This window comes from Aphis gossypii, chromosome X, assembly GCF_020184175.1.
Source record: "Aphis gossypii isolate Hap1 chromosome X, ASM2018417v2, whole genome shotgun sequence".
In the NCBI taxonomy this organism is placed as follows: Eukaryota; Metazoa; Arthropoda; class Insecta; order Hemiptera; family Aphididae; genus Aphis; species Aphis gossypii.
The window spans coordinates 41686457-41822620 of NC_065533.1; the positions used below are offsets into that span (position 1 = coordinate 41686457).

The window sequence follows — 136164 nt, forward strand, 5'->3', positions numbered from 1 at the left end:
TTTATAAACACTTGTACAGTTAAACGTACTAAAACTTCAATTTTATACAACGTATTGTTTTTGCGTTATAGGATTTAACTTTTGTGAAATAAAAATCAAGTGAAGATCAATGTATTATAGTGTTTATAGAATTATTTAATAATATAAAGTTACTTATAAAAACAGCAAGTAATTAAATATTTTTAATACATACCTATCAAAAATTAAACGTACTTACATGTATAAATAATCTTATCTTTAATCTTGTATTAATATGCAAGTTAAAGGCTTAATAATTATAACTTTTCAAAAATAACGTCATATCAATATAATTTTAAATAATATAGGTACTTTTATTTAAATTTTAAATTATTTAAATTAATATTGATGTATGGTTTAACTATTATGATTATAGCATTATAAGCATTAGCATAATATAGGTACTTTATATTAACATATTATTACCTACGTTTTTCGTCCTTTAAAGTGAAAATTCATATTTTGTTATTGAAAAAAATATTATTTAGATAAATTAATATAACTCTATTTTTAATTAAATGCATTATTTTTATGAATTTTTGATTTTGTAAGATGATTCCTATACAAAAATAAAGAAACAAAACAAAACTAATGATTTTTTAGATTTTTCCGTTGTAGATAAAACTGTTACGATTTATCTTCTATTAAATGTCAGGCAATGCATCAAAAAAATAACTGGGTGATATGAAACAATACAATTGAAGATAATTATTAAATTTTCAAAATACTATATAGTATTATTAATTATTATTAGCCTCCAAATATTTTAAAACCTCTTTTATATAAAATGTTGTAGTTTATATTTTAATTTTAATTTTTAAATCTATACATTACTAAAATAAATAAAATTTCTATAGGATTATAAATTTTTGAACTTTAACATAATTGTTTATCTAAAAACAAGGATGGTTTACATTATAAAATATTTTTATAAAACTTATTTATTATTTTTCGAGCATCAACTTTAATGTGATTATTATATCTTACAATTTTAAAATTATATTTTTTCATTTACTAATGGTAGTTTTCTTTACTCTTACAAGTTATAGGGAATTAATGAGAAATTTCAAAACTTGATAAACTATTAGCTATGGATAAGATATTATATCAAATAAAATGTCGTATGACCCTTTTATTCTGTTTTTAAAAAATTATCATCATTATCAATCAAATGAAACTAATGAAAGAAACACTATATTGTAAAATACTCAAATCGAATGTACTTGCTGCTTTAAACAAATTTTAACAACATTATTGTTTTAAAACTTCATTGACGAAATTAAATTTTTTATTTTTATAAGAAAAATTATTGAAATATAATTGTTTGAATTTAGTTAAATCTTGAAATTAAATTTCTAATTTCTATAGCTAAAATTATATATTATGTAAATTGAAAAAGAAAACAAATAAGGAAATGCTACTTTACGAACATAAACGACTCATTTCCTGGTTTCTATATGTAACGTATGAGTTTAAAAATAAAACATAATCAGTAATTAATGTTATTTTACTTATTCAATATTAATATATGTCCACATAAGTAGTATGACATCAAAACAGTTCATTAAAAAATTTAACAAGTTTATATTTAAAATAAAATAATTATATTTAATAATATTTATAGGTATATAATATATAGGTGTATAATTTAAATATAATATATATAAAATAGTTACAATAATACAGACAATTATACTTTGATAAAAGGTGACCTAAAATGATAGTTATATATATATATAATTATATTGTGGTGTATATTTTTTATTATATGATTCACAAACCACAGTAATGATGTTGACAACAAACTATGGCCATATCATATAGTCAAACTTGAAATACATGATGAACATTATATAAACATTTATAATTTATAAAAATTATAAACCTAAAAGTATAAGTCCCAATATACAGGATATAAGTACTAACTTTTTTTTCTTCAAATGAGCACCAATTTTTTCGGTAAATTACGAATCAAATTTTCAATTCTCAAATTAATTTTTTTAGAAAATACAGAGGCAATATAGTTAAAAATTCAATCGATTAGATACTAAATTAATATTTATTTTACATATAATACATACAATGATGCAATATATTATATATTTTATTAGCTTTTAATTATTATTATGCTCAACAATGTTTACAAATAATAAAATTGTAATATATTAATCTGTAAATAATCATTGCTCTAATATTTCTAAATCTATTATATTTAGAATATTAAGTTTAATATCTTAAAAAAGTGTTCGTTCAAATATAGGTTTACAAATTTACAATATAGTATATTGGTACATCAACATTTTCCAATAAGTTATGTTCTAAGCATTGCACAATAACAAATAGTGGTTCTATTTTGATAAAAACTGTATCACCATAAGATATTTTTTAAATTGCATACAAATTTGAGGGTTTTCAAATATGATTTTTTAATATGTGGACTGAAAAATTTAAAAATAATCATTATTTGAATAAATACATTAGGTATTAAAGAAAAACACGGAAGTATTGCACTTGGAAATTCATTCTATGTAGGATTATATTTTAATTTATAAAGTATTATGGGTCGTACATGATATTTTAAGTATGTATATATTGGAATATTTTATCTCTATCTAATATTCAATAAATTATAATGAATCGAAATTATATCGTCTGATGTACCTATATTACCTTTTGAATTTGTGGCAGCGTAGCAGTCGTTTTAAAATCACATTTATGTTTTTTATTTTGTTGGGTCTCGCACATCATATTATATAGTATTTTCAAATTATTACTATTAATAATTGTCCCGGTGGCGTCCCCTATACATATATATGTATGCAAAAGGGTAGCAGCGGTGGGAGCGTTGAATAGAATACATTGAGATAGGGACGAAAGAGAAGGGTTTACGATTCGGTCGGGGCTGGGGTTGCTCCACGTTCACATCCTCCTCTCGCAGTGTTTTTTATCCTCTGGGTTTTTCAACGACTAACGCGTTGTAGACTGGCGGTGGTATTTTCGAAAACTAAATAGAATAGATATTGTTTAAAATAATAACTATAAAAAAAAAGAAAAAAACGAAGTGCCTTAATTTTCAAAAATGATTATTTGTATTTGTATTTCTCGCAAGAATTTTTTTCCCTTAGAATTTTAACAATTTAAATAATAAATTTATATAGTACATGGAAATCTGATTAAGTATATAAAAGGAAAATTTTTTTTTTTTTACCATGTATCGAAATACATAATATATAAATGTTTTATAAATATGATGTACCTACGTTAAAATATAGTATTTATTTATTATTTGTATATAACTTAAAATATAAACCTGACATAAATATGCAGACAATATAGAAATTAATGAACATTTACAAAAAATAGTCACCAGTGCTGATGTTTGAGTCACGATAGTGTTTATTATTATATTATATTTTGTTCAAGAAAAATCGAAGACATAATTTATGCAAACGTTTTACTGCTATCTACTTTTAGTTGATTTATATATACCTCTCTCTGACAACATTGAAATGTGCGAAACGGACAATTTTCGGTTTCAACGTCATTCTAAGTTAGAACTTCTCTGAGGATTTCAGTGGTGATCTACAATCCCTTCATCCTTTAAATACAAAGATACTTCAAAAGAAAATTTAAATTCTCTCGAGATTTAGAGTACCACGTTAAAATTGTATGGACAATAATACAAGAGAAAATTATAAAACTTATTAGTCGGAAATTCTTTACTACCTCAAATGTATAGTGTTGACAAAGTCGTCGGGCACTAACTATAATATTTGCGAAGTTAGAAATAAGTTAATGATGTCAGAAAATTAAAACGTTTGGTTTGAAAAGTTCTTTAGTTAACACAAACTTTATTTTTCAAATAAAATTTAAGTTTTATATATAATTTAATACAAATCAATATTATTTTGTTTTAAATTATAAAACAAAATAAATAGATCATATAAATAATAAACCTATTTTTAATAAATCAGATAGAAAGAACTACTTAAATATGTATACTGTGTAGATGTATACATAATATTTGATTATAAATAATAAGTATTAAACCACACAGTGATTTAAAAAAAATACAAAAACTTAAATTATTATTTAAGTGAGTAACACGTTTTTAAATAAGTTTCACTTAAACTAGTCATAATTTATTTAAATGTTGAAGTTGCATACTAATTTAATTTAAGATATTTTATATAATGTATGTAGTGGGTTAATTTTTTTAAGAAACTATACTCGTATCTGTTGAGATAATATGTTCATTAATTTGAGCAGCCTTTATGACATAAAAACCAGATTGTTATTTAATTTTCTAAATACTTTTTAATTTTTAATTTTTATTAAATCAATTTATGGTATACAGTGGATATATATATATGTGCAATTAAGGTGAGGGCTTAAAGGGCTTAGAACTCCCAGTGCCGAGATTATCACGCGTAAACATTTTGCTTAATTACGTAATATTAATTAATAATTACGTATTCAAAAAAAGTATATACTATATTAATATATATATATATACGTTAGAGAGAAAGTTATTGTTATTATAATAACTTTTTGACGCGGGTTGGGAAACTATTTTTAAGAATACCTTACTGTAGATAAAGGAATCATGTGTACTTATGCATATAAATAACAATATGTAACGGATGAGTAGTTGATATCAACTACAAACATTGATAAACATGATTATTAGAAAGAGTCCTGTATAAAATAAAAATAATTTTTAAAAATCTAGCCTTGAATTAATGTACCAGTATAATATAATGACAAATTTCAATGAGAAGAAATGATTTTGAATAATCAATAAACTTTAAAATAAGAACCTAAATTTCAATAAGATCAACTTAGTATAAAATGTTTAAATAATCGGAATAAAAATTGTAAATATTTCAAATACAAAACCTAAAAAAATATAAAATTATCATAGAACTATATTTAATATAAAAATGATTGAATATTTTTTAAACGTTTGCTCATCTATATATCAAAATTGCGTTTACATTTTAAAAAACGATTCCAAAGATTTTTACGCTTCAAAAATTTTTTCACTGAGAAATAAAATAAAGTATTCTACTTTATATACTTACTCAGAAATCAGGTAATTTCTAAAGAAGTTACATACGAACACACCTTTTATCCTACAAAGTATTCGCAGGGATGAATAATAAGAAACAATACATAAATAAATAAAAAATCTCTGTAAAATCATCACATTCCCAACTACGACCAGAAACTAAAATATTATATTTTTTATTTTATTTTTAATATCCTCAAACAGAATTAATAATTTCTTTATCATTCAATATGCTTTTGAAACAGTTAAAATTGTATTTAACACGATCAGCATTTTATTTTTGAGTATTTATTTCATGAATCGTTACAGATATTACAGTTTTAGCCACTATTATACCTAACAAACAAAGTAAATTAAATTTGCTGACATCAGACATTTAAATTGTTGTACGATTTGTTAATAGTATTTCAAAAACAACACAAATATATTTCTGTTTAGTAGACCATAGTCGGCATAGTCTAATATATTTTATAGACCTTAGCGTGTATTTAAATAAATAAATAGATACAATTTTGATGTGTTAAAATATGAGAAAATACATTCATTTTGGTACAAAATAGTAAAAAATAAATAAAAATAATTTATAGTTTACAATAAATTTCGTTTTAGCAAAAGTTTATTTTCTAAAACTTTTATCTTGCACGTTTCTAAATTGTTGTATTTATTAATTCCTTAGGTTTTATAAAAATATTACGAAAAAATTAATTTTAGCAGTTTTTTTTCAAATCTCTAACCATTGCGTAACTTATATATTACTTCAAGTGGAAATATTTTTACTGCATACAACAAAGAGAAAAATTGATTTATATTATGATTTTTGTTCGTGAAACTAAAAAAACTCTAAAAATTATGCATTATCACCGATAAAATCGTGTATTGTTTGTTTGTTCAAAAAAGTTAAACCAAATATTTAACTTTTTATAAATCGAAAAATTTTATCATCGAATGATGAGGTTTTAAAAAGTTTTTTAAAATCTATTTTATGTTTGAAAGTTTAAAACACTAATCAGTGGTATCCATGTAATATTATTGCGTACCTACCTACTACTTTTTACTTTTTACATTCGTCAAAACGTGTCCGATAAGTACTTCTCCTCATACAATATGATGGTGATGATTTTTGGTTACGTATCGGATTACAGTTTTTGTTATTTAACATTCAAACATATACAATCATCGTTATAATTTTAATACACGTTGTTGAAGTGTTATCGAATCGATGTAATCGAAAATATTTTAAGATATGTCCGGTATGCATTTCTAGTTAAAAAAATGTTTACACCAACGAAGAATGTTTCAAAAAAGAAACTCCAATTATTTATTTGTTTACCACGTTTCAGATATCGTAAATTGTAATGGAATTTCCTTTAGTATGCCTATAATTTAGATTTCGTTGAAATTTTAAATATCATAAAATAAATATAATACTGTATACTTACCCTAGACATTTATATAACAACTGTCTCAGCCTTCAGTGAATAAAACCATACCACCTTAAACATAAGATAACAGTTTATTTATCTTTCCAATAGGTTAAATTTTCATTAGCCGCAATTAACTGATAAAAATTATACGCACTGTTTTTTGATATTTCATGTGTCCAGTATTTTTAGTATAAGTATGACGTATGCACTGCTCCAATAATAAATGATTAATTATTATTACTTATATTAGCATTAATTATAAAGCGAGTTAGAAGAAAATTAGTCAATATGCGATGCATTAGAATGATGCATATACAGATTAATTTCATTTTTAAAAAATTACTAAAATAATATATTAGCCACGTCGATTTAATTTGGTTTAAAAATACTTTAAATATATTTACATAAAAATATATAATTAAAATATTACTTTATCACATGTTGACAATTTTCTCGTTTAATCGATTAATACACGTAGTTAATCAATATTAACACATGCGTGTGATAAAATTATTATAGTTATTACCAATTTTTAGTTATAATCACGGTAGATATTCCTTAATATACCGTGGTACCAATATTATTATAAGTTATTATCATATTATACATAGTACCTATATTTGAACATAATATTTAATAAGTTTTGTATTTATTATTATAGCTTTGGTTTAAATGCTGGATATTTCTTTATTAATAGTTAGTTAACATTTGTTTAGAAAATTATATAATTGCTTAAAATAACTCATAAAAAAATTGACTTGATGTTTAATTTGACTTGATGAAAATTGAAAGATGAACGTATAAATTAAACATGCTGTATTATAATTTATAATTATTATTTACTTGCTAATTTATAATACCTATATAATCAATTAATATTTTTATTACCTATGAACACATTTTTTTCGAAGTCGATTTCGCGGATTGGAAATGAATACCTATTTTTAATTTATAAAATGCAATTATTTTTATAACAATTAACATTTTAATAAATTCTATTGATTAATAGATAGTTATAACAAAGTATCTGTATTTTAAGTTCAAATTAAATAATAATAAATAACATTTTGTATTCCATATTAATCATTAATCTTATAGTATATAAAAGCAATTAAATTTATTGTAGTTTATAGATAGGTACTAGGTAAGTGTCATAATTTAATTAAAGTTGTTATAATAAGTAGCTTAAGCAAATTTTGGATGATGGGTTGTGAAGTGGTGGATAGTAACTCGACTTCATTTGAAATTTGAAATTAATTTTATTATTATTAACAAGTAATTTCAAATTTTCATAAGACAAACCCATTAACTGAAAACCCAATTATTGGTCCCGTGAACTATAGTATACATCGATCAAGGAATGAACGCTGTAATAATATGTCTATGGAAAAATAGATGTACCTAAATCATTATTTCATCATTAAGCACAAATAATAGCTAATAATAGATAAATTGTAGACCAATAATATTTGAATGATAATTAATTTCTGAGTTTATTAACAGACTAGCAAATATAAAATTAAAAAAGATTATTAGGTCATGTCCGAGCAAAATATTACCCGACTTAAAATAAAATAGTAACAATCAAAAAAAGTAAAAATGTAGGAACTATTTTTAAACTGTAATAATTGATTTACTTAAACAAAAATCAAACTTTTAGTTTTAAACTGTCTAAAATAACAATATGAACAGTGAGTCATTTATTCATATCATAAGTATATATTTTTTATTAATTATTCATAGTTCATACCAGCTGAAAAAATGAGAGATAGATAATTTTTTTTTAAATTATTACTTCATAGCTATAATATTATATATATTGTATATTAATCGCATATTTACTAAAATAAAATATTGCACACATTTTAAAATTGATTATATTACCTACCTACTGTAATACTATCTATTCTAAAATTATTTTAAATGCGTAACAATTTATAAATAGATTCTTACTATCACAATGTTTAAAATTTTTTATACTAAATGGAATTTTATTTTTTATTTACTAAGAAGGAAATATGTCTAGAAAAATAAATGGTACATGTCTTAATAGTACATTTTTGTTAGTGTCTTGCAATATTTCGTTACAGGTAAGATTTCATTATAGAAATAAGTATATTATCTAAAATATCTTGATAAGCTTATCTATAAAATTTATTTCATAAAGGCGTTAAAAATTTTAAGTTAAGTGAAAATTAATGAGTTTGCAATGATGATATTATTCATAATCTTAATTATACAACACAATATTAGTTATGGTCAGGTGGTTTTTAAATTTCTTTTATAAATGTATAAATTATAATTAATAATTTTTGTTACTTTTCCAACTGAAATATTGGCTACTTATTATTATATATTATATTTAAAATAGCATAATAGTGTTATAGGTTTTAAATGTATTTCTATTATATATAGTAAGTAATATTTGCGATTATTTTTTGTGAGTACTTAAAACTCGAACAATGAAATAAGTTCTTTAATAACCTGAATTTCATTTCGGTTAATAATTTTGAACTTTACAATTTATTATTGCTTTAAAATTAAAAATTAAATATAAATTGATGTAAACTGCTTGCTTATGGTAATTTGAGAGAAGCGAGACGAGTAACTACCCAACAGCGGCTACCGGGCTACAACAGCTAGTAACTATGCCACTATGGATCGTGTTAGTATATTTACGAATAATAATAAGTATATTTTATTGTTTCTGCGTGTGCGTAAAATAGATTTCACGTAAACGAACAAACACTTTATAAAGTATAATAATATAGTTATTATAACTGCAATATTTTATGTATTTTACATTATTTTTAATGCGTTTATTTTATACGTTGTTTTTTCTTATAAACTTAATTTTGAAGACTTTGTATTGTATATCATATTTTTATTGTTGTAAAAAAAAGAGATGAGTAAACATTATTTTAAAATAATATAATTTTGTATTTTTCGTATCTCTATAGGTAAGACTGTTTATGAGTGCGGAATTATTTGGGAAATAGTGCATACCTAATACAGTAATATATATATGTATCGACTATATTATGTAGTTCACATCATAATCACATGGCACATCCAAAAAACTTATAATATATTCGTATATAAATTACTAGGAACTATAATTTGTGTATTATTTAAAATACATTTATGTATGCTTAGACTTCAGTAGATTTATTGATTATTTAAATTTTAAATTCTTAATAAATACATTTTTTCTTCATAATCAAGTTACTTGCTTTCCTTTAGAATCATTAGCTTGAGTTTAAAAATTATTACAAATTACATTACATTTTGTAATCAATTCTATATTATATGACAGTGCTTATAAAATTAAATATATTATTAATAGCTTGGATAATTTAAACATTTTATTAATTTAATTTGTCGAAAGTTGTATTTTGAAAATATGAAGAAAATAAGAGCTAGTTTTTAACTAGTATGAAGTAACATTTATATCAAAGCAATATTAAAATTGGAGTAATTATATAAGAAATTAAATTTAAATATTAAAATATTTTATATGTATGTTAATTATAATTATTATACTTAAAGTTCAAGTTGAAAGTTATGTTCACCAATTTGTATTATCTTTAAATAAAATAATCTTAAACAAAGTTAAACCTATTACATTGTGAAACAAACAATTTTAAGAAATATTCAGTATTTCTGATAATAATAGTTTTATTTAATTAGAAGATTTTTTCATATATATTTTTAATTGCATATATTTATTTTGTTTTATTGTATGCAATATAAATGTGCAATGTGCCATGAATATTTTCTGAAAGTCCTCGAACTTACAGTCATTAGTAATGAATATAGTAATGACTCATTCTTACCATATTCAATAAATTATTTTTATTCGCACTTATTTTTATTTTAAAAATATCATTCATTCATTTTGCAGAGAACTTTTTTAGTGCATCGTTTTTCAAACTCGATGGTTTATCTTTGCTTTCAAATTTGTATTAATAATAATAATAATAGATACAATACTGACTTGCGCTGAGATGAGCGTGACGAGTACCTACCAACACTCAACACGCTCAGTATTTGTATAATTGTACCCGTACTTTTTAAATAGGTACAGACTACAGAGCATACAAATGAACAAGCAAACGCACTCCAAAAACCCATTAACTATTATATAATATTATATATTAGATACTTACTTTTAATAACGTAATTTAATTTTAAATTACAGTAAAATGTTTGTAAAGTTATTTTTATGTTCGTATTCCATATCAATGTGTCATTAGAAATCTTACCCTAAAACATATTAATATACTAACTGATTATCCCAGCGTGGGGTAAGAATCGCAATTTTTAATTTTTGTTATATTTTAAAATAATATTTAGAAAACTATAAAATTATCATTTTAAATACTCGTTAAGAATCCTCATTAGTTTTTATTTTTTAAATATACCCTAAGGGGTATCAACAATTACGGTTATGATGGAAATAATTTGAACTAATGGTTATAATTCATAAGATAAAATGCTCAAATGAAATATCAATAATTGCAGTTTACTGTTACCGGGGTTGAAATATTTATTACGGTAAAAGTCGTACATACATATTTTAATTTCTTTTGTTACTCACATCAGTCAAAACGTCTGTGAACACCTGTACTCTGTAGACATGGGTATAGTTTTCAAATGTTTATCGGAAAATTGTGTAAATAAATTAACTCAATTCTATTACGGTTTCAGACATAAAACATTTCGGAGATACCCGTGTTCTTAAATTAGATTTGAAAATAACAAATTTTTTTAATAACAAAACTGACATTCTGTTACCTTTGTTCTCAACAGTATTCGTATACCTATTTATATAATATTATTCAGCTATATATCTATTATCTACCTACTATGCGTACATATGTATATATCACATCATGCATATAAGTGCATAACTCGTCTAAATCACGCTTTGTCACAACACAAAAATGTCAGTGGTTATCGCTGTTGTTCACTATACGTATTCTACAACGAACGTCGAAAAACATTTTTCAATTTTTACGAGTTGTCATTGGTTTTTAGTTTTTAACGTTTAAAATATTTCGTATAATATTCGTAATCTATGCGTGAGCGCAGAAAACGTTTTTTTTTTCGGGTGGTACACGCGTGCAAATTATTATATATACTCACTCACGTCTACTCAACACAGGCCGATTATTACTGACTCGGTATAATACTGAGCCTTGCAGCAATGTTTTGCAGATGACGGTTTGTGAATCGCATAAGTATACGCTGGCGCTTTATGTCAAAATGTCGCGGTTGTGCAGTGTAAACGACACAATGACTATAAAAACGCACAGCACATGGTGCGTGGAGTTCCTTTTGAAAATCTATCCCGAAGTATATGTAGAGTAATACCTACCCGTGTCATCAGTATACGATATTATTGTGTATGTATATATTATGTGTTTGGCGTTTTTCATTTTGCAGCTCGTCACACACGATATTACACCTTGTAACCTAGAAAGGTACCTACCATATTTTGAACTGTGCAAAAATTCACTGATCTGCTTTGTCGTTTCGCCGAAATCTTTGACAATTTTGGCCGTCTACTATACTGCTAACATGATAATATTTTGTATTCGAGCAACGAACCACACACGCCGTATATACTCGTACACGTCGGAAAATTACATAATATTTTATCCGTGTCTCATATACGACGTATAAAAACGCGCCGTGTCTTTTGTCGAGTGGCAATTCCACTGCAGTGCGAACGGGTTCGGAAATTGTATTATCATTACGTCGAACGGCGTTCTAGTATATTACACTGCCGAGCGGGAGGAAAAAAATTAGATTTCGACGTTTTCCGTCGAAGGAAAAAAAAATACGTTACGCTAAACATGCGCGCGCGACTCGAGTGTAAAAAAAATAAATAAATACTGGGCGCACGTACTGTGTGCAGTTATACCGTTTTTCGTCGGAAAATATCGTTAAAATTTGTATCGAGAACATCAGCTGCTGTATTGGTATCATCACGAAAGCGTGGAATGTTTTCGCGAATAAAAAATTTACATTATGCCATTACGCGTTTAATAATAGTTCAACCGTTGCAGGTTTTATTTTTCAAAATTCAAACGTCGTCACCGCGCCTTTGTTGATTCACACTAGTAACGTGTTGGTTACAATATTCCGAAGATTGCGTTTTAACTAGGACTGTTTAAGACGTTTTTACGTGGTTTTAAAATTTTCTATTTAGAAGTTTAGATTACATCGCTAGAATAGTGTTTGTGTACATTGGAAAACGAATGAAAAATGTAAAAATTGTTAAAATTACAACTCTGAACTCGTCTATGCTCTAAATTAAAAAAATATTAACAGGACTAAAGACCGAATGATTAGGATTTCCATTTTGTCTATAGTTAAATATATGTATATCTAATAATAAACATTCCAATTTTAGACAAAACGTTTTTTGTTAAAACGCGCGTATAGCGCGTTATTTTACCACGATCGTTACCTACTTTACATAATACGATCCTCTCATGAATTGTGAATAAGTTTTAGTAAGAGAATGACATTTCTGATGAAAGGAATAACGTTTAAAATTAGTGTGTCAAAACCATTTACGTGATTGGGGGGCTAAGCCCCGCGCTAAGATATTTTATTCTCAAATATAAAATTAGCCTCCTATAACTCACACCGTACCTATACGAATATACGGACACTTGTAATATGCATACTTTTGATTGTGTTCATAAAATATATTTACTAATATAATTTAATAAATCTACAGTCAAGCACACTCGCGTAAATATATATTCAAGCCAGTTAATTTGTTCTATTTTTTTTTTGCCCCAATTTCAATAATATTGAAATATGTTAAAAATATGTATATGATAAATATATTAACGTGTATATTGAAATATATTGAATTATATTATAATGATATGATATTTTATTCGTGTAAACACACTAAACGGAAAACGAAGCCAAGGCTTCCAAGTCCTCCCGTTCGCGGACTCAAAACACTCGCAAATATCAATTGCGAACATTGCAGATATTATATCTACCGTAGGCATAACACATTATGCGTCTTAACCTCGTTGCATCGTCGTGTGCACATGAAATGTCTGATATAGTAGGCGTAGTACCTATATGTGTGTGTGTTATCTACGTACGTAATTTGTGCGATTTCGTCACCGTTGTTCGTTTCGAATTCGAATCGTTTAGAGCCGATTCGACGTTTACCACGTCATTTATATTTGTCGCATTAACAGTAATTATCGTATCCATAATATAGGTAACGATTTTTCCGTTGCACTCGATCGTCACTCTCGGCTTGCGTACGACAATCGAAAATATTATGCCAAGTAGGTGGTACTCATACTATAGTTTCGATGCGTGTACTATACCGTGTTTTAGTAGTAATAATAATAATAATAATAATAAAAAAAAATAATATTTTTACGACGAAAAAATACGGTTTTGTATATTATTATATTATGGTATGTAATTATCGTGACTGATTGTTGTCGGACATCGACAGCGGCGGTGGTGGTTTACAGCATTGTGCACGCGATCGGAATGACGGGAATAAAATACGATACAGTTCGAGTGTATTATAATAACAATACGATATTATATCAAATTTGTACATTTTTTTTCGCAAAATAACGTTACGCGTTTTGTTTGTCGATTATTTTTGACGCCATCTAGTAGCCGGCGGCATACCGACTGGCGGGTTTCTGTGATTAACGACTGACGATCGTATCCGTACCGAGAGCGCTATCTGTGCGCGTTGTTTTCTACTCGTCGTTGTAGTGTGGTCACCGCGGTCCGCGATCCTATTATATTATAATATTATATCGTTGTCGCGATGGTGTGCGCCTGCGCGACGACCACATCACCTACGCACACGGTTTTCTTCTTAAGAGCATTACGATTTGCCTACGGCTAACGCCGCGCGCACAATATGTTGCCGAGTCGGTCGCTCATGACGGTGCGGAATGTGTTGCAACATAAACAACAATAATATTATATAAAAATATATCGATCAGATTTTTATTCATTACCGTTGTATAACGATCAGGGCATAGAAATTATGCGTAAAACCAATAAAAAAATAATATATAAAACTAAAAACACCAACAAAATATGTTAATAAAAGGTCCTATAAAAGCGTATTTATATTTATTACGCATTTATATGCATAATAATTAATTAACATTGTTTTATTGTTAGTCAACATTCATATTAAATTAAAAGTGTTTGATGTGTAAACGTTTGATGAGAGAAGAACTGCAGGTTACCGGTTGGCGATTTTCATTAGTCATTAGTGTTGTGATATTATTGAGTCTTTGAAATCGGCCAACATTACACCTGTGATTTTGTAGGTATTTACAGCGCGAAAAGTTCGAATCGAACTGTTCGATATCTACGTTTAATAATAGGTTTTTTAAATTCAGTTTTTATTTTATTAATTATTACTACACTTAAACCCTATGAATGTACATCTATGTGACTATGTATATTGATAAAACACGTAAAAGTATTTTGTTCAAAATTAAAATGTATAAATTAATTTATAACGCATCGAATGTTTTCTATTATTCCGTAGGCATAATAAGTATTAATTAATATTTTACTGTAGTAAAAAATAACTTGTATTTCTTACCAAGTGAATAAGATTATTTAAAAATTTGGTTTCTAGAGATTGTCATGACTTATGATAACTAATGCGATTTTCCATTACAAGATATTACTCGATTATTCGTTCAAAACATTTCAATTATTTTGATCGAGTGATCTCTCAATAATGGCAATATTTCAATTGAACATTTCGAATGATTATTTCGAGTGATGTCTCGATTATAAAAATGTCTCGATTACTAATCATTCGATTATTTCGATTATGCCCAACTTTACATTGTATAGTTTACTCTCGATTATCCGCGGAATAAGATGGCAAAGTATTATAAATTGTATCTAACGTATAAAAAATGACGTATGAAATATGAATAAAAATTGTAGAAATAATTTTAAAAGTAAATGTTTTGAAAAAAAGTCTGAGGAATTATATTTCTATTATACTTTGTATGGTTACTTTATAGTTGATTTCATGTGCATCTCGTCAATAGGTTGATCATTGGAATGGAACTATTTTAAAAACTGTGAAAATTAAGTAGGAAGTTTATAATTAAAGAATTCTAACCTATACCCAAAACTCTAATTATTATTAAAATAAAAATGTTACGAATTTTTAACCGAGTAAAAAACTATTTCCACAGTTTTAATGGATTTCGTTAAAATTTAAAATTAAACACTTAAAAAAACATTATTACCAAGTATTTTTGATATTTTAAGAACGTTTTATAGTAAATGTTTTTATTATATTTTAAAATATATCTTTATGCAACTATGCTACCCTAAATTAGGAAATCGCCTTCAAATCATAATATTCCAAATTAATTGAATTATTAATTAATACTAATTAATACTTTTAATAACGGTGAATTTTTAATTAGTCACATTTTTCGATGACGCTAAAGTCTAATCTACTTAATAATTTATGAGTCTTGTTTGTTAACTACAAATTATAGATAATGTGGTGTTTTTTAAAAAATTTTATATATCTAGATTATTTTATATTTTTCTCTCAACAATATTATTTTCTAGTCGTATGTTATATTTTATTATATAATATTATAGACGTACTATTATTGTCGTAGTAATATAAAATATTATTTTGCAGATAATATCTTTGGAAGCATGATAGTGAACATTTTGTAAAATATTGATAGTGTTTGTTACAGATGATTATATAAAGCACAATTACAGTACCTACAATCGTTTCATTATTACTTTTTTTTTTACATTTTAATAAAATTTAAATTATACTTATATTATATATATATATATATATATATATACATTTTTATTACGTCGTAATATGCACATGACTTTTTAGTGCCTATCTAAATTATCAATCAACAAGTGACAACAATAAAGCGGTGAGAGACTATACAATCATTAATCGGTTATCTCTATCTCGTAACAACTATTGTTTGACGTTTTGTGTTTGTAAATATTAATATGAATTAAACACAAACTAAAATACATAAATTGATCACCGATAAGTGTAGGTCGCACGTTGGACCGGTGCCGTGTTTTTTGTTTTGTATTTTGTTTCGTTCACATTTTCTACACGATAAATTTCTTTCTTCTGGAGTTCATTATATCGTATGCTCGTAAATATTAGGATCGCGAAATCTTTTAATTGCAAATATATTTTCATCTTGTTACTATACAAGCGTCCGTACCTTATTAGCAACCCGGAGGTCGAGTTATGGCGTATAATATAACATCAACGTGTGTTCACGTATTATAGAATCATGTAGGAGTAGACGTATATTGAGTGTGGATGTACAATGCATAATCGAGCTTTCGATAAAGATAATCATTATTTTTTTTTATGCGAAACAAAAAAAAATTTACGATATCGAAATTTTTTTATTTATTTAATAAAGGTGCTAAAATATTAGGTCCAATAAATGAATGTTAATCGACAATTTTCGTCTGGTGCGATAACAATTATACCCATGAATAAATTAAATATAATATACGTCATGCATATAAAGATACGATAAAAAATTTTAAAAAAAGGCGTGTGAATTTTGAAGATAAATATTTAATATATTCATATAGCATATTTTTTGTAACTAAAGATGTTTTTATAGGTACACTAATTGAGTAATCTATTAATAATATTTTTATAATTAATATCAAACCGGAGATTTTATTATACTTCTAATTACAGTATTATTTTCACATACAGTATGGATTTTATAAAACACGTCAATTAAATCTTATCTTAAGTAAGTAGGTATAATGTCTATTATAATTTTTCTTGTTTTATGAAAATTTGGAGCGTGAGTAGGCGTTATTCGATTGAACGTATAAACTATTTTAATTACTAAATATTATTACAATTATTGTGTGATGACTAAATAATGTAATGTACATATTAATGAGTTGTGAAAATGGTTACACAGTAGTGAATTTCTAACAAAAAACATAATCATTCAATAAATATTACTGTTTAATGGCTATAAGCTTGTAAAAAAGTAATTCTCCATCGAAATAAATGTCAGCCCACTATTTACTAAAATTAAATACTAGGATAGTTATATTATACTTTTTTTTTAATTTTAAAATTTAAAAAAATTATATTTTATCAAATTCAAAACAATTTATTATATTACATAATGGTCCAATGCATAGCAGGAAGCAGATAATTTTTTCTCAAATGAATTAATTTTGTATTAGCGATTTTTAAGGTGATTGAATGAATATAATATGATGTATATTATTTATTATTTATACTTATATTTATTATTTTTGTATATTATTTATATATCAAATAAAATAACAGGATTAAGCAACAATAAAAGGTACAAAGTACCTACTTTCTTGGATATTTCATTGAACATATTGGAAAAATTAAATTATTTTTTTAACATTAAGATTGCCTATATTAAACCCCTTAGAAATGTATAGATAAAATTTAAATTTTTTTATCAAAAGTATTTGTTCATCAGTTTTGTATAAATAATAATGACATTAAATATAATATTTAATCATAATACATCATTTATAGTCAATATATTTTATAACAAGTAGGTATAAAAGTAAGTAAGTAAAAAAAAAAAATATTTTATGGTAAAAAATTCCGATGTTAAAAAAATGTAAGACACAATTTTAATAGTAAGTATTTATTATTGGTAAAATAAAAAAAAATAATTTTTAAAATCACCTAAACTGTTAATTAAAATATATCACATAAAGATATAGTTATACTTATATAATTTTAATATATTTTATAACTTTATAAGTATATAATTAATAATTTAATAAAATACATTAATTTAATTTAAATTTGGAAATAATTTAGCAACAAGTTCTTGTATGGGTGTAATGACTGCTAATGACTGCTAATGAGTGTTTCAACTTCTTACATTCAATATATGTATAATAGCTGTACTAATTAGATATTATGAATGATAATCAAACATTATATCATCAATTATACCCAAAAATGTTACTACTGCATGCTGTATTAAATTAGCTGTGGATGTTATCATATTACATGCAAATTGTAAATAATGAATTGTTTAATAAAATTGAAAAATCATATTTTTTCTATTTTGAAGAATATAGATTCTTTAAACTAGTTTAATAACGAAAAAACAGTTGGTGCTACTACAGGTTATAGAATTTAGTTATGTATTAGGTATGTAAAGAAACGAGTACTAGTATTAGTCATTTTAACGTAAGTTATTACTCATTATTTATTAACTTTTATAATTGATTTTCTATAAAAATTTGATTGTGTTCTGAATTTTTTTTTTATTATGATTAAACATCTTATTCTTTTTAAATGAAACCAATTTGAATTGCTCACCCGACGATGCTTATTTACATATTTGTGTTATTTTAAACTTAAATAACTTTTATTTTTATTATTATACTTAAAATTCAAAAATGATTACTTCGTTGTTATTATTTCATACATTTTAAATTTTAATACCGCGTGTCAAATTGTTAATCTCTATTAAAAATTAGTCATATATGAGCACAATGTAATACAATTTATATCGTATAGACTTTGAATTATAAAACTCATAGTCTACAATGTTTTATAACACTAAGAAAAAAAATCGTTTTAATAGATCTAACCGTTTTATCCAGAGTTTTACCGTTATATCACGCGTCTTACTTCGCGGTACCATTAATCAGTCGTCACCGCATTATAATATGCTTCGTATACAGTTATTGTGTACCTAAAACACTCATTAAGTATAAGTAAAATTACCTAAGGTCAATCAAATTGTAAAATATATAGATACCTATGCAAAACTGTGCAAGCATAATAATATATAATGCGTATAATTATAGATAAAAAAAAAGCGGTTTCAGGTAAATAATAAATAATAAATATTTTATATCAAACTAATAAACATAATAAAACAGTTTATAAAGTATGAAAGTTGAATGAAAAAAATAATAATAACAATAATTGTGAATACTGTATAGCAAGAGCTTATTAGTACCTACATAGTTTCACATTATATTTTAGATAGTTATGCGTAACGCTCGATTTCCATAACAATTAGTGTGACTATAATAGTTAAATTCACGAACTCTCATATATATTATATAGGTATGAGAGTTCGTGAATTTAATTTGAATCGAAACAAAGAAACTATTGGTTTTAAAATGACGATGATGTATATCGCCACGTTCATGAGGTGATCCATTATGCACGCTCACTGATTCGTGGTTGGGCGTATTATAAACGTGTGATTATTCCCTACTGCGAAAATCCTCGAATCACGGGTTGTTGGGTACGTCTATTTAATATTTACTATTTTTATGTGACGTAGTGTGCCAAAAATGTGAATATTCTTGAAAGCTAAACTTTCACCCGCGTTATAGGATATCTTGATTTATATTTAACTTAGATTAGTTCTCATAACCCTCATGATATTTGTTTGAAAATTAAAATATTATGAGCGTTACATCGTAAATTGTGAAATAGAATAATATGTAGTTGTTTTTGTTAGAAGAATTTAATATAAAAATTAAAAAAAAATATGTATAAGATGTTCATTTTTTCCCTTTATTCTTATACGTTCTTTTTTTTTATTGTTTTAGTTCACATAAAAATATAAAGTTATGATTCGTAAAGTTTAACACTTGCAACGGCAAATAACACAACTGTGGTTTTTTACGAATGACCTTTTTTGTTTTATTGTTGCTTATCTTATAAATACAAAACTATTTTTATACGATTGTTTTCAAAAAAGTAACGAAGTATTCAAAATGTTATCCATTTTACCAAAATAATTGTCTCATGCTTAATTTTAGATTCTAAGAGGAGCGAGATATATATTGGTTTTAAATTAAACGTATAGGTTGTTTTTTATATGTTTGTTATGTATTGAAGTGAAAAATTTGCTTCAGTCTAAAACATTGGAGTAGTATTTGGTAGTAAATTTTGGTATTTGAAAGTATATCATTTCTATTTATTTTTCTAATACCTGGGAAAAATTAATAAAAAAACAGCGGATTAACGGAATTGTTTTATAATCGTTCCAAGTTAAAATGTTGACAAAAGTACAAATTTAAATGAAAAATAACAATTTTTGTTAGTTAATTTTTTTAGATATTTTATTATATTTAGAATTATAAATTGAAATACATTTTTAGTATTATTTATTAAATTAAGTAAAACGCGAATCCTCGTATAATATTGTATTTACTTAGTTAAAAATGATCAGAATAACGATATTTCACTAATAATATTCAACAGATTCATTCTATTTAAATGTTTCTCTGAAAATCTACAGATTCGCAATAGGTAGCTGGTATACATAATAAATAAAAAATAAATAATTAAAAATTCGAGTAACATTAACCTATTAAAATACAAGTTGGTATTTAAAATTTTGAATTGTAGTATCTATTAATCAGTTATGATATAGATATGTAATTTATTGTAAAAATTGTATCAAATGCCCTACATACATATACTTAAGTATATAACTTGTTATATTTTCTCTTACACGCCAAGCATATTGCACATAACTTTGTATGTACTATTTATAGTATTATACTTGTATAGTTTATATAATTCACAAGGATATGAGTTTATTATCGGTATAACGAGTGTTCGATATGAACTTCTATTTACTTAGACAAAGGCATGTAATTTATTATTAATGTATTACATTGTTATTTAATAACTAATATGTATTACAAATGAAAATAAAAACATCTGTAAGTATATAATTATATATATATATATTAAATATACACCTAGATATAACAGTCAGCAACTACTCGAATACTAATTATATTATAATACTATTAAATATAATATTCCTACACTCTAACTATATTACGCTGTAATCGGTTACGGTTCTGTCTAGATTCTAAATAAATCTTAATTTCAAGTTAGACTATTATTATTATTACCAAAAACAACAGATTACATCAGTAAATTGTTGAATTGTCAACTGATAACGAGTATATAACATGTAAATACAATATGTAGGTATTATAAAAACGTAGTTACCTATTTAACAAATCGTTAAAATCTCATGAACGGGTTAAAAATTTATTATAGTTATTTATTACATTGGACTCACGAAATCTAATTTTTTTAAGGCTTATATTTTGCTGATTACTCGTGTATTATTATTCTGGTCGGTTATAGATGTTCACAAAATCCATTGAATGGTATTAATTGTGATGAATAAAAATACGAAAGTTTTTAATAAGTGTATAGTTATCTAAAATTTTTTTTAGCGTATTCAAAATTCAAATAATAACTTAATTGCTTAAATATCATTAAATTTGTTATATATGTATATTCACTCTAATAATCGCCTAAATATTGAAATATACAGTAGAAAATATTTTAACATAAATAAATATTCACTATTATAAAACAAGTTTTTGTTTGTATTAATTTATACAATTTAATAATCTATAATTTTGGATTCTCTCATATAGCTTAGTTGTAAGATATTGAAATGGTTACGCTATACGGCAATTAAATATTTTTTATGAGTTGAATTTTATCGTTCTTAGTTGTCAATCAAGGAAGGATAGACAGTGTTTTTTTTTATAGATATTTTAAGTGTGTTATAATTATTTCAAAGCACCATCAAAATAAAAAAAGTCACTTCTTTAGCTCACAACTTATAATCAGAAAATAACCTTTCTTAAAATTGCCCAGTATCAATAAATATATACATATATTATTAATATTAAATATTATTATAATATATTTTATGATCATTTCAAAATATATTTTTGTGTCCAAAATCCAAGCATAGGTACGACTAGTCAAGGCTAGTTACTTGTTAGACATACAGGACAGAAATATTCAACTTATACTGAGTCTCTTATAAACAGAATATCGAACTCTTATAATAGGTAACGTAATTGTACCTTCAAGTGTATGATCATAACTTTCTTTTTTGTTTTAATATTTTTGTAATGTATTTGGTTTTATATTATTATGATTACTCGGAAAATATTAATTAAAAATTTACATGAATATATAATATTTTATTGGTAATAAACTATAATAACTGATAAGTCAAACATTTTAAAATAAAATATTTTACTTGTTTATGAATAGTTCAAATTGACAATTCAACAGACCTAAAAAACTATATTGTAAGCTATAATATATAGATAATATAAGAATATTTTAAGTTAAATATAAACTAATTTTAATTAAATAGTTTGCATAAATATTTAATAAAGATGTATAATAATAAATACGTAATAAAAAACAGAAAAGTAACCATTTTGCTATATAGTGTAGCAGTGTAAGTGGTGAGTACTAGAGTGTACCTCGTCATTGAGTAAACCACCGTAATGTATGCGTACATTTGAATACAACAATAAATCATTAAATGAAATCAATAAGCGACGATTATTGATTATCGTATAAATTTTTGATGAAAATAGCAAATTACAGTCTACGGTTATTCGCTTTTGAATTACAACAAAATAAAAAAATCGATTTTGTCGTTGTTTCTATTTTTCCTCATTTTTTTCTCCCAATTATGTAATAAGCAAAGTACTATACGAGTATATTTTTTACTTTTTACATTCAAAGTACTAATTAGATTTATTTTTCTAGTAAAAAATATATTGAAGTTGAAAATCGTTATGTTTTTACTGCTTTAAAAGGTGATGATAGTCAAACACAATACGAAAAAAGTCCATAGCATTTTAAAATCAATACATTGTTATTTCAAAAATATTTAATTGAAAAATTCATAGTCTCAATATGTAATAAAGTGTAATTAATTATTAATTGACAATTATCTCTTTTTGCACTTAACCATTAAAGTATTTTTTTTTTTGTTATGATTAATGAATACTGTTTATTTTGTGTATCTATCTTTTTTAGATATATAGATAATAAACAGATATTATAGAGATTTAATCCGACCATTTGATATTTGGCCAAATTTGAGGGGTGGAGGGGGAGACTTGATATTTTAATTCATTATCAAGATTATGCAGGCCAACCTTCTTTATATAAATATTGTCAAAATGTTGTCGCCATAGAGTAAATATGGCGTATTGTCATTTAAATTATAATAATATAACATGTTCATTATAATATTATATGAATCTATATTTCTAATGCAAAATATGTATTTGTTATTAATCTGCATCAATAAATTTTAATATATAATATATTTTTAGTATAAAAAATTGAGGTATTTGTACTCAGTTCAAAGTTCAAACAACATAATCATGTGTATGCTTCACTATATTTTGATGTGACGCATTATAGCTAAGAATGGTTTCGCGATGAACTAATATTAGAGTGGATAAAACAGCTTGGAATAATTTATTAAGAAAACAATGTTTGATTTTAATAACAAATTTATTTTAGATATCATTCATAGATAAAATATGTAGTATTTGATAAGAAATGCATAAACACTCGTATTTTACGGTATATCAGGTATACAAGATACCGCGGTAATAACTATCATGGAATAATAGGGATTATTGCAGCAACTGAGATAAATAAATGATCATAACGTGCAAGACGATAATTAACAAAAAAGACGTATATATTAGTAAACAATTTTAATTCTTACCTCTTGTTTATGTATATTTTATAATGTAGAAATTGTTAACATTCTTTCTGGATATGCAGGTACGTAAGTATTTAAATTTTTAAGTAAATGACGTAATTAATTGTAAAATTATTAGCGTTATCTGATATTTTCTATATTTTTATAAGTTTATAACGAGTAAAAATAAAACAATTGTAAGACTAATATAAACATTTATTTACGAATTTTCGATGTTTGCCATTTTGCAAAAATATGGTGCTTAATTTTTAAACGAGTTTAATACTAACTGACATTTGTCAGAGTCTTATTGTTTTAAATTATCGTATAAATTATGTGTTTTTCTGCTCGTAAAATTTTCAACACAAAATGCAATAGGTATATAATATGATATTGTTTTTAATTTAACGAGCTCCACTCAGAATCGGTTTTCAAATGTGATGATTCATCGCTTTCAAATCTAAAATAACTGCAGAGTAGATCCGTCCAAGTGGTCTATACTCTCTATGCGAGCATTGTCAAGTATATTATACAGCGTGTTTGGATTTTATTTGTTTATTTACTTTTTATTTTTTAATGGTTTTTAATTTAATGACAATTTATTTTGAGTAGTAACTTTTTAGTTTAAAATATGCATCCTCGCGCGCTTCGAGTTCAAATACGGTTTTGTTTGAAAATGTTGAATACGAATAATAATCTAAATTTACTGACGTCGTTAATTCCGCACTAGTAATTTTTTACGATATTTTAACGACAGGAATATAATCGTGTTTACCTATATTATAGAGGTTCATGAATCGTGATGGTATATAATAGTAATGATGTTTTAAAAGGACAGAAAAAAAATATATAACCTAATAATACCTTAACCAAACGGGCATATAGTGGTATAAAATGTTATATATATTATACAATATATTATACCGTATAAACTGTGCGCACATGATTATACATTTGATATACTTACACAATACCGTAAACTATACAGTATAATAAATGGCATTTATTAAAATGGCCGAGACTCACTGATTTTTTCATGATATTTTAATTTCACGAGCAATAATAATTGTTCTTTATATTTTCTAAAAAAATGTTTTCGCAGATGATTATAATATTGTAACAATATAACCAATAATCATGTATAATTAAATATTTAAATATATACTACCTAAATAAAATATAAGGATTTAATAAATACCTATTATACTTTTAAATATATTTTAAAGATAAGTTAAGTCTGACACTGTCTGTTAGTTATACCATGTATGTAGTTTAAGAAAATAGACTTAGGTTTTATGAAATTTCATCGAGACGTTATTTAGTAATTAAGAAAGACAATCCCAGAAGTTGACAATTTCATGAATGGTATGTTTGAGATAGGTACGTACTTTATCTAGTTGTTTTGAAATCACATTAATGAGTTTATAATAATATTCATATAATATGTTGATATACAAAATATATACTAGATAAGCATAAAATATTATTATACTTAATATATGTATCGGGGTAAAGTTATTAATTAGGTGTAATCGATTGAGCTTAATGAGGAGAATACATTATAAGTGTTCAGACACCACGACGTGGATATATACTTTTATAATGTATAAAATTATTTAAATTTAATTAATAAATCGTTTTAATCGTTCAGCGTGTTACGTAGCTTTCACTTTATACGATCTTCTAAATTAAATTTTTAAAATACATAACGATCACGATTTGTATAATATATTCAGCGTCGTATAAAATATATTCGAATGATTGCCATGGTATAATAATAATATGCGGTTCGGAATGCTCTTTTTAATACTGTAATTGAAGATTTTTAAAAATGGCACTATAAAGATCGGAACTAATTAAAACGTTAGTTTACTTAGAATACTACTTTATCTACATATACATAGGTAAATGTTTTAAGTGTTTTCAAATCACAATCCTTAAGTACTGTAACATATCATTATCCATTAGGTGCTCGCAATGAATATGCTATGACGATATTAATATTCATGTCATTATAACAGTATCGCATTATAAAGACACCGCCGGTTTTTTGAGAAACAAACGATTGTTGTATACCGTTTTCGGTTTGCACATCAACGTCGGTGTTGCGTAAGTAAAAAATCTAACAATGACAGTGCAGGGACATCGATCGGGAGTAGGAAAACAAAAAAATTCGTGAAAGCTCGCCAAACTCGTAATTTTAATTATCGATTGTAAACATATTATACAGTATGTATGGTATATTATATAGTATTGATCGATAATTGCAGACGAGGTCGCATTCGTGCCGTTCTTATATATATTATCGCCCGTCCGCTGCCACTCTGTACCGTGCCTAGTGCCTACCGCTTATACATACATAATATACAACATAATATTATACGAAACTGGTGTGTTTGGTCTCGTTTCTCCCACCAGCACGACTGGACAGCGGCGGCGAACCCGTAGCGCGAGCTAAGTCCTGCAGTCGTGGCCGGCGGCTGTACCTACGGACGGACGGACGGACGGACCGACCGACGGCGGTATATGCGCGACTATCGACGATTATCGAATAGCCGGTCGATGTGTATAATAATAATAATAATATAGGTAGTATATATTATATACATATCGTATACTGCAGTACAGTTTTAGGAGTGTTGATACCACGCGGGATCGGTGGTGGCGCGGGCGAGAGGGTTTTGGGGGTCGTGACGACCCAATTATTTTCTATAATTAAAACACGCTTTACGCATTATATATCGTATAGAGGTACGTGCATAATCGTACGTATATCGCATATATATTATTATTATTATTACGTGTATCAATTCGAATTAAAACGAATACAGACTCGGCAGTATACACTATATATTATACGGTGTAATAAACTATAATATGTAGATCCCTCTCTCCAGTCTCCGCCGATATAGGTATATAATAAAATATATTATACATATTATAAAAGTATTTACTATAATATGCGCGTAGTGTATTCATCAAACGGGCACCTATACAGTACCTATATGTTGTATTCCTTTCGAATCGTCAAATATTCCATCGCGATAGTAATAATATTGTACATAACAAACTGAATTTCGTGACTGTTATTATTTTTCGTTTTATCGTATAAAGTAGGTACTCGTTATTAATATTTTTCTAATCGATATACACTCGCCGTGTTTTAATACGTACTACATGTAAATCGTTCTTGACCGTTTTAATCAGCGGTCGAATTCAACTGTACCTACATAATATTTGTATACATAAATATAATATTATGTATAACTTAAACGTCTCATCACGGAACGTAAACATTTGTGAAACCTGCAGCATGATATTCATACACGCGAAGCTTATAATATTATTGTGTTTGTGTGTGTGTGTGTGTGTGTACATAGTACCTACTACCTAATATAGCTATAGGTATTATTTTCGTGCGCGATAACTTCTATTCTGACGACAATAATATTAATAACAAGCGTGTTTGACATAAAAAAAAAATCGTCCATGTAGACGTGGTCACTGGTCTCTGGCGACTTTGCACGCAACGGCATGGCATCGTACAGCATCGTTTTCCATAACTGTTGTTTCAAAGACGGCTGTGTTTTACTTTCTATAGATAAAAATAATATATTATGGGAATTGAAATGTAGATACTAGACAAAAAAAAATTTCAAACAAAAGCGAATAAAAATAAGATGATTATTAATAGATAAACGTTTTTGGAGGTTTTCCTCCACATTGGTTTTTTAATAATATATACTCTTAATATACCTAATGTTGGATTGCAATTTATTTTTTAACTTTTTTAACATTTAGTTTTGCTTTGAATAATTAAAATAACAATACATGACCAAATAAATATTATTATTGTTGTGATACTGATATAAGCTCATAGCACCTACGTGTAGAGAAGTAGTGGAGTATAAAATCCCTTATAGATTTTTAGTACTTGGGCAGTGGGCACTCGACTAAACAAAATCATGAATAATTCTAGAAATTACTATTGATGACCATGCTGCGATAAAGAACATTTTTTTTAAAATACAATTTATATTTTTATTTTACGAGTGCCTATTAAACAATAATGGAAGAAGAATAATTTTTCTATAGTATAGATTAAGGATTACATTTTCCTTTACCACTAATACCCCATAGTTTTATGACATTAATTAATTTTCTCTCTTACATTCTTTTAAAATGTAGATTTTTTAACTGTATAGTTCGATTTCCAGGGCATAGATTCCTACAATAAAATAAGTAATGTTTATAACATTTTAGGTTTTTATTATTTAATTATTTATAATATGCTTTAGTTAGATACAGCTAGTACACATTGTTTAGGTACATATTAGACTCACTTTAGTACAAGAGCATTTGACTTCATTAATTAAATCAAGCAATAAGTTGAAAGGTCCAAAGAAAAAATGAATATTATTACTCGTTGTAATAAAGTAAATTAAATTTAGTAATATATTTATAAATATTCATTATTATATGTATTTCATAATATGTATAAATACCTATGTTGTCATTCATTATTATAAAAAATTTTTTTTTCAATAATGTTATTTCGTTATGACATTAAATTATGTAAAAAAATATTTTTTTAAATTTTAATAATTTTCGAAGTATTAAGTCCGCGAGGAAATTGTATAAACTGTCAAAATATTAGCGCAAAATTAGGAAATATTCAAATTATTGGGAAATATTCCCTTAAAAATACACATTGACCACATATTATTATAGCTAACCGGTGTAGTGAGTTTAATGTTCAAATATTTTTCTGTGTATTAATACACGTGTAAACCTGCCTATTGCAATTTGAGTCCAATAGGGCCTAAGAATAAAATAAAATAAATATTATTATGCATTGTAATAAAAGAATCCAATTTTGTAATATACCTACTTATAAATATTCATTATCATATATTTCATAATATGTATCTATATGAGTTATGTTGTTATTCATAAAGATAAAAAAAATTAAAACATTTTTTTTCATAACATTGTGTTGTAATAACGTTAAATTATGTAAAAAAATGTCAATACTTTTCGAAGTTTTTAGTCGAAAACATTGTATTAATCGTCATAATTTTTGCGTAAAATTGGGAAATATTCCCTTAAAATTACACACTGACCACATATAATATATAAATAGACGCAGTGATGAACAAATATATTTTTATTTGATAATTGATTATATGTATACGATATCGTAAAATAAATAAATAAAAGGCTAAAGTAATAAATTGTTATAATTATTATAAAAACTACCATTAATTATTTTTTATAATTTGATTTTTAATTCTATTTCACAGGTATTGTCAATTGAAAATAACTGTGAAATAGAATTACCTATATGTCCTTGTGTTTTATCTGTATTCAAATTCTTATTTTTATCATAATAAAAGATCATTATCGTTAAATAATATATAACGATAATATTCTATAAAGAAATAGTTGTAAATATTTCGATAATTTTGGAAAAGATTAAAAAAAATTGCAAGCGTGTTCAATTAGTGCGTAAAAATGATATAATCATTTAATGATTTGTTTTTCAATATATTATTTTTATATCTATAATTATTTATTATTGTTAAAAAAACGAAATATAGTAATGTTTGATTTCTAATGGAACTTGGGATTTTTCCCTTAAATTTTTACTTATGGATGCTCATGCATATTATACTGGCTTGAGAGATAAACATGTATATTATATTATAGATAATTTGCAATATGTGAAGTGAATTTTAAATTGTAAGTAATTTATTAACTCCAACTTCGAGTTGGACAATCGTGAAAATTATTTTTGATTCAATATCGAGTTAGGTAACCGTGGAAATAGTTGCTCGATTTTTAAAAACGAGAAAGTAAAAATGTCGGCTTATATCGCGTGTATTATTTTATACTCAATACTCGTTTTAAATAAAATATATTATATACCTACATCCAATTATACATTTTTTTCGCCGATTCTTTTATCGTGACCTCGGGAATAAGTTATTGATCACTATATATTTATAAATCGAAGAGAAATCACTGAAAACAAGTGACTTGCCGAATTACCTCGATTAGGTAAAAAAAAGTAAATAAAATAATATACTTCTATCTGTTGTTTACAGCTAATTTAATATATTGTTATATTTTATAAAAATGACCAATTTTGAAATAGATAAAATTTACAATGTTCGATTACAAAAAATAAATGTAGTATAATACATTTGATCTCGTTGAGTAGGTTAAGACCACATGAACAACACGGCTGGATATCAATATATCTATAATATAAATGGTTAAATTAAATTAAAAATACTATTTTCTATATCGATAAATAATTCCCATGGTAAAATTGTTATTCCTGCTTGGCTGCTTGTAATAAATTATTTAATCCTATATTTATTTTATTACGCATGCATTCAATAGTGTTGTGCACAGTTATTTATGTTCATTTGAAATTATTATTCTACGTTTTAGAAAAGTTGACAAATTATTTTAATTATAATATTATCGATATTATATTACAGTGACATGTTCCTAATACATTTCGTAAAATATTATGCTTTAAACGAACGCATAATTTTTAAACCACTTTTATTTGACACGACGTGTGTTGTCGATTATCTTTTCAATAAAAATTACAATTAATCAGCATTTCCGATCATCGTAGCGTAGTAATGTAGTTTATTTAAAATTCGAAAGTAGTTTGAATTTAATTAATTATTACGCTTTGTAAATATATTTTAAATTTCGAACTGATGACACGACTGATTAACAAAAAAAAAAACTAAAACATCTTTTTAGAAATTAAGAATTTTTCTAAGCTCACATAACTAATCTAGCTTTTAATAATATTAAGTTTGTAAATTAAATAGTTTTCAATGTAGATATATCCAATCCACGTATTATGCATTTTTTATCTCAATAGTCTAAATAATAATCGTAGGTATTTTTCCGACATTATATTTAGCAGTAGGTGCTTGGTATCGATGTGAATTATAATTACGCTGATATTTTATAATAGTTGTATTCGTGTTTTCTTTGTTGAATATTGACGAATGCGCATCGTCATGAAATCAAGCGTAAATAAATAGTTATTTCAGACAAATCGCTGCAAATTTGCATACATGTGCGATTGTACATCAGCTATATACCATAAACAATACATATTCGTAATAAATCAAAGAGATCGACGTTTTGCTAATTACTATCGTTATATTATTACAATAGCTATACATATTAGGTATACATAATAGTATTATAGGTATTTCAATCGTACTGCAGCATTCGTATGGGTACAAGACAATTGCATAGGTTATGCGCGTACTGCATAATTACTACACAGCGATGAGATGCAGTATTGCGTGTGTAAATATGTAGGTATTTTAATATATATAAACCTATTGGTATCTGCTATATATACTAATCGTAATACACCAATACGTAATTAATTTCACACCGTCCGTCGCGATGTCGCGACACACAGGACACGCGTAACTATTTTACCTATATTGACTATTATATAGTATGTATGTTATGTATAATATTATAATAGGTATGCGTATAGAGAGCCTATATAATAAAGGCTATATTACCTATATAGGCTCTCTAGGTATGCGGAATGTGTGAAAAACGGAAACTGTAAATGGTCGCAAGACACGAGGAAGAATACTGTCGGTAAAATGATGTGCGTTTCCTCCTCTATATATTTACCATATAATAGCACAGTCGCACATCGCTGGGACGTCGCTAGCTAACATATATAAGAAATGTGACTTTATATGATGTCATCGTTATCCCAGCTATACTTTCGCAATTATATTATACATTTAATATAAAATTAAAACGTATAAACTATATTGTACACGTACGTCATGTACGCGAATCGATATAGTTAACTAAATAGATCGACGACGATCGGTACGTAGTTATTACACGGCAAACTAAATCTTTCCCCTCGCCGCCGCCGCAGCCGCGCTTCGAGACATTATTCGTCGTCGTCGTGATCTAGCGGGCGGCCTCGGGCATTGCCTCGCCGCCGCAACCGATGACGACGACCACCGCGACGCGCGCCCGCGAGCCGGTGACCGGCATCGCCGCCGCGAGGCTACCCTCCACGCCTCCACCGCTCGTCCGCCGCGGTCTCGTTATACTCCCACCACCGCCGGCATCATCGCCACCACCAACGGCCACCACTACCGTCGCCACCACCACTACTTACTGCACACAATACTACCAGAAGCACTGCGCCGCTCCGGGCCAGGATATACTCCCGCCGCTTTTTGCCCGTGGTCAGACGTTTGCCGTGCCGCCGCTGTGCGCCTCTAGCAAGAGCCGTCCTGCCCGGCAGTGTATCACCACTTTTCACTAGTAGTAGGCGGTAGTTGTAGTGCACAGTTGTCACAATCGTCGTTGTCGCGTATTATATTCGATCGCGAGCCCGCGCGTGTGACAGACTTTTAACAACTGACCCGCGTTTTTATTTTTGTTCGTTGTTGATTTTTTTTTTTTTTTAAACGTCGTTTTAATTTCTGAATATAATTTTTTATAATTTTTTTTTTTTTTTTTTTTATCAAATCGAGTGAAATAATAATTTTCCACTTTGCCGTCCCTGCGGCAAACGGCGTGCAGCCTGCAGTCATATCGGTATTATACTTTTAGCGCGTTCAAATATACACTCGGTTTTCAATATTCTGTGCGCCACGAAATCACGAAACGCGTAGTGTGCCTAGAGGGATACGACATTGAACAAATACGCGATAAAAAGCTACAAAACGTTCCGGCCGAATATTAATTATTAACGTCATTCCGCCGCCGGCCGCCGCTGCCGCCGCCGCATGTGGAGGTTACACATGCGGCGGAATCGGCGGCCGCCGCAGAGGAGCCCACCGGCGGGACGGCGATCTCTTCGTTGCCGTTGACTCGCTCGCCGACTATCCCGCGCTGCACCGCCGTCGGGCACCACCGGCGCCAGACGCCGCACACGCCGAGATGACCAGCACCACAGCCACCACGATCACCGCTGCCAGCAGCAGCAAATGGGTATGGCGGCCAAGATGGACCGAGTGGACGACGACTTCGTGGTGTCGTCCGACGTTCTGCAGCCATCGGGAGGTCCACGACGACCGCGAGCCCGTCGATCCATCACTACCCGCCGGCCGATCGAGGCCGGTTCGCCGACGTGCAAGCCAACGGTCGTCGTTCGCGTCTTCCAAGTTCGCGCTTGCGATTGTTTCTATGCTGATGATGTTGACCACCGTGGTCGAGGTAACGTATAATTTTTTTACGTTTTTTCATCGTATACTTAAATAATTGTGATATTCGTACCGAAATCACTTCGGTCCGCGGAGTTGTCGTCGTAATGGTATAATTATACGCGTATTGCGATAAGCCAAATTTCAATTCAAATATAGTATTATTATTAATAATAATAATCATAATAAATTCTAGTATATTACATCGTATTATAACATTTTTTTCTCCAGATATATTTTTATTAACTATATGATAATAATATGTCATATATTAAAATACAGTTATATTATACATTTTTATACTACAACAATTAAGTCAACAAAATCCCAGGGTGACAATGATACGCCCTTAGCACCCTGCCAGGTGCGCCCATGTAATATTCTTTTATTTCAAGTCCATTTCCGAATTTTACTCCGACCATTTTACGCACCCATCTGTGTATTTCAAAACAATATTATAGTCGTTTCCGACACATGTCGTGTCGTGATGAATCCGTATAGAGTCACTAATAAGCATTGTACAGTATAGGTACTTAACGTATATGATTTATGAAGAAAAGTACATGGCAATATATAACAATAACGGTTGTACATTATTTTACTATCGCAGATGTATATGCATTTACGACGACGTCCGTCGGGTACGAACTTTACTCGTGACAACTGTTTTTCGACAAATTTATTTCCATTTTTTATTATTATTGCTGCGATAATCTCGGGTGTATGTATAATACCTATGCGGCGTTTGTGACGTGTTTGACGCCGTGTAAATGACGTACGCGATATGTGCGCGGTTTATGTGGCACGCATTTACACGCGCGGTACCTATACCTATAATATTATATATATTTTATAAAAAAGTTATTTTTTTATAGTTCTCGTCGAATTGCAGACGCTATCCACGATTGCAATATATATCGTGTTTATGGGGGCGATGGGGGGGGGGGGGCACGGCAAGTATACGTATACACTGGTCGTTTGACGACGGGTTCCCACGACTGTCGCCAGCCGTGTATATTTAAATTAAACTAAATTAATATTTGTCGTAAATATCAATTACTGCTATCTCTGTAGTTAGACATAATAATATAACGTGTATATTAGTATAATATAGTGCGTTACAAATAATAACAACAACAATAATCACAATATTATTAATATATATGTATCCAATCCAACCCAATACATATTATAATGTTTTAGGTATATAGGAATATAATAGAAATAATCTTTACCACTTATGTATGGGCTAAAATAACTATGTTTATGGCGATTTTTGATGCTCGAGAAACGATACAAACATTTTACATTCGTATATTATACTGCTTTTCACTTGTTTTCCATATCTCTGATATTTTGTTTGATTTTTTTCTTCGAATTCGATTTATCATAATATATATCAATCATGATTATTGGTTCTTATTGTATACCTACACAATTAGGCGGCTCGATGACAAAATGCGGCTGCTATGTACTGATAATTCTTTTCGGCGCTGTCAACATTGTAGTATCTATATTTACGCGTATACCCTGCCGTTATAATATTACATTATAGAAATCTGACGGGTGCGGTGATTTTCAGTTGCCAGGGAGTGGCGGGTCGATGTACATAATATGGAAACATTGGACAGGCGGCGTGGTAGCCGAATAGTTCTTTATAATATCATGGCTTATCTGTTTGTTTTAAAAATCAATAGTATAAGTAATCTGTGATGTGTGTGACACCTGCACCGCCGGAGCCGAATGAGTATAATAATATGATAATAATATGTGGCGGGTATTTTTTGTTTGCGTGTGTGCGTTAAATAACGTTGAGCGCCGTTGGCTGTGTGTAGATATGATACTCATACGTCAAATAATATTATTGTGCAGGCGTTATATTTTCCATTCATAGCATAGGTATATAGTACTGATGCTGATCGTGAAAATTTTAAAAAGTACCTACATAAAATAAAATAATGTAAATATCGGCTTCCTACACAAAATATTTTCTGCACGTGATAAATATTTGTTGCCATTATAGTTTTATTGAGAGTCTATTCTGTACCACATTTACACGTCTTAGATACTAAGTATCTACAATCATTGCAAACAACTAAGTTGTAATTTTTATTTAAAAATTTAAAAAAATTAATATACAAATATTATTATAATATATAATTGTGTATAGTCATATTATAGGTACATACATAAATTTATTGAGTAATAATGAGGGGTTGAATGGAAATTGTCAATGGATTATGTTTTAATAAATACGCTGTTTAGGATGTATGTTTGGGTATTAGTAACCCCTTTTTTAGTTTGTTTGAATGACATTTGACTACCTATCTGAGTAACAAATATGGCAAAGTATACAACTCGTTTAAAAAATAAGAAAACGTTATTAAAATAATTTTGTTTTTATCAATTACGTCAATACTTAAATTTTTTTCACTCAAAAATAGTTTATATGAGTTAACTAGTTTGATTATCAATAATCTTTACTTTGCTAATTCTTAATATTTTAATAGAACTTAAGTAACTATACTTTTAAACTGCTTAAATAAACGCATTTTATTTTATTAATGTAAATTAAAGTTTTATTATAATTTTAAAATCATTCTATTCAAATTTGTACACAATGAAAAAAAGTTAGAGTTAGGTATAAACATAATGTTATAATAACTTTGCTTATTTTAAATTCTGAATAGTCCAATGGAGCTATATTGACATTTAGCATTTTAAATGTTGTATTTCGATGATTTTTTTTCACATTTTTCAAGTATTTTTCAATCGTTTTTCTTTAATCTTGAACGACTAATATTTATTAATCTCAGTTTAAATAACTTAAGAATTTTGATATTTTAAATTTTTTTAATACCTAAATGATATGTATTTGTTATTTGAGAATACGTGAAATCACTTAGATAATATAACCTAACTATAGAATTTACTCATTATTTTAATCGTGAACTTTTATGAAAATTGCAAAACAATATTATTCAATATCCATTAATAATGTTTTTTTAATCACAAACACTATTTTTTGTAATATTTTTATTTAAACCTCATAAATTATTGAAAGTGTCAGAATATAATAAAAACAAATACGTAAAAAGTTCAAACTTAATTTAAATAAATATTGATGTTTAATGTAATTTTATCATTTTTCATTTATTCTATATGAAGATTAGTAGTCCTATAGTTAGGTATATGCCATAATATTATAAAAACAAATATATAAAAAGCTTATACTTACCTAATTTAAATAAATACTGATTTTTAATGTAGTTTTATCATATGTATTAATTCAATATCGGGAGTACTATATATTATTAAAATATTTACCAAGTGATTTTATTATTTAATTAAAATAAAATTTTTAATCTCATTTTATGTTATCTGTCAGTTATATTGATACCACTTTAACTCGTCCCAGAGGTAATCACATTTAACGGATTTTACTGTTCATTGAAGCAATGTACAATATATTTATACGATTAGTTATATAATTTTATATTCATTTTTATCAATTTTCTGGTGAATAATAATCTGATTATTGAAATTAGAAAACAACTATATAGTATACATAAGAGTTGTGTATCCGTAGACCGTAATAATATTATAGACTAACATTTATATTTATATATTTTATATATTATATTTAAAATGGAGATTGTATTCTTGTGTAACGAATAATTGTTGTTGTTAAATAAGCATTTTCATTTTAATGATACCTTATATTCTCACGCATATAAAAAGATCAGTGGACAGTAGTGTTTATTATTATTTCTTGTTTTATTTGAAAGTTGAAGAAAAAATTAAATAATTGTTGGGTAATTTATTTTAGCAATAAAGTAATACACATTGCTAAAATAGTAAAAAGTATTTGCTTTCAATATTTACTTCGATATGTTTTTAAATTTTAGTGTGTGTTTTTTTTCATGGAAATATTAATGGATATAATTGGATATAGACAGAAAATGTATTGTTTTTAGAGTAAGTGCGATAACATTCAACTGATTGAATCTAAATGTATCTATAAAATTAACATAAACTAATCGACAGTGTTTTTAAGATGTATTTATTGATTAAGTATTAAACGGGCAAGACCCTGTTACATTAGACAAAAACATTACAATTAAACAAAGTAAGAATATGATATAATATTAATAATGAAGATAATAATAATAGTATAGTAATAGTAATATTCTGTACTATTTGATAAGCCTTTATTTATAATCTGGATGCCCGTGAACAAAATACATATAATTTATAATATAATAGTATAGTTTTAGTACAGGCACAAAATATTATATTATCAACCCTCCTCGGCATCCATGATGTTTATGTTTGGTATTCATTTTTATTAAAATTTGTGCCCATCGGAAATTTTTAAAAATACCGCCTGGAAGGCTGTAAAATATATACCGTATAGTCGTGTTGGCCGCGTTACTAACATATAGTCTATCTATTCGTAGGTATATTATTAATTTATACTTATTTAATTACGTCGCTGCCTTCGATACCAGAGTTTTTTTTTTCTTGAAAAGTTTCGGTTGTTATTACACACGCACAAGATTATAGCGGTTTGATACGCAAAACGGTGTACCAGCTACATCTCGCGTGAATTTCATCCCGAACAGCCGCTGTATATAATTACTCGCACTGCCTATGCGTGTTGTTTTTGCGCGAAACAAATTCGTGTGTATAATAATAATTATTATTTCGGTCGATAAAACGTTTACAGACACACACACACACACATATATATATATTATACACACGTTTAACCGTACTTGCGTACCGGTTCAGTCGGGTGGCAGTATTTTCCCGCGATCGTTTAATAAATTTCTATACAACCGTCGACCACGTACCTTCTCTCGCTGTATAATAATAGGTACCCATAGCAGCATCATCGCCGGCGACAGCGGTTCCCGCGAACTAGGTTTCTTTTTAGTCCTCGATCGCTCGTTATAACAATGTAGAGTGAATAAATTTATATTTTATAACAAACGGCGTACCTACCTATATACGCAATGGCTACAGTTGTAGTGCACTCACCGCGGTGGCGTAACTAGACGTTGATGTATATACCTATATCCGTGATGGATAAACATTTAGTTGCGCCCCTCCCCCCCATTTCATTCGGTATCGATCGCCGCCGCTGCGAAGTATAAAAAGTTATCCTGTTAGCGTATATGGATCATGGACATTAGAGTACTCTATTAGGACACTATTGTGTTCGCTGTAAAGATATGTGTGCAGATACAGACGCATAAATTTATATGGATTAGTTACATTGCGAGCTGCTGCGATGGATGTTATCTCTGCGTGTGCCGACCGTCGCGACACGATCGTCGTGAAAGATACACCAAAGAGATTTCTTAAATAACCCGTCCATATATATTTATATACATAATATATAAGTTTATTATAACATTATCCGCCGCGCACATGATAATACTATAGCCACGGCGAATATCCAATGTAAAACCGAAACGTATATTTCGCATGTTTCCCTATGCACTCGCGTGTTATTATACTATACACGCGAATTTATTATTGTTTCAACTGTTTTTATTTCAACCAACAATAATATTGTTGTAACGCGTTGAACGGACAGTTGTAAAAAATAAAATAAATAACGGATCTTGCGGTTTGGCCCTATAGGTCTTCGGGCCTCCGTATAAAAGCGCAGTGCCAGCACAAGTCATGAACTCGCGCCACCCTAAACGTACTATTGTGTTACGGAGCACTGGTACAGCCGCGCGATGCGTTTCGTCCGGACACGTGTAAATATAATATTATATCGCGGCAGGGGAACGACACGAAGACCCTCCACGGCAACATTCGGCATACGATTTCGGGGCTCATACGATAAAGTCACTATAATATGATATAAAATATAATATACGGTGTAATAGTATCGTCGACGATCACTGTGTTTTTTACTCGTTTTTATATCGCTTTAAATTTTAATAAAAATTTATACGTCTCTTTCGTACGCATATATTATAATATATTATTCTGATATTATATAATAACACAATATCGAATTTATTACATAGTGTAGGTAGGTACTACGCGTCTAAAATAAATTAAACCACGACGTTTGCAAATCACACGACAACGTCTAAACACTTTTCACGAGCTCGCCGCGGGCTTTGCCGACGAACGGGGTCGCCTGAAGCTAACGGGGTGGGATGACGCACGCCCGCTGTACGTTGTCAACGGCCGCCGCCGCCGCCTCCGCCACCGGAGCTGTTGCGCGGGGGGAGTGACTTTCGTTCTGTTGTCTCGTGACTACCGCCGTAACTTTTCGCCAAGCCGCAACCGCGGTATACGCGCATCGTCACGCCGCCCAAGCCCCGCCCAGACGCGGTGGTACCGTCGAAATGTTTGTGTACCGCTGCGGTGTAAGCCCGGCCCTCTTATCGCGGTCGCGCAGTCGCCGTGTATACATCACATTATTATTATTATTACTATTACTATATTACTATTATTATTATATAGGTACCTTCTATTATTCTAAAAAAAAAAAAAAAAATGTATTCCATTTATTTCTGTTCTATTCTCACGTCGTCGTCGACTCGGAGAAGCGGCGCGAGTAGGGGAAGGGAGCGGCGTATTATATTCGTTTCGCCTATTACACACGTCATTGCATTTCGCCCGTATCTATATAACACAACCCCACTCACACGGCCGGACCGACCATCGCTCCCGAGCCGTTCGGTTTGCCGCTTTTTACATTATACTTTGGACGGACACGCATAGTTATATTTTCCGATTTTCCACGGTCCACCGCCGTCCTCGAAAATCGTTCGTAATACTCGCTACTGCTGCACGCGCGTGCACATAATAATAATAATACCCGGGTACGCACCGTAGAGTGTAGGTACCAAGACGGAGGCGGTACGTATACATATTATTATGTATAATGATATCGCGAACGCGAATCATCGCTCCTACAATACATGATAATATACGCATTCCAACGAAGTCCTCTCGCAAGCGCAACGAAATTCGGTTAAACATCGTGTACCTATATTATACGACGACGTTTCTATATTATAATACATATAAAATATAATAACACGGTATAATAATATATTATATTGCATCGCGCTGTGATGTGCGCGCAAGTTTCCCGCCGAGTCGTGACGAATAATAATATATACGAGTTGCGAGGGTTAGGAGCAGGACGAGGTAGTGGCGAGGAGGTGTACGCAGCAGCATCAGCAGCAGCAGCAGCAGCGGAGAGATGGATTGCCGAGCGAGAGCTTGTGAATATACCTATACAAGCGCGAGCGCGCGCGCGCGTATACACGCGTTACGTGGGCGGCGGACGTGGTGGCACGCACGCCCGGACCGCGTGGCAGCCGCCGCAACGCCGCTGACCGGCCGGCACGCAACTCGTTGTCGTCGTCGTCGTCGTCGTCGTGTAGGCCATGTCTTCGTGCGCCAACACCAGACACACAAACACACACACGACTTTAAACACAAAACCCCTCACGACGACGTAAATTTTTTTCCTGTACAAGACGCAAACCCGCGTCTTGTAATAATAATAATAACAACGCGATTAATACGGCGGTCTAGCGTGCGTGTTCGTAGGTTAGGATGATTGTTTGAACGACGGCGAAGTAGGTATATACCTACAGAGGTTCACGCAATCGTCGGCGGAAAATGTACCTATATTTTATAATCGCGCACGCAGACGTATTTTTACGTTTTATATATTATTTTATTATACATATAGTGTGTGGATACAGTGCATATTATAGAGTTATTATTACTGTATTATTGCTGCATTGCTCGTAATTTATAATTACAAAAATACCTGTATACAAAAAATGGGATGACGTGTTACTGCGACAAATTTTTTCGTCGTCGTCACGCCGTGCAAATATTGTAGACAGTAAAACGGATTGCGTGTGATTTCCCGCACAGACACGCGCGGTTTAGGTAGTTGCATACGGATGAGGAGAGATCTGGTCGTGCGGGGTGACCGATATTTTTTCATTGCTTCCCCACCCCCTCTTCGTCTAAACTGTGAGAATTTACCGGTAACAAATGGCCAGGCCATCGCACACACTATATATATTATATGCATGACGTTGATGATGATGACGATGTCGGTCCGTTTAGCGTGCGTCGACGATCGACAACGACGAGACAAATCACTCGATCATTTATCATTTTAATTTTCATTATTATCGCGTGTTAGTGTGTGTGCGCGTGAGCTCGTTCGTCGCGTCGTCACGTATAACAATCGTTTTCGTGCCCCCCGGTCTGCGTCCTGCCACCGATGACCCGAAATAAAGTATCTGACAATGGACATGCACTCAGTTATTGTGTTCGCGCGAGCGCGCGCGCTTCGTTGCTTGTATGTATAGAAAGGCCTGCAGGTAGTGTTGAAGTCCATATATGCCATAATTAGTTATATTATATTGTAACGGTGTTGTATTGAGTTCGTTTTATCGTTTTATGCACAGTTTAAATAAGTAACTACCTGTATAATATATGTAGTAGCTGAGACCGGATACCGAAGAACGTTACTTACCCGTCCACTATTTGAATGATTCCTGGATAAATAAACATAAAAGGACTCTGGTAAAAGACCACGAGTACTAACTATAGTATTTTAAGTATTGTGATAATAGCTTATTGTTGCGTCGTTTAAATAGAATGATCTATATAATAATGGCTTTGGAGACGGGATTCCTATTGGAAAATTAATGTGTTTTTGATCACCTACCACATTAAATGATTGATTTATCGATTACTTATTAAGAAAATTTACATGGATTTTTTTTTTTTGTATAAAAGGGACAGGAAATTTGTTTTATATCCATAGAACTTAATTGGGTACCTTTAGTATAGGTAGATGCGATTAAAGAAAAATAGTAGAGACGGATGTCGAAAGGCGGAATAAGTATTATTATTGCTTTAATTATACTCATTTTCAACTATGTATACAGTATACACAAAGGGACCTAATAAAAGTATTGTACTATATATGTGGCATTGTAAAAGTATTTTATTGTACATGAAGTCTTTATGTACGCAGTCTAAAAGGTAATTTTTATGTTAACATTTTGAATAGACGATAATGTACGAATTCTATTGAAAATGTTTAATATGTTTTTGATCGCTAACACATCCTCGAACTATTATGTTCCAGCCATTTCATCATTTTATGCAGTATTTTGTAATAAACTAGGCATTAGTTTACATATATAGAGTACAATCTAATGTAGTCAAATATTTCTAATTGTACATATTATACAGTATCCGACCAATACAAATACATACACAGTTATATCTAGTTATTTATGTACTTATCTTAATTGTAGTAAATTACTGGTATAGTCTTTAAATTTTGATTATTTTCAAACCAGTAGGTTAATATCTTAACCCCCTACGTATTAACGATTAACCTGTGTAAATGCGTGCGATGTTAATATATAATAAAAAACCAAAACATAAAATCTTAATTAACACTTTACCTAACTGCCGTCTGCTACAAAAAGGTAATCTTGCACCACCTACATCGTCATTAGCGTAACAATATGGAGTTTCATGAGAAACTATTTCGGCGCCGCCGTCATACAGTACATTATTAATCACTGCTGCTTCGTGTCGTACGGTATACATACATAGCTATATATGCGCGGTGGCGAAACGCCGATTATTCGAATTATCGGAGTCACCGCCCTGGCAGGATAACGGATTTGATGCCCGCGGGTATAGCGGCAAAAACAATATAATTATATCACCCCCACCTGTTAGTGGCCGTTACCATTATTAACATTAGATGAGATTTTAGAGTCCGGATGAGGAGCCGATTTTGTAAAAGGTGCAGGTTGATTATGTGCATGCATCATATTACATAATAATTTAATATTATGTCGTGCAGTGCTTTTAATTTAAAATTTCTAGATATCTCTAAAAAATATCTTTCAATTTATTTAGGATAATATAGTCATTAAACACTTTTCATTGAGCCGGGTTCACTACAGTCTACAGCTACGTTTTTATTGTGTGCCTTTTATCGAATGTCGATTGGCTGTTTCAATAATCATGAAATAATTTACTAATCATTATCTATTATGAAATATTCAGTGTTGGCAGAGCTGATAAACTTTAGGACACTATATATGTCATATGATAACTTTTATAACATAACTTGGTTTTAATCGTAATACATTTACGCTGTACTTCATTCATGTTGCGCTTTTTGTTTTCATTAACTTTGTAGTATTTGATCATATATGTTACATAAAATGCAGTTCTATAGTTATATATTACATTTTTGTTGTTTTCATGCAAGTAATATACTTAAACAATATTTGTTAGAAAGTCGTATACCATGCACACATCCTACAAGATACAATTGACATCAAGGTGATACGATCGGCCGAATATTATTGTTATAAGAGTGTAGAACGGATTAAAAATATGACGTTTGATGGTCATAACAATAATATATATTCAATGTTGTTATAGTCGTATAAAAGTGGGATTTTTATCTTTATACCACTAATACTTTTAGAGACTTATAAACGGCCGACCGAACGAACTGTTTGATGAGTTCGTTGTCGGTGTCCGTATACCCACTACGTGATCCTCTATGTCTTATATTGTATTAAGTTATTATTGTTGTTGTTATATAATGTATATTGTATTCACGTATCATACTAATATATATTTTACATATCATATGGTAAATGATCGATCTTTCTTAACGTTTTGCACGCACACAGGACGCCCGGGCACTGGGATTCTTCGAGCTGCAAATATTGGAGATCGAAAATTACCGTGGCCAACTGGCCACAGGCGAGTGTTGTGGCAGCGATTCCTCGTCGTCCGCCCAACAGCAGCCGTCTTCAGCACAGCGCAACACGCTGCAATGTACCGGCGCACCGCAATGCAACACACTATTTCAGGTGTGCTTGCGCGAATACCAGAGCCGACACCAGCAGCAACAGCCGTCGGGTAGTTCGTCCGCGTCGGCTGGCAGCAGAGTGGTCATAGGTGACGACGAATCTTCGTTCATAGGTTCCAATCACCACCAAACCCCAAACTCGCACCTGCACCACTGTTCCTTTGGCAACGTCACCAGTCCCGTCCTCGGCGGCAATTCGTTTACGCTCGGCGGTGACGCCGCAGCGGCATCATCAGACACCAATTCGCCCGCGGACTTCAGCAACCGAGGTGCAGCCGGCGGCAACTTGGCATTACAGTTTACGTTCAGCTGGACCGTAAGTGTTATACTTTTTATATCATATTATTATCATCGTTATTATTTGCCAGGCGCGTAATCACGGAGTCCATGTGATATTCCGTGACAATATTGTCGAATTCTTTTCACGATATATTATAGGCGACAGTATACTCGTAAATCCAAAGTATATACTACACGATTAAATTCATAAAATTTTATTTTACTCATTTTTATATTATATTTAACTTGTAATTTCTTAGGAACTTTAATGCATACCTATTCAAAGTAGATTTATTATAAATTTTTAAAAAAAGTAGATGATTAAACTTTTTTAGTGCTTTTTTCGTACATCAATTAATTCATCAATTTATCAGCTGATAGATATTAATAATGTCCGTAGTTGATCATTTTATAAAAGAGTACTCATTATCTCATAAGCTATATAAACGTTTTTGAAAATATTTTTTTTACTGATATATTTAGGTCGTTACAAAATAAGATTTTTGAAACGAAAAATATTTTATACTAATTTTAATTTTAAAATTGTTTTTCACCTTTTTTAACACATAAATATATAATTATTTGTTGAAAAAAAAATATACTTAGGTAGACTTTGAATTAATTTGATTCATAAACATCAAATTTTGAAAATGTTTAATGATTTATAAGTTTTAACTTTAAAGTTTAGTTGACTGGAGTAAAGTGTCATAAGAATTGGTCCACTGTTCATTTAAACTTTACATATAGGTACTTCTAATTTATTAACTACACAATATTTTTTTTATGTATCTAAATACCCTGCAGGATAATTTTTTGATTTTGAATATGAAATAAAAAAGTTGTACATTTTTTTCATTCAAAAATTAAAACATTTAAAATATGATTTTTTTTTCAATAATAAGCGTTGGTTTGTATAACGGTAATAATTTTTGAAATATGTGTTCTTTGATAGAAAAATTCTGCACTTGTTGTAGTCGTGTAGGATAGACTTTGGTAACGCTAGACGTACAGTTTAGTGAGATTGTTTCGATAATATATTTTTATGTTTGCACGCTATAATAATGTATTGGTACACTTATCGAATATGTGGATCCGTCCGTGTTGCAGTTTAATGATACGTTGTGTACCTATATACAACCCAAAGTAGAATTTATACATTTATGTTCGAATAGAAACGAATTGTAATACTAATTGGTTTCTATACATACTATTCGCAAAAAATATAGAGACAACCCTGGTTTCCGGGAAACACTCGACTACTTAAGTTTTGTATAGATGGTGAAATCAATATCCTATCTCGCACAACTAGGTTTTATTTAATATGCTCTTGTGGCACATTATAATATATCGTATTGTCGCGTACTATATAGAGTGGCATCGGTGGTATTATTTCTATACACCACGCCTGCAGTATTTACTTAACGAGCGGATTAGAGCCTTTTCAGTTTTCACGGATATGGTACACTGCTGCAGCACACATTATTCGCACGTATTGTACACGCGTTTTAATAACACAGAAATATTATTACAATGTATTTCCTGTGCATTGGCGGCCACCCCGTACATAATATAATCACCGACTTATTGTAGGAGATAATATTATTATGTGCCCCATTTAAGTGCCGAGACTGTATTATTATACCACTGCAATAATGGCCGATTATAAAACTTCTATTTGGCACTACGCCAACGATATAATAATATAATAAATGGCCGGGCGGCCGGGTATCCTGCACTACGCGTTATATCGGACATTCGGGATCTAATGGACATAACTGTCGACTTGTCGTACACAATAATACTGCAGCAGTGTCCGTCGCGTGCAGGCACTCGGTATATTATAGGCGTATATTATTATAATACTCGCGGAGACATATATCATATACGCGCGAGATATATAATATATACGTTTATCGTAGTATGGTATTGTGTGCGCGTATAATATATATCACAAAACCACTACCGAACTACCGCGATGCCTATACCTATATAATAATAATATATGTATATATAATATTATATCTGCTCGTCGTCGCTTCCGGGCATGATATACCTACACCGTTCCCGATAATTTTCATATTACGTTATGTATAGCGTGTGCGGTGTTATTAAAAATTATAATAATAATATTATTATATCGATGTTATATATAATATATACGCGCGTTACGTACGTTATTATTATACGTTTATACTGTACGTATACAGACGCGCCGGCGATAACGACGGCAAAACGTACCTATTTTTTTTTTTTGTACACATTTTTTATTCGGCGTACGCTGCTCTCTACTCTCAACGTTTACTACTGCTTTTTGCCGTGGCGTTCGCGCCGATCTTATTTTATAATGACCGCGCTCGGCCGCCACCGTCGCTGGTCCGTCGTCGAACGGGTCGTCCGCGAGCTTACACACGCACCGCACACGCACACGCAAGTACGCTCGCGAGTAAAAACGAACGACAGAGTCGGCAGCGGCGGCGGCGGCGGCGGGATCGACAAGACCACCGTCCACAAAACTCGTTTAATTCCCGGAACGCATTTAAATATATATAATAAACTTATGTATGTATGTTATATACCCGACGTTCCCCTCGCCCCTCCCTCGCGTACGCTACCACCCGACGACCCATCGCCGCCGCGCCGTCCATCTCGTCGACGTTCATATTATATACATATATCTAACCGGCGTACCGTTTCTCGTTTTTTTTTTAACCCCTCGTCCGCCCGCCGCCGCACTACCACGTATATTATAAATACCTATATATTACGTATATATAATATTATATTATCGTACCTATACGGAATAATATATTTTCGTTCGTCCGTGCACACACACAGGCGGGTTTTCAAGAAAACGAATTATAATTATTCATCGTCGTTTACGCGCATATGTATAATATTATAATATACGTCTTCTTCGCCGCGTTTAACTCGGTCATCGCCGCCGCCGCCGCCGCCGCCGCGAATCGTCAGCAGCCACAGTTATAATAATATATTATTGTAATAGGCGTATTATTATTATTATTATGCATCACTACTATAATATGTATAATAATAGGTATAGTGATGCTGCCGATATGATATCGAGTGCCGATCTCACCGGCACAGGCGTAAGACGGTAAACGGACGGGGTTAGGTCGAAAATCGAATTCACGCAGGAACGTCCCCGGCTGCAAACGTTTAGAGATATAGGACATTATTTCGATCTCCGACAATCGTTGTATAGGCCCAATGCGCGTTTGGTCCGTTTGCAGGTTTGGATATCGCGTCCATAGCGATTTCCAAAAACCGAATTTTAGAATTTAAATTAAATAATCATCGCACGTACATCATGATGTCTACACACTCCGCGTGATCACGTAAAATTTTTGTTTTATTATGTAGTGCGTTATTAATAATTTTGTTTTTGGCCTATATCAAAACAATTAAAAAAAAAACCCCCCTAACGTGACTACTAAGCAATACTAAACTAATATTAAATTAATTTCTAAGCTTTTAACTATTTTTTCATTGGAGAACTAAATAAATAAAAATAATTATACATCAAAAAACTTGTAACTCAAAGTCCAATCATTATCAATATACAGTATACACCCAACACCAAACTATCTTGTTTCAACATTTACAAACAACGAATTGTTTTTAATTTGATTTATTTGAAAACGATTTAAAATATTTTATATCATAAAATATACGTGGCCGGTTTGGGTGGTTTCGATTCTCCTATAGCCATTTTATTTCTTAAATTAGAGGTTTATTCAATTTAATCTTCGGTATTGAGTTATAATATTATTTTATCAGATCAACTTTTCTTATTTTATAAATTTATTATCCTGAAAATACAGTATATAATATGTATATGTAATTTGTAGTTTATAATGTTTATATTATATTATAATAATTTACATTATTATAACATTTTTTACGCATATAATCACTACAGAGAGTGTGTGGGACGAATGTTACCACTTAATACTCTTAAACCTATATTCTTAGTCTTTGAGCTCAAGTTGTGTAGTATACATTTTTCAATTTTTGGAGAATACTTATTGAACAGCAGTATATAAAATAGTACATAATCTCGTACACGCACTATATATTATCGACAACAGCCGTCACCGTTACACGAAAGCGTAGTTTACCCGATCGTGGTTTTTACCTTTTCCTTTACTGCCACCGTCGCGTGCGTTTTCTGCGTTTTTAATTAAAAAAAAAAATCGAGCACGACCGTCGATGTCGCGTGTGTGCACTGTACAGTCGCTAAGTTTTCGCGACCTATGTCGTAGTTTTTTTCCTCTGTCTCATATAGGTACTTACCTACAGTACTTTTGTTGTGGCCGTTAATTGTATAGATCTTTTTCTACGTACAACGTTTGTCGTGTCGTTGTCATTGTCGTCGTCGTACACAACACGCGTGGTGAGTACATAATACACATAGTAATATATTATTTTTTCCTATCGAAATTTTCACTTCCGGCACCGTCGGGGGCCACCGGCGAGCACCGTGCTTTATATACCGTTCACGGCGGCTCGTGCGGTATATAAGAATATAATGTGTACGCATATACATCATATGCGCAGAGGGGTATCAGAGTTTTCGTGTCTAAAACGCGCCCTGGTAACTCGTAGATCCGCGAGTGACTGAGAGAAAAAGCCAGGGTCACGATCTTTGTATTTATTATACGTACTTATACGTCCATTTATATAAAGCTGCCACCGCCGCGCGTAATCCGCTCGCCACGACCGGACGCTCATTTATTGACCATCGATACATCTCGATCGATACGATAACGACCATGACGACGACGACGACGACGATGACGATTATAACAATTGTAATAAATAATATCAATAATAATAATAATAATAATAGCCCGTCGTGTACCGTACATAATACCTATATATAAATATAAAATACATAATATTATGTATAATTTATTTTATTATAGTAAAATAATATCGTAGACCGACTGCGGCGAATTGTTTTAACCGGCGGCCGACGGTTTGACACATAAACACACGTGGCGCGCATAAAGAACTTTCCGAGAACCGTCAATATATTATAATAATATAATATATTACGACTACGATATTTTCGTGTCAATGATATTATAGGTATTATATATGTGTGCGCGTGTGTGTGTTGAGCTGCTGCAAGTTAGGTATACCCCGCTGCTGTTCCGCTGCCGATGTGACTGCGCTCGCTCGCGCGTGATTTGAATATTCAAATGTCCTATAATAGTATATAATACTATTGGAATTTATACATATCGAATACATAATAATAATAATAATAGTAATAGTAATAATAATATTATAATGTATAATATCATAGTACCATTCGAATTTATATAAATAACGCTTGTGTTTGTGTGTGTGTGTGTACAACCACGACGTCCCTAATAACAAACGCAGCATTTCTAAAAAATGTATATATTTATTTCGGTTTTTTATTTTATTTTCAATGACCGCCTGTACACACCTGTCGCCGCCACTACAATGCCGGCGACGACGACTATACGACGACAACGATTTATCGTACGATTCGATTCGATTTCGGTATTTCTCGTCTCGTTTTTTTTTTATTTTTTAATAATACTCGTCGTCTTGGTCGCCGCCGAGGTATTTCTTCCGATTATATTTTTCGTTAATTGGCTCGGGTCTCATGCCGCGCGCGTTAGTCGACGGCGGCGGCGAAACGAGCTGGCAGACCGGTTGCCGCCGTCGTCCTCTCTTCCGTTCGCGATCTCTCTCCTTGTCGCTCTTACCGTTTCTCACTCATTCTCTCAATCACTTTATCTCTCGTTCTCTCTCTCTCTCTCTCTCTCTCGTATACGCACACTATCTGACCGCCGCGGTCTAGCCGTTTTTAATTTATATACATATGCGCTGGTGCAGGCGTCGTCGATATGCGGCGGGGTAATACCACCGTGGTCGCCGTCGTATACGGCAGCAGCAGCAGTCGATTAAAAGCCCACCCTTAATTAAAAAAAAAAAAAAAAAAAACGAAAAACACGATCCCGCTGAAACGTCCTATAGTCTCCTCGTCCTGTAGAAGGCCTGTCACGTGTGTCCGGTGCAGCACACCGGTCACCGATCGCGGTGCGGGTGGTGGGGCGTGTGCGGCAGAGGAGAGAGTCACCTGCGACGACTCCGACCGTATAAATAATAATATAATGAATATACAGATAGAGGTAGAGTAATAATAATAAAATTATCCAATTTTTGTCGTTTATGCGCGGCGGTGAAGGTTGTCGGGTCAATACGATAGCCGCCGCAGCCGCCCCGAATTAAAAACATTAAGTTTTAATGACCTGGAACGCGTATACAGTCGCGTTTACGCGTCATTGTCTGGTTGTTGTTTTTACTGGCGGCGGCGGCAGCGGCCGTGATGATGATGGATACAAATATTTTTGTCGCCGCCGCCGCCGCCGCCGACGTCCACGCATGCCGCACTGCCGCTGTTAATTGGGTTTTTTCTCGCGCGCGCGTGCGCTAGGCGGGCAGCAAACAGCAACAGCAACGCATGAGAGACGAGACGACACCGCCGCGTTGCATACCTGTTCCGCTATTGGTGATGCGGTGTTGTGCAGGTTATAATATATACTATGGCGGGCAGTCGGAATTCCGCCGGCGGTGGTGGTGGTGGTGGTGGTGGTGGTGTGTGTGTGCACGGTAAAAAACCATCGCAGTATTTTCCGATTAATTAGTGAATACCACGACGACGACGACGACGACCAACTCTCGTCGGCTTTTCGTCGCGTCTAACGGCCAACGCCGCTTTTTAAGCGTGTGCCGCCGGTCAGTCTTTAACCCCCTCACGGCCGTACACAGTCATTATAAAGGTATATTATTATATATATATATGTAACCTACTCGTTATTTTCATTATAATTTCCGTTTGTAGCGCAGTTACATATATAAAATTTTTTATCGCAGTGTATAAAATACTAAACCTATATAAAATGTATATATGATAAATAATAACAATATATGTGCGCGACAACGTACAGATCTAGCACACTGCTGCTGCTGCAAAGGGTTAGTCGATTTCCACTAAGCGTGTGTGTATAAAGTGCGCGTATACCACTGCACTGCAGTGTATATTAAAATATATACGTATTATAATATAATGTGCGGCGCGTGCCACTCCACCACCGCCCTTGCATCAGTGACCGCAGATTTTTTTTTTGCGCGACATGTGTGACGGCTGCATCGGCGGCCGGGAAAGGGGGTCAGAAGGGCATACGTATATGTATAATAATACATTGGTTAATGATGCGCGCGACCCCGCGGGATTATCGTTCGACTATATTGTTTTGTAGATTTTTTCTTTTTACGACTCCCCCGCGGCTGTGCACGCACACATACACACACACACACACATCTATATAATATAGTTTTAATGCGAGTACATATCATGATGACCGGCGCACTTGACTATCGACGCGCCGCACTTTGCGCAGCAGTTTTTTTCGACTGTATTGTCGTCGTTGTAGTCATCATCCCTCGTTCAGGGATGGCACCGTCACTCGTATAGTCACCGTAGTCGCGCACGTTGTATTATATTATTATACGTTACATATTATATGAATGGCGCGCGAAACAATACGACGATAATTTCGTCGTCCTCGTCCCCCGGTCATCTGTCGGTCGGATTTTTTTCCAACGTTAATCCATATTCCATACCGTCAACAGCTGTTGCTGTATCACACAAAAACCGCAAACAACACAGTGTATATTCTATATATTATTATAATATATATAATAATAATAATAATACTGTATAACATACGACGTGTATGAACGCGCACGTGTGACGACTGTCCCGCCGCTTCAATAATTATCATTGTTTTTTTTTCTTCACCACCGCCGAACACATTTTGTTATACATATTATAATAATAAAAATATCATGATATACATAATAATAATAATATTGTAATAAATTACAACATGCGTCATATATATATATATATATATTATAAGTATAAACGTTGTGCGCGGGTGCTCTCGTGTGTGCAGTGTGTTGTCACATTATATTACAATATTCAATGACATAATGAGCGCGCGCGCGCGAGGTCGATACTTTAGTCTATACGTTTTTTTTCTCGTTTGTTATAAAAACAAAACAAAAAAATTGTTTTTTCTTTTGATTTTTTACGTCGTCGTTTCGGCTGCGGCCCCTTGCCGAGAGTGACGTATGCCGTACAGCATCGTCGGTATATAGCGGTGGCGTCGTGTCGATGCCTCCGCTGATGGTTTTGCCACCGCCGCCGCCGACGCAGTTCGCGTCGACAAAAGCCCGACACGCTGCACACAGAGACTGTGGCGTCTCCGGACAGTCCGAGAGTCCGGAGTCGTCGTCGCGAACGTACGGCGCCACCGTCCGGCGGCACGTACGCCGCTGCCGCCACTTAACCATATAATACGACGACTGTCGAGCTATATGAGACCTGAACTGCTATTATAAGTAAAGCGTATACATTACCCGCTCGTATTATAGAGACAACGTTTGACCCCGCGGCGGTCGATTGAATCGTCGTCGACAGAATAAATATACGGTGCAGGATATATAATATAATGTACGAACGGCGGCGGTGGTTTTTTTCCGCTGATTTTTTTTTTTTTTTACCGAGGCGGGGTTGGGTGAGGTGACCGCGTTTCTTTTATTCATAGGCCGTACTACGACGACGACGACGACGACAGACACTCGTCGTCGTTGTCGTCGTCGTCGTCGTCGTCGTCGTCTTATAGTGGCGATGGTGGTAGTGGTGGTGGCGCCACCACCGCACACCGGACCCGCCGCCGATGCACTTTTTTTTCTCGGTACGCTACGTGCTCGCACGCACGCGGTACCGAGACTGCGGCCGCGCCGTTACGTACTCGCTCGCGGACGTGGCCGTCGCGCGTATTGTACCATCGTCGTACGTACATATATTCCCGGTATCGAATACGCGAGTTAGCGCGCGCGCGCGCGCGCGCGCGAGCGAGCTCGCGTAATAAATCAATCAAAACCGGGACGGCGGCGGCGGTAACGTGATTGCCGGATAACCCCTCCGGCGGCGGTACTGCACCGCGATCTCCTCCTACGCACTCACGTCAGCGTCGTTGTCGTCTTTCTGTCGTCGTCGTCGTTCCACGGCAGCTATTATTATTCTTATTCTTATTCTTCTTATTATTATTATATTCCATTGCCGTAATTACCGTTCCGCCGCATTAGCCGCAGCGTAACGCGCGCGCGAGCGCGAGCCTTACCACTATAAAGTCGTATATTATTACATTTTATATATACTGCTCGCACTCTGCAACGGTTGAATTCTACGATCGATTTATATCGTATATAGGTACGTTAGTGTATATGTGATATTATTTTATTATATAGTCTTCGAAACTTGGTCACCGACGATCGTGCCGGATTATACCTCTCGGACGAGATCGTATTCGATATTATTAGGTATAATATAATAATATTGGTATATAGGTACTTGCGGTTTATCACGACGGATTTCGACGACACTCCATCGTTTTAGAGACCACTATCATACCGCGCAGTGGAGCTTATTATAAAATGGTATTTACTACACATACCTTTGAGATTACGGTTATAATAAACGTTATAGTTATTGTATACGTATAACGTAATACGTTATTTAAAATACGCACGCAACGTTAATATTATGTTATTGAACCGTCGACGGTTGTACGTTAATCATTAACCGATGTCCATAATATATAGTCATGTCAAATGAATATTCGATTATTTATATACAATGTAAATAACAACAAAAGTACATATATACGATACAATTAAAAAGAAAAAAAATGCGACACTGCTGTCGCAATAAGATATAATATGCACGTATTGATTAACAAAACCAAACTACACATACTAAAAACAAAACATACTTATCGGAGTTTATATACCTACGTTCGATGAATCACAAATGTGTTTTTAAATTCTTATACATACCTGTGAGTTGTGACTGATATAGTGTGATAGTTAATTGATATTCGACAGTACTGCAGAGGGAAACTAGTTTATGTAGGAAATTAAACACCTGCAGCGGTGTATGGTAGATTAGTTAAATAATTGAAGTGTAATATAGATCAATATTTGAAATAATACGATTAATTGTTTATATATGCGTGGTATACATTTGGAAAACATATTATATAATACAATTCATTTATCCGACTAAATTAGCTCATTATAATAATTTGTTTTACATCTTCAATTATTCTAAACTCTTTATAACACCATCTGCAAAGAATAAAATTAAATTTAAAAGTGTTTAATCTCACGGGGTAGATCGCTCATACAAAATATATTAATTAAATAGAAGGCAGATGGTCACCCGGTGAACACTGTAAGGCGGAAGTTAAATTAATTGGCTTGGTTTCAAAGTTATATGGTATTTTATGATTTTAGAAAAATTTATTATAATCGAAAAAAAAAACATTAATTGAGCTGACATGGACTGATATTAAAATATTAATTATGATATTATACCACTTTTTCTTATAGTACCTACTTGTATAAAAAATTTCTATTATAATGGATATTGGCGAATATAAACGACCGCACAGATAATAATAATTAATCGTAATATTGTAATAGAATGACGATCAATCGTGATTAATATATTATAGGTATGTATGTTTAATATAATACATTCATAATATCATGATAGCTTTTCTTTGATAGTTTTCTCTTTGTAACGAGGATTTTGCGCTTATCATCGTCTTGATAATTTTGATCTTATGAACCTGTGTAATGGCAGCTCAAAATAAATATTATCCAAATCGTTTCATAAAATTCTAGTGTAAGACCGACGAAAACAATTCGATATTCATACAAACAACAATGATCATTTTATATTACAATAACAATAGCTTATAAATGTATTTGTGTGACATATACATATAATTTATTAACTATTTAGTATTTAGGATGATCACACACATTCTATTTAAAGCTTAGTGTTCAGCTTTTGGAAGATCGTTCTGTTTTAATCAATCATTACTTTGTTTTATATTATTACATGTTTGTGAGTAAAAGATTAAGTCTAAAAGATCGTATAGTCAACAATGGCTTCATATTCACTGAAATTCTTTAAACAAAATCTTTTTATTATATACATTTCTTGTCCATGTGTATATAGCTTTGAAAAAGTTCTCGGTCCCTTGTTTGTCGACCCAGTAGATTAATCATAATCATTATCATATAATACATATTATACATAATTAATTATATGTTAAAACTGGTTTTATATCCATTAATGCTGACACCCTATATAAAGTTGAATTATACATGCATGGATGGTTAAAACGCTCATTATACGACAATTATTATATTTTGCCCTGCATGGAATAAATATCTAGTATCTTCCCATTGTCAAAAACCCTCAAAATTACATAAAATTGGGACGAAATGTGACCGTTCATCATATTATTATAACTACATATCGTAAAATATATTTGGAACGAGCTTTGCAGTAACCGGAAATAGTCTTAAAGAACGGAATCGTGGACAAAAAGCGAGTGAAAATGGACTTTTTTCATATTATAATACATCTACTATTTAAAAAGTGCTACCAACGTATATATATATAATGCTTAGTACTTTTAAGCTTAATACTTTTTACTTGATGTACCTAATTTAAAATTAGCGTCATACAATACTGACTCGGAGAAAAACTAGTGAATTCGTGGGGCACAAGAGCCTCTGCAGTACACTATTGTGCACATCCACAAGGATAACTGGTTAGCCTGTGCATATATGTACCTCGGTAGTCATAATATATTATTTCAATTTCGTCACACGAACACGCGCGCGGTTGTATACCGTGCGATTGATGACTTATTCCGGGGCGATACCGTCGTGCAGAGCAGAAGCGCCTGGTTGTATAGGTTCGTTGCCAGATCGCCTTATGTGTATATATTTACAACCTCGTTAGTGGCGAGTTCGCCCGCCGTCGGATCTCTTAATTTCCTCGTTGCGCGCGAACGGGCCGTGGTGATTACTCGCGAGTCGTCGTTTATCATATCGCGGCGTCGTCGTTAAACTGCCGCCGCCTGCCCAGACGATATAATAATAATAATAATAATAACAATAATAATGGATATTAGGCCGTGTGCGGTGGGCTCGTTCGCGGGACTGCGACCATGGGCGAGCAGCACCCGCCGCGCGCGCACAATATATAATACAGTCGTCCGCAACCGGGCAATTAGTCCGCGGCGTGTACCGCGGTCGTTAGTGTACACCGCGTAGAGCGGTGGCGTGACGTAGCGGAAAAACGCCGCCGCCGCCGCTTTATTATTATTATTATTATTATGATTGTTGCACCGCTGCGGTGACCGGTCGGGCACGCACGCGTCCTACGCGCTGGTGACGCGGCGGAAAAACGGCGGCGGCGGCGGCGGACGGGTTATGGCTTATTTAGCCGAAACCGCCGAAGTATATGATTGTGATGACACGACGGTTTCTTTTCGGGCTGCGGCGATCGTACGGGCTCGTAAACTGCAGCGGCGTACGCCCGTAATCGGCATTTTTTGTCAACCTGTCCTTATACGTATGTGTGCTCGGCGATGGAAAACGGACGCATACCTATATTATAATGATGTTTTAGATGCGATTTTATTGCAGCGTGTTGCTGTAGATTGACATCCCTAAACCGCAACTGTGCAGGCGTGTGTGTACGCGCATAGGATATAATATAACCTTTGCAATGCGTTTTCATGAATTATAATAATATTCTCCTGCAGTGTTTTCCGACCGATGTCGATATCGAGATATTATGTATATAATAATAGATAATTTAAAAAAAATAAAATAAGTTTAAAATTGAAGATTGTACAGTAGTACATCGTCCGAAACGTTACGTCTTTTCGCCACATCGCTCTGCAGCAGAGTCGCGACTGCAGGAAACTAGACAAATAAAAACGGTTACGATGCACGTCATCTGCGGTCGCTGCACATAGGTTCCTATATTATATCGATCGTTATTACTTGTTACGATGTATATACGTTCCGGAGTCGCTGCAGTGGACCCTATATACCGCCCGCGGTATAACATGTTCGCGGTGGTTACCGCGGTGCAGCAAATTGTGCGCGGACCGTTTATAATATTATATATATAGGTAGAAATCGTGTCTGCCGTGACAGCGGTGCAGTGGTTCGCGTAGGAGTCGGTCGTCGTACATTTTTTTTTTATAGCGTACACAATATTATAATAATATATAATATATCTATATAGGCGTATGTCGCAGTGTTGTTATAATATCTCGTGTGTTTATAGGTATATACCAGAACGCGCGCATACAGTACTCGGTACTCCTCTGGTTGCGGTTTCTCTGGTCGCGCCGTCCGCGATGATGATTTATCGTCGGGCGAGTGAGCGCGCGCGCGCTCGCGCTCCACTCTGCGGCGACCATCGTCTCGACGACGACGACGACAAATATCGTACACGGTCTACGCTGCGAGGGGAGTGGGTGACGGGTGGGGGTGAGAATACATCGTACGCGAATGTATGTACGTTCAGCAGTGTGCACTCATATGTATATTGTATATTATTATTATTGTATACGCACATAAACGCACAAACGGAGAAAGAATGTAAAAATAAGTGTACTCAGCGGACATTTCGTTCGTGCGCGTGCGCGTGTCCACCGGCATAAAACATAACTGCAGCGACAACGTCGCCGACGACGATAAAATATTATTATAAAAAAAAAATAATACGTTATTTATCGCGGTGCTCGCTCCGCCGGGGTCGTGCCGCCCCGCTCGCGGATATCGGCACATACGGCCCCGCGGTCGTATCTAGCAGCTCGGGAGATGATTTCGAAAATCTTTATGGGGCTAAGGCGACGGATAACGATTCGCGACGATATCGTCGTTTAATTGTAAACACATATTATACTACATACCTACATTATTATAATCTCTGCAGCGAGTGTTTAGCATTATACTATTAAAACCGCATAATATTATAATAATATTATCGTATACCGAGAACGTTATTATTATTATGGTACCTATATATATATATATGTGTGTGTATTTTATATCGCCATAATGGTTTTATTGGATACTATTTTTTTTTCTGTTTCAGAGATCGTTTACGTTAGTATTGCAAGCAATGGACTACAACAATTACACGGGTAAGCGGCCGTTATAATAATAATATTAATAATAATAATAAGCAATAACAATAATAATTAGAAACGACCGTAGGTATAGTCTATAATATTATTATTATATTATATTATGTTATACTCTGCTCGTTTACGGCAATAACAGTCGTTTATAATATATCTCGACTGTCCAGTGATCTCGTGTGGTATGTGGCGACCGCGCGCGAGAGACATAAAACGGCGATAATGTCACATATATAATAATATATATAAATATATCGTTATTATTAATATATTATTGTCGTCGTCATTGTAGTGCGGCTCGACGTGACCGGCCAATATAATATACACACACACGATACGCCCACGCACAACGCTCATATACGCACAATGCGAACGAGTTCGGTGTAATCGTCGTCGACCCTCGTCAATATACTTACGTATAATATCATCTACGGGACGAGAGGCGATCGAAGACTTATATTGTTGTTGTGTTGTTGTTGTTGTTGTCGTTGTCCGGTTGTCGGATTATGTGTATATATTATATTCTGTATTGTACGCGTATTGATATCTGGACTGCGGTGGGTAAGCGCATCACACACAACAATCGTCGTAGCCGTCGTTTCGTCGCGGTATGTATTGCGGCGGCGGCGGCGTCACGTCCCATTCCGCCGGGGCCACATACGCGGCTGCTTCGACGATGACGCGGAGATGATGATATTGTCGTATATATTACCATCATCATCGTCGGTATACTCGTACAATATAATAATATTATTATTATTATATTACTATTACTTATAGCTATAATAATAATAATATATAATAAGACAGTGTTCGATACGATTCCAATTTCCAATTCCGTGTAGGAATGTGGCGGCGGCGGCGGCGGCGGGACGGTTTTATTACTATTGTTGTTGTGTTGTGTTGTTATATTATCATTATTATTATTATTATTATTATATTACTCTATCTATATAGTTACGACTATTGAAGATTTGTCGTAGTATATATATTTTCTTTTTGTTTTCACACACATTTATATAATAATAATAATAATAATAATAATGTGATGTATATCGTTCGTCCGTCCGTCTGAATGTGTGTGTGTGTGTGTGTGTGTGTGTGATTGTGACGACGACGCCTATTGTTGTACACCTATCTACCTACGGCGGAGAGATAAACGCGCGTGAACAACGGAACGGAGTAAAAAAAAAAAAAAGGGTAGCCAAGGCGAAACGCCTAAGAAACGGACACAGAGGAGAATAAGAAGGAATAAAAAATCGTCTCAATCAATTCCACGCGCGTCGTTGTTATATTATAGTAGTGTACTATTGTTGAGCGCAGGCGCGTGCGTGTGTGTGTGTGTGTTGGCCGCTGCAACTATTATGTTATATATATATATATTATGTGTTAATAATAATATACAACATATACGGCTGAGAGCAACAGGTACCGAATCGAATCGGCGGCGCGGTACCGGCTTTTCGTCCGGTGGCCGAGTTGAAATCGTCCGCGACACGAAGGAATAAAAAAAAAAAAAATAAAAATAAAGGATAAAAAAAGCAGTCGATTCCGTACCACAGAAATAATAGGATTAACCATCATTGTATAATTATTACCGTGTTAGTATGGCGGCTATACGATTCATAATATTATGTTATATATGTTTTGCCGGTTTACGAAAACATCGTTATTTAGTCAAATGATTATAGAGCAATTCCGATTAGAAACCAACCGGCAACCACGTTATTAACTTAATTTGACCGATTAAAATAATTAATAATCGTCATAATATTAAATATAATAGACATAATATATAACACGTTATATAAACACCACAGACATGTAATATTAAACAATTCGGACACACATCAATATTAGGTAGGTAGGTGTTTACTATCATAATAATTTAATTATATTCTAATAATCTTGTACCCAGTATAAATAAAAAATAATTGGTCTTTTATATTTTTTATGTATAACATATATTTTGTGTGTAAAATATACAAACAGTGTTTTATTAAACATTGGTAATCATTTTTCCGTGAATATAAATTTAAACGAAGGATTTGATCCGGTTGATAGTTGTGACGTAAATACAATTGAATGGACATTGATGCGTTAAAATAATATTAGGATTTTCGAAATATTTTCCTATCAATAATATGTTTACCTACCCGCTGTTATCTAAATACAGTAGAAGTCTTATAACCGAATGAATTTTATTATAGGCGGAGTGATAAAAAAACAGTTTTTATTGTTTTTAATTATTTATGAATTTATTTTATTACATATTTCACTTTTACTTTAATCTACTTTAATGCTATTACATATTACTTATTGGTAAATAAATGAAATCAGATAATACGATAATTGTGATAAATGTGAAATGCGATAAAATTGTTTTTTGTATATACATATATATATAATAAAGCATGAATCAAAACCAGTATAAACCAACAACTGTGTAACTTTTCAAAATGATCTTTTTTTTCACAAAATTTGAGTCTTATAACCGAATTTTTTATAATTTATTTGGATACGCCCGGACCGTTTGAGTATAATAAGCGACTGAACCTTTTATCCATAAGTCTTATAAGCGGCTTCCACTGTATTAGATATAAATAAATAAAAAGTATTACATAAAAAAACTAAATCCTTTTATAACTTTATCCAACTTAAAAAATATTGAAGGGGTAAGTCATACTCTTAAATATCCCCCCAACAGATTTACTCAATAGTCTGTAGAATTTGTATACATACTTATTATTATAATATACAAAATTAATACTGTAGATTTAATGATTTTAATATTTATTATCGATAATATTCGATCATTATCTATTTCAAAAACATACTAGTATTTTTTTTTTTTTGATTTTAATTTATAAACCAATACATCAAATCGTATACGAAAATTAGAGAGTCGAGAAATATAAAATAACTTTTATAGTTGTAAAATAATAAACACACAAAACAGCTAAACCGATACTAAAATATTTTGATTATGTAAAGTTGTAACTCATTGATTAATGATGTGTTCTTGCAGGCTTGACTTCCGTTATCGAAGAGGCCACCTATTCCGGTATCCTATTGCCCGGCAACGAGTGGAAAGCTTTGTCGTACCTAGGCCATACTGCTCGCATGGCGTATCGAGTGCGAGTCAGGTGCGATCGCAACTACTACGGACAAAATTGCACAAAACTCTGTAAGCCCCGCGATGACCGATTCGGCCATTACACCTGCGGTGATACGGACGGCCGGAAAGAGTGCATACCCGGCTGGCAGGGCGATACGTGTGATATAGGCAAGTGTCCGGATTTACTTAATATATTTAATTCCTCACCGCGATCATATTATTTATGAACGATTCACTATTTAGTATTAATATAATAATAATAATCACATTTTTAAAAAAATATTTATTTACAGCCGTGTGCAAGACCGGATGCCATCCCGTACACGGAAAGTGCGAGTCTCCCGGAGATTGCGAGTAAGTACATTATTATCTATATATATATTGTAGTTAGCAGTCGTTATACATATATACTTACAATTATATCGAAAAAACCTACGCTTGGTTACTAAATATAATATAATATATTATTATATATATAATATACGACGATGGCTACGACGACGACGACCTCGACGTTTGGTGTGCTGCCGTCAATGCGTCGCCGTTAATGATAACAGTTATACTATATGGTCGATAATGAGGCGTTGGCGATAATACATGGAAAGAGGATATAAAACGGTTCATAGCTGTTCGGCCATCGACTTAAAATATAAAGGTTGCGCAACTAGATATGTGACAGAGTGATCGCCAAAGTGAATCCTGTAGCGTATATCCTCTTCCCGTTAGGGTTATCGTTATCATATAGTATGTGTACCTATATATTATTATAATATATCAAATCTATATTTATACCGATCACTATATCGTAAAACTTCTGTATTTTAAACATTTTGATGGTAGCGTCGGTAGCTATTTTCGTAAGATTCTTCATCGTGAACATTGTAGGTATAGTATATTATTATTTACCTGAAGTTTATTTTAGTTACAAATGCTGTGATTTATTGCTGCACTATTGTCACCTTATTGTCGCGCACATGCTCGTGAACGACGAAATGACAATAAAGACCACCCTTAGTGTTATGGGTACCTACTGACAAACAGTGCCGCACTGTACACAGTTCCATTTCGGCTTAATGCGTATGTGAATGTTTTTCCAATGTTTGTGTACAGACGTGTAACGGATTAGAAAACCATTCATGATTTCATGAAGTGTAACGTTTTTCGTTTTATTCGCATAAATCAATACCAGCACGGCTTATAATCGAATTCGAGAAAATAATGTTTGTTTACTTTGGCATTGACCCTTGCCATTGAACCTCATTATTATATTGAAATATCTGTAGCTAACGCATTATCTGTATAAGAGGCTGTATTGTTGTGGCGTTTCGATCCGCATTGGCGCAGCTCGTGGAATTACAAAAAACTACCTGTGGCAAGGGGTTGGTTTAAATCCGACAGTTACCCCGCCAACAACGCGCATACAACACAAGACCCACAACGAATAAATCAAATGCGACATTCGTACATTCGTAGCTATTATAGGTATATGTCCAAAACGAATTCGGGGCACCCCTCGAGCCACGTCCCATCGCAGGTATATCTGTTGTCCGCCGCCGTACTCATCATCGCGTATTCGAATCATGAGCACCGCCGTGTGGGCAATATAATATTTTATAAATCGTAAACACGACGACGTACAGTCACCGGCGGTACGGTTTCGTCGTCGTTGGACTCAGGCCAGCACACGGTCCGCCGGCCCGCCGCCCTCGTTGGGTTCGGTGGGCCCGGGGGAGGCGGGGGCGTGGGAAACAAACGGCTAGTTTTCGAGAGTTATCGCAGCGGGCTCGGTCGCTGGTCGTCGCAACAGTCGTCGTCGACGTCCTCGCCGTGGTCGTCGGCGGTGACGGCGGCGACGGCGGGGGAGTACGCCGGCCGAATTTTAATAAACGCATCGGCGGCGGCGGAATTTCGTCGTGTAGTCTGCAAGCCCCGTACAGTTCTCACACAACGGCGTCCGATGAATACGAAATGCGTGCATATAACGTATGGCGTGTGGATGATGCAGGCGGCGGCGGCGGCGGCGGTCACTGCGCTGCGCGTGAGACTTTAATATTATTTTTATTAATTAATTCGATACGATATCATTCCCCGAATATAATATTGTATAATATTATTATTATAATAATATGCCTACTCGTGACATCGCGGTCGCGAGTTTCTCACCAACCCAACGATTCGAAATCCGTCGATAAAACACTGCGCGTAGACTATAGGTGGTACCTAGCAGTAGTAAAGACGCATAATACCAATATCATTAATGTCATATTTTTCTATGTATTATAGTATCTTAAACATTCGTCGTTGAAAAATTGTGCGTAAGCTCTCATTTTTAGTTTAAAATCTGTAGTGTTATATTGGTACTTGAATTTTATCCTTATAATCCTAAGGTCACGGACCTATATAGAGTTTTTCGGTGTGGAGCATAAGAATAACTTTTTTTTATAGTCCATTTGTACTGCCCCTACATCTTAAGCACGATAATATGATGTTTGTATTATTATGCAAAAGGAAAGGAAAAAGTGTTTCGAAAATCAAAGAAAATTGTAAATAAATATATTTTTGAACGTTAAAAAATATAAAAATTCTTTAAAATTTTAAGTTAAGGTATTATAAAATAATCACTTTGAAAACATTATTGAAATCTTAAAATAATTGTTTTTATGTTTCTTATATAAATACGTTAAAATTCAGAAATTAATTTAAGGTGAAAGTTGAAATACTATAATACGTGGTATTTAACTTAACAACAATAAAATATTTAGTAAAAAATAAAATAAAATAAAGTTCAACGGTTTGAATATTGAATACCTACTTTTTATAAGATTTTGATATAGTTTACAATAAATTCGGTGGTAATAGTTAGTTTTCTTATAATCAAATTCAAGCCTAGGGCATTTTATATGATTATGTATGACAATAATAATTGTATGTTCCAAATATGAGTGACCTTCCCCTTTTTAATCACGTCAACAACTAATAATTAAATAAATTCATTTTTTCCGTTACGAAACATTTCGTGTACCTATTTAATTTGATTTTTAAATAAACAAATGTAATAAAAATATTAGAAGTCGAATAGTGGTTTTGATGTTATATCATAGGTATATTAATAATCGGTTTATTTATTTATATTAATTTTGATCGAAAATTATTGAGAAGAAAAATACGATTTTTTTCGTGTCATTTTTCCATGAAGCTCATACATTTATATACATTGTAATCCTATTCATTTTTGTATTATTAGGTACAATTATACTTTAAAATTATTGTTTGAGCTTTGAGCCTATTCGAGTTAAATTAGTATATGTATTACTATTGTTTATTTTGTATATACTCGTAAATAATACTGTTATCAATTTATAATTGTTATTTTAAAAAATGTACTCTTATTTAAATAATCTTTTGTCAGTGTTACTACATAATATATGTCAAATTTGTATGCGTATTTATGTGATTTTTTGTTTTTAAAACATAGGTGCCGGAAAGGTTGGCAGGGTGAGTTGTGCGATCAGTGCATGACGTATCCTGGATGCAAGCACGGATATTGTAACGGAACTTCTTGGCAGTGCATATGTGATGTGAACTGGGGAGGCATTTTATGTGATCAAGGTAAGTGTTTTGAAATAGTTTTTATTAGGATAAAATGCACGTTACATTATAATGTTGTATAGACATTTATATGTTACACTCATCATTCAATACTACAATTTAGTTGAAATATTATTATTCAGTTTAATTTTGAGAACTAACCCAATGTTATGTCGCAGTAAAGATAGTATTGTTGATAAATATAAATACTTTCTAGTTAAAAGAATTCGGATACTTTGACATACATACGGTGCTGCCGTATTGGGGTTGGCCATTATGATTTGTATATAGGCGCGGAAAGATACGACACTAGCAACCTGTTCACCATAAATCCTTTATAAAGGTTCAGCTATTATACTTAATACGAATATTTTATATTTTGGATATTATCATCTTATAAAAGGTAAATTATTGGCGCCAAATGAAATGCTCGACTGGATTTTAATATCTTAATCTATATGTCTGTCATCGGGCAAAAATATTTTCGATTCTTATTTAATAATCAAAATCATGACCAAGAAATCAATACAAATGTTAGTCCCAACGATCATATATACCTGTACTTCTACATACCTAGGTATATAGTGTCTTCTTTGTCGATTGTGAGTTATAGTGCGGTATTTGGATTATTTTTACTCATTCATTTAATTAAAAGAATGTGTATAAGAGATTTTATCTCGCATGCTTCGTATTTTTAACATGGAATTATTTTTGCGTTACGTACTGATTTTTTTTTATTGATCGTAAATCTATTAAACTGCATATTATTTTTTAGTGCATTTTCTATCGAATATATTATAAATATATAGGTGTATACTTTTGGTTTTGTTTTTTTTTATTAATGCTTTTTAACATTCACAGCTCTGATTATTATTGTTTTTATTGAAATCGATCTTGATGCGGTGACTATTATATTACTGCAGATAGATATATATCTATAACTATTAACTAGTATACCTAAGGTCCAATCGCCGATTGTGACGATTTTTTTATTTTAATGATTATTGATGCGTATCGAATCGCCGACCGCGCGGCGGCAATATCGGTGGTTTTCAATCGACAACTTGGTCCGATAAAAAAAATATATACACCTATAATCTATATGTATATATAAACGCCTGATTGAATAATAATAATAAAACGGCGTTGATGGTTGTGCCGATTCTGAGAGGGTTTGGGGACGCCTAGAGCTCATAAAAATTATAATCCGTTCCGGGCGACGACTGTTGTCTTCGTCGTCATTTTTCGTTACGCGCGTTTCGTATAATAATACAAACGTTTGATTTTTTTTATGGTTATTTTTAACCATTGAGTATTGGTGGGGTCATTTAATAATCGTGCACCATTGCTTCAGAAAAAACATAATGTTTAGAAATGCTGTATTAGCGAGTGACTATAATTTCTTTAAACTTATCAATAATTATTTAACACACCCTTAAACTAAAATTGTAATAATGATCGTCATATAAACTCTTAAGATTATCACATTGAACAGTATAATAATATAATCATAATATCAAAATTTATTTTTTTCGTTTCCTATTATTCGTTGTAATCGCTTATAATGCAGCGTATAAAATATATTATGTTATATATTTTTTATTATTTATAATATTAACAATATAATACATAATATAACTCGTATATCATAATACATTAATATATATATTAATATATTTTAGTTCTCAGTGTATATGACGGTAGTGGTACCGCACGATTGACTTTTTACAATAAAAATAATATACATATGTATTGTACATAATATATTATTCATACACATTCATATATTTATAATGATGCTTGGAAGTTTTTTATATTTTTTTTAGTAGTACTTTGGTTTAGGTATTGTACGGTGGTTATAAAGGAGGGGGAGCGAGTTATAGTTATTGCTGTCGATAACTATTGTTATTTTTATTATATTGATCACATAATTTGCGATCATCGATCAATCGAAGTCGTGTCGTCGCTTATTTTATTGCCGTCGCTAAATTATTATTATTCGACCACTGTCGTATACATTTTACTACTATATTGAAAAGTAATATTATTACGTAACTTTTAAACTAATATTATCATCATACAGTCAGCCTAAAGAAAAATATTATTTTTTAAATGTTGAACATTATTATAATTTGTATACTTGATTAAAATGTACAATATTTTTCACAGTTCAATAACCGTTCATATTTTGAAGTATTAGTTTTTTTTATGATGACCAAACATTTTTGAAATATAATTAATTTCCAAATTTCAATATGAAACATACATTATAGTCACATGTTTTATCATTGTATATATCATTGTAAGTACACTTGACTTATTTTGTGGATAGAAATTCTTCTCTTCCTTCAGTTATATTAAACAATAGGACTTATTAGAATAAGAGTATAAGTGATTCTAAAATTTGACAATTATTTTATTAGTTGTGGAACTTAATTTCTCCATTCATAAATATCGCATTCCATTTACTAAAATACAGTGTTTCTTAAACTGCAGTGTTCCGCGAAATCCCAGGGTTCTGTGGAGAAAACTTAAGGGTTCCGCTTGAAGTTAATGTTGCCATTTATCATCGGGTTTTGTGTCCCTCCTTTTTTGAAGATAATTTTCGTAGGGGTTCTGCATAAAAATATATTACTGTTCATTTTTTTGCGATCTCAAAAAGCTTATGAAATACTGTACTAAATGAAAATCTATTCATAACATTTTGAATAATTTATATTTATTGTATATGAACACATTCTATGATATACGGTAAATTCAAATTATACATAGTTTGGTATTACGTTGTTGCAGGTTTCTAACGTCAGTTGTTACAATGTTGTATATAATTACTTATAATAGTATATAGTAAATATATTTACTATATAGATATATTGTATATTATTATAGTTATTATAATTATTACATATATATAATATACACACATAGAAGACAACTCAGACCATTTTAGTCGCGAATTCACGATAGAATGAAATATGAATAAGGTCAACGTCAAGATATATAGGCGCCAACTATCGTGCGAAGTATAACAATAATAATAAAGTGCTTCATGGTCTCGGTATAATTATATACCTATAATATTTCTACTGAACTTATAATACATGTATAGTACTTTTCAAGTATATGTGTGCAGAAATAGTTTATCGGAGTAAATTATTAAATTATTATTTGTTAAATATTATTTTAAAACGAGTTAAATTAATTTAAAAACTATAAAATCTTTATATTAGGTATTTGTTTTATTTTTTGGATATTTATATAATAATGATTTTTATTCTTAATTCTATTAACTAATTAATTTTCATTTTAATAGTTCTTTCTAATTTACAATATATATCATATTATTATTATGAAACATTCAAACACGGTACAACAATAATAATGTATTAAAAAAAAAAAAAAAATACTTGGATTGAAAAAATTATTGCCGTGTGACTATATACGTATTTACCATTGTCGATAGATAAAAAACATTCCGGTATTATATTCCTCCTTATGCAGTCAGAACATCGTGTTTATCGGGTATTTTATCTTTATTTCTTTTTTTTATCGTTGTTATTTCAGTAATTTAATTTAAAATAATGATATAAAGTATAAAAGTAGGTATATATGTATATGAAAAGAAATAGTAAAAAAAACAATTGTTATATAAAGAAAAAAAACATTTGATTTAATTAATTATTTATTTATTTTCTTACACATTTTGAAGAGAAAAGGTTTAGGTTTTATTCGTGTTTAGGAGCGTACGTTTCACCATTTTTTATTATCATTATAATGTATACAAACATATTATGTATTAATGCAATAACATTATTATGTCAAAATATTCATTTTATGATATTATTATAATTGTTCCGTCGCTATATACGTTGTCGTTGTCCTACGCGCGATAGTAAACTGTTTACCATAATTCGTTATAAATTTATAATTATATTTCCGTTTCCGTCGTACGCTACGCGACACCAACTCACCGCTATTAACATTAATTATTATTACACTAAATAGTCGACTATCAGTGGAAGACAATAATATATATTATATATATATATATGTCATAGCGTTAATATTATAGTTAAACACAGTAAATGACATTATACTATCATTATTTGTGCTCCGTCGTCCCGCGGGCCCATACCCAAGACCAACACAACTGTCGCTTTCGACAGCGTCGCGCCCGCGCGGCCGTAGTCGCGCCGCGAATTCCGATAGCGCTCGCGTAAAAATCCGACAGCCGGTCGCGCCCGCCACTGCCGCCGCGCATTAATCAAAACGGCAGTGCCGTGTAATATAATAATAACACACGCGCATTATAATGTTATTATTGTGATTATTATTAATACGCACGACGCGCGACGGTTAGGTTTTTTCGACTCGTTCGCACAGATCCGTCCACCTATCCCATGTACACTCGGCATATACTGCGTACATATATATATATATATCGGTCCACCTACTTGCATGTACTGCGCGTACTTATGTATAAGCCGTATTTGCTCGCGCCGCGCCGCCTCGCGGGTAATAATCACGCGCGCGCGTAATCGTATTCTGGGACGGTCAGATCACGATTCCATACGGCCGAGCAGCCGTCCGTCGTCGTTGCACAACGCGCCACCGCCTCATGGTTTTTTAGAAAACTCGTTTTCATCGGCGGCGGCGGCGGCGGCGGCGGCTTAGCGAGATCGACGCGGCGGACGGTCGCGCGCGCCAGCCCGAGCATTATACAATATATATAGGTATACGGTTATTATACGCCGCTCTGCAACTGAGTATATTAAATTATTATACTCGTCGACGAATTGATCACACGGACGTATATAGCGGATAGCGTGTGTATATCGAAGAAAAAAAAACACTAACCCGCCCTGCTTCCGCCCCGCCGCCGACTCCACACCGCCTCACTACCGCTCGCCCGAAACAACAACAACAACAACTACCTGCACGCACCCGCCGCCGCCGCCGCCGCGATATCGTTGTAATTACAATAATCTGAATCGTCGTCGTCGTCGCGTATATGTATATCTCTAGTCGTTGTAGTCGTCGTCTTCGTCGTTGTATCGTAATATATAGTTTATATATACCGCACCGAAAAATACCGTGTCTAGTGCTGCACAACATATAATAATATCGTCCTACCTACCTACCTACCGATTATAATATACTCTGTACGCGCCTTCCCTCTATTACTTATCGCCGTCGTGTCCGGCAACACCCCGACCGCCGCTGCCGCAGCAGTTACATACCGCTATCGTGCCGCGGTCGAGGTCCGGGTGAACGTCGCGGCGCACGCGAGCGGCCGAAAAACCCGCTTGCGCCCGTTACACACGTACACCTCGTACGATAATATTACCGCCGCGGTCGAATTATGATGATTATTTATACTTTGCCCTTTATTTGAACGCGTTATGTGTTTTGTGTTCCAGACTTGAACTATTGCGGCACCCACGAACCGTGTCTGAACGGAGGGACGTGCAAGAGCACGGCCCCGGACCGGTACACGTGCACGTGCCCCGAAGGGTTCGGAGGCGCCAACTGCGACGTGGTGCTGAACCCGTGCGCCACCGAGCCGTGCGCCAACGGCGGAAAATGCCGCACGGTGGACGCGGTCACCTCGACGGTCGGCGGTGCCGGTGGAGCCGGTCCGGGTCCGGCTGCCGGGGGTGCACCGACGTTCGGCTCCGCCGCTCAATCCGCACCACTACTGGTACCCAAACAGTTCCACTGCGATTGTCGGCCCGGTTGGATGGGCAGCACTTGCAATACAGGTATATACAAAAAAAAAATAAAACGCATTTTTGCGATACGTCTATAAATTATTTTTACGTCCATCGCTGCACCTTATTTTTATTGAACTCTGAGGTGTATCACGGAATAAATATGACGATTTTACGTTAAAATTGCACTTGAAAGTATCACATCATTATTGTGATACACTCTGTACGTTTCATATTGCAGCTGTATAGTTAGGTTATACCTTATAACCTTTGAAAATTCCATTCTGTTTTTAGAGAGTTTTAAATTTTTCTAATTGGTCGATAATCTCTGCTTAGTTGCTCATTTAAAAAAAATCAAGTCATCACATGGTTAATTATATTGTATATAGACAACTCTTCAATTATTGTTATTAATATTTAAATGTAAATTCAAATGTACCTACCTTTGTATTATAAAAAATTTAAAATTTACAAAATGTTTACAAGGGTATTGTATAATATGTCATTATACAAAAATAATAAATATTTTGAATTTATATATTATATTTAATAGTATTTTATTATCTCAACTTGATGTTTTAACTTTTCAATTAAATTTAATCGAAAATATTTGTTAGAAAGATTTAAAACATCGTTTTTTTTTGTTTTTGGAAATAAGTTACGGATTATATTTTGTATTAATTAATAATTATGTACATTTAACATGCTAATCTCACTAATAGAATGATTGCATTATTTATATGCAAAATTTTAAACAAACGTAATCTTTGGCTTTAATTTTTTGTAATTAGCAATTAATTTATGCATTTTTATCTGATTTTATATTTATTTAATTGCTGTATTAGGTGTATTTCGATTTTTGAGTTAGTGTTATAATGAGTTTATTTTTATTTTCATGGCAACTGAGCAAGGAAGGACCTATACCTATTAGTCCTATTAAAATTATTAAGTGAAAAAGAATGTACTTTAGGAGCATTTCCTGTAAATATAATTATATTTATATTATATTAATATAATAGGTATATATAGCGTGTCTTAATGTTTACGCATTTGAAAATAGTAGTATGAGACACTTAGATGTTTTAATCACTGTAGAAGTGTAAATATACACGATAGGTAGGTACTATACAGCTTTATACAGTTTACCGTATTGATATAGTTGGTTGATTTTATAGCACTATTGTCTGCTATTGTCTATATTATTATGTATACAGATATACTACATACAGGTTTGTTTTCTCAGTATGTATTATATGTAGTACATGTATACATGTAGTATATGTACTACTATATTTACTATATGTATGTAGACATGAAATAAAATAAGACCAATATCTACTATTGATTTAAATTAGTAAATTTATATATCTAACAAAAGCAATATATATAATATCTATTAAGAGTTAATTGACCCTCTATTATCGGATTTAATGATGAGAATATTATCTGAAAGACATAATCTTTCGTTCATTTTTTTTCGATATCTTAATTTTAAAATGAGGTATTTTCAATAACATAATAGCTTATTAAAACAAGCAATTAACTTGCTTCAAAAAAAAAAAAAATATATATATATATATACATTTATATTTATCTGAAAAAACCTGAGACTGATCACAGATAAAATGTGTTCTCGTAATATTTAAATTTTATAACAGGTCAATTAATTCCAATATATAATATATTAATATAAAATATTGTAGTACTGTTGACTGTTTCCGCTACGTGTAACGATGTGAACGAGACGAGATGCGTTAGAACAAAACAGCCGTATGTGTTTGTATAATGTGTTATCTTAAGTAATCGCCGTGATTATACGACGTGTGCGAATATCTTTAGAAAACGCCTCGGCAGTAGTCAAGAGACTTTAACGAAGAGTGGCCGACGAGCTGTCGGATGCTATGAGTGGGGAGGTAAGGGGGTGCTATCTTCGAGTGGGTACTCGTCTACGATTTTTGTCGTCGTCGTCGTGTATGCGAGTATACTTACGGCTAGCGGCCCGGTGGGCGGGTGAGGGGTTCTTGCCGACACTGCACGACGATGACGAATTATTATTTAAATCACGCGTGATATTATTATTCAAAATTCCAATTCCGAAGTTATTACATGCGCGCGCGCGCGCTCGCACAAAGAGAAAGGACTTGTCGTTGACGATTTGTTGTTTGTTTGTTTGTTGGTTGGTTTGTTGCGTGTGTGTCGTCCCGAGACGTCGTTATTGTTATTATGGTAAACACGCGGGGCCAAGAGTACCACCGCTGTTTTATCCGCAAAGTCATTACAGCGTCGGCGGCAGCAGCGGTGATATGTACGTCACTCGCCCACGTTATTAAACCATATATACGCGGTTATTATGGTTATGGTAGTGGTGACAACGATGATGACACGATGACATTTCGGTATGTCACATGCATCGTGTTATAATTACGACGACTGTACTATGATGACCAGAGAAAAATAATATTATGTATATACGAATGTATAAAAAAAAACGGTGTCGACGTTTTGTTTTATCTTAGTCCTAGGTGGGTGTAGGTAAGTAGTTCGGTAAGAAAAGTGGGTCCAAAAGGGGTTAAGAGGCAGTCGACTATATTCAAGTAGTTACGGCACGTGTGCGCTGTGTCGTAAATGTGAATGATGGTCATATTATATAATAATATTTAGCTTATAAAGCCTAAATAGCATCGGATTCAGAGACATACTAATATTAATTCCATATATTATAATTTAAAATTTGTATTTTTACGTGCGAAAATGTTCAATCATTTAAAGTTTTTTTTATGTGGCCCACAGAAATTGATGAGTGCGCCACTCAACCACCCCGGTGTCTAAATGGAGGATCGTGCATTGACCTGGTGGCCGACTGGCGTTGCGCGTGTGCGGACGACCGTTGGCGTGGCCGTCGATGCGAAATAGGTATGTTTGTATATAATATCATTATGTCGTTAACAAAGTGTACACAGTGGCGTGGCAAACAAAAAGTTTTCAGAGGTTAATATTCCACCCACCCAAAACCCAATAAATTAATTTACTGTAATATGTTTGTATAATTATCGTGGTAAACAGTAAAAGTACCTACTCATTATTATCTACCCACCCACCATCCATTAAAAACCATAAGGTGGTTGATTCTTGATTATCTTTCTCACTTTACCACTGCGTATACAATATAATAACGACTACAACTTTGAGCCTTCGCTTGTCGTTTGTTGTTTTTAACATAATTATAAACTTTTGTACCATAGACGTAGACGAATGCGAGCGACAGCACAGGGAACGGCAGACGGCGGTGATTGAGCAGCAGTGTGGTCCAAATGCCGTGCCGTGCAGAACGACAGGGGGCGGAAGTAACGTTGCTGTGACTACAGAATGCGTGTGTCGAAGGGGTTGGACGACCGCGGCATCGATGACGGCCTCTAGGGATGGCCACAATGGAACTTTGGCATGCACCGTGAACGTGGACGATTGCGCCGGACCAGACGTGAAATGCGCCAATGGTGGAACTTGCTTGGACTTGATTGGAGGGTACGCTTGCGCGTGTCCAGTCGGCTTTACTGGTTAGTAATATAATAAAATAACTCATAAGTTAGTAAATAACTACAGTTTGAAATTCCTTAATATATTTTGATCTTAAGTGAATATTTATTATTTTCATTAAATATAATATACAATACGCATATATTTAAGTATTTAGTTTATATTATATGTAAAATGTCGTCCTTCGTGGATAAAAGATGAATTAAAAGCATACATTTTATAAATGTATCAATGTTATATAAAAATACTCAAAATAGGTACTATAATAATGCATTATTATACAGTATTGTGATAATAAAGTCAAAGGGAGGATTGTTTGGCATAATGGGTTTTAAGGGGCCACGTATAGGCAAATTATTTTGCAATGCAGTTTGGGCGGCTAACTCGTTTGCGTAAAAGTAATCAAACGTTGGTGTGCAAGTGGCGTGTTTCGCGAGGGCGTGGATCTAACACGTAACCCTGAACAATATAACAACCAATACTTGTTCACACGCAAACTTAAGTAGTAGCAGCACACGAATTGTTGAAAAATATTTTGCAATAATAATGTCATAAACCAAGAGATTGTTACGGGTACAAATTGCAGTTGTACCAGTTAAAATTTATTACTCTTGGTTTCTAATTCAACTATATTATATGTCGTGCTTTTTGTTTATGTAATATGCGTGATCATTTTTCTGAGTGGATAGAGTGCCCCAAAGTTGAAGCACTTAGATCGATTAGTCATTAATCAAACATAGTTTATATTCTTGTTTTTATTGAGTAAAATAATTTACAACATAATTTACGGAATTCGTTGAGAAAATGGATTATTTATTAAGTGCCTATTTATAATTACTAAAATAATAACACTCAACTATTAGTAACTATATGTTACTGGTAATTTTTTATTACAATCATAATTTTTTAAATGCAACCCATGTAGATTAGGTAATCCAGCGTGTTTTTCAACTAGTAAAATGATAATAAATCATTGGCTAAAGTAAATAAAGACGTGAAATGATTTTTCTACCACCAATTTGTTATTGTAAAATTAATCTTTTACATGATTATATTCAAAATATTAATATAACCATATAATTTATGGAAAATGTCAAATTATTAATAATGTTACGAATGTACCAGATCGATCTAAAAAAAATATAATAATTTATAATCTTTACTCAACGTACCTTTTAGATGGTTGATGTCGAATGCAATTGTGGCTTTAATTTTCTTTTTTTTATTTAATTGTTATTAATCATGCATTTACTTAAGTTTACCATTATAATTACTATTATTATACCCATATTGTATAAATACTATCTATACATTATATAAAATAGGGTCACAACCGTTAAATACATAAAATAAATAAATACATAAAAATAAGGCTGATCGAACAATAATTAGGTTATTATTACAATATGTAAAAATATTTTCATACAACAGTTCCCTTTTAATTATGGAGGATTACAATATTATTATATAATGTCTATTATAATATCTTATATAATATGTAAGACAAACTTAGACACACCATCTGATGTATTGCTGTTTATCGTCTATTATAAAATGATAAATATTTATTTTGGTCGTTCAAAGGTCGGAACTGTAGAACTCAAATCGATCCTTGTGGCGGTGACGGTGAATCCGGAGTGGCTGGCAATGGGAATCCTTGCAAAAACGGTGGCGAATGCGTGCCGTTGCGACGTTGGCGCAGCGGAGGAGGGAGTGGATTGTCTGCCAAACAGCAACAGCAGCAGCAGACTTATTCATGCATATGTCCACTGGGATACTCAGGAGAAAACTGTGAGGTAAGAGACTTTATAATAAATCTCAAGAAAATTAGTTAACCAGTTAAAAATTTAAACTATCATTTGTGAAGGTTACGATCGTATTATAATTCTTCACATAATCTTAAAATTATATTTTTACTCTGTATAAATGTTGATCGATAACATAATATACAAACAACTAAAATATATTTTTATCTTCTTTCCCCAAGAATTTTAATGGAATTTTTAACGATCGTTTTGTACTACCGACTAGCACTGATTCTGTTATTTTTCTTTACTTTACATCTTATTTGTTCGTCGTGTTGACAGATTGACAGGGACCATTGTACGCCAAACCCATGTCGGAACGGCGGCCAGTGTTTGAACACACCCGACGATTATTACTGCCAGTGTAGCGGGGACGGTTGGTCGTGGCACGGCAAAAACTGTACCGTGCCCGCCGACGTCGCCGGAGCCGGAGCCACCAGGTCGACGGCCGTGACCACGACGACCACGCTGACCACGAGAACCACGACCACCACTACCACGACGGCCGCACCGACCACTACGACCACGACCAGTATTAGACCACCATTGACGCCACCGTTGCAGCGTAGCACCGCAATCACTCCTGTGGCCACTGTGCGTCGACCGGGCGCAGGCGTACCGGGGACGATGACTTGGCGACAGCAGCAGAAGCAACACGGAGACGGAGACGACGACGCTAAAGGTAAGTGTCTTTTTTCTCCCTACACTAGCTATCAGGGTTTCTTATTAATATTGTTAATCATAACGCGATAAGGGTTTAAAGTAATATAGTATGCAAGGGAGGTGTAATAGGAGTATACGAGAGGACTCGGCAAAACTGTAAATAATAGATAATAACTGATATCTTGGAATTATTTTATATTTTGTACTACACGATTGTATATATGACGTATAGACGTGTAGTACGCGCGATTTGTTTGTAATAATGATGATTTAACATTACGTAGCATTAATTTTCAATAATATTTATGAATAATATCGTGTTCTTAAATCCGGAAATTATTGACGAATAAAAATATTTCAGTGAATTTCGTACATCTCTAATTTAAATAAATTACATACCTGTTGAAGTTGTTGGAAACAAGTTATTTAATCTGTAATTTATAACAAATAATAAGAATTCAGAGGTGCTTAAAAAAAAAAAAAATATGATGATACCGTTAGGATTAGGTAGTCGGCTGTGGTTACGTAGTAGAGTTGGCGATATAAAGTTTGCAAAATTTATGAACAATTCACGAGAAATATTATTGAAATGCCGCGATAAAGCATTTCGACGTAAACCTACTATAAGATTTGTGGTGCCAATAATATAGTTAATGACACACTACACTGCACGTCAGTATTTAATAACGTTAAGTCGTGATCCCGCCGTCTCTTACGACCTATATGGAGATACTCGTTCGAGTGATGTACCTTTATCTGTCATAAATAATTTATTTCTTTGTGTGTATATATATATATATACGCGCACAAACGAAAGGATTGTTTTGTGTTCTCTATCACCCCGCCCGCAACCGTCATGATCTCCGAGACCCCAGCGCGTGTATACAGTCGATGATTATGTGAAAACACGCGGACGACGAAGTATTTCTAATTTACGTACAGTTTTTTTTCTTCCTGTCATTCATATATTATAATATTATTATACCTATATATATACGCGGTCTCGCAGTATATAATATTATAATATAATGTGTATATATGCGCGTAGCTCGTATATATCGATTTTTTACGTAATTTATTATATATACTTAAAAAAAAAAAAAAAAAAAACCGTAAACGAAATCTCGTTATTATTAAATGTGCGCGCGCGGTGCAGCCGCGGTAGTGGTGTCCGGCAGGTAAACGCGACGGTGGTGTCACGCTGAGATCGCGCGCGCAGCACCGTTCGGAGGGCTCGCTCGCGCGCGCGACCGGCCAGAATCGTCCGTCAGCGGCGGCGGCGGTGGCGGTGCTGCACGTCATCGGTCGTCGTCCGTCTCTCCGCGTCGGCGGCGGTGCATAATATTATTATAACGTATATTATAATATCATATTTGTACGTATATTTTATGTTTGAATAATGTATAAATTCGAAACCGCCGCCGCCGCCTACAAACAACAAATAACGGCCGCGGACCGCGAGAGTAATGATAATAATAATAATAATAATAACCCGCACCCCCCCACCGCCGCCGGGGTACCTGACCCGCGCCCGAATAGCACACCGCACGTCGTTATAATAATAATGACCGCCGTCTCTCGCGGCCGATCCGTTTTGTGAAAACGTGTGCGCCCGCGAGTGCGCGTGCGTACGGTGCGGCACGGCCGCGGCGGCGACCGTCGTAAACCATATACGACGGCGGTGGTTTTCTCATATCGACGGCGTGCTGCTGCGCGGCCGTCGTTACGGCGTCCGCGGGGGTCTAATGGGAAAACGTCGTCGTCGTCGTCCGTCGTGCGCCGGTCTCGGTCCCGCTCGCTAGAGCAGTGAAAAACAATCGGCGGTAAGCTCTCCCGTCGGATCGGCGCCCCGCTGACTGGACCATCGCGCGCCGTCGTCGTTTTACAAGCGCGGGCGCGCGAGTCGTGTTATTAATACACAATATTATTATTATTATTATTATTATATGATGCACGCGCGCACGTATTTATTATTATAATAACGAATGTGCTCCGGGTTTTTCGAGTTTTTTTTTTTTTTTTGTTTTTGGTACGAAAAGAGCGCACTTCATCGCCTCCGTCCGCGGCTCATAAACTGAAATGTATACATGATGGCGTCCCTACAGCGCTTCTTATATAATATCCCCCGCCCACGGTGGTTTTAAATACGATATTTCATCGCTGCGATTGTCGCGCATATTATCATCATAATAATTTGTAATAACGCGTGTAGACTGTTATTGTTAACCGTGTCCGTTTGTGTCGATACAGCGTCGACGGTAGCGAATGCGGATCAACAACAGAACGACGACGACGGCTCGACGACGATGTGCGGAGGAAGCCGTCACCGGCGCAAGCACTGGATAGCCGACGACGGTTGCAACGAGTGCAAGTGCAGCTCAAAATCGTCAGCGGTTGACAACGTCGAAGACAAGTCAGCCGTGATGTCGTGCACCAACATGTGGTGTGGACCCGCGACTTTCGACTGTCTGAGCGGTGTTATGCCTTGTACCGGCACCAACCAGGTAACTTTCACCGACGTCATTTATAATTATTACACGCGCGTTATTATATGATGCGTTTGCGGTCAATACAATCGAGCATCGATGCACCGTCTGCATTGATAATTCAGAGATGGGATCTCGAACTTTTCGAGCTCACGTCCACTCGAATTTCGATTCAATACTATATCATTATAAATATAATTTATTTATAATATTCATAACTTTTCGTGTTTTCCGTATGATGACTCTTATCGGTTTTTACGATTTTAGAATCGTACTATAATCTGATTAAAATTTGAAAGTTAAACGTTTTTGAAAAGTTCGAAATAAAAAATAACCTTAATTGATATTTACGAAGTTGCAATTTAGTAAATCGCGGATCTTACAAGGTAGTATAAGGTAGTATAATGACGAAGAGCGTGTTGATTGCTAGCAAAACATACGATATAGTTATTATAATACGCGATTTGTCTCTACAGGTGTGCATACCGATCGTAGATGACATGGACGACGAGGAATTACTTGACGACGAACTGGACAAACGAGGAGATTCCGAAGGAACGACCGCCGCGGTGGACAATCTTCTCCTGTGGCGACAGTGTCTGCGTCCGCCGTGTGGTGGCGTGGACGCTGATCGTGACAGGGACGACGTTCGTTTGCGTTACGGTTACGACGAGGACGGCGGCAGTCAGGACGACCACAACGCTTATGTGGCCGTCGGATCGTGGCCGAGGCGTCGTCGCCGTGGTCAGTGTGCGACCGCGGTGGTGGACGACGGCGACATGGACGATGACGACGACGACGACGATGACGATGACGGCGCGGCCACTACGGTGTGGCCGTCGGCGGTTCAACACTGTCTGCCCAACGGCGTGGCCGGTGACAAACGTGCGCCTCACCAGCAGCACCGCCACCGGCGCGGTGACGCTTGCGGTCGGTTGCGCGTCACGTTGGACCCGGCGCGTCTGCGGCGCGGCACTCGGGTGTCGGCCGTGTGCCACAGCCTCCGTCGACTGTTGGCCAGGGAATGGGTGCGCGGCGCCGACGACGACGGCTTGAGCCAAGAGGACGACATCGAGTACAGGCGGAATCGAGTGTACGTCATGTGCGAAGCGGCTGACGATCAACGAGACAATATCGACGAAGACCGAAGCGGCGGTGCCGGTACTGGAAACGGTGGCAACACTCGCCGCCGACGCCGACGACGTCGTGTTACCATTCGCGTGTCTGTGGTACGTATTATTGAATAACGACACATAAAAATAAATAAATATTAAGTACTTGCAATGCTTTTCAAAATAATTGGGAAAATTAAATAAATGAAAGAAAATGGGAATAATTAAGGAACTTTGATTTTCGACAATCGATTTTGTTGTTTTTATATGTGACACAAAATGTTATACTAACATATTTTTTAGGAGATTTTTAAAAATATTCAAATACTTTTTATGATGTTTATATAGAAATTTAAAACGTTAGATTTTTTTTAGAGTTCAATGTATATAATAAAAGTTTGACAATTTAATACAACGGTTCTTATATAAGTTATTATTTTATCAATTTAAAAATACACGTATAAATTATTTTATAGACTCTTTTAATTTGAATTCAAAAGAAAAATATTAATTTTAGTTATTATTTTGAAAATGAAAAATATATTAATCTTTGAATTAATAAAAAAATAATATGTGGTTTAAATTGTTAAATAATTTTCAATTAGGCTTTTATATAATTATAGGCCGGCATAATATACGCAAACAGGTTTTATGTAAAAATAACCGTTATGGTCTAAACAACTGCTTAAACTATGTAATATATATAACTCATTTTGTAAGTAATAATGATGATAATATAGTTATACATAGTCATATACTCATATCGTAGACCCTAGTATTATTACATTGTGGGCGTCAGTAAATTAAATAGGTGTATATACCTACACAGTTTTAAAATTAAATTTTCCCAATTTATTTATTATCCCTAATAACAACGGTTATAAACACCCAAATGGTAGCTTAAATTTTCGATTCCCGCGTTTCCGAACTACTTATTTATTGTGTCTACCTATGTTAGGCGGTCGTGTCGGATAAGCAGCGACGGATCACGGCAACGGGAGCAGAGGACGACGACGTCGATGTCGCAACGGTCGTAGGACGGGCCGTCCAAACGCTTTACAAACGACTCAATAGCGGCAATGTGGGTGGATCGACAGCGGCTTCAACGAAAAAAATTCAATCAATTGGCCATCGTCTTCGCCCCACAGTAAACAGCGGCGCCGAAGACTACGATGACGCGGCGGCTCTGGCGTTCTTGATCGCGGCCGTAGTCGACGTCACCCTCGGAGGTGGCACAACCGCTGAATCGCATTCGACGCCCGTTCCGGCAAATTCATCTGGTTCTTCGGACGACGGTAAGTGTTGGATTATATTCAAGATATCAGTCATGAAGCGTATTATTTAGTTTTGAGTAACCCTTCTTGTTACGCATAATTTACAAACATATGGTTTGCACGATATTAATGCTGTAATTAGCGCCTATCGGGTTGAAATATACTATGAATTATCGACCATTTAAAACTGACACTTATAAGAGCATATACTTATGAATTAATGTATAGCGCATAGAGAAGATAATGAGTTAGGGAACAAAATTGAGTGAAAGAGTAAAGAGACAATGTTGGTAAATATAGTGTGTGCATGGTTAAATAAAAAAATTAATATTTCTTAAAACAATAAAAAATAAAAATAAAATAAAATTAATTGTATTTGTGAGTAATTGACGTTGATAACATAAAAAAACATACATATGGTCAAAAACGGAAATGTAATGGAAAAGAGCGTAGTAGATCAATCATGCTTAAGTACCACGCTATAATAAAACTTAGATTATTAATATAATATACTATAATAACGGAATCGTGTTTTCACAGATTACCGGCATTACTACTATTACTATTGGACGATTGGCGTGGCCTGCGGAGCGTTGGCCACCGTATTGGCGGCCGCGGCGTTCCTGTTGTTGCGTTTCCGGAGCAGCGTCCGGAGGAAGTCGAACGCCGAACAAGCGGTGTCGGATTCGTCGGCCGCCGCCGTGGACCCGTCGGTGCCCGGTGGCGACAGTTTGATGTTGTCGCTGGTTCGGCGGCAAAACGAAGAGAACCTCAAGCGGTTGGTGACCGGCGGCAATCGGATCGCCGTGACGGCCGCCGGCGGCGACTACGGCGGCAGCGGCTGCGGACGCAACAACTTGTCGGCGGGATCGTCGCTGAGTTGTTCGCGCGTCAGCATCGTTCATCCGTTGTGCAACGTCACCTCGGCCGACGACGGATCTTCGCTGGAATTGAACGGCAAACAGCATCAGCCGAACGCTGACGCCGACGGCATGAACGTTGACGACGAAAAGAGCGGAGAGAAAACGAACGTAGCACCTCCGCCAGTGGCTGCCGTCAGATCTGTAGCTGTCGCCGCTCCTCGACAACAGCAACAGCAGCAGCAACAGCGGCCTTTGGCCGTGGCAACGCCTCAACCGTTATTGTTGTGCAAAAAGACGTTGAACGTGGACAACGAACAACGGAGACAACTGCAATTGATGCAACAACAACGGCAACAACAACAACAACAACCGATACACCACCAGCAAACGCCACAACAACAACAACCGATAAACCACCACCAACAACAACAACTAATGCAGCAGCAACAAGTGACCGCGGCGCAACAGTACAACCGTCGCAGTCGCGGAGACGTTCACAATCAACAGGTACTACCTAACCAACAACAGTATCACAATCAACAGCAGCAGCAACAACATTATACGACGTCATTATTGCACTCGTCTGCTCCGGCTAATAATAACAGCAACAACAACAACCACAGCTCGGGGGATGGTAACGACGAGGCTGCAGGTACGCCTTCACTGACCGTTTTGGTGTAGATCTTGTTGAAACACTGACTTAAAAAAAAAAATAAAATGTTTTTGTATGTTTAAAAATCATTAACATCAATAAAATTACCTGTAGTCATTATGTATAATATATATATAAAATATATATTTATTTTATAATGTGTAATACTCGTAGGTATACTAATTTTTTTTATTTTTTTATTTTTTTTATTATTATTATTATTATTATTATAATCCTTATTATTATTATTATTATTATTATTAGTATGTTTAATTTCATAAATTTTTTTTTTTAAATAACTACCGGCGGTACGCTTGCCATTTACTATATACGTATACGTCGCGTCATGTATGTTAGCCTGCAAGCGTGTGTGTTTGGACCTCTCTCTCTATCTCACTCCTACCCAAGACGCGAGCCTAACTATATTTTGTACGTGGACTATTAAACCACGTTTATTATATTTTTTACTGATTATTATTATTATTATTAATTATTATTTTTATTATTATTATTATTATTATTAATATACATTTTTTTTTTAATTTGCATTATTATCTACGGGGATGATAATAACGATTTTTTCTCTGAACAACAGTTCACATTTGTATATAAATATATATATATATATATATATATATTATATTGTACGCCTCGCTGTGCACGTGCGTCGCGTGTTTGTATCGATTAAACTGTAAGATTTTCAACAAATATATTCTGTTCGTTGAACGACAAGTGCGTTATCACATTATTGTCGTTTACCCACTCTGTGTAATCGTCCACTGCTCTGTGTAACGATAAAGTCAAATATCGCCTTAGACTACTGTTTTATGAAAACTTGTAAAATTATAAGAAATAATATTGTAGATCACAAAGAATGTCGTAGGTTAAACCGAACAATATTTGTATGTATTTACTTTTCGGCGCGTTTGTGTACCTATTTTGCCTATAGATTACGCCATGTTAAAAAAAAAAAATCCGCAATTATAAATCGCTACATTTAATAGTGCGGATAGAGTTATTTGATTCAATTTACTTGTATTTTTGGTTTAACCGATGACTTTATTAAATACTAAACTAAGGACATTACTGTTCCATCATTATATACTAGATAAACACAATGACTATGTTTGTATGGGTATAATTTTCAATTGAATAAAAATAAAACGGATGTCTTTCAAAATGTTATGTCTATATTATTATCCAAAAATACCTACAGTGTACAAATTATCAACAAAAAGTGTTAATCTTATTTTAGGATTATTATTACTTCCTGAATAATAACATAAGTTATTGTTTTATATTATAATTTATAATAAATTATAATTTTACTTAAATCATATAATAATTATATGACAGTTATGTATCATTCAACTAAAGCATAATGAGTTCAGTTATCTTTAAGTATAAATGTTTAACTATTTTTATTATATTTTAAAGCTATACGTTTAGTGTGTCTTAAAATGTACTATGACTGATTTACGGCACAGTGTTATGATGTCTTATTACTTTTCTATAACTCCCACATTATAGTTATTAATCGAATTAATATATTCTATTATTCGACTGCAAATAATTTTAGAATAAAGCAAATAAGATACTGTATTTATAATATAATATTTTATTAAAAACGTTATTTGAGAATATAGATTCAGAGAGGTAAAATGTATTTTTTTTTTTTATAGAAGCATAAATGGAATGTTACAAAATACAAAACAGAGAGGATAAAAGTAAGAAAAATAGCTCTACTGTATACAGTAGAAGTTGAATTTACTTTATTTTTGAGTATTAAATTATTATTATAATGAATATGTTTAATTTGAATTCGATGATTATAAATGGATACGAAAAAATAGTCTGTGCGCGGAGACGATTTATACCAGCTAATTAATATAAATACATAGTACATAATTATTAATTACTATAGTTATTTATTTTGTTATTACATAAAAAAAAATATGGTATAATCTATGAACAATAACATTATATGATAAAATTAATCAAAACGTTTTAAAATCCTTATTGTGAGTATAGAATATAATAATATTTACTATTATTAGTTTTTGATTAAAACAAAATCAATTTTATTTAAAACTAGTATGCGGAAAAATTATTGTTTTATTTTAAATTTTTTGTGTTTTTTTGATTATTTTGTAAAATACTAGGAGTTTTCAATTTTGATTTCTTATATAGAACACATTATGATATTATACAGTTTAAAGTTTAAAGTTAAATAGTTATCAAACGTTATTTTTTTTGATAACTCAAAAACATTAAAACAATTTTTATTAGTGATATTTAATCATAAATTTATTTTACAAAATGGGACTATCAGTGTCTTAATATTTCAATCAAATATAGGTAATTTGATACACAGAAAAACAGTAGGTTTTATATTCAGGTTTATAGAGATGTTCAAAGTTGAATGAAATTAATATTCTCAAATTCAATTGGTAATACTATATTTCTACAAAATAAATACCTACCATCATATTATATACACATAAAGATTTGAAATGAAAAATTAGTTTTTGAGTTATTGCACACAAATTGTATTTATGTTCCTTTACATTTCAAAATAAAATATTTTTACAGTATTATGGTAATAATTATTTTAAGTCTTAATTCTTAATATACTATTAAAATGAATTCGAAATTCTACGTTTACAGTTGCGGAGACTGCGCCGGAGTTCGGCAATGCACTGCAACTTAATGTAGTTTAATGCAGTCTTACTAATCTATTTACGAATCTCAGGCTACCGAACGAAAACGACTATCAATAATTGATATAATTAATTATTAATTGTTGGGTCATTGTAGGACCGAAGAAAAGTACATATTTTGCGATCTATCGTAATTTTTACAATCGAAAATATAAAATATTATTTTAAAAACCTGATGGAACCATGCTATTTCTGTTTAAGATTTAAATATTATATTTACTCGGTAAAAAGGTTTTAGATCGATAAATGATATTAACGATTATTCTAAGATTCATGTAAGCGAGCATGCTGCAGTTCATATTTATAATAATCTTTATACATAAGATTTTGGAAATACATTTTCATGAGATCATCTTATGTTATTTATATTTGTATTTTCAATTGGTTAAAATATTTTTTGTCATCAATAAATGATCCAGTGGCGCAATTATCGGGAGTGTTGGGTGTGCAATTCACTGGGGCCCCCAGTTTTTAGGGGCCCCTAGATTAAATCTCATATACGATATTCCTACTATAATATGTATTATACACATGTTATATTATATTTGTTTCAATATAATAAATAATAATGTCTTAACTGTTTTGAATTCAGTGAATGATTCGAATTACGAGTACTTATGTGAGAAACCAGTGTACCTATCTTATAAGTATAACAGTGTACAGTAATAGCAGTATTAATGACTTAGTTGCCGTAAAAACAAGAAGAGTTATTTTTATGTTTGATTATATGAAAATAAATAAATTTAACTTATAATTATTAACTATGACATGTGAGAAAACAGTATTTTCAAATTATAATAAGGTATGACGGGTTTTCACTTTTTTTAGCAGGTAAGGGCCCCGGTCAGAAAATTTTCACATGGGCCCCTTATTATCAAATTGCGCCACTGAAATGATCGGACTCTTATAATTGCCCCTTGTTGAGATTTATAAATTATAAAGAGTTAACTGAAAGTGCTCTATTTTAGATTTGTTTAAAAGTGTTTAAATTTAAAATTTTTTGTAAATATGTAATTTATTTTTTAGTTAAAAATCTGTAATACTTGATAAGGTTTAAAAATATAATAACATAAGTCATAAGTTATTTTTTTGCTAGAAATTAAAGTAAATGGTTTAGGGTAAAATCCCATCAACTTGAAAATTTTATGGAAATTGGATTTTTAATAATTTCTTAACAAAAGAATTTTGTTTTAATTTCAAAAATATTATTTTAGACACGTGAAATATTCTACAATAATTTATTATTATTTTTCGTATACAATACATTTTTTTAAATATTTTAAGTAAATAAGCATTTATATACTTATATATTTACTTAAGTTCCAATATTTGATTTTGGGATATAACGCGGATGCGTAGTGTAGTGAATAAATCAGACTATGCTTATGTTAGGCGAATGCCATGTTGCTAGTTCTCGGATTAAAATAAAAATTAGGTTAAATGTAAAAACTAATATTTTTTAAAACCCCCAACATTTAAGAAATAAATATGAAGTCTTTATTTTATAATATTTTAAATATAGTTGACATTGTTCGAGATATTTGTAAGTACAAAGTACAAGTATTGTATCATACTATTGATGTTTATTCGTTCCTATAAACCTCAACTTCAGGACAAACAATACGATTCCGTCTACTCACCTAACCCAGCAATCTAGATGCGTGGCTCGATGCAAAAGCTGAAATTTGCCTTGGCGACGTTCTACTACAACAACCGTAGACTACCGGCTGACGGCTAGCCAAGTATATCCACCTAACATTCTGAGTGACCAAGTAATCCATATAACTATTTTGTTCTAAAAAAATAAAATAAGCATTGTACGTACATTCAACTTTGAATTTAAAGTCTGTGATCTTTTTTACGCCTCTCAAACAATACTAATTTCGACTAAATAACGATAAACGATGAATTTATTGTAGTCCGTTTTACAAAATACTAGCCTTATACGTATTGTACCTTGATTGCCTATACATTACGCCGTCATAAACTAAGTTTTAAATAATATTTATTTATAGGCATGGAACTTAAGATGAATTCATTGATGAAAGCATATGTAACAATTTAATCTTATTAAATGTATTAATACAATAGATATTATTTTTATTATTATTTGTAAAATACTTATTGATAATATTGTATGTTTAGCAACTTTTGTACTGAATTGTAATATTTATTAAAATAGAAATTAATTAGTTCTACAGAATGAATTATCGAAGTGTTATATACTTAATTTTTACTATGTGAATTTAAAAAATAAAATAGTATTATAAAATATATTATTTTTAATATATAAATTATAAAAAACTATAAGAACTTATATAAGCAATTGTTATTAAATTTCCAAACTTTTTGACCCACCAACAATTTTATCGAGAAAATGTCAGGTAAATAAATAATTATATAATATATTGAAAATTACACGATGTATAAAAATATCAACATAAACATTTAGTGAAAGATTCAAATATATACGGTTATTCGATTTTGAGTTACAACAAAAAGTTGACAAAATGTATAGTTTTATGTACAAATTCCGATTTTTCCTTTTCCTCGTTATTTTGAAAAATACTGGAAAGTTTTAAATTTTTAATTTTTACATCTAAACAGTACCAAATAGATTCACTTTTTTACTAGATTAAAAGTTGAAATTTAAAATCAAAGTATTTATTTTGCTATAATACATATATAAATTAAGGTGGGAATAGTAACCATTCTGCCGTACGTACATTTGTCAAGTGTAACTCGTTATTGAGTTGGTCAGTAATTTATGAAAAAAAAAATAAATTTGAGAATAATTTATAAAAGTAATAAGCAAATAGTTTTCTATTTAAAAATCTGTTTTATACAACTTACAAAAGATCAATTAATGAATAATTTTTAGAGTTTAAAAAAATTAAAAACTAGTTTAACTATTTATAGGTAATAATAATTACTCATTAAATTATAAAATTACCAAAGATAAATATATACTATTAAAATAGTTTTAATTTTAGTTTTTGTTACATAATATTATTTTTACATTGTTTTTATTTGAATCATCTGTTTTAGTTTTGAATTTTTAATATATTTTATATAAATAATTGATGTTTAAAGAAATATATGTTTTAAGCATTGACGGTAAATGTTCTATCTTGTAACTATTTACATTAAATAAAGGCGGCTTATTTTTATTTTTTAATCAAGTTGTCAACATTATTTATGTTTTAAATTTATATTTTTGGCTATACAATTATAGTCGTTTAATTATAAAATACATTTTTTTCTACCTCTTATCGTGACCCGCTAAAATAATAACACTTTCAATTAAATTGTTGGCGAGAGTCTTCAAGTAAAAATCTAAAATTAATCATAGTCATAAAATGTTGTATAGGTATAGTATAATTTTTATTCATAAATTATAAAAATTATATATCATTTGATTTATGTCGTATATTTGCAATAGTGTAACTGTGGGTGACAAGATTAGATTTATTTGATGGGGGGGGGTCAAAGGTATAATTTTCCCTTCCTCAGATATGCCAACAGTCAAAATGACCAATGCTAAAAAATGCTAAAAAATAAAAAAAAAATGTTTGATTTTTCTTTTTAATTATTTATTTAATAATTCATATTTTTACATTTTAATATGAACTTAATCAATATTCAATTCAATTCAATTCATCAGCTCCAAGTGTTTGTAATCTACGTAAACATATTCAGTTTTAAAAACTCGTAATATTCAATGAAAAAATATCAAAATATATTAAATAATTAAGAATGTGAGTAATGTTTGGGTCAAAAATATTATGTACAAAAATAACATATAAAATAACTTATATATTATATAAGTACATTTAATATATTATTATAATTAGATATAGTACAATTTTTCATATTATTTTGATTTTTGATCTGAAGTAAAAAAAAATAATAAATTTAATGAAAATCTGAAATTATCAGTTTTAAAACAACATTTTTAGTTGCAACATAAATTTTTATAAATTTATTTTATTAAAAAACATCTTATATTTACTATAAAATGTTAGCCCTAGTGAGTTGTGAGTAGCGTCAACTGATGAAGATTTAATGCAATCATTAGATATAAATTGAAATAATGATATACATTTATGACCTTCTTTATTCCAATGGCTTTGTAATTAATTATAATTTTAAGTAATATAGTTTATCTAATTGTATAGTACTATGTAGTAGTAATAATAATTATAAATTTATGTCTTTTGCTTAGTTAGTTTTACAATAATATATTTTATATTGTTTTATGGAGTATAATAAAATATTATTGACTAAAATAATTAAAAATCTGAATTCTGATGTACCTATATCTGTTTCTATTAATGTTTCGTGCTGATATTAATATATATAAAAATCAAGAAATAATTTTGAACATGGTATTATTGAATATTTTACAATTAAAATTAACAAAAGGATTTTAATATTAGGTATATTTTTCCAACTTAATTATTAGGTATTAATTTTTAATTTTTATAAATGTTCGAAATTCCAACCATTTTTCTTTTATTAATATACAGTTTTTGTTAATTACAGGAATTCATTACATTTTATAAAGTTTTTGTTTTCATTTTGATTAAAATATTAAATATTGTGCTAAATTTTCTACTAAGAGATAAATAGATATTTTTAGTAAATTGTATGGAAATATTTGCAGTATAAATTTATAATTTAGTTGGATATAGACGAATTTCGATCTGATATTGTATTTTGATAACGTGTAATTTTATCAATTTTAATTTTATTACCAACTGCAATATTCATTTCAATAATATTTTTAGTTAACTTTTTAATAAAGTTAGGTTAGGTTAGGTTAGTGGGTAGCACTTTAATGTACGGTATAGTTATCAAGTGGTTATGACTCATAACCAAATGAGTATATTGAAGTATATTTGAGTATATTTTATAGTATATTTTTTATATGCAGAATGAGTGTATTCAGTTATTATTCAATGATATCTAGTATTGCATAAGAAAAATTATTCTGAATGGAGATAGTTGTAGCCTATTATAAGCCTATTATTATTATGGTGATACGTTTGTATTTAAGTTAGGTTTAGTAATTTATTTTAGTTTTTAATTCGTTAAATTAATTTAATTATTTCCAAAAATAATACATTTATTATATTATTAGAACAGTAAAATCAACTTATTCGAAACACTTTTGAAACATGTGTTAATTAACTAATTGTTTTTAACAAGCAATTAGTTTTATTTATTATGAAAAAAAAATAAATTAAAAAAATATAAAATACTACGAAAAAAAGAATTATTTATATATAATATGTACTGAAAAATGAGAAATATTTTATCGAGTTGTGGTATTACGTGGACTAATTTTTAGAAACTCATCGTATGACTTAAATAAGTCGTAATTCTGTCCCGAACTTAAATCTCGGAATTAATAGACATTTTAGTTTTTAAAAAAATGAAATATTAAAAAATTGTTTCTATGAATTTTTCTAATTTTTATTCAGGTATTCGTAAATGTAAGAACAACTTATGTGAGATCTTGTATTAAATTTTCAAGAATTTTTAAGAATTTTAAAATTTTTTATGATTGTTTATAGATGTGTTCGAAATTCTTGCTATAGCATAAACATTTGGTAAAATGCTGATTATTTATTTTTGAATTATAAATACTCTTAAAATAAAAAAAATAATTTTGTTTAGCTTAAATATTTTCATTTTTCTTATTTTTTTTATTTTATTTTTAGCCCTTCAAAGTAATCTATTAGATTTAATTTTTTTTATTTTATTTTATTAGAAATCACTCCCAAAGTTAACAACTGAAGCTCTAAAGATAATGACTTATAAAAAAGTGAAATAAATAGAACATACCTACATCATAGTTAATAATCATTACATCGCTCCTCTCAGAAATTAAAATATTACAAAAATTAATACTTCAGAAATTGTTTTCACCAAAACGGAACTATTCTACAGATTTTTAAAATTTTTGAAATTAAAAATGTTCTTTTTCCACGGAGATCCTTGTATAGTGTTACTGTGATTTTAAAACAAAAGTTTCTGTAAATCTGTAACAATGCATTTAACAATAAATAATGACTCATGATAAATTTAAATAATTATTCAAGTCAATTCAGAAGGTTAATCTAAAATGATTAATTATTTAAACAATATAATTTTGCTACCATAACTAATAAAAGTAATTAACACATTTTGATGGTTGAACCTATATTTATATAATTTGAATATTATACTGAACTAAATATTTAAATTAGGTATAAAGTGCATACTTCATATACTATAATAATAAAGTAGTAGGTAATAACTAATAATACAGTTAATAGTTAATTAATAACTTATTACTTATAACAAATCACAATATATTATATTCATTAATACAATGTATGTACTTAGGTGTAACCATAGATGATAGACATATATGTATACATACATTAATGATTATTGGTTAGTACATAATAGATATTTTCTGACGTTTTGTGTTTATAATTTTAGTGAAAAATTACAACTGTTTGAGACGGATAAACTGTTAACTTAACTATAAAACTATATAACTGATATGAAATAATTAAATTATAACTTAACATTTTGAATATAAAAATATTTATAGAGTATTTAAATAATATTTTTACCTATATAATTAAACATCGTGGAGGAAAATATAAATTAATGGTTATTCAAATATTTTTATCATTCTTACATCACGTTTATACCACACTCTAAAAAGTGTCTACTATAATTAATATTAAAGTAGATAGTATCATACGTACCTGTTTAATTTTAAAAAACTCATAAGCAGTGTAATAAAAATAATTTCTCTTAAAAAGTAAAATACATTTTAATCGGCTTAGAGTTTATTCAATATTTTATTCTTTTAACAATTTTCTAACCCTTAATACAAATTGATTTCAAAATAATATTTTTTATTTTAAAAATAATTAAGTTTAGATTTATAAATACTAGTGAGTAGGATTGGGAATTATTTATATAAAATGTTTTATTTATATTTGACCTCACTAACTATATAAGTGATCAAGATGTGTGCTAATGTATTAGAAATCTTTGTATCCAAATTAATTTTTAGGCACAAAAAGACGATTTTTAGGGAATATCCGATATTTTTTTTTAACTTATTTTTATATTTCTAAGTGATTTTTGAATGTTTTACTTTATAATTACCATATTTGTAATAAAATTAGTGTCTTTATAAATAAAGTCTCAAATTTCAATATCGTGCATGATGGGTCAAAAGCCTCAATTAGTTTAATATAGATAAATGTAATGTAGAACCTTACCTAAATGTACCTAAACTATATTATCTATACATTATATTATAATTTATGATTTATATTTGAATAATATATTATATGTACCACTAGCTGTTATATATTGTATTATTTATATTCTACTATCAATGTGTTATATGTATAATAATCATATAATAAATATATTAAAAATAAAAGAATTAAAACATTCTTGGTGAGCAAAACGAATAAAATAAATAACATTATATTATAGGTACATTGTACATTTGTACGTGGACTATTATTTTATTAATTGTATTACAGCGATGACTTATTCATAATATATAACATTAATATTGCCACGTAATAGGTCGTATTTTAATATATAACATAACTGCGTATGCTATTTTTTGGTAAAATATGAGACAATTAATTAACACGAATAGAAGGAGTAAAATAATAATAATAATATAATATAATAGTATTTTTTAAACATTATAGTCACGTATATTACAATGCTGCAGCATTTTATATTATATATTATCCATATATTATGTATGATATATTAGTGATTTTTATTTATTTATAATACGTGTGTATAATTACCATGAAATCGAATTTTATTTATTATTTAAATATTGAAACGCAACATTTTACTTCCATAAATTATTATAGTGTATATAGAAGTAAATAGGTGCCCTATTAAGTCACCTTAAGAAATGAAAGGCATTAAGTTCTTTTTTTTTAAATTTTATAATAATTTTATTGTATACATAATATTACATATTTATACTTGTGTATGAATTTAAATAAACCTATTATACCTACTTAATAAATAAAAGCTGATGCTAAATTCTTTGTTAGAATAAATGTTTTTTAACAATATGTTGGTAATCGAAATGTTGCTTTTGAGTGATCTATAAGACGTATACTTAAATACACTCGTTAAACCGCACAGAATTTCAATACACTTATTTCGATAGTTTTTAAGTATAAAAGACGCTAAAATAAAATTATATATCCAATAAATATTTTATTTGTCCTGCCAAATGGCAACCCTATGTACAAAGAAAAAAATATTCGTTTTTCGCGAGACACAATAATCTTCGTGTGTGAACTTCTCTTTGAAATACAAAATTTAAAAATCGTCTTAGGGGTGCACATAATCCTCCCTCCAGTATAGTATATACATATATTAGCACTGTTAACTATGTATGCCGAGTTTTAGAGCCACGAATGTGACAGACCGAGTCCACAGATCGTTTACACACACACACACACACGACACAGCACATAAACATTGCAGCCTATTAATTATTACGTATAGTTATATATGAAATAATGGCACCTACGAGTCCGTGTATCTTTACCATCGTACACGAGGCCGGACTGCTGCGATCGGCGGCGGCGTTAGCGACGACAATACCGCGGCGGGGGCGTTAAACCCGTCGGAGACGGTATTTACACGCGAGTGCAATCGTCCATCGAGCGCGGGCGTGCTGTAAACGGGCCGTGTAAAACCGCGACCGATGTGTATGGCGTACATGGACCGCATCGCCTGTACCTACCTTATATACTCGATATTATATTATACGATGTCCCGCGTTTACGCCATAATAATATGTGTAATATATTATACTCGGCCGTCCATCGCCACCAGTGATTTATCGCGGCTATTATTATAATATAATACATATATATATTATAAGACTGCCGTACGTGTGTGTGACACGCACACAGACTCATCATCGTCGTCGTGAGTATTTCGGGAATCGTGTGTTATAATAATGCTGCTGCACACTGCTGCTGCTGCTGCTTTATTGTTCTCGCGAGGTTATTTTCGTATGATGTCTGTGGTGCCACTATAAGGACATTTCATATAGTATATAATTTGTTTTAATATGAGTATATATATTACTGTATATAGATCACTAACTGCTAGTGGACTTTGATGCAATATATAAGTTCCCATGCGGTCGGAAACTACGCCTTCCGTTATATTATATTGTATACCTATTAGATCTGAAATGGGAGGCGTAGGTACCTGCAGTAAACAAGAAACTGCAGTTTATACTAAAATATAGAACAAATTGTATGTGATTTATAGTATACACGTATATATGTATAGTATATAATAATTAATAGGTATATCCGAGTATCTATAACTTGTGTACCTATAGCTATATATTCTACGGGCTACTTTTGTCCACAATACTTATACAAAGTGATCAGTGCTGCTGTACCGACCTATGGCCTATGGGTATAATATATCTATAAATTGAGAATTTGAGAGTGTCGAATTGAAACTTAAACGTTTTTAAACAGGTGGGACGTATAGGTAAATATTATACATTGATACCTACCTTTAAGTCTAATTTTCTAGTTATGTTGATACCTTCAATAATTTAGTAATCAGATGTACACCTGGTGTGTTTTTCTGCAAACCAAAAGCCGAAATTTAGTTGCAAGTATTAACTTACGTCAAGTATATAGAAAACTATTTAGAGATTTTGAGAACTTTTGTAATTTTGCACACTGTGGCTGTGTACAATGCTCTCTCGAGCTTATTTTCGTATGTGTCTATGGCCTATGCTAGCCCTATCGCACATCATCGCGTATAAGGATATATTATTACGCGAGAGTGTAATCATAGAGACTATATTAGAATCTCCGCCGAGATCGTAAGTTCCTGTTGTACCTGTATATATATATATATTGTACTGGTGTAGGTACTGCAATAGACGCACGGTTTTTGAAGAAGTTTTGCTCCGACACGGCGGTTGAAAAAAAATTATAAACCGACTACTATCTGCAGGTATATAAGTACGACTCTGCACAACACGATATCGCGTATATCGTTCAAAGCGAACATTTATGTAATAATAATATAATATTATGTGTTGTTAAAAATCTAAAAAAAAAAACCCGCCCTTCACTTCACGCACCGCATCGTCGGTGGGAAGGGGGCGGGGGTCTGCTTCGCGACGGGTGGGTTTCGTGCGTGGTGTACGGTCGGTGACGGTGGTGGTGACGGTGTCGGCGGCACCGACGACGACCACGATTGGCGGCGGCAGCAGAGTTTCCGCCGCCGGGATGGGCGGGGTCACGGCGTCGCGTCGTGTTCCAGCCTCCCGTGCGCTCCCGTTGAACCGTCGCGGAGGACCCCCACCCCACACGCGTCGAACTCGCGCGCGGATTAGCAACCGACCGTCGTACAACATATAATATAATATAATAATATACGATAATATTATACGTGTTATTTAGCGTTAACGCTACGGCGGTGTAGTCGTATTGGCGCGGCGCAGTGCGTAGCAGTGTAGCGACGACGACGTCGGCGGCTGTGTGGTACACGCGAGTGCATTTCCGACCTGTGACCGTCGCAGTCTGTATCGTCATTGGGCATATCGTGTCTTATATTATATAATATATAATATTATAATTATTATTTTTTTAGTATTTTTTGTTCACGTCCGCGACAGCCATCACGTCGTTATCGTCGCACACGAAACACATATTATCGTCTCGTCACAGTATATTATTATATAATATATATAATATTCTGCACCGTATATATTGCGACGTGGGACAGGGACAGTCGATCGCCACGCTATACGGTTATACGCCGCGGATACGGTACGATAAACGTTTTTACGCGCACGCGACCGCGCACCCGTGTCGTCGCGTCTTAACGGTCGCGTTAATCGCCGCGGCGCGCGCGACCAGAGCCGCACGCACACCGTGACGGACGACGGCGGCGCGCACGGCAGCACACCGGTAAGAGTCCGTGAAAAATAATATTATTTTATTCGTGTGGTAAGTCGTCGCGCGCGCCGGCGTCACCGCGACCGCTGCAGTCTCGTCGCGATCGCGGTCGACGCGCGTCCCTAACGAGAGCGCGGCCGAAGAGTGCGTTTATGCTGGTGCTGCTGCCGGTGCAGCGGCTCCGGCTTATCGCCCGCCGTCGCGACGACGCCGCCGCTGCCGACGACCAAGACGATGGTGTGGTAGTCGACGACCGCGGACCGACGACTGCAGAGCTGCAGACCGCGTCGCATGGACTTGCAGCACCGACAACCCCGACACCGTCCGTCTCCGTCGTCCGATCGTCCTGCAGGTACGTCTTAAATGTAATATACGTATGTATATGATATGCATGTGCGTTAAAATAATGCACCTGCTACAGCATATCCACAAAAGTTCCGCATCGCCACTGACTTTATGTCTTTGCAGCCGTGGGAACGTCACGTATCGATATAAATACAAACAGTATACCCGTATATAATACTAGTATATATAGATGATAATTATATCGACGCAAAGGTGATATTATATGGTCGTTTTTGGAACACACTGTATGTATACTCATAGAATAATATATATGTTTAAACGCGTATAATGTGAAACGTAACAAAATTTAGTTGGATTAGGTCAGGTACGTGGACGATTAATCTAAAGTATATACGACATTATTCGAGTTTTGTGAACTATATATAGTGAAAGATAGGTACTTTAGTGAAAAGCATTAAATGTAATGTACTCCGTATATGTATAAATACGATGATTGATGACTTTTGGGAATATCTAGGTACCTATAAATCATATTATACTCGAGAACTTTTTGTGGCAAAAATCGATTTTCTTTACTCGGGTTTTTACGCGTAATATATATACTGCAGCTACAGCGGCAGCTACAAGTATTTTCACGTGATCGTAGCTTATACATAATTTATACATACAAATAAGTTGTTATATGTTTAATTAATATAATTGTTAATAATTAATAACGCGTACACCTTTGGCGGTAAGCAGATTCAATACTCGACCGAATACGATTCGCTTTGATTAATAAATATTTACTCGATAAGAAAGCCGACGATGAGATCGTCAACGACCCACTGTAGTTTGCACCGGCGGCCGGAAAATGCGTCTGTAAAAATCGGCGGCGGTACGTCTGTAGAGCTAAGAAAAAAACCGCGACAGTAATATTATACAAAAAAAAAGGTCAGAGCTGGCTACGTGTTGTTGTTAATTATATATATATACATATTATATTACTTCATTATTTGCAGTTCATCGGTTCATGAATTAATTAATTAATCGCGCGGCAGCGTCATCTTATCTATCCCCACCACCCCTTCGCACATGCTTTAGACTCATCGTCATTTTATAATATTAACAGTAATTTATGATGTACGACGGACGGAAATGCACCGTAGGCGGCCGATTAATCTGCACGCACATAATATTATAATAATATTTATCGTGTATAATACCTATGTGTGAGGCAAAAAATAAAATATCAATCACTGAAAAATAATTATAACAAATAACATAATATGTATCAGTAATCGATCACACGTCATTATGCCGTTTATAAGTTTATATAGATTCCATGTATAATATATATGCAAAGCAGCACCGCGTATTATAGGTATATACATTTTTCGACGGATTTGCGCGAATGCAGCTAATTAATATTATAATAATTTCTTATTGTACATCGTATTATAGTACTTGTATTATTATTATTATTAAATATGATATAATATAGTGATTTGTTTAACACTGTTGTTTTTCAACGCATTTATTAGGAATAATATGTGTGTATTTGTGATGAAAAATGTAGTATGATATATAATAATTATGTGTTATATAATAACGTACGCAAAGTATAAGTGATTACTAGTGTTTTTCTTTCAAAATTCTTTGAGCGCGAGAGCGGAAAAAAAATAATAACGAATCCGTTTCAAAGGGATTGTCGCTGTCGTCGTGGTATTAGCGCGTGTTTACTTTTCATAATTACGCGTGGGCGGCGTGGGCGTACGCGCACGGGAAACAAACGCATAACCGTAATAATCATAATCGCGTGTGTAATCATTTATAATTATAGCTCTGGCCGTCACAGATTTGTCGTCGTGGATGTTGGCTCGACGCCCTGTCGCGTATGATATAAGTGTTTTTTTTCTCTTTATATACGTTTTTTATTTTTTATTATTATTATTATTTTTTTTTTTTGGCCCTCTATTATAATATACGTGCGAGGCGATATAAATAATACAACACCGGCAGAGCAGCCGCGGCATATTATTTTTTTTTTGAATTCTCGAGCACCCGTCTACTTGCGTATAATATGTTTGATTTAAATTATGAAATGAAATTTCTATATTATAATATTTTCACGGTATCATTTTTCCGATAGGTATCGTATTTTTACAATAATTTATTTCAAACGTCATAAAACTTATAAAATTGCAACATTCTGTCACCACCACCACAAGCATATTATTTTGAGAGTCATAGATATTATTCCAAATCTGTAGGTAGGTATTTGCTTCTATTTTAATTTATTTTATTTTACGGTTTTTTGTTTTAAATTTTTAAGATTGAGAAATTTTTGATTATGGGCTTGGGTTTAGGCTTAAAAAGAGATGAGATGTCCGACCCGGGGAGGTGCTCAAACAGAAAAATAATATGGTCGATATTGGTTTTAATTTTGTTATTAGTAAAGCGATAATAATTAGTTATCAATATTATATACAAATAAATGTTTTTCTGTGTGTCCTTTATGCATTCCTATACGACTGGATCAATTTTAATGAATTTTTTTATGTGTTTGATTGGTTCCGCGGATGCTTTAGATTCACAATATTAGACCCGATTGGTCCAATTCGGGAAAGTGTTCAAACAGAGATTTTAAGATTTACGTTTTAAATTATAAATATATTCGGCAGTTTATATCCATTTACAGTACTTAATTCATATAACTTATAAAATAAAACATATTAGAGATGGCATTTTTAATGGCCAACAAAGTGCACGGGATCAGGTAATACCTATATGTATACAATAATACGATTTATCCTGCGTACCACTTAACTGCAGAGCGCTAAACGAGAGCGGCCTGCAGTAGTCGTGTTTGCGCTCGTTTGTTTGTCGATTTGTTTGTGTAATACCCGTCAATACTGCCGCCGCCGCCGCCGATTTAGCAAACATCGCATCGGCGTCGCGACGACGGTAGCACCGGTGCCGCCGGTGGCTATTAGCACTGCGACGATATTAGCGGGTGGCCGCGGATTAGCCGCAGCGCACACAGAAACACAATACCTATTATAATACACGATTTGGCTTCGTACCTTTTAATTCGGTCCGATGTGACGAGACTGTACAAATAACAGTGCAAACACGGCAGCGGCATCGCTGCAGTGATCGACGAAAACAATAATGCTCGCGGAATATTCTACACGATCGTTGCGTTCTATATACCTGCGATATGGCTATATCCGTACGGGTAGTGATCGACTCCGCCGCCGAGTCGTCCTCGACTATCGTTTCTCTTTCTCTCTCTCTTTCGCGCGGAAAGAACAACAATACAAAGAATATTTTGCCGAGCCGTCGTCGCCACGGCGGCGCCGGAAGTCGGTTCCGTCGCGTGTTTACAGACACTGCAGCAGCACGTTGTCGCATAAAACATATTATTGTTGTCGTGCGAATATAGGCACGGTCGCGGCACCAGACACAACGCGGAGAAGACGCACCAGACACGCCAACAGATATCCAGTGGATGTCGTTTGTGTAAACCCTAGACACCGCCGTCTGTGTATAGTGGCTGCTGCCGTAATAGCCGTGTACGACGTATAATAGGACTACTATATTATATACACTATATATTATACTAATAATATTCGTATAATTATATAATATTGTGTAACGAGGATCCTTCTGTTGTCGCGCACAACCACTCCTCCACACCCCCCGCTCGCCGCCGCCGTCCCTCGGTCGTGCGTGAAAACACGTGTAAAACGCGCGGGACACGGCGGCGCGGCGCGGTGCGCGGTGGCAATAAATAAGACGCGCGGTGCCGCTTGCGGAGACGACGAAGAGGTTAGGGGCGGCGGCGGTGGCGGTCGCTGCGGCAAAGAAACAAACCGGCTAATTATAATGTAAATGTGAAAATGAGCGACTGCCGTCAAAGGGACGACTGTTGCGGCGGCGGCGACCACAATTATATTACACGACTGTGCACATACGCGAGTTTCCCCGTCCCGCCGGCCTACGCGCGAGATCGCGAAGAAAACAACATAATGTATATATATATTATACGCCGCCGCCGCCGCCGTCTTTGTTCTAATGCCGCCCGCCACCCCCTCGTCCCCCCCCCCCCCGACGCACGCCGACCGAGGTTGTCGTCAAATTAGTTTGCTACTGCTGCTGCGCCCGTGTCTATAATAACAGTATCGTAGAGAGTAACACAAGAACCAAAGAGGATAGAGATGACAACAGCAGTAGATCACATCGCGAGCGTCTTTACATCGTGTCTAGTGGTGTGTGTGTGTGTGTGTGTGTACGTCGTTTTGTCGTGTTTGCCGCCGACGCCAATTAATTATAATCATCTCCGCGACTTTAAAAAACTACCGCCGCCGCCGACGCCGCCGCCGCTTCTGACTATTGTATATTTTTATTTATCCGGTGCCTTCTTCCACTATTATTATTATTATTATTATGTGCTTGTGCGGCCCGTTTCCGTCGGCGGCGTTGTCCCTGCGAGTCCTCTTCCGCCCCTCCCCCTTATTCGTCTAAAGGTTCCGGTTCCGGTGGTTTTCCAGCGAACCTACCGCACGCACCGCGGGTAAGTGATTGTCGAACAGCGCCGTAGTCTTAATAATCAGGAAAGTGTTCGATAATATACTGCGCTCGATCCGCGATCAGTACGTCGCTGCAGTATATAGTTATTACACGACGTAAATCTTATGTGTTTACTGTTTAAATAAACGTATGGTAAATATTTATTCCTTTTTAAAAAGGATTTAATTTTTAAATTGTATCTTCGCCTATGTATGTAATTATTTTAATAAATCAATGAACACTGATATTCGTTAATGAATCTATTTTATAAATATAATGATCGGGAAGAGTGGAATTTGGCCTCAACCCACTAATGATGTTGACGATCATAGCATAGGCGTGTAGGTTACATCATACGTGGTTTACATCGTTGCACATTTTTCTTTGATCACGAAGACATGATTACATAAAAGCCGCAAAAGGATATGCATGTGCGAAGTAAAAATTATTCACTCGAATACATAATATTTCGGAGTAATAAACCAAAATGCATTATTAATATAAATAAATGGATTATGAATATCATGGTAACCTATCTATCAAGAAGACACTGTACTCAGATATCAAACAAATCGCGAGTAGAATATGTTGCCAAAGTACGGATGCATCATTTTAATATTATGTAATCTTGTGTCAGTGCGCGTAATACCTTGACTGAATCCCAGTTATCGTATATAAATAGGTGTTATTAGATTTATCATTGTACACAATATACAACTGATTTCTCAAATTATTCATAGTTTGATAGTATATTATTATTATTATTATTTTTTTTTTCGTCAACAATTGAGTATACTCATATTTTTATTTTATTTTAACTTTAATATTTTTAAAATTATCCATACCATCTATAAGTGTTTAAATACATGTATTCATCGCCCCACTATATATCCAAAATAAAACAGTCAGGTGCATCGCATACGATGACATGATGTATCTAGGTACATGACGCGTGTTTTGGGGAGTGAACACGCGTGCGAGAATATTTTTGGAGCCACGAAAGTCGCGGGTGAAAAGGTCTATTTCTGCAGTCCATCGTCTTGACGCAGAAAAGGGGCGCTCGTGCGTTGCAGACAATAGAGTATACCTATAATATACCTATATATGAACATCATATTTGCATCGTGTCACCCGGGCTTGACACTAAACTGTGTAAACGTACAGTGCAGCAAAGGACATAGGTTAATAATATATAATTGTGTGCGTATGTTTTCGGCGGCAGCTGTAGCGCATTACTTGGTGTGTATATATATATAAGTTATAAGCAGACGAACATAGCTTCTTCTTTTGCTCTAAAGATCAATAATTAGAATCCAGCAATACACTTAAGGTTATATTAGTATACATGTATGTATTGACTTGGAGTTCGTAGTCCACTGCCGCTCATTATCTCAATCTGATTCTCATTATCTCGCGTCTAGTCCCCGTTCGTTTGCCGTATACCTACCTATATATATATACGTTGTAATAAGGGTTAACCATCTAAATGACTCATTCGACCAAGAACGTTCTACTGCAGCTGCCCTCGACGAGTATTATTATACATATGTATACTTACTGATGTATATGTCTAAATATCGCGTTCCGTGTTAGGGCCCTAATAGTTTATATTTTTTCGTTGAACTGACTTATAATATATTATTCTGCGTATAAATTCATAGTATATACAATAGTTTAAAACACCATGACATTTAGTATATATAACGTGTATATTTAATATTATACAGATAGTTTACACACATAAATATATATATATATATAATATATATTATGTATATTAATGTTATAAGATTACAATTTATTATTTTTATTTTTAAAAATTTTCTTTAAATCAAAGAATAATCAGTTAAATAATCATTCAATTTCCGGTTTTACAAATGATTTATCTATTTAAATTTTTACTGATTATTCATTACATGTATCAACAATAATTATAATCTTACCTAGTTAATACATTGTATTCAATAGTTTCAGTTTCTATATAATTATAATATACATTTCAGTTTTTAAGTAAAAAACAATTTATAAAATATAAATTAATGAATATTATTTGTAATTTTTAAATCATTAATATATTGGATAATATTAAGTATTAACTTTACTGTTTGAAATATACTTAACAGAATTAAAACAATATACATATACACAAGTATATTAAAAAAATCATATGAATTTTAAAATAATAACATATTACAGCCCATGTTGCAATTTTGATTTTGAATAATATATTATAATATAGTCAATTGAGATTTATCCATAGAGTACCTAAGTGCTAAAAATAAAAAATGTATATTCTGTTGAGTAAAAATAAATGGTTATGAACTTATAAATATTTTCAAAATAAACAATACTTTCTTATTTTTAATATAGTAGATTATAGATAAGCATTAATTTTTTCTTTCGAATTTTTATTTATTGTTTCTTATAACTACAAATATAAAACTTCAGAAAATTAATTTTATATAAGACATAGCGATGTGCAACGCAGATGTGATTTTGGTTGTAAAACGGTACCAGTATATAGTTATTGTTAAATGTAAACTGTAAGCTATTTAAAATTCTTTGAAATAGTATAACTTCTTTATGCGTACTACTGCATCTATATTTTTTTTATTATGCTTTTTGTATGCCGCTATTTTGTCGTCGTTGGTGGTTAGTGGTGTCACAATGAGATTACTGAAGGCGTAGTGGCTAATTTTGTGGGTGTAAAAATGTTAGTCACTACCCTATAATTCCCCCCTCGTTGTCATTATTATTTGTTACGGTACAACCCATTTGCGCCCCCAAAACTATTTTTATCGTAATATACATAGGTAGATATTTTCTCATAAATTTTTTGTGGAAGAGGGAATATCAGAACCATACAGAGGAACCTTAAACAAGTAATCTCTTTGAAATTTCTAGCTGTTATGTATTAAAATGTGTATATAATTTATTATCCATAATACATATTAAAATTGACTTTTTATAGATACTTTAATGATACTATTATAATTATGTTTTATTTATTAAAATATCTTTTTGATATTTTTTTGTTATTATTATACTTTTATGGTGACATCATTTTTAATTTATTAAAAACAGTTTTTACTAATGTTTTGAAGAGATTATTTTTATATTTTTTCGATATAGATTTTTTAGTTAGGATATTTAAATCGTTTTACGAACTTGCCACTTGCGGTTATAGTTTTGAATTGTGTACGTTTAGTGGAAAAAATCTATCACCTATTCAGAATCTATTATAGATTGACTCATACTATTGCTCTATAACGGAATATTTACTTTTCCATTATATAGGTTGGTGCCTAAAAATAAATATTTATAAACATAACTCTTGTCTGTTACCTTTAAAATTAATTAAAACTCTATTACAGCCTAGTATACTATGAAATTTTATCTAATTTACAGATTATATATCAACAAATAACACCTACATGTATTTAATTTATTGTTACAAGAATTATATGATTAAAAAATTAGTTATTAATTTATTATGTATATAATATTGTACCTATGTATTCTTTTTAATAAGAATATTAAGAATTAAAAACAACAACCGTGATACTATACATATTATTATAGAGGTATTTTCCAAGTAAAATATATAGAATCTATATACAATACATAAGTACCTACCAGATTAGGACTATCATTTAAACTTCGATAGCAATAATAACATTAATAACTTCACACAAATTTATTAGTGCCATACATATTTACTTTTCATAAAACCATATAAAATATGTATTATATAACAATCGTATTAAATAGTGCTGTATTATACATTATAATTTTATCGAGTTAATTTTTTTGATGACTTCCTCTTTATACTTTTGAGTTGTATTACGATTTTATAAATACTAAATAGTACGCATTTTATATAGGTATACATAAATCGATAAATTGAATACATATTATAATATGTTAATAATATTAATTAGTTATTTAATGACATATTATAAAATCTATAATGATTAATGAACGTACAGGTCAAAGGACAATATCGTCAATTAATAAGAATAATAAAATAAATTATACCAACTATTATTATTACATTTGTAATTGTATTTACGTATACGTGTTTAAATTACTTTTATTTATTACTCTAAAATCATTTTATTATCAGGATTCATTAAATAAAATATTTTATACAATTCATTTTAATTGCATTAGTTATATTATTGCATAATAATTACTCCTTATTTTTTTTTGCAAAGATCTACTTAAAACATATTTTCCTTTGATGAGGATCGATTATTGTATAAGTTTTTACTATTTATTTTTTATTATTAAATATTACTTACCTATAGACTATAATTATTAACAAATATATTTACATGAATAATAAAATTAAAATTTTTAGTGAAAAATGCTATGCTAAATACTCATTATTATAACGTATAATGAGTAATTTACAATTAATTTCTAAAATCTAAATAAAAGTTAAATAACTAACATATTATTTTTTGATGTGAAATTGTGATACCACACATAGTTGGCCAGTTAATCATAATCTGGAAAATAGTTTCCGACTGCTAAAAAAAGACACTGCTTTAAATCAAAAAGCGTAGCTTGGTCATTTAAATGTGAGAAAATACTATAGTTGCGACTAACATATATAATATATATATATCCAAAGTATGTATGCAACTACATACGCAGAACCTTTAAGCTGATTTTATTCTTTTAAGATCCATGTAAAACGAATTACTAATTTGCATAGAACTATTTTCAATATACTTCATATGTATATGATGTATATTATTTGACATCAAAGAAAGAAAAAGCATAAATGTGATAATCGGCTATAACTATTGAATATCTTCAAATCGTCTCTCAAATTCATTGTGTATATTTGCAACCACATTTAACAATATAATTCCAAGTAACTTTCAATTTTTCCTTTCAAAAGTTTTAAGCTTAGAAAGTTATTCAAGTCTATTTTCACTGTAACTTAAAAAGTTTTCATTTAAATCTATTTATAGTACTCAATAGTTGAATTATAATTACACTAAAGTGTAATTACACCTTAAAGTTGAAAATTTAAAATGTTTAATGAACCAAATATAATAATATATAATGTATAATATTGCATAGGTATTTCGATAAATTTCAGTGCCTATACCTTATAATTTTTATAGTGCGTCTAATTTCCAATTTCCAATATTTCAATGGTTTTAAATATTTTGTTTTAAGCTAATGTACAATTATATAAAATAATAAATATAGATATATCTTTACTTATCTGTATTTTAGTTTGCTCCCTAAAGCTGTACAACGTATCCAACTTATATCTATATATTTTGACTCCTAAAATCGATCAATAAATATATAGGTATACCTACTATAGAGACTTTGGCAAACACGTTTAATTTGTTAAACCTTCCATAAACACTCTGTAATCTGCAATAGGTATGCCTTTCGCTTTATATTGAAACTTTCCGATACTGCACGACGTAGTCATCACTTTGTAATATGCAGGTTGCAACGAGCACACAGACCATTCGCGTATAAATACATATTTTACTTTACGTACCGTAGCAACGATCGCCAGTTCATATGCAATATTATATAATACACATATATGCAGTTTAATATGTTCATATTATATCGCAATAACGCGATTATTTCATCAAGTTTTTCTTCAGTAGCAGCAACGGCGGCGGCGTGCACGCGTCGTCGCTTCGTTCTGCTCTTTTTTTTCGTATATCGTAAAATATACATATATTTATTATTATTTTTTTTTTTTTTTTAGTGTTTTTTCTCTGACTAACCGGCGCGCCTTCTTTGCGCCGTCGACGATTAATTTCACATATATACTGCCGTACATAATAATATATTAGGCGGCACACATGCATAATAATAATATATAATACACGATACGCGCGCGCCCGCGGAAACTGGCCATAATATATATGTATAAACGCATAATATAGATTATATTATTATGGCCGCGTTTTATAATATCCACCGCTGCAGCAGTACGTACAACGGCTGCAGTGACAACGGCGAAGTTTTATTTTTACGGTGACGATTATTAATCTTCGTACGCGTCATTACGATCTCGGTACGGTCGAATTGCGAGCGCGTCTCTATTATATAGACTCGACGGCAGCCATCCGGGTCCGACGCCCGCCGCTCCGCACGTCACCCCCCCGAGGAGCATGTTTCCCCAACCCCGCCCATACCACCGCCGCCGTGTAATGGATTCGTAAATGACGCGTACCGCCCCTCGGCGGCGGCGGCACTGGCTACACACGACCACAAGCTCACAAATACACACGCTCACACGCACACACACGCAAGTCGGATAGATAGAGCCGGGCGATTGTAATTATTTTCTTGGCTCGCCCGTCCGTCCGCCCACACGCTCGCGGAGGATGCGCCTACTGAGTACAGTTATTTATACGCTCGCGTGAAACGTGAAAACGGAAAATAAAAATCGACCTAAATGCACCGACGCGGCTGTATTATTATTATTATAAACACCGTATCGCGTATAATAATTTATCGCATACGACTAATAGTAATAAAATTGTACCGACAATATAGGTATGGTGCAGTCGACGACGGAGTTCGCGGACATGACGTATGCATCGTATATTATTTGAAAAACAATTTCACGCACATCACGAGCGTTATAAAATAATACCGAAATTGAATATTGCCGGTCACATTCCGTGTCCTTCGATAGTTTTCACGATCGTCCTGCCATAATAATACATACCTACGTTTACCGTGTCCTCTCGTAAAACCTCTAATGATATTATAACATGCGGCTATTATACGCTAAAGTTTAGTATTCATAATGGCTAAATAAATAATTAAATAACTTAACGAACTAATAACAATATATTATAATGACATAACGTTGTTATAATACCTTTAAATACCGCGAACTATATAATATAACGTTGCTCAACTATACATAATACCCGTTACTGAATGATAGTGAATTAATTTTTTTTAATCAAATAAGTAGATAAGAAAAATAATAAAAATTTTTTATAATTTTACAACAATTGATATATCGACATGTTATAATATACCTATCACCCAGAAGCATTAGACGCTGTATGATTTATCTAAATTCTATATAAATTTTCCGATTTCATCAAAAACTGGTGTGCAAGTTTATATAATTTACTTTGGCACAGCACATCAGTTTTTTAAAACCAATCTATACAGTTGCTTTTATATCTCGACATAATAGCTTTGGGCAGTATAGCGTAACCAATAACCATGGTGTATAACTTGAGTAATTACATTTCTTTATACGTCTTTTATACCCTATAAATACAAATCTCATGTAGTAACTTACAAATATATCCTTTTTTTTAAGTTCATAAAAGAACCAATTTTTCATTAACATATTTCCGACTTATTTTTTTAGCATTTTTATAAAAAAATTAATAATCTGATAACTATAATTACTAATTAGGTACGTATTAAATATATATAGAGCATACATAAAAATAATGTTGAAGCATAATACTTAATCGCATCTAACCAGTAACCACACCTATTATCACATTAGTTCTAATGGATAATTTACTTTATTAATAATATACTAAAGTATAGCATCGCATCTACTCTATAGATGATGGCGCTTTTAATTCGTACTAATTTTGGTTAATTTTGTTAAAAGGAATACTGATATAGTAGTTTTCAAATAAATGAAAACACCCAATGTGATAAACCGATTGATATATTATAAATAAAACAAAATAAACAAAACAGAAAAACATGTAATTTGTATGATTGGTATTTGCTCTATCAACTGGGCAACTGTTTGATTAACTTGACGAATACCACATCCATCAAAAAATTTGTCATATCACTTTAAATAAAATATAATCTCTATATATAATATGTATCTATTATTATACAGAGTAACATTAAATTAATAAATAAAAAAAAAAATATCATAGTATTTTCTTAAAATATGTAATAAAATAATTTAATATCATTGTATTTATAACGGTAAAATACGATTAAAAATATATATATATATTTATATTAATGAATAAGAACCTTTTTATTAAGTTTAAGTGACCGCAATCAGTATGTAACCTTTTTGAGGGGTGTCCGCAACTATATTATGTAATTTTTGATTTTAACTGTAATTATATAAGTACCTTAAGTCTAAACACCAAAATTATAGGTACCTACCTTTCATTCAAAATATATGATTTACATTTTTAATAACTTATTTAAATAATATTATATAATTGTTTATTCTTACTTCTTAGTAAGGTTTATAAAAAAATGTTTTGATATCTAACATTTTAGAAAAGTTACCAACAATGTATATTGTATACCCACTATTTACAAAATAAGATCTAATTATTTTTTTTTTTAAATGCTTAAAATATATATAACTTCTTAGAAGAATGACAGCAAACAAAGACGTAGACGTCATACAAAATGGATTTATAATTTGGACTGAAATGTGAAAGAATAAAATAAATAATATATGTGTCATAAAAATCCTAACAAAATAAATAACTTATATTTTTTAATTAACCGATAAACGCAATACCTACAGATTGCCTATTCTACACTGTACTATTCTTAACTGTATATACGTTTATAATTTATATACATATTATATTATGTTAAGTTATTTTAAAATTTTTATCTTTTTGTATGTTATTACACGTAGCTTCTCTACTATATTATAATATGTAAATTTGATCTTAAATTATTTGTTTATTGAAAATGTAATAGATACTTTAATATCATATTTTACAAACGTCTTTATTAATTTGACATAAATATAAGTTATACATTTTTTCATATATTATATATAAAATATTAAATTTAATAATTTGTAAAAGTTTTATGAATAGAAAAGTCATTGTTGTAACTAAATTTAGTATTAGGTTATTATCAAATAAATATTTATAAACTTTATACAAATCTGCAACTGTTATTTTAGAATGAATATTACTCTTTCTCGTGATTTATCAATAAAAAGGATTTAAACGGCTGAGCACATATTATTATCATGTCCATATGTAACTATATGTAACATGAGACACAACACACAACCATCAAATTAAAAACAGACAGCCATAATTATTGGCTTTTTGTTGATTATGATATGAATTTAATTAATAATTGTGATGCCTGCTTTATATTATCGTTTTGTCATACTTTGTGTAAATCGAAATGCATAGTACGGTGAACATCGGTCGAAAATAGAAATATATATAATAAAATATTAATTTATTGTCAAATATTTATTAACGTTTTTAAAATATTTCTTATCATAATATAATTTAAAATAATTTAAATATATCTAAATTAAATTTCGAATAGTTAATAAGTGTTACACTTCAACATTTTTTTAAGTTCAGGTAAAATGGATGCGTTTTAATCGGCGGTACAGTATATTTAATATACTATATTATATCACTGTGTTATATTCAAGCGTTTTTGTTGCCACAAAATAAACGTATATTTTAAAGTTTAAATGATCATCGGAATGAAGTGGCATAAAGGTAGATATCGTCTAGTTTTTACACAATATCATTACATAAACATCAACTTGTGTATTATTTCATCACATATCGAGAATTTAGCGCAACAAAAATATTAGATATCAACGGTGGGTCCTACTACGTTTTATATATAAAACATATATACGTACCGAACGTTGCAAAATAATTCATCATAATAATTGTGTTATCATAATGAAAACTAACACTAAATGAATATATTTTTTTTAATGTACCAAACTACCAAAGTTTCAACGGACATATTAGGCAATAAAAAAATCAACATAATTTAATCTAAGAATAATAAATAACGTTATTTCACCGTAGAACATTTTTTGTTTTAATATAATTTGACATAAATACAAGTCAATTAATTTTCATGAAACGGGCCTAATGCAAATTAAAAAAGAGAAAATTAATGAAAATTATAAAATCAAGTTATGTTAATTAAAGTAAACGCTAGATCGTTGTATGAGAAATTAATGATTAACAAATAATGAAATTAACCCGCTAATTTTAAAATTTAAATATATGTATTAATTAACTTGGTTTAAAAAAAATTAGGCCTGGTTTTTCAATTAACTAGCTTTCCGTCAAAAAAGTAATAACTATTTAACCCTTTAAAGAGTGAATTATTATTTTACTATGATCACCCACGGAATGAATTAATATGAAAAAAATATAAAAATAAATTTACAATTTTTGCAAAGTAATGACGTATAGGTATATTTACGTCATACGTAATTCATACCCATTACCCTGGAGGAAAGACGTAAATTTACGTCGTGCGTTCTTTAGTCCTAATAGTATTATGACGTAATAATTAAGCAATCTTAAAATATTTGATTTACTTTAACAGTCGATTAGACTAGTTATATTAGGTATAATAATAGTCAACTAAAATACATATTGACTAACTCCGAGTATATAGTTAATAATAAATTATATAAAAAGTTTTTAAATCAACTCTGCAAATTTTTATTAACTATAACCAATGTCCACATTTGATGACGTGTGTATTGTGTATAGGTACATTTTTTGCTAATAAGCTATAATCCGGGGAACTGTTGCGATGAGAATTATGTAGAGAAAAACGATGGCGGATACCGTCCCGGCAGTATTATAATATACGACCGAGCGATGTACGTGCGAATATTCGCGCGCCGCAAAGCCATATAATGTATACATTATAATACGCTAAAAAATAATGGTTTTGCGAGTAAATTATATGGAATACACCTATATACATTTTAATATGTAATATGCGATTTTTTTAATGAGAAATTTGAGCCGTTCGTGTAACTCGACTCTTGGGCGGCGGCGGCGGCGACGGTAGTCAAAACAATATTAAATACTAAAACGATATGGCGTGTGTAATGTGTATGCACACTACGAATATATACATTTATTCTTATGTATAAATATATATATTGTATGTAGCAATACAACATTAGTATACAAATTACATTATAGGTTATATGTCACCGGAAATGTATATAACTCAGTTAAGCAATATAATATATTATTATGTTATAGGTACATAATATTGCAAATATACAAAAACGCACTTGAACCCATCGAATCGTTGTTTTTTACGGTCGTTTATAAATATTATCTGTACACCCGAAAGATTAAACAATGAACAATTAATGATATTAATGATCATCATTTATTCAAAACGCATGCCATAGCTGTCGACTGCCGAGTAATTTGTAAAATGTCTTGAGAAATTCATTGATGATAAATGCCCACTATTAATAAATTACGACAACACAACACCGCGGTGTCATACATATTATATTATTAGTTATAAGTTATAACGTATACAGGGTATATTTAACGATGTATAGAAAGATATTAAAAAAAAATTATATTAATATACTTTAATGAAATGTAGATAATAATATGTAGTATATACCTAGTTATCAAGATATTGAGAATTGTATAATACTATTGCTAAATGCGTACCTATATTATTTAGTCATCTAAAAGTATACTTATACTTATTACTTAACTCCACCCACATAATACCGGTTACATATCAGTAGATATATAGAAATTATTTTTATGCGATGTGGGTATATGGTTAAAACATAATTAGATATATGTTTAAAAAAGAAAATGAGATATAAAACACAGTTTATTATGCGAACATATTTACAACTGATAGATATTTTTGTTTTAACTCTTTTCAATGAATTTTATGTTTTCAAGAATGTTTCTATATTTTCTATTTTATGTAAAAACATTCAGTTTGGAATACTTATATGTACACCTATACTATTATAGATTATTAAGAAGATACATTTTATTATAAAGTTTTGTTTTTTAATTCAATATTTATAACATTCATATTATAATATACATATAGCTGTATACATAGATATTTATAAAAGTCAATGCAATAGTTATTGCTTGTTACTTTTAATAATATTTTAAATAAATTTGATCCACATAAATTGTATCAGTACTTTATGTTTGCGCTTATTCCAACCATATGATTATCTCAACTTATAGGTATCATAATAATATAATATTTTTAATATTTATAATAATAAACTTAGGATCTGTTATGAAAATGATTTCGCTAATAATATAAAATAAAATAACGTAGGCAAGTGAATACCGTTCTATTTCTCATTAGATTTCGAGTAAGTCACTATTAAGCGTGCAGTATTAAATTTGAATTCAATAATATAATATCATGAAAAGAAAAAAACGTTTCTGAGTGAAAACGGTCAACCCTTATTACTAAGTATATTTCTTGATATAATTTTTTGATGTAACTAAAATAAAATATTATAATATTATATTATTTATAGTACAAATTATGAATTTATGTTAATAATGGTTATTAAATTTTAAGTCAATACCTCTTTGTCGTAAAACAGTGTGAATAAGTCCATGATATAAATAGGTAGTTAATATGTTTAATTGAATATATTGAATTTACTTATGAATTCCAGTTTTCCGTGATTTTTTTGTTTGCTTATTCCGATTATACAAAAAGTACTAAGAATTTTTAATTTTCACTCTAAAACAAAACTAGATATTCTATATATTTAGGCTGGATACATTTTTTTTACCGTTATATAGTAGTTATAATAACATTGTAACAACCATACTAACCAAATATTAAGTCTCAACTTTCTACCTAAATTAATTATACTCGCGATTAATCATTATAGATGTAGAATATGATTCATTTTATTAACTATAATTTAGCGTAACAAAATAACAATGATCACTAAAATCATTATATACCTGTATGATTCAATGTTTTCTAGTTCGTACAGTGATTATATCAAATATTTTTAATTGGCAAAACTTACTTAAATTAATTTTATACTCTAAAAATTAGATATATGAGAAACTGCCGCTTATGCAGTCTTCTTTATTTTGTAAATTAATTGAATTATAACTATGATATTGATTATTTACTCGCCGTGCAATGGATCGTATCAATAATTTATTGGAACATGTGAAAATCGCAATGTAATTTACTTAAATATAAAAAAAAAGTTGATGCAACACTTAATGCCCTATAATTTAAACATAGCCAAAAGTCGTCTAATGTAATAGTTAATTTGATGAATAATATTAGGATGTATTTTACATAACCTACATGAAATAATTTTTTTCGTCTTAAATTTTCTATTTTAGAATTTATGACGTACCCATAGGTATAATTATAATATAATACCTATAATAAATTATAATAGGCCTAATATTTCAATGGTGAAGCATCCGTCCTATCAAATATTTAATCTTTTTATTTTCAATATAATAAAAAATGAAAATGTATAAATGTAACCAATAATTATTTGTTTTATTTATTTGTGTAATAAAAACCAAATTTCGTATGCCATCCCAAAGGAACCTACAAATAGTAATTTATAGTTATACTAAGTCATACGATGTAAAATCTTCAATAAAATTAATGTAAAACATGCGATGGGTAACTCTAATCACAGCGCTATATTTTTAACAACTATTTCTTTGTTATAGGTTATATTTATACTTTTTTACACACTTCAATCGAAATATACCTAAGTACAATGACAAATCTTAAAAATATATTATAGGTACATACCTAGGTACTAACGTTTATAAAATAATACCATTATACTTCAGCTTACATTTTCATCATGGAAAAATTTTAACTATACTATAATAAATAAAAACATAACACAATATACCTAATATTATAATTATATAATATTAATAATAATAATAATATTAATTTTAATTAATAATATTAATTTTTAAAGTATACCTAATATAGATTGTTATACATAATTATTAACAATTTTATATCAGGTATATAACACGCCATTAAATAATCTATACCATATAATGATTACTGATAAATGTTGATTAATGCGTGTTCCATTTAAACGTACAAACAATAATATTATAATAATAAATAAACGATTTTGTTAACAGAATTACATAATCGGCTTTCTCAAATGTTATTGGAACCACAGCAGCAGCACGGTGGTGGTGCAGATGATGGAGGCGACGAACGGCATCGTCGCCACGGACGGCACCATCACGACGAGCACATGAGTGACAGCGGTGGCAACGAACAGCAACAGCAACAAATGATGTTATTACATCAACACCATCTGAGCCAACAACACTTACAGCACCAACAGCATCACCTGCAGCATGGCCACCAGCCGCAGTTGCTTCAACAGTTGCCACATCATCATCAGCAGCAGCAGCAGCAGCAGCAACAGCAACAGCACCAAGACAACGAACTGCAACAGCACCAACAGATGCAGCAGCAACGCCAACACGAACAGCAGTCGGACCATCACCAACACCACCAACTGCATCACGACCACGAGCAGCAACAGTTGCACGAACTCCACCACCAGAACCTACAGCACCAGCAAAACTTGCAACAGCACCAGCACCAGCAGAGCCTCCAACAGCACCAGCAACAGCAGCAACAGTACGGCGAGGTGAACCAGCTGGGCGGCGTGTTCGTCAACGGTCGGCCGTTGCCCAACGCGGTTCGCGTGCGCATCGTCGAACTGGCCCGGGTCGGCATCCGACCGTGCGACATCAGCCGTCAGCTGCGCGTCTCGCACGGTTGCGTGTCCAAGATCCTGGCCCGGTACCACGAGACCGGAAGCGTCCTGCCCGGGGCCATCGGGGGCAGCAAGCCCCGGGTGACCACGCCCCGGGTGGTGGCGTACATCGGCCGGTTGAAGCGCAAGGACCCGGGCGTGTTCGCGTGGGAGATTCGCGACCGACTGTTGGCCGACGGCGTGTGCGACAAGTTCAACGTGCCCAGCGTGTCCAGCATCAGTCGGATACTGCGCAACAAGATCGGATCCACTGGACCGGCTCAAAACGCACCGTCGTCGCAGCAGCCCACGACCGCCGTCATGACCGGCGGCGGCGGCGGTGGCCTGTCGCCGACCACGGCCGCGGCCGCGGCCGCCGCGGCGCATCACATGTACGGACCGTACCATCACCACCATCACCATCACCACCCGTCCGCGTCACCGCCGGCCGTGGCCGCGGGCTATCATCAGCTCCACCACCACCAACACGGCCAATACGGCGCCCACCAACACCATCACCAGCTCTACCCCAACCACCATCATCACTACCAACAGCACCAACATCACCTGTGTTCGCCGCCGCCGCCTCAGCCGCCTTCGTCGGGTCTGTCTCCCGCGGCCACGGGTGGCTCGGCCTGCTGTTCTCCGACCGGGCCGGTCAGGTCTGTGCAGACGTCGCCGTCGCCGCTGCAGGTGACGCAGTTACAACCGCCGGCGCCGCCTCCGCCGCCGCCTCCACCGCCGCAACACTGTTGGCCGAGCCCGCACGCCGTCACCGACATACTGGCCGCGGCGGCCGCGGCCCAGCAACAGCACCAGCACCACCAACACTTGCACCCGTCGCACCACCTGCACCCGTCACAACACCACCCGAACGGCCATTACGGCGGTGGCGGCGGGGGCGGCGAAACCGCGGCCACTTCGACGGCCGCCGCCGCAGCAGCCGCAGCGGCAGCGGCCGCGGCCGCGGCGGCCAATTACGACACGACGGCCGGCGGTAGCGCCGCGGCCGCCGCGGCCGCCGCTGCGTACAACACATACTGCAGCAGTTACTACCATCACGCGATGGTGTACGCGGCCACGGCCGCCGGCAGTATAGCGGCCGCCGGCCGTCATCCGTCGCACCATCTCAGCACCACGCCGCCGTGCACGGCCGCGGCCGTGTGGCCGCACTCGATAGCGCCTCCCGCGCCGCCGCCGCCGCTGCCGCCGCCGTCGATAACGCAGTCGCCGACACCGTCGCCGCCGACGTCTGCAGCGGCGGCGGCGGCGGCGACCACCGCGTGACCATTACCGTGGTGGTGATTCCCGCTAGCCGGCGGAACGCCGAACAGAAGAAGTGAAATCGATCAAAGGTCACTCGTCTGCGTTTGACGCAATTGTGTGTAATATATTATTGTTATATTATACGAGTAAAAGACTAAAAAAATGAAAAACGAATTAGCTAGGCGTGTACGATTATATTTTGTGTAATAAAATTGTGTTCATTATATAATATTATGCATGTTTTTCCATAATTCGTATATGATTTTAACTAAATTATGATTTTATTTTTATTTTTAACTGATCTTATACCACGTTGGTGTTTACTATGTATATAGGTATATATATTATACTGTGCGCGAGTGATTTCGACCACACAATATTTTGTATGTACGATTTAAATGTTGAAAGTGGCAAAAAAAAATTGTAGTTCAACCGAAAACATAAAACCAATTGTCCGTCGTCACTCTTGTCTCGCCTATTGTATCACATGTGTTATACATATACTTCCATAGGTTAAGCATAATATGTACATAAATATATTTTTTTTTGTTTGTTTTACATAAGCGTTTATTATAAATTAATATTTTACAACACTGTAGTCGTTTTTATTTTTGTTAATTTCATCACTCATATTATATGAAATTGAAAATTTAAGTGTCTATTATATTAGTCATGCTGACCTCAAAAACAAACAGCTGTAACCTGAATTATGTGTAGCTACTGGACCGGAGACAAAGGCTTCAAGCCGGTCTAAGAAAGCTAAAATTATTTTATTATCAGTGGCATATAGGTATAAAGGATCAGGAGCGTTAATTTTCCAACGTTCTAACAAACTTATGCTTAATAGTAACTTTATAGGTATATGCCTTAAATAAAAAATAACCATAAAACGAATTGGCAACGTTCAACGAGTCGAGTTGTGGCCATCGACATCGCACGTGTGACGCACGGTGGTCATAATGTCCTAGTATTACTATATTTACTATTATCAAAGTATCAGAACAATAGTATAATAAATAGAATAGCTGTTTTTCAGAAAAACGAGTTTAAAGATTTTTAAATACCTATAATAAATCAAAAAATATTTCGATCAAATAATATATTTTTTTTTGAAAATCAAAACTCAAAAGTATACAGACTATTTAAATAAATGGAAATATAATATAGTCATATTTAAGTTGGTCAGTAATTTTCTTTTCTATAGATATTTAAGCTATGTTTGTGACGTATTTGAGGAAAGAGAGTATTTTAACCAAGATTATTTTATTAATTTCAATTATGGAAAAGAACTTTTTATAAAGCAGTAGTTATAGGAATAGACTAATAATATATATATTATCTGATGATATATATCTGAGTTTATTAAAGTTGTACGAAAATTAGTAGTGTTTATATTAATTTCAGTGACTAAATATCAATAAGTTATAAATTATTTATGTAAAATAAATATCACATAATACATAAAAAGGGGTTTGATATAGACAACTTCTATGACATTTTATAAAAAATATTAAATGTATTCTAAAATAATTAACCAATGGTCTCTCATAAAATTACCAAAAGTAATTATCCAATTATTAAATTAAATTTAAATAATTTTTTGGTGTTGGAGTGCTTTTTTACTATTGTTATCAAAATTGAAAATTCCAGTGATAAAATAAAAAATTAATTGTAAAAGAAAAGATTATCTATTATAGTGTCCAGTTAACAGGTCAGGTACTAAATGGAACATCTTTATAAGTGATATCGTGATATATCGTATCTTTACCTCAATGCTATTCGATTTTTTTTTTTTGATTTTTTTTATTCCATACATTTTTGCTTTCAAAAAAACTATGTTTGTAAATTGATTTCAAAGTCATGTGCATAGATAATTTTAATGATCCCATTTTTTCTATGATTAGGGTAATGCATACAATTGTTATCCCAGTTTTAATAAGTTTCATTATTTTTTAAGTTACAGCATGAATCATGCGTGATGTATATTTTAATTTTATCAATATCAAAAAATATAATAAAAACAATAATACAATATATTTAGTTGACTCTTTTGAGATTTCTATCACTTTTTTTTGTTAGTAAATGTTAATGATATATTAAATAAATTATTATAATAATAATGTTGATAATTAGTAATAATAAATAAACAACAATAAAAACGTTTTAAAATAATATTATTATAACTCTGATATTTGTCAATAGCTAAGAAAATGTAAAATGGTTTATTTTAATAATAACTGACATTTTGAGATCGACAATTTGATTTCTAATTCAGATTTCAAATATTATATAATTTATGACTTTTATATTTTAAATGTCTATTTTATGTTATCAAGTTATTCATATGTAATCCATATGTCTCGGGTGCCAGGCGTTGGTTGTAAGCTAGGAAAGCGAACATTTATACATACGTACATAAATTGCCTATACAAAACGCCGTTAATATTTTTTATCCATGTATGATAATCATTATAATTTTAATTTCATTAAAAAAATGATGAATACATATACAGGATATTTAACATAATTTATTACCTATACACATTGTATAAAGTAAATTTCTGAAATAACATAAAAAGTTAATATATTGAGCTGAGAAGAATTATTATTTATTCGTGATTTTAAGTATAAATTAGTAACAAAATAAAATGTCTGTATAAAAAATAAAGAAAATAGAAATTAAAATACTAAATGTTAAAGTATTTAATAATAATTTAAAAAATTTTTGAGGAATATTGCAATATTTAACTCAAGAGAAATTATTATATACATTATAATATGTATCTATTATCTATTGACTATTAGTAATTATACAAATGACATTTACTCATATTCAACAATACCAGAACGACTTAACATATATTTTATTTATACTTTATAGCATTTGTAAATCATAATTATAATAATTATATGTAAATATAATTTAAAATGTATTAATGTGTAGTGTGTACAATAATTAACTTGTTTGTGGTATACAAATTTGTATTCAATGCTATTTTTTGTAATAATTATTTACCTATAATATTGCAATATATATATTTTTTTAATATGTTTTATAGCTTAAGATTATAAATTTTAAGCAATGAGCTAAATAATTTAATTTAACTAATTTTAACTTGTATCTTTTTATATTATTGATTCAACTTTAACTTCATTCTTAATAACTGGGTAGGTAGTACTTAGGATTTCAACATATAAAGTTATACTTAGGTAACGAGTTGTAAAAGACAAAACAAAATATACATAATAATATGACATCTATATGAGCATACTTTTATAATTTTGTACTATTATTTAAGATATTATTACTAATTATTTTTCATATTTTATTGTCATACCTACCTACTTAAAGAAAAATCATTTTTTAAATAACCTTAAATTAACTAATCAATTCAAGTGAACGATTAGTAATATACCTATTCAAAATTTCTGTTTATTAATTTAAGTTAATTGAAAAAATTAGTTACTTATTTGAGTTAAACTATTATAAACTTGTCAGGCCTTGATTTCAGGTGTAAAAAATTGGGTTAAATTCAATAAATTGACTTAAAAGTAAATTAAAAATCTATAAATATTTTATTTACATATTGATAATAATATTTAACAATAATTTGTAATGTTGCATATTTTTTATAAATATAATAAAGTGTATCAATTTTAGGTTCTAAGACGAACGATAATTAGGGTCCAAATAAATAATAAAATAAATAAAATAGTTCTACATAACAAGCAATATCTAACATATTATTGTATACAATATAAGTAAAAAGGTAGGTTAATTTATGAAGATATAGGGTCTATATAAAAAGTTGTTGTTTATGTATTAATTTAAATGCTAAAACAAAACCATATAATATCTGGAATATTATAAAAAACCAATAAAAATATAAATAATTCTCAAAGTTTAAATTATTTTTATACAAAAAAAAATTAAATTAAATTCAGACTACAGAGTATAGTTTGTTGTTATTCTTCGTGAGTATGACTATATGGGAAAGTAATATAATACTGCTCTTTGAAACTTGATTAGTGTGTTTTGAAATGGGTCAAGGTTAACCACAGAAAATCAATTCAATGAAAACAATTACATTTATTAAGACTATGTACCTATAGCTGGCCAAATAAAGATATGACAAAAAATTATGACTGATATTTCATATACATATATATTTATGCACATATAAATAAATAACAATAATGTTTATTTTATATGTATTTATATATATTTATTAAATTTTTATTTTGAAAATATAAATATGTTAAATAGACAAAAAAATGTCTAAATATGCAAAAATAATCAAAATAAATCTTTACATATTTAATCATCGAATTGGAATCCTATAGCAGTTAGCATTAAATACAATTTAGCAAGATTGATACGCAAATGCATGAAATTACGATTATGATTTGTAATCCTAAATTTAAAACTTTTTTTGAGAAACAAAATCTAGCAATATATTATATGGTATTGTCTTATTGATATAGCTGTTAATCCTAACATGAACAGCGTGAATACTATAGCTTTAAGGTACTTCTAAATTTAATTATTTTCATATACGCAATATAAGTTACATTGTATAACAATAATTATTATAAAGATTAACCATTTTCAACCATCAAAAAACGAATTTTTAAATAAAATATAAGAGGTTAGTTTATACAGATAAAAAATAAATGAAGATGACTATTGTCATAAGTAGTTTGTTTTTTTTAAAGTAAATTTATTTATTTGAGAAAAATATTTTAGAAATCAAACCCATGATAAATCATGGAAAAAAGATTATTTTACACAACTATCGATTTTCCAATAAATATATATAGTAAATTAGTTTAAAAGTATTACACTATTACCCATACTCATAAGTCATGATTGACAGTGTGAACTGTAGAAATATATACTTCAAAATCGATTAAATAATATTATAAGATACAAGAAATTAATGTATACAAACAAATACTACTTGTTGTCACAGTTGAAAATTTGAGAACAATAATTGTCAAGAAACCAAATATAAAAAGCAAAATATGTTGCAAAATTAGTTTGCACAGAAATTTCGATTTTTATTTCATACTTTTAAAATAATTAATAATAACTAATTAAAGTTTATGACTATTTTATGCCATTATTTTAATAATAAAAATTGTGGGATATTAATAATAAATTCCTATTTTCTTATTATTTTTTTTTCTTGGTCCAACAAAATAGAAATAATATTTTGTGTAGTCTTGTAATTCTTGTATTAATTATTTAAAGTAATAGAATGTGAGGTTTTTCGTTACAACCAACGGGAAGTGCGATGACCGACCCATTATGATTTCCTGCACGAGACAAACTATTATTTTTTTTGTTTAACACCGAGACTATTATGTGAATATTAAATATTTAGAGGGCACGCGTACTTTTTAATGGGAAAATATGGTTGTCACTATTATAACGTGACCGAAATCAGGAAGAAGATATTTTAACACATAAATGAATCTTTAAGAATCGTAAACTAGTGATTAATATAATAACTGCTGTATACTTATAATTGGAGTTAGTACTATTAAAAAATATTGTAATGTTGTTCTATCTTACCAAAATTATTAATTAAAATTATAGATATTCATACTAATAACGTATCAGCAGATAATATTAAAATAATTTTCTGTCTAAAGTTAAAATATAATTTGTAATGTAATCTTTATAAAAATTGCCATGAAAAATAATTAATTCTATACAAAATAGCAAATAGTGTCAAGGTCTGAGAAGATTTTTTTCAATAAATATAATAAAATACAAAAACTGTTGAAGAGAAAATGATTTTAAGATTGTGACTATTTTTAAGCTTCTGTATAAAAATCTTATTTGGTTTATATTAAATTTAATAATTTAATGACAGTGTAAAACTAAACTATCAATAATTTTAATCGAGGAATACAATTTTTATTAAAATAAATCAAAAAAACTATTGAAAGGTACACCTTATACGATTTAATTATCTGTAAAAAGCACAAAAAATAATTATAAGATCAGGTGCGAAAGATTAGAAACAAAATTTACAAGATACGTAAATGGTTAAAAAAGAATCAACATTAGTGTTCGACATGATTCGCCTAAGCGGCTCATTAGATAACTAACTTGTAGTTACAAGAGGAGTATGAAATATAGCAGAGGACCGAAATTAAAGTTACCTTTTAAAACATAATATAAGTAATATAACATTAATGACATTTACGATAGACAGGTAAGTGAATCGATAGTACTCGGTTGAGAATAAATCTATCAAAACTCCACTGAAAAACTAAATATCTGTAGCATTATTTTTTTGTTTCGCTCCATATGATAAGTTATCACTGATAACTGACAAGGAAAAAACACATTGTAAAACCAATGCATTGCTCCAGCACTTAAAATTTAATATAACATTATATAATACTTTAACTATAGTTTAATTTAATTTAAATTTTAAATCGATGTCCTTGGCAAACGTGAAACGTTTATAATTTATAAATAATACATTTACGAACTAGGTATATAGTTTATTAGGTAATTTAGTATTTATATCTATACCTATTTTCAATATGTATAAAGATGTTACTAGATTTGATTAGCTCATATAATATGAATTAATAATGGAATCTGAAACACAAACAACAGAATGAATAACAAAATAATTGTGAGTATACGTTTAATGTGTTCAAGAAAAAATATAATATTAATTAGTATGTTGCTATTGGATTTCCTGCGGATGTGTCTCGTCAAAGTATTACAATAAAATTATATATATAAAAAAAAACATTTTTTATCATTCATTAAATATAGGGAAATACCAAATGACTCAATCACTTAGTGTTGTTAACGTTTTGGAAAACCTCAGATTTCAATCAACCTGTACGTGATTCGAATAATACAATACAATACAAAATATAGTACCATATAAAATGTTAGAGTTCATCAACATAGTGACGAATCACTATACTTTTTAATGTTCATTAAAAATTCGTTATCGTTTTCACGTATGGTTCATATTAAATACATACCAATAATTATATGTTAACAACCCAAAAAAACTATTATTAAACACTTTAATGTCCATCAAAGCTCAAAAATCGTAAATGAGATTCATTGATTTTTTTCTTAAAAAAATACATTTTTTAATGTTTACCCCAGGCCTTATTTTAACGGGTAGTAGGACCCAAAAGTGGGTGGATAGTAGGAAAATTCAATAAAAGGGCAGTTGACTTTATGAATATGGGCACCTTACAAAAATATAATTTTCCTTATAGAATGATTGAATTACTACCTTCTGAATATTTGAAATTTGTGTCATTTATAAACCCAACCTTTCATGAGTAATAATTATGTAAGTTTACAATTTTTGGTACTTCGATGATTGATTAATCTATATGAAATTGAAATACGAATTACGATTAGGTACTATCTATGTTATTGGCTTAGCTTATCGCGATCCCATTATAGACCATTTTTTAAAAATATTTTCCACTCTAAGAAAATATCAATATATATAATTTATTTGAAGGGGGATAAGTATTATAATCCAAATAAATTTCATAAAATAAACTTTTCTGTGTGTTTGGGCAATAGATAAAAATCCTTGAATAATCTCTGGTTTAATCATTAACGCTATGATTGCTTTTCTGAAATTATGAAAAGTACAATTTGACCAATAGCTGGATACGTGTTGAGGACCGTAGAGTTTATATTTGACCTTTATTAAAATCTTCAAAAAACGATAGCTCAATAGACAATAATCATTATATAGTATTATAGTATATATGCTAGTAAATATTATTTAAAACGTGACTTATGCGTAGAAAAATACTTATGAAATGAATTGAAAAAGGCATATTCTTAAGAAAAATATATTATACAAATCACAAAAAAAGACTATCGTAAAAAAGTAGATATTAAAATAATAAAATGTAGTTTATTTATTTACTTTTAAAATGTATAGACTGCATATTTACAAATAAATGTTTAAAAGTAGGTAATTACTAAAATAAAATGAAATTATGCAAACGTTTGTATTTAAATAAAAAATGAAAATAAAAATAAAATAAAACTTTTAATAAATTTTTATAGCGACTATCCAATTTATATATTGAACGATTTGTAATGTAATAACAGTATAAACTATAATCAATAGGTACTTAACAAAATTTATAAAAGATATGCAATTTATTTATAATTTGTGGTTAAACGATTTTGAATTTGTAGTACAACATTTTTTTTAAATTCCACAAAAACTGTTAATTCCTAAATTATTAATGATAACTAATGAACGTTTATAACTCATTTCACATAAACACAAATTTACAAAATTATTATACAAAACACGAAATGTTGATAAGTATTATATATAAATGGTGTTGTAGATACAATATGTCAATATGACATAAGAATTTTAAAAAATAGTCATAATTAAATACTTGCAAATTGTTAGTATTTTATATAAACAGGTATAGCATACAGGTATACATTTCATTTTTTTTTTTTTAGTAAATGTATATATTTTTCAAATTTACTTAAATATATAAAAAGTTTCTACTTAAAAATACTTTTCATCCAGTACTTTTTATACCAATACATTTACAGGTACTCTTTTTCCTGTCACAATTATAGATTATACAGTGTACTTTTAATATTATAATATACAATCGATGCTAATATACCCATAGTGCACGTGCTCGGGGATTAAACGGTGCTAATATATAATTCAAAAACATGCGTGGTATTTCCTATATGCAAATGATATTATTACGCACCGAGTAAGTATAATTTCCTGTTGGGTCACCGAACACGATATGAAGACGTTACGGTTGTTATTATAAATATTTATTTATTGTGTTACGCGTATACAGAATACACTGACACTAAATACCACACCAATGGGCAATGACCATACTCATTACTCACACTATATAATAAAACAACGTATGTATTTTTACTTGTTTTATACAATATTAAAATTAAATTTCAAAAAATTTAAATTAAAAAGTTAAAATTAACTTAACTTTTATTTTTTTTTTTAATCCGTTTATGCAGCTCAATCTTATACCACCTATAGTGATAATTTTGATAGTTTTATTCTTTAATATATTTTATAGATACTCGAGAGTCTACATTATAAAATGTATGAGTGTGGTCGGCCGTCTCCGGGATCGAAGACTATAAAATCATGATTCCGCTGCAACATATAATACCTCTATCGCATGATCTATGCGGATCATCCGTGCGTGCAAAGACTCGCGTAAACGTTCAATGTGCTTTTATTGCTGTAATCGGTTTTATAGTTTCCCAAGGCACAGGTTTTCAATGTCAGAATAAGTCTCGGTCGACGAACAAACCACAAAAAGTTATTAGGCACTATTATTAGGACCGTGTTCGAAAAAATGTTTTCGCCCGGTTTTTCAATCTTTCAGTTATTCGCCAGATGGATATTAACCGCCGTCTGTCGGATAAAATTATTTAGCGAATAAACTTCCGAATAAATAAATAAATAATAATCGTCATTTATCATATAAGTATGTTCGTCGTCCTTATTCCGTAGTCCGTCACACACGTTACGCACCGTCGGAAAAAAATTCGCAGCGTCGCGTCGTCGAGTGGGAGGGGCTGACGACGGACGGACGCCGTCGGCGGTCGACGTTCGGAGCGGGACGGGGCCCACAGGACGCGCACTGTCCTGGCCGCGGCACAACGATGTCCGCCGCGTTCCGTGTAATACTCGCGTGTTGCGCCGCCGGGTGTTGCGTATGGCGGCGGGCCGCGTGCCTGTCGTCCGAGTCGACGCCGCTGTACCTGCGGAGCGCGTACCCGCTGTGGGATCCCGAGTCCACGCCGTCCCATTCGGCCGCCGAGCCGCTGCTGCTCACGCCGTACCTGCGCAACGGCAACATACTCAGGGCCAAGCAACTGGCCCGGGTGACCGAAGTGTACCGGCCGCAGCGCGTGGTCAGCTACTCCGGTTACTTCACGGTCGACGACCAACACAACTCCAATCTGTTCTTCTGGTTCTTCCCCGCAACGGTAACCGTACTATATATATACGTAAACGTTTAAAATTTTAATAATAATATTATACTGTAATATTAACGACAACGACCGCGAGTTAGGTTAGTGTTGTTGGTATCATAATATGCTGCGAGCTATATAATGTGATTTATTATAATATACTTCAAAAAAAAGTCAGGAAAATGGAAAAAATGTATTTAGTTATCGCCATATTAGTATGGGCCCTAGACCCTGGAACACAGCATTATAGTATCGTTTGCAAATCTGTTTTAAACAATCATAAAAATAGCAGGGTGAAAAAACAAAAACGACTTATACTATATTATAAGATAGAGCTATAGTTTCGTTATTTTATTTTGCATATAAATGCATATTATGAGTTTTTTTTCTTTTCTTTTTTTATATTTCTTCCGTTACTTTATACTTTTTGACGTTCAATACGTATTCATTAATAATTGTACTAATTTTACCGCCATTGACGATTTAATTTAATTTAATAAACGACCAAAATTGTTAGATTTTAATTTATTTTAATTTTTTATCATATAATTTAGTTGTTTATTCGCGAACGCATGGTTTACCTATAGGTAAACTTGAGGCTTGAGGCTTAAAGCACTAATTCATTTCAAAAAAATTTAGGAGATTCAATCCTGACTATGGTGTTTACCAAAATAGACATTAGGTATGTAGGTATACCAAAAGTACCAATTATTTTATTAATCGCATAAAACTTATAAAAAAAAAATCGAATTCATCATAAAGTTTTCTTAAAAACTAGTTTCCACTATTTTTAATGTACCTCGAACTTTTTTTTAAAAAACGGTCAGAATTGAACCGTATCAAAGTTTAATAATAAATAATAATAATTTTTACTAAATGCATTAAAACATAAATATATTAAAATAAACAATGATAACAAATCAGGCTGAGAATAACACAAATTTAATTAATTTAAAAACATTTTTAATTTGTCTACTATAGGTATGAAATTTTTAATATACCTATAACATTTTTTAAATGATTGTTTAAAAAAATATTTAAGCCATTAATATAGTTTCTGAGTGTCTTTTATGGACCAAAGTTTTTTCTAGATTTGAAATATTAATAAAAATCCATGTTAGTTAAAAAAGTAAATGTTATTTAAATTATTGTGATAATTAATTATAATCATGCTTAACTGTTTTAACACACAATTATATAAAAATAAAAATTAATATAATATAATAAATGTTTTCTTAATTATCTAATTTTTGTATCGCTGAGTTTATACTAATATAATATATTAATATAGAATAGTAGGGAATATTAAATTCCATTTATTTCTGGATTATATAAGTAGAGAAAATGTAGAGGATTAACAGCCACCTATAAGCGGGAATTAATAATTATTATTTTTTTGGAATTAAAAAATCAAATACTTCACTTTTGCTTGAATTATTTTATGATGGCTATAACAATGTAGTACTGTGAATCTTCTTTTAAGAAGTGTCACGTAAAAATAAAGCCTTATAAAATTATACTACGAACATATTACGTGGTTTATTATCCAAATATAAATTATATGACATTATATCTGCAACAATAATAACTTAAGTAAGAAATAAATGTCATGAATTAAAAAGTTTCCCTACTCTACCAGAAGTTTAATTTATACGCTTTGTGTTATTATTATAGAGTCTTTACTATGAAACAAAAGCTCCATTAATTTTATGGCTAGAAGGTGGCCCTGGTGCCAGTGCGGCATTCAGCGTATTTAAAGAAATCGGCCCGTTCAATTCTTCATTTGACGGGAAAACCTATACGATCGATGAAAATCCATTATCTTGGCACAATAACAATTCATTACTATTTATCGACAGTCCTGTTGGAACAGGTAAAACAAATTATAATAACAGACATAACAAAATATTATGTTTATTAATTATTAAAATGTTTATAACTATTTATAACTAATTTAATACAGTGCTTATACTTACCAACAATATGTATTTTAAGTCATAAAAATGAAACTAACAATCAATGTATGATAACGGGATGGTTTGAAGATACTGTAGATACATAAGGGAGAATGAATATTTTTTTTCCTTTTCAATTGGTTTAATTGCAGATTTTTAAACATTTTAATTTAATCTGTTCAAATGCATTGTGCACACGTCATATCGATTGCTTTAGCAAGAAGTTACACTTCTACACTTTGTTAGTATATATATTTTTTTATTTCAGGATTTAGTTTCACTGAACATATTGACGGTTATGCAACAAACTTCACGACCGTTGGAGAACAACTTTTAGAAGCTTTAACACAATTTTACACCATGTTTCCCGAACAGCGACCAAATCCGTTCTATATTGTTGCTGAATCATACGGTGGTATGTACAACACTCAATTGATTATAAAATAAATTTATGTACCTATAATTCACGTATATAAATAATATACGGCCGATTATTTTAATATACTTAAAATTAATTTCGAACTTAGGCAAGTTTGCACTTTCTTTGGCGTCATTAATCCACAATAACAAAACATTAGCTAATATAAAAATTGATGGAATCGCAATTGGAAATGGATTTTTAGATCCCGAAACATTATTGTGTTATGGAGATTTTCTATACCAAATTGGTTTAGTTGATAACAATACAAAACAAGAAATTAATAAATTGGAATCCCAAGGTAGAAAAGCAATACACGATAAACACTTTGTCGATGCATTTTATGTGAGTATGCCTATCATAAATTAATCTATACCTACTGACTACAATAAAATTAATAATTTCTTTATATTTTTTTTAATCTATAAAATATTCATTAATATTAATTTGTTTGATTTTTCTTCCATTATTAAAACTAAATCTAATCTATATATTATAAAGAAAATTATTTTTTTTTATATCTATACAAAACAATAAAAATTGAGTAAGTATTTATTTTAATTTTCTTGTACCTATACTCAAAAAAAAAAAAATGAAAATTTAAAACTATACTCCACCTACACACACATATAGGTAAATATATATGTCATATAAAAATATACATCAAAAATAGCTCTAAACTTATATAACTAATAAAATTTATAATCCTTTCATGGTGATCCCTCATTAGCATCCCCTAAAACTTCTTTTTAATTTAACCTCCCCCCCCCCCGTATAAGTAACGGTACATATATTATATGGATGGTAAATAAATTGTTTGATATTATTATAAAAAAAAAATTATATTTTTCAGGCTTGGAGTGGTATAATGAGTACGTTTATCGAGCAAACTCAATTCCCAAGCTTGTACAATATCATTGACGGCGACACGATTCCGTGGAATTCCACAAACACCATAGGGGACGTTAGCTACATTGACTTATTGCAGACGGTCGACAGCCGGAGAGCGCTGCACATCGGTGATATTGAGTATACTAGTTTGGGCGTGATCTATTACAAAATGATACCGGACTTCATGACCTCGGTTAAGGAACACTTGGAACAGCTGGTGACCAGTTATCCCATTCTGGTGTATAATGGTCAGATGGACCTGGTCGTGGCATATCCGCTGTCCGTCAACTTGTATTCGAACATGAAGAGCCCGTACGGAGCTGATTACAAAAAAGCGATCAGAAAACCGTGGTATGTAAATAATAAGTTGGCCGGTTACATAAAAACGGTGGGAAACCTCACGGAAGTGATGGTGAGAAACGCGGGCCACTTGGTATCCTGCGACAGACCAGAAATCTTGTACGATCTCATACATAAATTTATTACAAAACGACTCGATCAATAAATGTTCACCTACACATTAAAATAATTTTAAATACCTACTAATTATGTTTATCGTGGTTACCTATTTGTTTTTAACAAACCACATCGACTGTACACTATAATTTATTACATTATATTATAATATATATAGCATTATAGCTATAGGTATTACTACCTAATTTGACTGTTTTTCTTTTTATATACTTATATAAACTTTTTCATTACTGTTACAACTAAAATAGTCATTACCCACTAGATTTTTCCAAAAATTAATATTAACTTTATGTTAAAAATTAAAAAAAAAAACACAAAATAGTTAGATAATTATAACCGGACTAAATATTATCACGTTTGTTGTCGTTATTCGTCCATTTAATAACTGTAGTAATAAATATAATGACATTTTTTTATGAAAAGTGCGTCCTATAGATGATTATTTTGTAAAGTCTTAAGTTTTTTTTTTTGTAAACCGTCAGTCATAACCAAATAATTTAATGTTTTTTTTTTTTGTAATTTAATTTAAATATGATTATTTTTTATTGTATTATGATTAACTTATTTAAGTATTACAATAATACAATATTATAATATGTCCATGCGTAGATGCATGCTTCATGTTAATATCAAAATGTAATATAATCACTAAAATATAATAATTTATTAGGTACACATTGCATATTTTTTCGAATTTTAATAATTCGATATCCAAATATTCATCAGGATTCAAAGCTTATTCAGTTCCATGTCTAAATCCTAAATCTTAATCACGCACTATAACCATATACGGTTGTAAGAAACATACGAAGTTATCTTGTTGATAACTGTTGCAAAGGTGAAGAAATATAACTAAAGTTTGAAAAAAATATTTAATTCTTAACTAACCAAATTAGAATTTTCTAATTAACTTAAGAACTTGACTATAGTTTAATTGATTGTTGAATTAACACTCAGAACATTTTGGTTTTAATCATTTTATGCATTAATTATAGTATACCTATACGTCCTACACGGTTTTAGACAAAAAAATAATGATCTATAGGTACTTACCATAATAATAGTAATAATAATAAAGTAATAAATAATAATACTATAATTTTTGTTGTTAATAAATATTATTATTATACCTTATAAAATATATAGAATATAATATAGATATAAAATACTGATTATATAATCCGTGTACAATTATTAAAAAAGTTGATTAAATTTTTTTAAACTCAGTTATGTTAATTTTTTACCATTTTGACTTAAGACTTATTATTCGTATACTTGTATTATTTGTTATCTACTCTCTTCTAACTCAACGACTTGTGTTCACTAATCACTTTATATAACTCGAAAAATTGTTTTCACTAACTTGCCCGCGTTTTAGACTTCAATCGAGTAGATACCGCGGTCTTAGATTATTAGGTACCCCTGATAAACATTCGTAAAATAATTTCACTATTGCCGACGCTTTAGGTACTATTTTATTATTCTAAATAATATTATATTATGATCTGAGCAAATAAGTTAATAAAATAAACATCAGTCATTAAAATTAAATTAAACATTTCTAGGTACCTATGCATATTGTATTCTCGTTAATCTGTCGTCTATTATCAGTATAATATAGTAAATAGTAATAATATGTTTTATTATTAATATAAAAAATAATATACAATATATATTTATAATTATATATATTTATTTATATAATATACATTAATATATAATTAATATAATATAAATATAATAAACTGCGGAGTTTACGGCCAAATATTAGTACATAATTAGAAAAAATATAAATCGTTTATTGGAAAAAGATAACTAAAAACACTATAACAGCAGCAACAGCAACAGCACCATATGTCTACGATATAAATTGATTGGGTCTGTATTTTTTCATGGCTTCTTTGACCAAGCTAATTTTTTCGATTTTCGGTACGTGTTTAAACATTTTGATCTGACGAACCACAATGTCGGGCGCCAATATGTACCGTTTGGCCAAATCCAGCAATTTACCTTCGCTAATCTGAAAAGCGGCGTCCGTCGCGATCTTTTGTTCTCGCATCACGGTTTTTATCGCGTTTTGCGTGGCTTCGGTCAACACTTTGCCCGTCGGACCTCGGAAAGTTTTCGCGTACGTAGTCACCACTGTGTTGAATATTTTCGTTGGTCTAATCATTTTCAGAATCGCACGCCCAACGCTTTTTTGTGCTGCTTTCCCGACTACTCCGCGACGCGTCCGTTTAATAACGTTAACCGCGTTCGTCGACTCTTTAGCTTTTAACACTGCCACTATTTGTTGTACAGCATCACCAGCGGGTAGTTCCAACAACGAGCTAGGTATCAATGCGGACGTCAATTGAAAATCACCGTAACGGTTTTTTACTGACTGTATAGAATCTTTCAACGTTGTGGGCGTCTGACCACCGTTACTACCGGTACTCGTTTCGTTGTCGTACGCAATAATGAAATTAACACCGGGATTGTCGACGCCGCTCGGTAAATCGAAAAGAAAATCGTAATCTTCTACCGGTACGTCTTTTATGTGCGCGTACAATTCGAGCCGGTAGTCGAACCACTCGGAACAGGCCATTTGCAACGGCATCGTGCCCAAATCGACGATCAGCGGTGCCATATACGATCCAATGTCGAGACCCACGCACCCACTCATAAACACTACTTCGGATTCGTCCAGCGTTTTGATGTTGAACGCGTACGAATGACACAGAACCTGCGTGGTTGGTGAAAAATCGCCAATCGGTCCGCAATGATGCGTATTTATGAACTTTTCGAGGTCTTCTTTTACAGTGCTCGCGGTTTTTTCTACGATACCGTCAAAGTTGTTTTTACCGGTTGCAGCAACTATTATCGTACCTAAAATTCCCATCGATGAAATTACGTCGTTCGGTTTCACTTTTTCGCCGACGAAAATGTCGTGTAAGATTTTCCCTGTGTGATACGGTGGCAGTAGTTCCCATGGTTTTAAAATATAGTCTTCGACAAAATCGTCGCCGGCAACAACGGTCGATATTGTAGACGCCACAAACAGCAACGCGGATGGGTAAATCGCGGAAAATAACATGATTTCGATTCGGTTAATGTTTACCGTGCACGAGAACATTATAAACTACGATAACGGTTACTATAACGAGCACTATATATGCTCGGGTTGCGTTCAATCGCGTTCAATTGCGTTCAATTGAGTTTAATCAAAAAAACATTACCAATAACCTTTTGTTCCTTAATTTTACATAGTAATTTTCAAAATCAAATAGGGCGCTGGTATACGTAGTTTTTCCGTTTTAAAGGTTAAATTTATAACTTTAAAATAAGCGTATTTAATTGTTTGAAATTTGAACGTCAAATTATTTAATATAGTACCATTTTACTATCTCAAAACATAAATACATAAAGGATATTTCTTGGTACTCCAAAGCGTATAGAATTAGATTGAAAATTGTAATGTCAAGACAAATTATTGTAATTGATTTAGTTAAACATTAAAACATTTGTATCTCTTATAGATCACGATGTTCTATACTCCATACCACGAGAGAACGCATACGACTCGCGCATCCTCCCGCGTCTCTCTGCTATCGAAACCGGTTTCCCTATGGCAGAGTAACGTTTAGGGATGCGCAGAAGAACCAATTTTGGTTGGCCGCCGTATGCGTTCTCTCGTGGTACGGAGTATATGGTGTGTTTTAAACGTTATCTGTTTTTGATAAGTAATTTTAGATAACGGATTTAATCGTGCAACTTAAATTAATCGTCGTTGAGTGTTACTGTTGGATACTTGGATATTAAGCGTTTCAGTCATTTATCGTTTTATTAATTTCTAACTAGCGGCCGGTGTGCCTCACTCTGCTGTGAAATTCGGTCTAAGTGAATACCCTAGGTCGGAGTCGGAACTGTAAAGAAAATATCGTAAAAAGTCTAGTAGTCACAATTTTAGTTAACCTAACCTCCGGTGGTTTGGAAGGCGCCGAGGGAGTCCTAACCTAACCTTCGAGGGGGTCGGTGTGCCTCGATTACTGGGCTGGTGGAAGCCGCCTTCGAGGGGATCGGGTGAAAATTGTGTGGGAATTCGGTCGGAAATTCTAATCGGGTGTATAGAAAAGAAATCACACATTAAAAAAGTAGGAAAAGTACTGAAGTCGAGTAAATAAATACGAAAAATGGTAATTGAGTGTCTAGCTATCAGTCCTAAACTGGTGTAATACCGTTTTCTATTGCATGCCCTGTTCTTTTTGTATATAAAAAAATGTATTTAGCAAAAATGGTAGTCGAGTGTCTAGCTATCAATCATCACATCACGTACCTAAATCTATGTCTGACAATGCAATCCACCTGCACCTCCGACATCGAAAGTCTAATGTTGTATTGTAGAATAATAAGTATAAAGTCGAATAACATGTG

At 31.9% G+C, this 136164-nt stretch overlaps 3 protein-coding genes across 3 annotated transcripts; all 3 read left to right on the forward strand.

Moving 5' to 3' along the window:
* The first annotated feature begins 32414 nt into the window (after nt 1-32414).
* LOC114123496 (uncharacterized) lies at nt 32415-84739 on the forward strand. The gene is made up of 15 exons (XM_050205605.1): nt 32415-33398; nt 44134-44631; nt 58708-58756; nt 61782-62039; nt 62165-62225; nt 65347-65480; nt 70880-71221; nt 73961-74083; nt 74413-74724; nt 76289-76500; nt 76792-77191; nt 79423-79676; nt 80135-80887; nt 81729-82065; nt 82585-84739. The coding sequence occupies exons 1-15, from the start codon at nt 33123-33125 to the stop codon at nt 83586-83588; spliced, it is 5013 nt and encodes a 1670-aa protein (XP_050061562.1). The 5' UTR covers nt 32415-33122; the 3' UTR covers nt 83589-84739.
* Nucleotides 84740-96772: 12033 nt separating this feature from the next.
* Nucleotides 96773-118585, forward strand: LOC114125102 (paired box pox-meso protein). The gene is made up of 2 exons (XM_050206750.1): nt 96773-97637; nt 116095-118585. Exons 1-2 carry the CDS (start codon nt 97577-97579, stop codon nt 118011-118013), a joined length of 1980 nt encoding a protein of 659 aa, XP_050062707.1. The 5' UTR covers nt 96773-97576; the 3' UTR covers nt 118014-118585.
* Nucleotides 118586-127543: 8958 nt separating this feature from the next.
* LOC114125109 (venom serine carboxypeptidase-like) lies at nt 127544-132331 on the forward strand. Its single transcript, XM_027988608.2, has 5 exons — nt 127544-128025; nt 129685-129883; nt 130234-130380; nt 130493-130728; nt 131237-132331. The coding sequence occupies exons 1-5, from the start codon at nt 127699-127701 to the stop codon at nt 131777-131779; spliced, it is 1452 nt and encodes a 483-aa protein (XP_027844409.2). The 5' UTR covers nt 127544-127698; the 3' UTR covers nt 131780-132331.
* The last annotated feature ends 3833 nt before the right edge of the window (nt 132332-136164 follow it).

Bases quoted from the DNA above. Each gene is read 5' to 3' on its own strand.
- LOC114123496 (XM_050205605.1), top strand. From the start codon at position 33,123: ATGACCAGCACCACAGCCACCACGATCACCGCTGCCAGCAGCAGCAAA. The intron at 62,040-62,164 runs GCAAGTGTCCGG...ATTTATTTACAG, and splicing joins GGGCGATACGTGTGATATAG to CCGTGTGCAAGACCGGATGC. The intron at 76,501-76,791 runs GTAAGAGACTTT...TCGTGTTGACAG, and splicing joins ACTCAGGAGAAAACTGTGAG to ATTGACAGGGACCATTGTAC.
- LOC114125102 (XM_050206750.1), top strand. From the start codon at position 97,577: ATGGACTTGCAGCACCGACAACCCCGACACCGTCCGTCTCCGTCGTCC. The intron at 97,638-116,094 runs GTACGTCTTAAA...TTTTGTTAACAG, and splicing joins GTCGTCCGATCGTCCTGCAG to AATTACATAATCGGCTTTCT.
- LOC114125109 (XM_027988608.2), top strand. From the start codon at position 127,699: ATGTCCGCCGCGTTCCGTGTAATACTCGCGTGTTGCGCCGCCGGGTGT. The intron at 128,026-129,684 runs GTAACCGTACTA...TTATTATTATAG, and splicing joins TCTGGTTCTTCCCCGCAACG to AGTCTTTACTATGAAACAAA. The intron at 130,381-130,492 runs GTATGTACAACA...TTTCGAACTTAG, and splicing joins TGTTGCTGAATCATACGGTG to GCAAGTTTGCACTTTCTTTG.